The sequence below is a fragment of the Alosa alosa genome, chromosome 2 (assembly GCF_017589495.1).
Source record: "Alosa alosa isolate M-15738 ecotype Scorff River chromosome 2, AALO_Geno_1.1, whole genome shotgun sequence".
Lineage (NCBI taxonomy): Eukaryota > Metazoa > Chordata > Actinopteri > Clupeiformes > Clupeidae > Alosa > Alosa alosa.
Window position 1 is genome coordinate 5,739,530 of NC_063190.1, and position 144,179 is coordinate 5,883,708.

General features: G+C 39.9%; 6 protein-coding genes, 1 long non-coding RNA gene and 1 other non-coding gene across 10 annotated transcripts in view; 7 read left to right on the plus strand and 1 right to left on the minus strand.

The window, feature by feature from the left end:
• Nucleotides 1–12,141, minus strand: part of LOC125291254 (neuronal tyrosine-phosphorylated phosphoinositide-3-kinase adapter 1) — a 30,512-nt gene extending 18,371 nt beyond the window's left edge. Inside the window, 1 exon segment of the mRNA XM_048237932.1 lies at nt 11,318–12,141. The gene's annotated coding sequence lies outside the window, so the exon portion shown is untranslated.
• A 4,228-nt stretch (nt 12,142–16,369) lies between these two features.
• Nucleotides 16,370–23,376, plus strand: mogat3b (monoacylglycerol O-acyltransferase 3b). Of its 2 annotated transcripts, none has more exons than XM_048238091.1 (8): nt 16,370–16,824; nt 17,314–17,402; nt 18,196–18,303; nt 18,441–18,511; nt 19,309–19,513; nt 21,226–21,400; nt 21,817–22,001; nt 22,181–23,376. In XM_048238091.1, exons 2-8 carry the CDS (start codon nt 17,324–17,326, stop codon nt 22,333–22,335), a joined length of 978 nt encoding a protein of 325 aa, XP_048094048.1. In that variant the 5' UTR covers nt 16,370–16,824; nt 17,314–17,323; the 3' UTR covers nt 22,336–23,376. The 2 variants fall into 2 exon arrangements, with proteins under 2 accessions (XP_048094048.1, XP_048094049.1); XM_048238092.1 differs by lacking the exon at nt 16,370–16,824 and adding an exon at nt 16,837–16,855 and having other exon boundaries at nt 17,318–17,402.
• A 20,668-nt stretch (nt 23,377–44,044) lies between these two features.
• On the plus strand, nt 44,045–44,827 carry LOC125284486. Its single transcript, XR_007191874.1, has 3 exons — nt 44,045–44,097; nt 44,291–44,386; nt 44,736–44,827. It is a non-coding gene; the product is annotated as an uncharacterized LOC125284486 (long non-coding RNA).
• Nucleotides 44,828–55,673: 10,846 nt separating this feature from the next.
• Nucleotides 55,674–80,546, plus strand: LOC125290883 (diacylglycerol O-acyltransferase 2-like). 2 transcript variants are annotated; one of them, XM_048237301.1, is made up of 8 exons: nt 55,674–55,757; nt 69,339–69,427; nt 70,939–71,046; nt 71,209–71,279; nt 76,242–76,446; nt 76,716–76,890; nt 77,396–77,580; nt 79,925–80,546. In XM_048237301.1, the coding sequence occupies exons 2-8, from the start codon at nt 69,349–69,351 to the stop codon at nt 80,077–80,079; spliced, it is 978 nt and encodes a 325-aa protein (XP_048093258.1). In that variant the 5' UTR covers nt 55,674–55,757; nt 69,339–69,348; the 3' UTR covers nt 80,080–80,546. The 2 variants fall into 2 exon arrangements, with proteins under 2 accessions (XP_048093258.1, XP_048093259.1); XM_048237302.1 differs by having other exon boundaries at nt 55,686–55,757; nt 69,343–69,427.
• Nucleotides 80,547–88,572: 8,026 nt separating this feature from the next.
• On the plus strand, nt 88,573–96,083 carry LOC125290956 (asialoglycoprotein receptor 1-like). Its single transcript, XM_048237432.1, has 11 exons — nt 88,573–88,671; nt 90,455–90,571; nt 90,782–90,877; nt 91,345–91,452; nt 91,684–91,794; nt 91,932–92,024; nt 92,300–92,401; nt 92,820–92,888; nt 93,193–93,344; nt 93,539–93,648; nt 95,849–96,083. The coding sequence occupies exons 1-11, from the start codon at nt 88,581–88,583 to the stop codon at nt 96,000–96,002; spliced, it is 1,203 nt and encodes a 400-aa protein (XP_048093389.1). The 5' UTR covers nt 88,573–88,580; the 3' UTR covers nt 96,003–96,083.
• An 11,353-nt stretch (nt 96,084–107,436) lies between these two features.
• Nucleotides 107,437–107,599, plus strand: LOC125291449. The gene has a single exon (XR_007192984.1). It is a non-coding gene; the product is annotated as a U1 spliceosomal RNA (small nuclear RNA).
• Nucleotides 107,600–108,814: 1,215 nt separating this feature from the next.
• LOC125291406 lies at nt 108,815–111,155 on the plus strand. Its single transcript, XM_048238154.1, has 8 exons — nt 108,815–108,914; nt 109,078–109,168; nt 109,279–109,379; nt 109,496–109,621; nt 109,904–110,106; nt 110,594–110,753; nt 110,959–111,068; nt 111,150–111,155. Exons 1-8 carry the CDS (start codon nt 108,815–108,817, stop codon nt 111,153–111,155), a joined length of 897 nt encoding a protein of 298 aa, XP_048094111.1.
• Nucleotides 111,156–121,232: 10,077 nt separating this feature from the next.
• The window catches only part of LOC125289637 (C-type lectin domain family 10 member A-like), a 23,716-nt gene continuing 769 nt past the window's right edge, over nt 121,233–144,179 (plus strand). The window contains exons 1-13 of the mRNA XM_048236596.1: nt 121,233–121,312; nt 125,210–125,332; nt 126,152–126,247; nt 126,366–126,467; nt 138,486–138,581; nt 138,841–138,936; nt 141,661–141,744; nt 141,952–142,047; nt 142,456–142,551; nt 142,807–142,872; nt 143,251–143,402; nt 143,599–143,705; nt 143,845–144,179. The exon at nt 143,845–144,179 is cut by the window's right edge and continues 769 nt beyond it. Coding sequence (XP_048092553.1) covers nt 121,243–121,312; nt 125,210–125,332; nt 126,152–126,247; nt 126,366–126,467; nt 138,486–138,581; nt 138,841–138,936; nt 141,661–141,744; nt 141,952–142,047; nt 142,456–142,551; nt 142,807–142,872; nt 143,251–143,402; nt 143,599–143,705; nt 143,845–143,998 — 1,338 coding nt within the window. The 5' untranslated portion in view covers nt 121,233–121,242 and the 3' untranslated portion in view covers nt 143,999–144,179. The remainder of the gene's footprint in view (nt 121,313–125,209; nt 125,333–126,151; nt 126,248–126,365; nt 126,468–138,485; nt 138,582–138,840; nt 138,937–141,660; nt 141,745–141,951; nt 142,048–142,455; nt 142,552–142,806; nt 142,873–143,250; nt 143,403–143,598; nt 143,706–143,844) is intronic.

Sequence of the window (144,179 nt, forward strand, 5' to 3'; positions counted from 1 at the left end):
AAAACACACACAAACACTCTCTTTACCCCTCATACATATAAATACATACTGTACACACACACACACACACATACAGATATATACACACACACATACATTTATTTATACATCTTACATAGTCTGTATTACACACAGACAAAAAAGACTGTCTGCATAGACTGCACATCAAACACATACTGTGCGTGCTGCTCTCCATACATTCATGATGTAGCCCACAGCGCCGGTACATCAAAACAGCTTCACACACACACACACTCGAACACACACACACACACTCGCACACACTCGTGCACATGCCGGCATGCCAAGTCAGGGATGTCTGTGCCTCCATTTCAAAATATAACCTCAAATGACTTTTGCCTACTTCTGCCTGCCTGGTGTCTCTCTTTTCTCTGGGCTTCCTCGCTGCAGACGTGTGACCGCTCTGCTCTGCTCTGCTCTGCTCTGCTCTGCGCTTGCCTCTCCTCTCCTGCCACACTGTACCTGACTGTCACCGTGGTGACCGGCCAGAACTGTCACCGTGGTGACTGGAGCTGCTGTCATTTCGTATAGCTCACCCTGCAGCTTTCCTGCCTGGTGGCAGTAGGCTTGAGGGAGGAAGAGGTGTGTGGGGGGTATGACAGAAACTGAGAAAGGGAGAGAGGGGGGCATATCTGAGCAGGGAAGAGGGAGGAGGAGGAGGAAAGGGGGATGCATGATTTGAGAGGCGGAGGAGGGTTAAAGGTGCATGGAGAGGCGGGAGACAAGAGGAGCAGGAAGAGAGTGAGGGAACAATGAAAGGATCTGATAAACAGAGTGACAGAAGGAGCCGAGGGTGGGGAAAAACAAAGATAGCGGAACAGAGAGAGAGAGAGAGAAGGAGAGAGAGAGAGAAGGAGAGAAAGAGAGAGGAGAGAGAGAGCTGGAAGCAAAGACAGAGAAATCAAGGAACAGTTGATCAAACAGAGAGGGAGAAGCATGGAGTATGGACAGATTGATTGGAAGAGAAACCCTGAGATAGTGAATATTAGCGAGAGCTTAGTAAATAATTGTGAGAGGGAGAGAGGACGTGCACACAAAGACAGAAAGGGAGAGAGAGAGAGAAACGAGTGAGATGCAAAGGAGAAAGACAGGCAGATTGGAGAAAGAAAAGAAAAAAAGACAGTGAGAGAGAGAGAGAGAGAGAGAGAGAGAGTGCGAACTGATGGGGGGGGGTGGTGGGGGGGGATGTGAAACCATGTCTCTCACACCAGTCACTGTGTGTGTGGTCTCCTAGCAACACTGTCGGCTGCCTCTCTCCCTTCCTCTCCTGAGCAGCTAAATATGCACACTGAAGGATTTCAGCACTGGAGGCTCACTGTACGTGTAAAGAGCTCGCGGCGCTACGCTAAACCACTCAGTACTACACTGAGAGCGCCCACCTATCCTGTACACTTATTGATACTGAATATATCCAGCAGAGGATCAAAATAATTGCCGTATCCATGTAGCCATGCTGTATAAACCACAGCAAAATATGCTATGAAAATGAATGGGTGTCTGTCTGTGGTGTTGTATGACATGCAATGAGCAGAACTGTTTTAAAAAGTGGATTCTGTGCCATCACAAATGAGAATACTATGTCCATCGCCCAGCACAGATACACACAGCACATAACTCAGAGAGGACACACAGCTCCAATAAAACCTTGAATGAGACCCGTCCTTATGTAAACAGCGCTGAACTGTTGACAATGTTGTTTTGGACACAGTCAACCTTGATGAAATGCAGCGCAGGACAAGGGCCCAGCTGTCACACAGCCCCGCGGAGCGTCGCTCCTTGTCCTTCCCGGCACGCCGTTCCATTAGCGCTAGCCTCTGGCAACCGCAGGCTGACGCCAGTCTTCCATCCCACCCCACGGGCCAGTGCAGTGGGCCTGTCACGCAGGGGGGCACGAAAACACTGCCCTTTCCCCCTAAGCGGCCGAACAAATGACCGACCGTCCGACCCCATGAAGGACCATACATGTCCGTCGCCTCTCTCTGTGATGGATGACCACAAGGAGCACTCCCCCACTGGGACTCTAGATAGGATTACTGCCAACTATTGCATTTTGCCTTTCCTTTTTTTGTCCTTGGAGGGAAATCAAATAGATAGGTATGACAGACACTCAGACAGATTGACAGACAAGCCTTTAAATAATGCAATGTGTACAAAAACAGAATCGGTGACAGCACAGCCCAGGCCTTTCCCAGTGCTTAGTGGTGATGAGTGGATTAGTGTGTGTGTGTGTGTGGGGGGGGCATGATGTGTAGGGGGAGGTTGCTGGGGACAAGCCAAGAGAGCACACACAGACACTCTCCAAATTTATATGGCAAATGAACAAATGTAGAGTGGCATGCAAACTGCATCAAATACAGCCTGATATCAAGCACCCAAAAAGCACTGTGCTGGCTTCATCTGGGAGGTTGAGCAAGAGGACAACAGCTTCAGCAGTGAGTCAGTAGAGCAGGGTGCTAGGAATATGGAGATCAGAGGTGTGACTTCCAGCACCACATGTGGAAACATCCTTCAATGCAACATCCTCACTCACTGTTGCAACACAAACACAGGTTAAACATGATATCAAAGTCTTGGATGCCATGAAAGGGAATTATACTTCAAAAACACAGTTGTTTAAGCAGGCCTACTATAGTCACGTGCTGGGATGGGGCAATGGCAGAGCTACTGAATGACTAATATTACGTTAGTCTTTCTTTAGCTGGACTGACGTGAATGGGAGCAACCCTTAACCTTCTCCAGTCGAGCAGGGAGGCCTCCTGGATGATCATACGTGCTGATGACAAACAGCAGAGGCATGGACGAATTACGCACACTCACATGCACAGCAAAGCAACGCACGCACCCGAGAAATTAACATATGCGCACATACACACTCACACATACGCACTCACACACATACATGAATGTATACTCAAAATACACACATACTCTCACACATGCACTCACACAGACACAGTTAAATACATAGTCTCACACAGAAAACACACACACACACACAAACACAGAGTGCCTTGGCTGCTCTTCTTCCTCTGAGTATCACACACACTCTTTGGCTGCTGAATGTTTCATGGAGCCCGACCCAAAAATAAACCCTGATACACACAGCATTTTCCTGCTGCCGCCACGGCTCCTCGCACACCACTGACACGGAATGCACACTCTTCTCTGTCACACACACACACACACACACATGCACGCATGCACAGCCACTGACGAGCTGCTCACAGACAAGCCACCGACACATGCTGCAAACCATGCTTACTGTACATTTACAGTACAGTAGCACAGCACAAAGCAGCCATTGCAGCACAGCTTCCCAGTGGTTATTAAAGAGGAAGATACTGGTGAAGAGTTCTCCAGCCTTGTAAACTAGCTAGACAGCCAGAGGTTCCCGATACAGTGCATGGGAAATCTGAGGCAAGGATAACCTGTAAATTCCACACATGCTTTGACCTACAGGGCTGGCTGGTTGCACTGTGCAGAGACTGGTAACCTGCTTGTAGGCTAACCCACTGTGTTTACCTCACAGGCTATTTGATGGCATGGGTTTGTGTGCAAACTGGCATGAGCGTTCTTTTGTGAGCATGTGTGTGTTTGCACGTGCCCATGAGTCTGTGTGTGTGTGTGTGTGTGTGTGTGTGTGTGTGTGTGTTGTCTGTGTGTGTGTCTTTGGTTTGAACAAAAGCTGGGCCATGCTGGGGATTATACTACTGTTCTGCCTCTCCTGACTCTGCAAGCGTTCGAAAAATAGCAGCCATGCCGCTGTTCACTCGCCATACCCCTTCCCACTCCCTCTTCCTCCTCCCTCTCCCCCCCCCCTCTCCCTCTCCCTCTCTCTCTCTCTCCCTCTCTTTCTCCCCTCTCTCTCCCCTCTCTCTCTCTCTCTCTCTCTCATTCTCTCTGGAGCACTCACTGACCCTCTCTCTCTCTTTTTCACTCACTCTGCCACTGCGTTGTTGTTTTTTCCCTTCTCCACCCCAACCTGCCCTTGGCTTCATCATCTTTCACTGGAATCTGCAGTAACCAAGGTGACTCACTGCACACAGCACACATGAACAGTCACACACATGAACAGTTAAATGACATGAGACCTACAGTGCATTTCCCTCTCTCTTTTTCACTCTCTCCCTCTCTCTATCTCTCTCTCTCCCGCTCTCAACCTCTAATCTCTCTTTCTCTCTCTCCCCCTGCCTTTCTCTCTTAAACAAACAAATAAACAAGTTTATACATATTTAGCAGGATACATGTGGAATTTGCATATATGTACAGTACCCTCCAGAATTATTGGCACCTCTGCTAAAGATGACTAAAAATCAGTATTAAAAAAAATCTGTTGGTGATTTATTGTAATCTCACAATGAAAAAAAAAATAGGAACCCTGAAGGGGTGCAAATTTATTTTGAGAAAAAGTGAAAATATTTTTCACGAAAACACGTTGCTCACAATTATTGGCACCACTAAAAAATCTTATATACAAACAGAAGTAGTTCATGACTTCACACAGAGGCTAAATCTATTATTTAAAAAATAAATAAAAATAAAAAGAAAGTGTGTTGACATTTGTAAGTCAGAGAATGTCTATTAAAACTAGGTACTTTGTTGAAAATGCCTATATTTACAGTTAAAACAATGATTAAAAGGTTCTAATCATTTGGAAATATGACAAACATGCTTGGACAAAGGCCCATGGTTATCTTGCCCCCATGTATAGTATGGAGGATGGTAAGATAGGAAAAAAATTCCATAAGAACCACTGTTGGAGAGTTACAGACAAAGGTATCATCTTGGGGGTCACAAAGTCCCCCAAAAAATCTTCAAAAGTGACCTCACTGCTAATAGCTTATTTAGAAGAGCATGCTAGGAAAAAGCCTGTCCAGTCATTTAATTACCAATGTAAACAGTAGGAGTTACTGAATGGTACAGTGACTTTGTCTGGAAGTGTGGTCTATTGTCAGATTAAATTAAAATTGCGCTCTTTGGCTAGAAACACTTTAGGTGTGTTTGCCGTACATAGAAGAATGACTATGCTGAAAAGAACCCCATACTTATTGAGAATTATGGTGGAGGGGCTGTGCTATTGTGGGACTGTTTTTTTTCCCAAAGGCCTTGGGAATCTAATTAAGGTGCATGGTATCATTAACATCAAGAAAAACCTGAACATTTTCAAAGGAAATCTGTCAATCTCTGCCAAGACACTAAAAGTTGGTCATGACTGGATCATTCATCAGGTCAATGAACCAAAACAAATGTCCAAATCAAAACAAATATGGTTTACTGAACACAAAATCAAGTCCCCTGATCTAAACTCCATAGAAAAACAGTGGGGTGAGTCAAAGAGGAGAATGCACAAGTGTGGACCTAGGAATCTGGACGATCTGGTGAGATTTTGTAAAGACGAATGGTCTTAAATCCCTTGCTTTGTATTCTCCAACTTTATGGGGTGTCATAGGAGAATATTACAAGCTGTTTTATTGGCAAAGGGAGGCTTAAGAAGGTATTACAGGCAGGGGTGCCAATAATGCCTGTTTTCCTTTTACTCAAAATAAATTTGCTTCCCTTCAAGGTTGGATTTTTCCTATTTTTTCATTGTGAGATTACAATAAATCACCAACAGATTATTTTTTATACCAGTTTTTCGTCATCTTTAGCAGAGGTGCCAATAATTCCGGAGGGTACTGAAGTTAAAGACATTCATTCAATATGTTCATTTAAGAACAACATTGTGAGTATTACAAACACTAGAATGCAAAGATACAGTAGCAAATACTGGAAAAAAACATAATACACACTATGGGAAGAAAGTGTATTCAGTGTATAGAGTGTAGAGTGTATAGAGGAAATTCTATCCCTATGCAAGTCTTTGTTTATGTGGAGGTGTTTGTAGCAGCCGTGGGGAAATCTGGCTGTAATCCAGATTTTATAAGCATAAAACCACAAATACATCAATTTAGCTTCATCTCCAGTTAAAGTGGCTGTGGCATGGAATTCTCCCAGTGGAGCAACAATAAAGGATCACTTCTTGGGTCTGTGTCTGTGTGCCTGTCTGCATGCCAGTCGGTCTGCCCATGTCTGTATGGACAATAGTGTGTGCTTGTGTGTGTGTGCATATACAGTACTGTACTCACACACCCACACAAACATACGGACCCACACCCACATACAATATCCACACACATTAAAGGACTATGCGCTTACACCTGTTTCCCCGAAGGATCTCTGTGACAAATTCCTGGCCTCATTCTATGCCTTTGTGTGTGTATGTACTGTATGTGTGTGTATGTGTGTGTGTGTAAAAGGCCTGCTGCTGTCACAGCCCATATCCTTGCACATGGTGCACTAAAATGGCTATGGTTCCCAAAGCAGATGAAACATTTTAATGTGTGTGTGTGTGTGTGTGTGTGTGTGCGAGCATGCACGTATAAATGTGTGTTTGTATATGGAGTTGTAGAAGTTGAGGATTGGGAAGAGTGAACAAGGGTGGAATGAGGACAAGATGAGAGGAAGGATTAGCTGGCAACAACAAGAATTGCACAGATACACACGCGCACACACACACACACACACACGCACACGCACACGCACACAAACAAACAAAACAAACAAAACGTACTAAGCACAAAATCATACAAAGGCCCTTAAACCCTCACAGCAATATTGCAAGGACATATTTACTTGCATCTTTACAATTTGCATATGATGAATTTTTGTCACCTTAGGTCCTTCAAATTTCTTTACAGCCAGTCACTTCTACGGTACTGTGACTGAACTGTCTTTGCTTGTAATTTAATATCCCTGCATGAACAGATTCTGTATGTGTACAATAAAAACACATCATACTCAGATGAGCAGCCACTCTGTTTTTAGAGGAAAATAACTGAGCTGCTGAAGGTCTTCTCCCCTCCCATGTTAGCCCAGTGGGAGTGACCCAGTGACCTTATGGTGAGACTGCACAAGCATGACTTCAGCTCAGGAGCAGAGGCCACAGTATCCTGCAGGCTGGCATCATATAAACACACACCCACATCCAGACAAGTTAACATATATTTGCTACAATATATGTATATTTTTATGACAACGCTACAACATACAGTATGTCACAGTTTTATAATAACAATGTCGGTATTGGGATGAAGTTCTTGTATTCTTGTAAGGACATTTAAAATGATAATAAGCATTAATATGTATTGTTGCAGTAGCATTCTGACTGTGAGTATTGTCAACAGTCTTTGGTAATACAAAAGGCCCACCTTTGAAAAGCATAAACCAAAAACCAAAGTCAGTCAGTAATGCCAGTTTTTCATATCAAATCTTTTATCACTTTTATCAAAAGCGAGAGATGGTGAGTAAAGCTGAACTCATCTCCAGGCATTCAGATGATTTCTGATCATGTTCAGAAATTAAGGTGGCAGCCAAAACGAATGAATAGAAAACAAGTACGCTAAAAGTGTCAACCGGGAGTTTGCTGTTCTGTCCGAAAACATTGTTAAGAGTATGCTGATAGTTCTAATGTCAGTTAAAATGACTCTCTCCTCACCAAATGGAGTGGTGGTAGCCGTTTGGCCTTGCCTGGTGTCTTTCCTGTGACAAAGCGTAGGGGCACATGGTGTTTACCTCCATTATTTTCTGGTCCACCAGAAGAGAAATGCTTGGATGGGGACGCTTTTGTTGTTCGTGTTTTCCCCTTACTTGCTCCCTTTAGTCTGTGTAAGATTCATGTTCCATTAAATCAACTTTCTGAAACATTTATGCTCCTTGTCGGTCCCCCCCGATCACTGGTCTCAGACGTTCCACTCGCTATGTTCTGTTTTCATTTTTTTCCCTCTGCTGTTGCTGAGCAGGGTGCATCCATCCTTCCCTCCCTCTTTCTCTCTCTCTCTCCCTCCCTCTGTCTCTATCCCTTTCCTCCTCCACTCACTCACTCGCTCATGCACTAACCCCTCTAGCTCTGTCTCTTGCATCTTGCTCTCGGTATCTCCCTTCTCTCTCTCTCTCTCTCTCTCTCTCTCACTCTTCTTCTGTGTTTTTTTTCTAAATCCAGTAACCCCCACTGGTTTATTTAGAGAAGACAAGTCCAGTGAATGAAAAGCACTTGCCTGAGTATGTATGTGTGTGTGTGTGTGTGTGTGTGTGTGTGTGTGTGTGTGTGTGCGCACGCATGCGCGTGTGTGTGTGTGTGTGTGTGTGTATATCTAATCTCCACAACTATACTACACAACACAGCAAAACAAAGCTGTTTCAGCAGGCCATATCCCTATCTCAGGCCATTAACCCACTGAGGACAGCAATATTAGGCCTTGCGTATACATCCGTGGATATGCCGCTTCATTGTGACTCTGCTTTGACTCACATGTTGACAGAAATGGATGCAGAAACCTTGATCCCTTGCCATGCCTCCTTAAAATGTAATCTACTCAAGAATTGGGGATAAGTCCGGATTCAATTTGGGGTCCTCCTCCTCCACCAAACAGGCCTGCTTTTCTCCTGCAGATTTGAGTGGCATTAGTCAAAAGCTAAATAAAGAAATAGAGGTCTTTACACAGACCAAAATTACTTCAAGTGGTAAATGGTGCCATTAAATTGATTAATAGAGAAGCTGAAATCATATAGATATACAGTACGAGCTCAGTATGTCTTGTGTAGCATAGCAGTAATTATTTTCCAATGCTAAATATCAAGTTGCTGAGTAAAGGAGTCACAGTTACTCAAGCATGGAGAAGCATCCTGCTAGGGTGAGTTTTAGACTTCACCAAATGTTAATGCATCTGCTCTGGTTCTCTAACCTAGAAACGCAGCCGTACAGCTCAAGATCTCCTCTGCTCTAAGCACACTGCTGAGTCCTTCTTTTTATCACATGCTGCTGGAATCTAAACACTGAATGATGCATTCTAATGCACATGCCAGGGCGGAATTCAATTCGGGGTGTATCCCAGGAAATCCACAGGCTTTCAGTGAGGCTCAGCCAAACAGGCAGACTCTACCCTGGCCAAAGAGATGGACTTTCAACACGAGCATGCACCGCGTCTGCCAGACGCTCATCAGTCTCTCTCTGCTGCCTGTTTGTTCTACAAACTCCACCATTGCACAATCACTCAGCAGCATCTTCTTTACATCTCGCTCTCTCTCCATTTGTCTCTCTTTCTCACACACACACATTCTATTTCTCTTCCTCTCTATATTTCTAGTTCACCCCTTGTCTGTCAGGCTTATTTCCCAATCTCCCAATCTTTCAATCAGTATATTCATGATTTTAGCATATGCAGATTCCCACATGGTGAAATGAATCCCTTCTTATAAGGAATATGCTATGGCACCTGACATCACCCTCAACTCTATGGCACCTGACATCACCCTCAACTCTCTCTTTCTCTATGTCTTTCCCCTATTCTTGTCTTGTTCCTTTATTCGTATCTATGCATCTCTTTGTCTCTAACACCAATTATGATTGAAAGGAATTTGCTTTTGTATTGCAAATTGGCCCTACTCTTCCTCAGAACTCTCTGCATAAATAATGTTAGAGACCTACAGACAAACAGACAGACAGACAGACATGGGGGGAAAGATTGGCTGCATGCTTGCTCATCTACCACTAGGAGTCACCAGTGACAAGCCTCAATCATCAATGAACTTTGATTCCAGAAGGGAATGTTGTTCCCATGTGAACTATTAGTCCTACATGTGTATTAACTGGTGAAAAACAAATATAAAAAACTATAACAGATAGCACAAGGTAAATTGTGTGTCAGTGGGTGTGTTATAATAACATACCGTAGGCAAGTCTTAAATAGACAAAAGCCTACTTGTCTAATTAATCTATTTAGGATTTTTTTTTTATTTTTTAAAAATACAGGTACTACCATCATCGCAGTACACCGAGTGTAAGCTATTCATTTGACATAGAAACCCTAAAAGACCCATAATTCCCTCCAGTATGTTTTCCTGGCTTGGTGGCTTGGAGCGGATGCTAGTCTGGTCCCAGACAAGGTGGGGCCAAACTCTCCATGCGCAACGGTCTACATGCATGTTACTGCATTTCTGTGTGCCGCCGCCACGGCCTCTCAATAGCTCACAATCTTCTATTATGCCCTATGTTTGATATGGCATTGATTAAACCAAATGCGAAGTCTCGCTCATATTTAGCTGACTCGTGGGAGTGGACGAGAGCAGACGGCGTCATTCTGTTCAACTGTCGCGTCTGGGCTTTCGTCTGCATCATAAACACTACTGCTGAGGTTTCAGCCCGGTATCGCGCTTACACACTTACAGCTTCACATACACACACACACACACACAGGCCTAAGCTATACACAGACATAGGCTATAGATGAACCACGCCCCCTCATCCTTTATTACTATCAAACAGACGGCTCACAAGTGGCCGGATTCATGTCGATATATTATATCATTTCACCTGAATATAACCTCTGTGGGAGAATTCAACAGCTTAAAATAATGTAACCTATTTATTCCTTATAGCAGCCTGGCGATCAATGATGACAGCAATGCTTTTGGAATGTCAACACTCACGTCTGTCATTTGTTGTAGGCCTATTAGATTAACACACTGACATGGAAGTAAGTTATTTTTTCCATAGTCATCTGGCAGGACGGCCTAATAACATTTCAAATAAATCTTTGCGGTTACAGCCGTCTCTTAATATCCCCCGTTACACCAACTACAAGCACGCGCGGGAGCTGAAGCTCAGGCTGCACCTGACCATTCCGCACGAGAAGCGCTATGTGTTCCTAAAATGGTCTCACACCCAGAACACATTCAGGAAAGCGTTCCATTCTGTGACTACTTCAAAGTAATACCAAAACCGAAGAAGTTTTGATGATATTAACAGATATTTCCACCGAAGTATATTTGTGAGGAAACGGCAAAGCTTTATAATCTCAAGTCAGCTGACAGTTGTTATTTTCCACTGAAATATTCACGACTAGTCACGACTGAGCTAAACGCACGGCCTTAAGAAGAGAGTCTATGTATCTTGATGATCGCCATAATAACAAGATGACAGTCAATAAATGCTGGGAAATAATATCGCATGTATACACATGTATTTTGCTCTCTTCTCAACACTCAATGCCACGGAACATGCACAATAGTTCCTAGGTGGCATATTGTATTGCCATCTCCTGATAGTTGTTTATGGCAACCTCAATACACACAAATCAATATAGAATAGGCTATCAGATTTCACCACAAGATTCCGAAAGGGGAAACGTTTCTATTACTGTCTGAAATGGGGTGGCGTGGGAATAAACACATTAGGGCTTAGAATGAGACATTAACTTACATAAACGATGCTTGACGCAGAGGCAAGTGCTGATTTTCCGTAGTAAGATCAGTCAACAACAAAACTACTCCGGGTTGTTGATGACATTGCTGTCTTCGAAGAGGAAATGCTTATTTCCCCAGATGTATTAAAATAACAAATGTGATGCTGCCGTCTGTGGAGAACATCTCAGAGATGTCTGCTGCCTTTTTGTAAACAACATCTCCATCCCATTCACCGACTAAGCATTTGAAGCCCGGTAACAGATCAGTCAGATTTCCATGGTGCGGTGTATTGCGACGCTGCAAAAAGTCCTAGTGAAAACAGGCGATGAAATCCATTCAGAAATACACCATAATGTCAGGATGCTCCTCGTACCTGTTCTCAATTGACTGTGATTCACCAGGCGTGAAATATTTTAATGCTAGCCGATCACCTAAAATGAATGTATTTTCTATTGGAGCAAGTCATTATATTCTTCTCTGACGTTAATGATAGGCCTAACACTCCAGTTCTTCCATGAAAATAGTTGCTGTTATGAAGGCAGATGCGGTAGAGCAGCTTGAGCAGATTCCATTCTGATGTGCGGCTCGCTCAGCCGGAGTGACGTTGTATCATATTGCTGTTTTTGTAGCGGTCGACATTTTCTATCCGCCATACTAAATATGTATTTTCAAAACGTTGTGTCCCCTCCCTCTACATTCTAAAGGCCAGTTGAATCTCCCTGTTACCATCAACTGTCTCGGCAAGAGAATTTACAATATTGTCGGCGTTCTATGTGCAGACGTAAGCAGGCTGTCAGCGTGTAGAGCACCACACACGGTTAGGAGCCGTGGCCGCGCCAGCCCCCTTACCTCCTCTCTGATTCTGACAGATACACTGTAGTGTACATAGCAACACAGCGACACGCCTCTGGATTCTCAAATAGTCCTACTAACGTTAATGTTTTGTTTTGACGCACTGACTCACACTTGCAGTGCTTTCCATATGTTCTTGAACTGAGACCCCATAAAGCACAACCATAACAAGACTTGGCTTGCGCATCACAGAAGGCATTCTAGTCGCCAGCATGGCAATGGGCTGCATACAATGTTAATGTTTTCTCTAGGCTATTTGGTCATGTAGGCAGGAGAGTCCCTGCTGTTATGTGTGTGGTCTGGTGGCCTCTCTTACCACATTTTGGTGTCCCAAGGGTTTATGCTCTAACTAGAGTCTAACATTGTCACAGAAGAGCCATGAGGAAACCAGGAGGGAAAACTGACATGAGAATTCAGTTTAGCTTAAGAGGAGGGAAACAAACACTGAGCCAGTTTTGTTCTTTCTTGCATCTCATTTAAAACTAATTGGCATTTGGGAACACAACTGGGTGTCTCTGATGACTCAGAAGTAATGAGCATGGTTGATTTAGATGTGCCAGTAGATTAAAATAAGTTAGGTATTTGTCATTGTCTCCCAACTTCCTTATACTGAGGTTACTGGCTCATTCATTCAAAAAGGTCCAGCAAAAAGGCATTTTCACCTCCCCATCCTTGAATTACCTTTGGTTGCATTTTTTTCCAGTCAGGAGTCAGGACTCCGACTGTTTGATATCCTGGTTTCACCAGACTACTTCATTTCACTTTGTGAAGAGAGGATACTCTCCACTGGGAAATGTTTTGTAATGGAAATCATTGGCCCATCTTAACAAATCACATTAATCAGGAATTTCTAAAAATACTTCATACTTTGCCTTTTACAAACTGATAATAACAAACACATCAGCAGTGAGGAATAATGTATACTTTTGCTGTTTAAATTTACACATTCTTCCCAAGAGCAATTTTTGATGTTTGCGGGTGTTGCTATGACCAAACACAGATGGGGATGAGGATGGGAATGCTTTAGCCTGATGAGCCAGACCCACATCAAGATGTAGGGTCTGGGAACTCACCATTCGCAGTGCTCAATCTGATTCAAATTCCCTCTGCACGCAATAGGATACAACGCTACAACTCATGAGTCCCATGCGTTTTCCCACCAGTGTAACTAGTTGGCTAGTTGATCAAACTTTTGGCAACTTAAAAAAAGCTTAACTCGTGGCGCGCTGTTCGCCAGCAGCAGCATCCATCTTCTTTGTTTTCAAGTAGCCGTCGCAACTCTGCCATCATTATGTTAAGCCCGCCCACCGACTCTATACATGATGTGATTGGCCTGATCGAAGTTTCATTTTTCCAGCTCGCAAGCCAACGGAGAGTTGATAGACTACCCTGGCTGCAAATTACATCTAGATGCAATTGTTATGGGTGCGTCTAGATTTCTAGGCTATGTGAAGGTAGTAAACAGTTTAAATACCTGGAGGTTGCAGTTATTTGTTCACGCCTTATACAGTATGTTGTCCCCTCAAAATAAATCACGCTTGTCAATTTGTCTCCATCTCATACTCTTGCAGCTTTTGTTTATGCTTGTATCTGCATGCCTGTGTGAGTGTGTGTGTGCGTGCTTGTGTGTGTGTGTTTATGTATAAGTATAAGTATATATACTCTTTTGATCCCGTGAGGGAAATTTGGTCTCTGCATTTATCCCATTCTGTGAATTAGTGAAACACTCTCGGCACACAGTGAGGTGAAGCACACACTAATCCCAGCGCAGTGAGCTGCCTGCAACAACTTCAGCACTTCAGCCGTGCCTACTGGTCGGGGTTCGAACCGGCAACCCTCCGGTTTTAAGTCCGAAGTACTAACCAGTAGGCCACGGCTGGCCCCAATGTGGCTGGCCCCATGTGTGTATGTGTGTGTGCGTGTGTGTCTGTGCATGTGTGTGTGTGTGTGTGTGTGTGTGTGTGTGTGTGTGTGTGTGCGTGTGTGTATGTCTGTGCATGTATGTGTGTGTGCGTGTGTGTCTGTGCATGTGGATGTGTGTGTGTGTGTGCATGTGTGTATGTCTGTGTGTGTGTCTGTGCATGTGTGTGTGTGTGTGTGTGTGTGTGTGTGTGTGTATGTCTGTGCATGTATGTGTGTGTGCGTGTGTGTCTGTGCATGTGGATGTGTGTGTGTGTGTGCATGTGTGTATGTCTGTGCGTGTGGATGTGTGTGTGTGTGTGTGCATGCGTGTGTGTATGTATGTGTGTGTGCACGTGTTTTTATATGTCTGTGTGTGTATGTGAGAGAGAGCGAGTGTGTGAGAGACAGTCCTGCCTTGCAGCTCCTCTCCTCATCATTCTCTACCAGCAACCCTTCGCTCAACACCACCATCTACAGGCCGATGGGTGTACAGTCACTAAATGTACACATAAATTCATTAATCGATGAACTTCCACGAAACTTGGCATACCCCCAGAGGATGTCAGGTTAATCAAACACATGAAATTTGGTGCAGTTCAGAACATCTCAACTGAAATATAGGGGGCGATTAAAGCAGTATAATATTGCATTTTCATTTTTTTACCGGGAGGGCGGTGCAAATCACAAATGAGTGGTTATGGGCTAGCTTCTAGGTTGATGCGGGCCCTTGAGGCCAACATAGCACAACTTGCTCAAAATGCTTAAATTATGTCTCAAAAGAAAGATTTATACCAATCAACATGTCAGTACCATGAGAATGCCAAGTCTATTTGCCACTGTTTATAGTCAAAAGCCTTGCTGTCAATATAACTCTATTCTGTATTAATCATATCAAACTATGGGTTAAGTTTTGATGACAATGATAGAAAAAGTTACTCTTTTTCTGTGTGGCAGCCGTACAATGCTACACATTATCTTGGAGATGGGCTATAGGATTCAAATGTAAGTTTTTCTCAGTCACTTTGGTGTATTTATCAAATCATAATTAACATTTGCAGTTAGTGTATTTCTCAAAACAATTAGTGCAAACTGCACCGCATAGTTGATTACCTGCAAAAGCGCGTATTTTGCTCAAAATGCTTTGTTTATGTTTCAAAAGCAAGTATTTGAAACTGTTTGTGCAATCAAAATGACAAGTGCTGACGCCATTGTTTATGTCAGGATAGTCAAACGGTTTTGTCTTGTTGTCAATATGACAGTTTACTCTGTAAGTATTACAGAGTAAACTGTAAGCAGTTTTTCTGTAAGCAGTTTTTCCAGGAAGGAAAAAAATACAAATGAGAACTGTAAACATAGGAAACACCCATCTGGCAGAACATGCCACTGTGCTCTTACTTGGCAGTTGAGAGGTATTGATTACATCTAACATTCCCCTTTATGAAGTCAAGATTCACCTAACACCAATTTATGAATTCAGGCCAGGGAACATTTACAAAGAAGGTTAACAGAAATGGCTAAATGTATTTGACAGCTACATATGACAACTGGTTCAACACAATCAATGAACTGATGCCTGATGTTTTTGGGGAAGGAAGGAGCATTCAGAGAACCAGTATGATTTTGCAACATGACATTAGCAATTCAATTGCATACAATCAACTGCACACATTTGCCAAAACACTTGCTGGTTATTCAAAAGAATGAGAACCAAATGTACAACTTTGGCCTGTACCGTTAAGGGAAAAATAATTAAACAGCCTAAACTATATTTTCTAAAGATCTACCCTGTATAGATGTGATACATAATGTGATATAATGTCCCACCTTGTTGCATATTTTGTTACACCATGACCTTCACATGGCCCTGCACTAAAGTGAAAAATAATTAAATAATAATAAAATAATAAAATAAAAATAAACTATATTTTTCACATGCTTTGGTGCACTATGACCTGGCCATAGTCTGATATTATATAAGTATAAAAACTATGGTAATCACACTTTAGCTTCCACTTTGCAGAGATTATCATGTCCAACACCCATGGAGGATTACAAAAATCAATACTGGACTTTTGCTACCTCTGGTGATTTACTAAATGGTGATTTTTTTTTGTCTGGGCCCATGGACTGAAAGGGGAAGACGAAATAAAGACCAAACACACTAGACAAAGCTTTTCTACCTGCTGTGGAATACAGGTAAAACCACCTTCCCCTACTGCATGCCAGTGCAGCTGTTTGAGTCCATATTCTGCTGTCGGCCACAAGACTCCTCCCTCCATTACGACAGCTGTCACGTCTTTACGCTGTGGTGTACACGCGCACAAATGCAATGTTTTCTTTGGTGTCTTCCGTGTATGATGCATTAATCAAAACACCCTAATTATTTCTTTGATTAGGCTATAGATGCGATTAATGCCTCTTGAACGAAACGGGGTCGCTGTAATGACATTTAGACTTCGAATGCAAATACACTTATGCTGCTTTTATGTTTTCAAAAACGTTCGAAGCGAGAGTGCAGATTTGTGGATTGAAATGAATGCAAGACTGTGAAAAAGAATGTCTTGACATGAGCGTCCATACATATACGAGATTCACAGCGTGGACGCTATCGTTATCTGCAGCAATCAGATTGAACGGATCAAAGTGCATTGAGACATGAGGTCGTTTCGGGAGATCGGACACGCATAGAAGTGCTTGTGAAGCGCAATACTCTCAAAACGCATTCAGGAAGAGTTTCATGGTCTTACAGATGCGTCGACTCAGTTAAAGGTAGGCCTACTCGATTGAGAGCCTAATACAGGTATTTTATTTTATTCAAGAGTTATTCTATTGGTGCACATTCCATTGGTGCACATTCAAGTGTTTGCAATATAATTTAATTTAAAAGAAGCTTATCTTCTGTGTGCTAACTATAGGCAAAATAGTAGATAGCTTGAAATACATTTTTTATTGATTTTTGTTGTATTGCACAATGTTTTTTCTTTTTAAAATCACTCCAAGGACTGTCAGGTTTGATCATTGATCACCTAGTTAGTGACACAACCACAGGCAGTAAATCAGATTCTTAGCAAGAGATTACTTTATCCATATGATAATGGACTAGGGCATGGTGCAAATTAACATGCTGATTTGAGCGTGGTAGTAAATTTAGATTTGAACATTTATGATAAATCAAATTGTGATGTCAAACATAAAAATAATTCAATCAGAATATTACATTAATGATTATATTGATTATCTCTTTCTTGCTCTCACAAGGTAGCAAAACATGGAGAAAAACTCATACTGGAAAGAGTTAAAAGAGTCCATCAGTGTCGTACAGTTCATATATACATTCCTCTGCTTGGGTGAGAGTTTTATTTACATTTGTTTTGTCATCATTCAGTTCAAATACACAGTAGAGGTGAGTGATCAGTTATTGCTGGGAAAGTAAGCGGCTTTAAGTTATTTTCATTGAAACGTACATAGTTGGGTGTTGTCAGAGGAATACCGTAATCGTCATGTTAATATAGTGCAAAATTGTTTGTACAGTATGAATGTGCCAGGATCTTTCCTACAAGTAAAAACTGTTTTATCTTCATTGTACTTGTGAAGACAATTTATGCAACAGTGTTGTAGTTACTTTAACCCAATGATCCTCATTATCACAGGTTGACCCACATTATCATAGGGCCTCCCCCCAAAATTCTGGCAGCACCCCTTTAAATATTTGGCTACTGTTTGAGGTTGTAGCCTAAGCTTCATTATGTCCAATGAGTCATGAATATTTAAAACTCTTAAAACTTTAAAAATCACCATGGCCAAAGACATAGCTTAATGTGCAGGAATCATTCTGTCCTTTGTCATTTATTCATTTCATATCACAGTGAGTGTCCATGTTCATGGTGTTAAATCCTTCATGATACATAGCATTACTAACTGAACTGGTAAGTGAGCTGGGTTTGGGTATGACAGACCATTGCCTGTCAGTTTCGTACCAGCTGCTACTGTAAAAAAATCTATGTTGGCCTCTCTGCATTATTCATGAGACAAAGTGTGTCTGCAGATAAACAAACTTGGGATGGGGTACACGACTAAAATTGTTACAGTCAACGTTGTCAGTTGTTCCTTAATAATAAAGCATGTTGTTTTTCTGTGCAGGAGTGACATGTCTTCTCTTTATGACATACCTCATGTTTACATCTCTCTGGATTATCCCAGCACTGTACTTTTCCTGGGAAGTCTTGGACTGGCACACACCAGAACGAGGTAAAGAGCAAATACATGGAAATAAAAATCAGTTTTCTGGAAGGCATGATTTTCAAGTTTCATCAAATCTGTTATGTGCTGAAGTCTGTTGTAAGAGTTTCTGCATATTAAACTGTAATTTTCTCTATGGACTGTAGGGGGCAGAAGAACTGCATTTGTGCGAAACTTTCGAGTGTGGAAACACATGAGAAATTATTTTCCTGTGAAGGTAACTAGGAACGTTGTCACTTATGTAAACTGCAAAAACTACTTATAGCTACTAATTTTTTATTAGTACTAACTACTAATAAAATCTAATCAAGTGTTATTAATCTTATATCAAGATCAAAACATCTAGTTGGTATTGTTTTCAGTCTAAAGAGACTTACCTAGCGCTTTCTCGAGTAATCATTTGACTTAATTAAGAAGAGTTTGAATTATTTTAATACGTTTCATCCTGAAAACAAGCAAATTTGTCTGCCAGTGCATTAAACAATTTTGTCCTAGAATCAAGCAATTGTGGCTGCCAGTGTGTTGAGCAAATTTGCCTTTATAAGACTCCTTGAAATAAGTCAGTCTTTTTAAATTAAGTCAAAATGATCTTTCGAGAGAGTGCTAGGTAAGTCTCACACAGTCATATATTTTTTGATGTTAATAGAAGATTAATAACACTTGGTTAGATTTTATTTTTGCCGTATATTCATATGTATATAAATATTACTGTTCTTATTTTCAAGGAACAACAATGGTTATTATTGTTAATCGGTTATTAGTGGAGTGGTAGTGTGGTTGCAAATTGGCTAGCATGCAGTTGGCAAAAAAATAAAATATGGGTATGATTCCCCGCTGCCACTGTTGTGTGCCCTTCAGCATGGCACTTGATTCCGAGGTGCTCCAGGCAGACGAACCCCTGCAATTGGTATCTGTAGGTTGCTTTGGATAAAAGAGTCAGCAACATGCATGAATAAATAACTAGTATTGTGATATTGTTGTTTAAATTAAAACTGCACCTTCTCCCTACTTTAGTTGGTGAAGACAGCTGAGCTGAGCCCAAGTAAGAACTACATCCTGGGATCCCACCCCCATGGGATCATGTGTTGTGGAGCTTTCACCTGTTTTGGTACAGAGGCCTGTGGTTTCAAGGAGGCTTTCCCAGGAGTGACCTCCTGTCTGGCCACCCTGGGGGGACTCTTCCGGATACCGCTGTTCAGAGACTATATCATGGCCGCAGGTCAGCTTGAGTTGAGGACTTGAGGCGGAATGATTTGCAGATCCAAGTGATGAGTATTTGCAATGGAAGGATATTTGTTACACTTTTTTTGTAGATTATGATGGATGATATTTAGTTTATATTTTATATATGAATTTAAAAAATGTATGTCTTAATTTATATCCAGGGACTTTGTAGGTCAATTGTTAACAGAGTCTATTTAGATTTGTTTTTCATATATAAGATGTATAAGATACTTTACCCCAGGGGTCTCAAACTCAAATGAGCTGGGGGCCAATTCTGCCAACGTCATCTGATTGGAGGGCCGGCTATTTCTGAAAATGCAATGTTTTTTTTTTCAAATACCACACAAAACTGCAAACAGAAAGTGCAAGTGTTTTTATCTAGTTTTAGACACCTGTGCTAGCAACCTTAGCTTATAAATAAAATAATGATAAAATAAATATTAATACAAATTATAAAATAAATGAAAAACATAAAAAACAGGTATGTGTGTGTGTTTCACACCAAATAAAAATATTTCCTCTCATAACTTTTTTAAACCTGGCAAACTAGGCATCAGGGTTAAGAAAGCAACACCATTGGATTTTTATATCAAAATTTAAAAGGCCATGGCTTGAAAGTGGTCAGAGATAAAGTTATACTGTAAATGTAAAAATCTTTGAGTAAAACAAGTTTATGAAGGGGGTAAATTTACCCATCTAATTTGTCACTGGATGGCAAGCACCTCAAATTATGCACCTTTCAGTAAATACTGGATGAACATATGTAAGCAGGTTTACTTTCCTTTTTTCATATTACCCACATAACAAATTAACAGAAAAACACCTAAGATGTATACCAACACCTAAGATGTTGTGGTTTAGTAATAGAGTACTACAATATAGGCCTACAATAAAGTATTCTGGTCAAACAGTTCCTATCGCGGGTAATCTGCAGTACCCAGAAATTCGCATCATATTGCGGGTGACTTTGTAGTTCTTTAGAGCCCTATTTCTACTAGCCCTGCTGTCTGTACCACATCCATTACGGACACTATCATCACGATTACCACTGCAACCTCCAAGCTATGTTGGCCAGAGGGTCGAAACAAGCATGGTATGCTTAGTGTATACACGCACCTCCATTCACAGACGCACCGTGATCACTGTCATAGACGATCGATCATAATCTCCAAAAGGATATTCTCCTTCAGAATTAGAATAGGTGAATAACATAGCTTACCTAAGACTTCATCACACGTGAACGTTTTTCAACATTTGGTGTAGGCCTATTTCTGCTTAATTTCTGCAACACTGGCCTGCATCGCTTCCGCGTCAAATGCAAGTCTTTGTGTTTCTCGCGTGTAATACAAGTATTTCCTGAAAACTTTGCGCAGCGATTTTGGGTTTGATTCAAGCTCTGGATGTCTTGCACATAGTGGAGCAGAGTAGGCCTACAAATGAGATTTGTCACCGTACCTGGATCTATCGTCTATTTTAATCAGTATCGTTGTTTGTCGCAATTAATAGCCTCAAGGGCCGGATTACATTATTATTTTGTCATACGTCGCGGGCCAGAATTGGGCAGGACGCGGGCCGGGTGTTTGAGACCCCTGCTTTACCCCATTTATCTCTTGTAGTCATCATCAGTAGCATGTAGTTTCTGTTTTGTTTTTTTTTCATACTGTATATAAAAACATTCTAGTCATTTACTTTTTTCTGATGTCACAGGCATTTATCCAGTAAGCAAGCCAAGTATTGAGCACCTGTTGACAAAGTGTGGAACTGGGAATGCAGTGGTCATCGTCGTCGGTGGTGCAGAAGAGTCCCTCACCTCCTCTCCAGGAGTCAACACTGTAGTCATGAAGAACAGGAAGGGCTTTGTCAAGCTGGCGCTTGAGTATGGGTGAGCCACAAATACGACAGAAAGACTTACGTTCTGTGGAAGAGGCAGAGTGCAATGTCCGAGTTGTGAAATGTGGTGTCACCGTCTCCTTAACCCTTGTGAAGATGCTAAATGTTCTCACTTTTCTAAGAGTATGTATTCTTATTCTTATTCGGTTCTGCACATGTATGGGTCAGGCTGTTAGCGGTGTAGTAGTCTATAGGAGGGAGTAAGGGGTTAAATGAACCACACCCACCGATGTGCTCTTTACAAAAGGCCAGAGCTTTGTAGTGAAGAGAGCTTTACTTTTGAGCTAATCAAATGTGCAAGCTGTTGATGTGGCCTTTTTAAAGGTGTTTGTTTGTTTTGTATTTAACAAAATACTGATAGTAGTTGACATAGTTTAATAATAAATAAATACTTTTTCCCTCCCTTAGAGCTGACCTGGTGCCAGTGTACTCGTTCGGTGAGAACGACCTCTTCAGGCAAGTGAAGTTTTCTGAGGGCAGCATGGGCCGTCGGTTTCAGGCCATCTTTAAGAAGGTCATGGGCTTCGCCCCGTGCCTCTTCAAGGGGGAGCGCTGGCTACTGATGCCCTACAAGAGTCCCGTCTTCACCGTCGGTCAGTACCAAGGACTCCAATGCTTCTTCAGTCTTCTGCTGTTGTTCATTATCTACACACATATAAGCCAACTATATGTAGTATTAACCACTAAGCATACGTTGATGAAGACACATCTCAACCCACAGACCTTTTTATTTCTTAAATAACCATTTACGCTTTCTCTTTAAACCTTCCAGTGGGAAGTCCCATCTCAGTGCCCAAGGTACCGTCTCCCTCTCAGGAACAGGTTGATCACTATCACCAGCTTTATATGGAAGGCTTAACCAAACTCTTCCACAAGCACAAGACTAGCTGTGGCCTGGAGGAAACCCACCAGATCTGCATCACTTAAATGCTGTTGCATTCCGGAATGAGACCGAGACCAAGCCAAAGACATTCCCAAAAGAGAAGTGCCTGTTTAAGCATCCATACAGGATGATTGATTATTTATGTTATTTTGTTGAAATGGTGCATAATAATGTTGTATCTGTTTACCAATTGTACAAAATGTTTAAAGATCATTAATTTATGATATTCAATTAGTCTTGTAAGATTTGGATGAATGTAGTGGCTCTGCATTGCTTTTATTCATGGGATGTATGGATGATTTTCATATAGATGGCAAAGAAATCTGTGAATATATTATACTTCTAAGTAATATTTCTGGACAAATGTCCACTTCAATCAGTGATTTCCTACTGAAAGGGGAATTCCGGCAGTCAGACAGCTACAGCGCTACACTCTGGGGGCAAGAAAATGGAGGCTCACGAATTTAGCCCCAGTATAGCAATGTCGCGGGTTTTTTGTACCGACGGTACTCAGTGACCTCGAGAAACTGAGATCTATGTGAAAAATCGCTGGAATTCCCTTTTGCCATCTTTTAAATTTAACTTGCTAATTGTTCAGCTACTTTCACATGATTTTATTAGCATGTTGACTGTTTCTATCATCTCCTTGCTGCTTTTGCCATGGTCTTTTTGATCTGCAGATGTGTTATTTTATTTACTTGCACCTAACATCCAATCAACAAAATGACCTAAGAAGCAAATTTGTAGTTGTCACTCACAGAACAGAACAGATCCCTCTATCTGTACATGAGGTTGCCAAGATAAATGCATATTCCACAAAAGACAACATAGCTTTGGAGAACATGAGGACAACATATAAGGACAAACAAAACTCAATAGTCAATGGTACATAAATAAATAATGTCAGAACTGGACACTTGGAATAAGTGGTAGCTCGGGAGACAGTTCTCCTGTATCAACCCATTGGAGGTTGTGAGGGTCCTGAACTTGTTTCAAGGGTTCCATGCACTGATCTCATCTGTTTATTTTGTGAAATATTATGTATGCTTTGTCAACTAATGATTGAAACTATTTTGTAAGTGCTATTCAGTCTGTGATGTTTGGATTTGGTAAGTCATATCTAAAGAAAGATAATTATCCACAACTTGGCAAAAAGGCTGAGAATAGGTGCTGATATCCAACAAAAGATTTCTGTGGGTTCCTGTACTTCTGCCTTAAAGGAGAAATCCGGCCGATTTGTACATGGGTCTTGATCGCTAGACGTCACCAGGTTCTGACGATAGGGAGATTTCTCTTTTAACTATGCTAATTTCCTCTTGTCCAATTGGCCAAATTTGACAAAGCTCTGATATATTAACGCTTACAGTTAAGAACAAAATTATTCATACCCCTGGCAAATATTGATTTAAAGGGGAACTTGGCAACTATTTCAACGTAATAAACCCGTTTAGAAATCATTTGGATGGTTAAATGACCTGTTCCGGTGAAAATGGTGACTTTCCCCGCTGCGCCTAGCGTCCTCAGGCGAAAAACCAACCTTGCAACATTGAGACTACTGTCCCGGAAAGAGAAGTGAGAAACAAGAAACTAGTTTTAAATCGTGTTTCTTACCTTGTAACATCCACATAGTTCTGCCAAACTTATGCTAACCGTTCGCTAGCTTGTAAACAAATCCATGTGCTTTATCGTTACCTTTTCCCTCTGTTTGAAATAGCATAATGCACAATTTCTCCAGCAGAGGGGGAAATCCTGCGAAGTTTCCCTTTAATGTTGATTTTCTCTAGACCAATCTGTTTGTTCTGACTGAAAATTGACACGGCCTCATGGCTTTGAAATATTTTATGAAAAATGGTCCAAAATGATTCGTACCCTTTTAAAATAATCAGTGGAAACATCTTTATTTGCATTCACAGCTCTCAAAATGGTTCTTATAAAACCTAATACCTTGTTTAGCTGTATGTTTTAAATCATTGTGTGGTTTAATGGTCCAATGCCGCCTATTGGAGTAGGTCTCTCAGTACACTGTCTGATCTCTTCCTCCAGAATCTTAATGTAGCTCCTTGTTTTGGTGTTACCGTTTACTTTGAGGAGGTCACCAGGTCCCCCTGGTTGAAAACCATCCCAAAAGAATAATTTTCCTACCCCCACACTTGAAATGCACATGGCGTCATTGGGGTTTAATGCTTCTTTTTTATGCCAATCTCAGGCCATGTCCCTGGGTCAAAAACAAATCCAGTGAGAGCTACATTCTTTGTCCAGTTGTGCCCTTATAAAGATTAAGCTGAGTTGTACATGTTTGGAGAAGTGATCCATGATCAGCATCCATGATGACCAAGTGGTCCATTTTGGGATGGGGAGAAAATTTAAACCACCAAAACACCATACCCACAGTGGAGAACAGTCATAGAAATGTATTAATTTTGGGTGTTTTTCAGACAATGGGACCTTGTGACACACCTTGTGAAGTAAATGGTAACACTAAAACAAAGGGCTACATTAAGACTTTTGGAGGAAAAGATCAGGCAGTGTACTGAGAGACCTACCCCAATAGGCGTTTTTGGGCAAGAAACACTTTAGGTGGGTTTAGCGTACATAGAAGAATGACTATACTGAAAAGGATCCCATGCCTAATGAGAATTATGGTGGAAGGGCTGTGATATTGTGGGGCTGTTTTTATCTGTCAATCTCTGCCAAGACACTAAAAGTGGGTCATGATTGGATCATTCATCAGGTCAATGAACCAAAACAAACGTCCAGATCAAAACAAAAATGGTTTACTGAGCACAAAATCAAGCTTCTGCCATTGCCATCTCAGTCCCCTGATTTAAAGCCCATAGAAAAACAGTGGGGTGAGTCAAAGAGGAGAATGCACATGTGTGGACCTAGGAATCTGAACAATCTGGGGAAATTTTGTAAAGACGAATGGTCTTAAATCCCTTGGTTTGTATTCTCCAACTTCATATGGGTGTCATAGGAGAATATTAAGAGCTGTTTTATTGTCAAAGGGTGGCTTAAGAAGGTATTACAAGGAAGGGTGCCAATTATTGTGTGTAAAAATTAATGTTTTTATAAAAAATATTTACTTCTTTATGAGATTTTCCTTTTTTTTAGATTAGCTTCCCTTCAATGTTTTTCCTCTTTGTTTCCATAGTGAGATTACAATAAATCACCAAAAGATTATTTAGTAAACTTTACCAAAGGTGCCAATAATTCTGGACGGTACTGTATAATTCAAAATCATATAGCCTGTAAATAGGTTATTTCCTGAAACCTCAATCTTCAAACAGGTTGAGGAAATGAACACAAGTCTCTCTGCCTCATTACTGCCTCTTCCTAGGCTACAATCAATAAAAAGTATCAACTTTGTTCTAACTTCAAACACAGAAAGATCTGTCAATACATTATCTGCTATCCTTTTCACAGAGTTCAGATGTCATGTTTCACATCACTGGCTTACTATATTACTGGTGAAATGAGGGGCATAAAATACTTCTGTTTTATGTCTCAGGCTATAAAGGCTATAGGGTCTAGGCTCTAAAGGCTGTGTTTTAAATACATTAATTACAATACATTCTGCATCAGTTATGCTTCCATTAGTCACGTGACGTAAGTTGAAATTGATATTGGTATCTATGTTCCCCAGTTTAGTTTTCTGTTAACACAGAAACGGTTACTGTTAGCACTCCTATTGTCCTTGTGTAAAATTGTTGCGTCATTTGAAGGCAAAATATATCATAACTATTATCCACTGTTTTGGGACAAGAAAAAAAACAGCTGCATGAACACAACACAACAGTGCAAATCTATTTCTTTTTCAAATGTCCATTACCACTGGTGCATGCCATGTTCGTGTTTAATTAACTCCAACCATTTCATAAGTTCCCTCAAGTGGAGGCCTATTAAACTGAGAAACATATGGCAGTGCTCAGAAGACCCCTTTGACAAGGTCCCAGAATAGTCCATGGAGAATGCAGTACTGAGGAAGATCTTTCCAGATTCAATAATGTGTAGTGGAGAGCTGGAAACATAGCACCCTGGGGGCCGGGGCTTTGGAAGCATATGATAATTTACCATGTTCCCATTTTCTGTGGTATAAATCTGGGGAGCATGTGAATGGCCGCAGTTTTAGCCTTCTTGCTAGAACGCCTGCCTCTCAGTCTCATCCGAAGGTTGAAAGCTCGAGTTTGGCATTTCACAGTGCTTTTCTACACAATGGGGCTCTATTGGTGCCATATCAAGTCCGGGGTGAGGGCAACAGAGTTTGTCTGCACAGGACATACACACAGCACATGATGCAGAAATGAAATTGCCAGAATCATCATCAATTCACACGAAAAATAGATGTTTGGGAAAAGGGAAGTGAAAATGTCAGACATTGCATCTTTTTATCTCAGCCTGTTAAATACGTAGGCTAAAGGCCACAAATAGTCATCCAATTCAACCATTTTCACTTATTCAAATGACTTCATAAGACAACAATACATACAGAAGATCAATTAAAGGAACCATATGTAAGATTGTGGCCAAAACTGGTACTGCAATCACTTTCAAAATACTGAAGAGCGGTGTATCCCCTCCCCCTCCCCCCTGACTCGAGGTTGCCAACCCGGATGGCGAAACACTACTGACTTCGTGATTAGTAGATAAGTGGAGGGTGGCGCATCAGGCCAAAACACAACATGACATGACAAAACAAAACATCAACATCAGTTGAGGGCTGCAACTTCACTTTTTAAATGACAATATCCTGGCCGGACTACTGTTGTCAGTGATATAAGTATTTGAAATGAACATGATTTCTTCATGTCTAGTGAAATATCAGGGCCATTTTATGATTAATTGAAATATTTTTCTTACATACGGCTCCTTTAAATCTATGCCACATTTTCAGAATCATTTGCTTTTCACCAACTTCTCATCGTCAAACTTCAATAAAAGTCATGTCTCATCATGTCCCTACTGTAGGCCTAATGCCATTGAAATTTATATGTAATGCACCTCTGCTAATTCCTGTAAACAAACAATGTTGTTGTTTGTTTGTCTAATTGGTCACTGTGTTAACTTGACTTAAAGGACAATTCCGGTGTTACATGGCAACTGGCTCCCATGTTAACTGGCTGCGTTGATGACGTTTCATGATTGATGACGAGTCTTTGACAGATGTGGCCGCTTGCAGATTTGTCACTTTCTGATATACTAGAGACGCACACAAATATGCATGACATGTTTAAAAGTCAAAATTGTATGTACTGTAGTACTACATGCACTGGACCATGAATATGCCACCCAAAAAACAAACATCTAAATAGCATAAATAAACACTATGTGGGTATCGAACCATAAATAAAATGACTTATTTGCTTGGTAATCAGACGTCTGTCCACTTGCACCACGAACCAGCTGACGACACTCACAAAAATTGACTTTAATTGTATGATTAAAAGAAGTCAGCTAACGTTATTATAATTGTAACAAGTTAACATAGCTGTTCATGTTATCTGGCTACCATGTTATCATGCTACCATTGCCCAAGCCATTTAGTAGACCTTCAAAGTGGTTAGGTTTTACAAACATTTCACTGAGGTTAGGCTGTGGCCGGCCGGCCGCCCCTACCTGAAGTGTCTGTAGAGGCACATGAACGTCAGCAAATAAATCAAATAAAAATGTGTTGCCTAATTGTGTATCCTTTTGTCCAGCCTATTCTTTTAAGAATTCAGTTCTGGAAACACAGGCATTGAAGCGCACACTACAATGGGCAGGAGAAGTCTATAACGTGTCCATATTTTACACAAAATTTGCGCACAGGGAGAGTCAAAACTCTTAGGCTTATAGGCTATTAAAGGAGAATTCCGGTGTGATATTGACCTAAAGTGTGTTGAAACATGATACCGAGTGTGAACGTATGTCTCATAGCCCATCTCGGCTTGTCCCCTGCACTCCAAAATCTGGCGCTAGTTAGCCGATGCTACCAACAGATTTTTCAATGGTGGTGCTTCGGCATAGGGCTAGCCATTCCACGGATTTGCATGCATTTGCATTTCTTGTAAGTAAACTACCAGTGCTTTTTCAAAGTTCTCAATGTCTCGTTTTAAATGTCAGGGCCCTTGGAAGTCTACCAATGAAGTGTGGAGATACATTGAGCCTCGTAAATGGTGTAAAACAGTGATTTATTTGCATGGCTAGCCCGATGCCGAAGCACCACCATTGAAAAAGCTGTTGGTAGCATCGGCTAACTAGCTACAGATTTTGGAGTGCAGGGGACAAGCCGAGATGGGCTATGAGACATACGTTCACTCTCGGTATCATGTTTCAACACACTTTAGGTCAATATCACACCGGAATTTTCCTTTAACGTTAATGTTGCTGACATGTAAACATGGGTTTAATGGTTTTTTATCCTTTATTTCCCAATGTGTAAGCTAGTGTTTCTCCTGTGGCGCAACAGGTTCATGCCTGTAAATTGCGTTTTCACGCAGTCGACATGGGTTCAATCCTCACCATCACACGTTTTTTTATTATTATTTATTTATTTTTAGACCAGCAACGCTTCCTCAATTTAGGCTACAGATTGTCAGTGAAATGTTTGAAAAGTTAACCATGATACTTTGAAGACCTACTGGCTTGGGCAACTAAGACAACACCATCAGCCGTGTTAACTTGTTACAATCATCAGCTTACTTCTTCTAATTGTATAGACTAACTGAAGTAAATTTCACTATAACTTATCAGCTGGTTCATGGCGCAAGTACGTAGATGAATGGTTATCATGTAAGAGGTTTCATTTAGGAAGTAGGTTCGATACCCACGTGGAATTATTAGGCTATTAGTCCATGAGCCACAGGGGGTCGTCACTACCACTTGGGGGGGCAAATTCTCACTATATTTTTCTGAAAGCTACATATCTCTGGAGTATAAAATGGTATGATAGCAAGTTGGATCTTGTAGCTTTGTGGCTGTACAGGCCTTCAAAGTTGACCTCTGATTTGAAAAAAAAGGAAATTCCGCCTATTGGCTTTTTTTGTTAAAACACTCATAAGAGCGCAGAAAATAATCCAAATCTTATTATTACTGATGCATATGTGGTGTTTGATGTTGGCATACATTTTTGTACGTGCACGTGTATGGCTAGGGTGTCCCATTACTTTAGGGAGCAAGGGGAAGTGCTATTTCCCCCTTGAAATCAACCCTCAAAATATAGCCAGGACCAATGCAGGCTTAAAACGAAGTGGGAGATGAAATAACCCAGGATACCGTGCGCTCAGCGAGCCGGCCAAATTTTTCATATATTTCCGCAAATAAGCATATTAAAATTGCGAAATATGTTGGAATATGTTAGTTTGATGCACATCTGATGGACTGGACTAGTTTTGAACACCAATGTTAGAAAATATCTCTCGAAGCTATCTGACGATGTTCATGATATCTGCTGAGTGCTTTGACAGAGTCTGCCCATCAAATAACGTTATATATCTGACAGGGCTCCGAACCGGTTCAAGGAACGAAAACGAAAACCGAAAACGAACGGAATTTTACGAGGAGCGGAAACGGAAACAAAAACAAAATGGTCTTCAACTGTTCCGGAACAGAAGCGTTATCCTGAAATCCACAAAACCGGTTAATAACGTTTTTTTTTTCGTTCTCTATATAACAGCCTAATAATTTGATTTCTGCAGTTTGAAAAAAAAAAAAATGAATAAATGGACCTTTGGTCCAAATGTGTAATGTCTTGCTGTTGTAATGTAACCTATCCGTCTGCCACTTCGGATCTTAGGCCAGCTCGTAGCGTAGGCTACTGAAACTGATTTGGAAATTGTTTGTAGCCTATGCTTAATAGCCTATTTTGCCTGTCCACGCCTTGTCGTTTCAAAGTCGGGATTTGAAATGTTTTGCTAATTATAGCCTATTCTATGTAGAAGAGTTAAACGGGAAATTTGAGATAGGCCTTGTCAGCAACAGAAAGGTTAGTTTATAAACAGGGTTGGAATTATAGCGCAAGCCTTTGAAGATCTCCGTATGGATAAAACTTAGGCTACAACCAGGTAAGGAGTTTAGCACGTATCCAGAAATATTTTTGATAAGAAATTATTTATAGGCATAGGTTAGGCCTACAGTAAGTCTGTAGGCTATGGGATGGATAGCCCATCTGAATGTTTTTGGATGCCGCCTGTGATTTATTATTTTTGGGCATAGCTACGGTATAGGCTAAATAATGAGTATGTCTATTCTAAGGTAAAGTCCACAAAAATAGACTTGATAGGCCCACCAAACACTGCCGGAACTTTAAGAACGAACGATATTTTGCGTTCCGAACCGGTTCAGGACCGATATGTTGGTGGAGGAACGCATGCAAGAACGAAAACGTTAAACATAGGCCTACCTGAACCGTTCGGAACGGAACGTTTGAAAAATTATTTGCCCTGAATTCTGATCTGGGATCTTTCGTCAATATTTAAGGTGTGTTCTGGCGTTCACATGAACACGAATATCTTTGTTGATTAACCAGACTCAGATAAACCAGCACAGCCCACACAACAATGACCGCTGGAACGGCATGTTCCTGAATGAAAATAGTAGCAGGCTACTACCGGTAGACACGTCGGCGCTGCGAAGACGCAGGTGAGCACGTTCGCTACACTAATTTGCATATAGTTCAAAAGCGGCCACTCTACCGAAACGACTCTGCTGTCTGTAACAGAAGCCTTAAAAGAAGCCAGGGCGACCGCTCGGTCATCAGTACTCATTCTGCTTGACTTATCGGCTGCCTTTGACACGGTTAATCACCGTATCCTTCTCTCTATACTACGCTGACGCCGAATCTCGGTTCTGCTCTCTCCTGGTTTGAATCCTACCTCACAGGGCCGCTCGTTTAGCATTATCATGGCTTGGTCAGCTATCCGCACCTCACCATCTCACCACAGGGGTCCCCCAGGGCTCAGTGCTGGGCCCCCTCCTCTTTGCTATCTACACCACCTCCTTGGGACAGATTATCCGTTCGCACGGCTTCTCATACCACTGCTATGCAGACGACACACAGCTCTATCTGTCCTTTCCACCTGACGACCCCCTGGTTTCAGCACGGATCTCAGATTGCCTTTCAGACATAGCTACATGGATGAAGGCACACCACCTCCAGCTGAACCTCTCAAAGACTGAACTGCTGGTCATCCCAGCTAAACCTACCAAACACCACGACATCAACATCAAATTTGACTCCCTGTCTGTTTCACCGACCAGGACTGCAAGAAATCTAGGAGTTGTTCTCGACAACCAACTAAACTTCTCAGATCATGTTGCCTCAGTAAGCCCGGTCATGCCGTTTAGCACTCTACAACATCACGGAAAATCAGGACTTACTTGACTCAAGATGCTACCCAACTTCTGGTTCAGGCAATAGTCATCTCACGACTCGACTACTGCAATGCCCTCCTGACAGGTCTCCCAGCCTGCGCAGTGAAACCACTTCAGATGATCCAGAGCAGCGGCGCCTGGTCTACAACCAACCCAGAAGGGCACATGTTACCCGCTGCTCATCCAGCTACACTGGCTACCTATGGCGGCCCGCATCAAATTCAAGTCTCTAACGCTTGCCTACAAAGTAGTCTCGGTTCTGCTCCCACCTACTTGAATGCCCTCATACAGACTTACACTACCTCCAGACCGCTCTGCGGCTCCTCTGACTAAGCGGCGTCTAGCTCTACCACCGATGCGCTCAAGCCAATCAAACTTTTCTCATCTGTTGTTCCTCGTTGGTGGAACACACTGCCAGTTCCTACAAGGGCAGGGACATCCTTTTCCACTTTCAAAAAACTCCTGAAGACCCAGCTCTTTAGAGAACATCTACTCTCATAGCAACACTTACAACAAGTCTTACTGATCCTAGCACTCACCAGCCGTTTTAAACTGACAAGTAACTGCTAAAAACAGCACTTACAGACGCACTTATTCTTACTGTACTCTAATGTTTTTTTGAAACTGTCCTAAAATTGTGAGAATTGTTCTAAAACTTACTGTTTACCATGTTGTTAGTCGCTTTGGTTAAAAAGCGTCAGCCAAATGTAATGTAATGTAATGTAATATAGTGGTGTCCCAATTCATAGGGAAAGATCTTCACCTCTAGCCTAGAAATCTAGACGCGCCCCTAGTCTAGCAACTCTCCGTTGGCTTGTGAGCTCCAGAAATCGAAACTTAATCAGGCCAATGAAATCGTGTATAGAGTCGTTAGGTGGGCTTAACATAATGATTGATGGCAGAGTTGCAACGGTTTAGCTTGAATTCCCTGCTACTTGAAAACAAATAAGATGGATGTTGCTGCTGGCGAACAGTGTGACACGAGTTAAGCTTTTATTAAGTTGGCAAACGTTTGAACTAGCCAACTAGCTCCGCTGGTGGGAAACGCATGAGACTCATAGCGCTGCCACTGTCCTATTGCGTGCAGAGGGAATTTGAAAGACAACGGATTATCCTGCCCCTCGGACTGAGCACTGCGAACGGTGAGTGCCCAGACCCTATATTTTAATGTGGGTCTGGCTTGTCAGGCTACTTCACCTCCACTTCCCTTGTCGAGGGGGCTTTAATGTTGAGGGCAATCAAAACGAAGTTGAAGTTTTAAGGGGGGAGAAATGGGACCGGTCCTAAGTGTGGTGCTATTTTGAGCCTTGTTAGTGGTATAGAAATAGCGATTTCTTTTTACTGTACGTGTGCCCTGAAGGCTAGCGTTAAACGCTAATTAGCGGTTTGCAATAAAACTGGTCACATTCGACTAGCATGAAAATAAATCCCAGCGAACGGCCGAACTCGGTACACATTTGTTATTAACCCCAGGTTCATTTTGCGCTGGAATTTTCCTTTAATGAACTCTTTCAGGTGCAGTTCTCTTTTACGGTGAGATTTCCAACCATGGGACACAGGAAGTGAAAGTGTCCAATGCTGCTGTAAATCCCCATAAATTGGTGTTGCCATCATCTGCCCACATGCCTACCATCATCTGCCCACACGATTAGACCCTCAGCTCCTTTTTAGCTATAGGCTTAACCCACTTACAGTGAATTATGGTAAGATAGACTAATGGTGTCAGACTGGGTTCTCTTTCAGTTGACATCACTTGACATCTCACTATGGGATACGCACCTTGTGTCATTATTCGCTGAAGCCCCTATTCAATCACAAGAGGCCCCACCTCCTCTTACAACATCTCCTGCACAGACCCAATTGCTTAATTTTTCACCTCTTCACTCGCGGTATCCCTATTTTAGCCCCTCGGTGGCGTCGCTAGTTCTGGGAAGCTTTGACTTTGGTGCTCTAAGTCAGTGGTTCTCAACCTTTTTTCAGTGATGTACCCCCTGTGAAATATTTTTCAGCCAAGTACCCCCTAACCAGTGCAAAGCATTTTTAGTTGAGAAAAAAGACTTAAAACAGAGCACTGTGCCATCAATGTCTAATTTATTAAACTTTGGAACTGATAAATATTAGGGCTGCAGCTATCGATTCTTTTTGTAATCGATTAATCTAGCACTTTATCGATCGATTAATCGATTTAATCGGATAACTTTTTTTTTTTTAATTTTTAAACAACCAAAACAAATAATGCATAAAGAAAATGACATTGCTGTAAAATGATCAAGCAATTGGCACAAAGATTTATTCTAACTCCAATTGGCACACAGATTTATTCTAACTCCAACATTTGGCTCCAAAACTAAGACCAATTTACCCATTTAGTGTTTATAAGTGCCAGTGCCAACAATTAAATAATGTTCAAAATACTCTCTCTGTAAAATTGCAACCTCTTCTGCATGACTTAGCTGGGCGAACAAAGCTGTCCATACTAGGTTGTGAAGTGCTGGGAGGGAGAAGAGGGAACGCAATGTAATGTATTAATAAGCACAACAAGTTTCATGCTGTAATCTAGACCTGACATCAAAGTAAATATCTGTTTTATGTAGATTTCTACACCTGTAGCATTTGCCATTAGGCTACTAACAAATATTTTTACCATTACTAAAAAATAGCCTACCATTAGGCTACTAACAAATAATTTTACCATTAGGCTACTAAAAATTATTTTTGGGGGTGAGCCTATTTGCTGTGGTAACCTAGCAACCTGTGTGTGTGTGTGTGCACTCGTGCGGTGCGTGAGAGAAGATGAGGGTGCATGCATGTGTATAAGAAGGGGTTCTTTTTAGGCATAACCTACTGTCTTGCAATTGAACGTGAATAAGTTTACTACTTAAAAACATCAAAGCTAAACATTATATCACGACATCGCTACAAATACAGTATGTGATTAAAATCAGCCAACATCAATGTAGGCTATAGGCTACGTAGATAGATAGATAGGCTAGATAAATTGATAGATTTATCGGTTTTCGGTTCAGATGCTTGTTCTTTTCCTTTTTGAGTAATGATCCCAAAACTTTACTTGAAAACTTTATAGACATTCTCTGCCATTTATGGACATCTTGACTCCGCAATTGCGCCAGCTAAATTCAGAATGTATCCGCGATTCAGCGCTAATGGTGTGCTTCCTGAACAACTGTCGTGTGGAACAATCAGATCCCCGCGGCATTATAGTCGCATCATAGGAATTTAACGAGGCTTCGAGGCAGGGTTTTTGCCTCGAGTAATTTTTGTAATCGAGTTATTCGAGTAACTCGATGAATCGTTTCAGCCCTAATAAATATCAATATATGTATGTATATTTTAAAATCTCACATTTCCCCTGGAGTGCCTTCACGTACCCCCATTTGAGAACCACTGCTCTAAGTGATGTTGGGTAACGTCACTTCTGTTGACGTTCAAACAAAACAGAGAGCTAGCTCGCTACTCCCTCCCTTGCAATTGAAACTCTCCCAAATGTGCATAATTATTGTCTGAGGTTTTTTTTACAGTGTATTCGAGGCACAGGCAGCTAGCGGATGGTGAGGTGATGTATGTTGTATGTGACAAAAAATGTTTTAGCTTAGAAACTACGTAACATTGCTTAAGGCCCGGGACACACCAAGCCGATTATCGGCCGTCGTCGGATAAGGTCGGTGATTTGAGTCTGTTCCGTGTGTCTCATGCCATTAGTCGGAGGAGCCGTCGGCATTCATTTTGGCCGATTTGACAAGTCAAAGTCATTGACATTTGACATGTCAAATCGGCCAGTGGAAGTCGGCCTCAATGACCATCTGATTGGTGGAGTGCTAGCCCTTGACTAAACATTTTCGGATTAGTATGACAATTAGCACTACATTCAGCAATGTAAGTTATGAACCCATCTTGATAAACTATCCAAACATATTTTTGCTAGAACTAGTAGATTACCACACAGTTGCTGAACGTATGTTATTTCGGGTTAATTTGCAACAACATACGAGTTTAACCAAAGTCCTTAGTTGCTACCTAGCTAGAACATCACTAGCAGTTCCCATTCGCTTTTCGTTTACTGTGCTAACGTTAGCTAGCTAGCTTGATTAACGGGCAAAAATAAACTATTTATTCTAAAAAGTGTTTCATTAGAATCACACACATAGCCTAGAAATCTAGACGCGCCCCTAGCGGCAGCAAATTACATTTGCTGCCAGGGCTAGTCTAGCAACTCTCCGTTGGCTTGTGAGCTCCAGAAATCGAAACTTAATCAGGCATTGAAATCGTGTATAGAGTCGTTTGGTGGGCTTAACATATTGATTGATGGCACAGTTGCAACGGTTTGGCTTGAATTCCCTGCTACTTGAAAACAAATATCCTATTGCATGCAGAGGGAATTTGCAATACAACTGATTATCCCGCCCCTCGGACTGAGCACTGCGAACGGTGAGTGCCCAGACCCTACATTTTAATGTGGGTCTGGCTCGGCAGGCTATCACACACAAGCAATGACAATAAAATAGTACACAATATATATTTATATTTATTTAATGCTTAGTCAGAGAAGTCCGATACTAGTGCTATTTCGTTCCATTGGCGAATTCTTACCAATAGATTAATCTTGTTAACTAGACAATCTTTCCGGCCCTGAATCTTTTAGCTCTGCCTGCTGTAATGGAAATGTATTAGGTCTCATGCATGCGCTAAACGTACGCTCAGTGTTGCTTCGGTGTGTTCCCAGGCACTTTTTTGACCGACTCGGGGAGACGGGAGCCGACTGATCAGTCCAACTGCTTTTCTGCCGACGGTCGGCCGTCGGCTTGGTGTGTCCCGGCCCTAAAGCACCTTTAACAGACTTCAGAACAAGCTACCACTCGTAACTCGCTAGCTAGCTCCCCAGCTATCTGGCTTTTTACTTCCTAGGTTAGCCTACCGGTTGCCTACTAAGCTAACAAGCATTTTTCTCGTTGACGAGCAAGCTCACCAGCTACAGTATGTCTGCTCAATGGAGAACCAACCCCAAGAAGGTCTAAGAACCATTGTGCCCTTGTCCAAGCGCCTGCGGATTTAATATTGTGTCCAGAGTCACACATCCCATGTGCCCAGTTTGCCTCAATCAAGGCATTCTCTGGCAGCGGTCGACCTTCTTGGATCAGTGAGGACCCGGTGTTGGAAACCCTCTCTGATGAAGATTCTGAGTTAGCTAGCAAGGATTGGGCTGACCAGCTAAATCCTTCGGCGGAGCTAGTCATTGACTCAGGCGCTTTCTATATCCCATAGTGAGATAGTCAAGCAAAGTCGACCGAAAGAAAATTATTCTCTGAGGGAGATGAGCGAGACATCTCACCAGATTGCCCCAAATGCCTTCTGCGAAGAGCTAGTTTTCCTGGAATGAGGAAATTGGGCATATGCAGGAGATGTTGTAAGAGGAGGCGGTGCCTCTTGTTGCACTGACCAATAGCGACTAAAGGCGTGATTGAATAAGGCTTCGGTCAGAGCCCGTTTATGGAGAGCCGGATCACTCCCTATTAACTCCGTTGTACCTGCAACCTGCTGCAGTTCCGCTAGGGGCGATCACGAATAAGTGCAAAAACAATGGGGGACTATGGAGCTAGACGGCTAAATGTGTCTCTTTCACATGGTTGTCGTTGAAAAATCGAAGATTTCTGCAAGATCCATATGGATTATAGGTCAAAAGTTGAATGAACGAGTACTTACGTCCTTTCGATTTCTTACAGGTTGGGTCGTTGTTGCCCACAACTCTCTAGCTTTCTGCTAATGAATGACTGTCATTGACGCATTTGAAAGGCTTTTTAGAACAAATAAGTGACTCAAAAAATATAATACTCAGCGGTGTGTATTTTCTCTGCCCCCTCTTTTGCATGCAACGTTTAAATTTCTGGCCAAAAAATTATATCCCGAGAAAAGTGGATTTGAGGGGTATAGCTCCATAGACCTCCATTAATTCTGCACTTATTCGTGAGCGCCCTCATGTGGAACCAGAAAAGGAACTGCAACCAGTTCAGAAACAGGAAATTTCCCGAGAGTGGCGGTTCTCTTATTAGACATTCTCTGCTTCGGTGAATAACCATGCAAGGGGCGTATCCCATAGTGATATGTCTCGGTCATCTCCCTCAGAGAATCAGGGTTACATAAAGTAACCTATAGTTACTGCATGCCACTCATAGAAGTTGCACCTTCTTTTATATATCAATTTACATCCCCAAGAATGTCCATGGAAATGTTCAACAAGTAATGTCAACTATTTAACTAATTACACTGATGATGCAAAGTTCACTAGTTAGCAAACTATTGAAACTAATATGGAATGTTTTGGTGTTTATGAACAGGAATGGGGGCAAATTTCCATCTAGCGTAGCAGAGTAAAACATGCATACTTCCGTCAATAAAGCGTTTCATCCCAGCACATGTATACTTGCTAAAGTTGTAGGGGGAGCTCCATAGAGAAAAATGTGACAACAAAAGTGAGAAATTGGTGAAGAAATTACTGGAGTTAGGCTACAGAACGGTCCTTTAATGTCCTATGGTGTGACAAACATAAAACAACCAAAAACAATTGGGCATTACTTTAGGGAAGATACAATTATCAGTTTTTCTTTTTTTCTTTCTTTTTTGCACTTGCCACTTTGCCCCCCCCCCCCCCCACCCCACACACACACCCCACCCCACACACAGGTACACCCCTCCACACACACCATTACACCATACCCCCCAAACACACACACACCATAACCCCCCCATACACACACACCATTTCATCACCCCCCCTTCCCCACACACACACACACACATAAACATACCACCCCCTCCCACACACACACACAGGTACACCCCCTCCACACACGACAATAAACAAAAATAGACAAAAATCCAGGACAATAAATTTGACCGGTTTCTTCAAGTATCCCACTCCAGTTGCTATTCTCTTCGAAAAAAGAGCTGTCAAACTGTAGCCTGGCGGGCCATCCTATCATTGAAATGTATAGTCTGGAATCGAACCATTCACCTCGCTTAATCCAAGGGGCGGGCAGAGAATTGTCTTTCAAACTGCCTAGGCATGCAATAGGCCAGCGCTACGACCATATCCGTAAACCGGTCGGCAAAACGGCAAATACATCCTTCTTCGAAAGGAATTACTTAAGTGCATTGTGTTGCTCAACTTTCAAAAAAAAAAAAAAAAAAGTCCAACTCCTCCAAAGTTGACGCCAACGCCGATTCAAACAACCGCTCTTCATTCGCCATAGCCACCTTCCTTGTTGTTCATCGTCGCAGGACTGTCGTTATCCTGTTAAGCCCGCTTTAAGACTCTCTAACAAAATAGAAGCTGTGATTGGATGGCGTCCCGCGTCAGCCAATAGAAATCCCTATGGTTTGATACTAGATGTACAGGCTGAGCAAATTAATTAGCCGCCGCTAGGGTGTGTTTAGATTTCTAGGCTAGTCAAACTGCAGAACACAAGGAGCCTCACTGCTAGCAATGAACAATGAAAATGAATGGGTATGTCTGTCTGTCGATTACAATATAAATCAAACTTTAGTTCCATATTCATTTTGCAATAAATGTGAAACATGATGGAGAATTACTAAATGAGAGACCATCAAAATATTAACGGCTTTATTTTAATGCAAGGATGAGAACTTGCACTGTACCTGCACTGTGTACTTTTCTAGTTCTTACCATTGTCATCATCATCATCATTATATCTTTTATCTATTTTATTTGTTTAGAATCAAAAAACTCCAAGGCACTCTCTATTGAAAAAGTCAAAAAGCCTTTATTATTATGGCTTGTTTAAGTTAACCTTCTAAAAAACTCCAACGCGTTTCGGCTACATGCCTTCTTCCTGGAGTTAAGCAAGCTTGAGTTTGCGTTTCGGCTACATGCCTTCTTCTGGGAGTTAAGCAAGCTTGAGCTTGCTCAACGTGTTGGAGTTTTTTAGAAGGTTAACTTAGACAACATGGCTTCTTCTTTACATTCAGTCAAATCAAATCTACAAACAGGTTTATAATCCTAAAAAATGCCTACACGGCTTTTTAATCATTAATCATTAATCATATATTACTTCTGATACATTAATCATCTGATTGGAGGATTGGTTTAAGCTAACTAAAGTATACATTTTGCAGCACCTCATAGCCAGCAACCTGACTACAAAGAGCTGACAGAAGTCAAAAGTGCAGTGACAAATCTAGGTGTTCTTTAACTTCACTGTCATCTGAATTACATGGTAAGTGTTCAGGGCATTCAAGGCATTAGTCTAAAAGGTGTGGGACTGCACACTGTCTTACAACACACACACATACAGTACCCTCCAGAGTTATTGGCACCTCTGCTAAAGTTGATTAAAAACGGGTATAAAAAATAATCTGTTGGTGATTTATTGTAATCTCACAATGAAAAAATAGGAAAAATCCAACCTTGAAGTGAAGCAAATTTATTTTGAGAAAAAGGAAAATCTCATAAAGAAATAAATATTTTTAACAAAAACATGTTGTTCATAATTATTGGAACCCCTGCTTATAATACCTTCTTAAGCCTCCCTTTGCTAAAAAAAACAGCTTGTAATATTCACCTATGACACACCATAAAGTTGGAGAATACAAAGCAAGAGATTTAAGACCGTTCGTCTTTACAAAATCTCCCCAGATCGTCCAGATTTCTAGGTCCACACTTGTGCATGCTCCTCTTTGACTCACCCCACTATTTTTCAATGGAGTTTAGATCAGGGGACTGAGATGGCAATGGCCGAAGCTTGATTTTGTGTTCAGTAAACCATATTTGTTTTGATCTGGACGATTGTTTTGGTTCATTGACCTGATGAATGATCCAATCATGACCGACTTTTAGTGTCTAGTCAGAGACTGACAGATTTCCTTTGAAAATGTTCAGGTATTTCTTGTTGTTCAGGATACCATGCACCTTAATTAGATTCCGAAGGCCTTTGGGAATAAAAACAGCCCCACAATACCACATCGCCTCCACCATAATTCTCATTAGGTATGGGATCCTTTTAGTATAGTCATTCTTCTATGCCAAACACACCTAACGTGTTTCTAGCCAAAGAGCGCAATTTTCATTTAATCTGAAAATGCTTCTGTTAGGTTTTGTATATAAGATTTTTCTAGGGGTGCCAATAATTGTGAGCAACGTGTTTTCGTTAAATGTGTATTTCATTATGAGATTTTCCTTTTTCTCAGAATAAATTTTCTTCCCCTCAAGGGTGGATTTATCCTCATTGTTTTTATTGTGAGAGTACAATGAATCACCAAAATATTATTTTTTATATGTTTTTAGTCAACTTTACCCAAGGTGCCAATAATTCTGGAGGGTACTGTACACACTAGCATACTTATGCTTTTCAACCGTTTAAACTATTCAAAATGTTTTACCACCAGAGATGAAAGACTAAATTATATTCATCTGCATATCCTCAACCTGTTACTAAATTTTAGACTGAATAAAGGCACACATAGATCCAGCAAAGACACCTGCAGTCATATCTAATCCAATCATCATAAACAATCATAACCGTGTCTTACCACAGTAATCAGATTCTCCCAGTGGTGAGAACATCTGTATCCTTCTTCCTCTTTTTTGGAAACATTATTGTCCTCCTTAAACTCCATAGCTGAAAATGACCTGCTAACCAAGACTTTTATTTTAGCTTATTAAATATAAGGATAGCTGAATAACAAGCAAACACATTTTGCCTAACTAAGACAAAGAACATCAGACAAATGTGAAGCTTAGGCAAAGAACATCAGTCAAAATTTGCTCACTAAGTTCTCATGCACTTTCATACAATTGACATTTCAAGAAAATAAGCAGCTAGCTAAACAGAAGTGTGTGGCGCACGCTTCACACCATCCTGTCAACTATGCTACCAGAGAGGATTTAGACGGATCTTTGATGCTCCTGGCATTGTATCATTTGGCATTGACTGACGTTTGGGTTTCTGTCTACTTCCAAAAACAAGGTAAGCTAGGTCCACAACCACCATAAAAGTAACCATTTGAAATTAAAATGTAAATATTTTAAAAGTAGCCTTTACAACCACCCAAATGGAAGCTAACCTACAAGGTAGCATACAGTATGAGAATGAGCTGCAAAATATGGGTTCCTCTAAAAAGTGGTCTTGTGGCTGAACTTGTCCCACATTAGGGGTAGTTTAGCCAAAGCAGCTAGCTAATGCATGTAACTTACAAGGCTATAAGGCATAAAAAGGAAATTTAGATTAGCCTACACTACAATACTGTTGTAAATGTGTTTCAATGCTATAATGTGAAGATGTGCAACCGAATAGTTTCTATTAAAGACCTTTTAAGGATACTGATACAGTGTCAAAAAACAAAAACACCTTTCTATAGCTGCACCTAATTGTTTTTGTTTGTTTGTGTTTTTCAGCTAAAAAACTGTAACAGTCTGTCATCAATCTTACTCATTCTATGAATGCACTTTCATCTGGCCTTCAGAACACAGGTTTGACTGCACCATTGGAATATACTGTACAGTCATCTGTTTGACTCACTCACCATATGAAAGACTAGCCTGACGATCCAGTGCTCAGTCCGAGGGGCGGATAAACGGTTGTCTTTCAAATTTCCTCTACACGCAGGATAGCGCTACAACTCATGAGTCCCATGCGTTTTCCCACCAGCGGAGCTAGTTGGCTAGTTCAAACTTTTGCCAACTTAAACAAAGCTTAACTCGTGTCACGTTGTTCGCAAGCAGCAGCATCCATCTTCTTTGTTTTCAAGTAGCAGGGAATTCACGCCGAACTGACACAACTCTGCCATCATTATGTTAAGCCCACCTACCGTCTCTATACACGATGTGCATTGATTGGCCTGATCGAAGTTTAATTAACTACCCTAGTTAATAAACTACCCTGGCAGCAAATAGAGTACTAAAGTGAAAACGTCACGTTGTCCTGGCAGCCAGATTTTCTGTTCTAAACAACCGAACCAGAGATGGCATTTTCCATTTCTTCTTTCTTTTAAAACGAGAATAAATCAATTTCAAGAGGTGAAAATCACTAGATCGAAACATGTCGAGGCTTTTATGTATTTTTCCGGGGTCTTGAAAGGAAAAGTTCGCGCTAGAAAGATGAAGGATAAAGTTTATAACGTAACGGTAAATTTGCCTAATCTGTTCCGATTACATAACATTATTACTGTTACTGGCTTCGGACACTTTTTTTAAAAAAAATTGGCAAGTAGGCAATGAGACTCTGACTGATGATTGCATTCAGGAAGTATTGCACCATGTCGACAGCGGTTTACACCACGTTAGTTTCATTTTTTTTTAATAAAAAATGAAGACGATCTATTCTCAATAATTGCTTCAATCATCGGAGAGGCAAACTGCTTATCAACTTGCAAAAAAACGTTCATTTTCTATAAAACTTTGGTCTGGCATAGTATTTCACAATGTTAATTTGGTTTGTGTAGAACAGAAAATTGGTTGCTACGGAAACGTGATGTCACACTTTAGTACTCTATTACATTTGCTGCTGTTACAACTGAGATAAGACTACACGGCCTCCTTTACTGGAAAACCTTTATTAAACATTTAGGTATATAGTTCCAGGGAAAAATCATTAAAGGAGAAAGATTTTAGATTTGAGAATGTAGCCAACATGACCTAAAGTTGAAAGGGCTTGAAACAACAATAAACATGTCATCCTTTTTGAACACAATCCTATCGAGGCTTCAGCAAACAGGTTTGTTGTCCTGACTCCATAACAATATTAAGTTCATTAACATGAAGCTACAACGTCAACATTTTTAGAAAGACATTCACTAGAGGATTACAGCATAACCACATTCTGTTTGTTGTGCTGTGCAAGCCAAAATTACATTCTTACTATTGGTTAGAATATAGAGATATCTGTTCTAACTTGACCTTTCTAAAAGTCCCTACAAATCCCTCATACAGTCAAGGAAAAAGACGTGAGACTGCAAGAGCTGGAAACCGCAGTTAACGTTTCCTCTTTTTTGGACACAATACCATCCACTCTACAGCAAACAGGTTTGTATCTTTCTCCCAAATAACAAATTACTTCATCAAAATGTCCAATACTTTCAAAACTGAAGATCTTATACAGGAATGCAGAGTTAACTGCCAATCTTTTCATTGAGGAAATAGTCAAAATGTGGTGAAATTTGATTTTGAACCTAATAGTATATGTTATGTTATTCTGTTATATTTCTGTCAAAATTAACTTAGCAGTTTTGTATTAGATCTGCCATGTAACTGGCAAAACTATAAACTCGTAATAATTACTTTCAGAAAACAATTATATTTTGTGAAGTGTACACTGTGGCTTTGTGTCTTACAGTTGAAAAAGAGGGCAGGACGATCACTGTGTTGGAAGATTCCGTCACCAATCTCACGGTTTCAATGAATGCACTTTCATCAGGCCTGCAGGACACAGGTTAGACTGCATCTTCATACACCAGCTCAGAATGTCAATGAATTAGAATGGATTCACATGGCTCATCACACCTCTGTACAGTTGCATGGTCAATAGCAGAACACAATTTAATTCAACCTATTGTTACTGTATTTAGTGTCAATAGCAGTGAGTATTCCTTTGGGACATCTATTGTCAACTTTTTACTCTGCAGCTGGCCAACAGGGAGCAAAGATGCAAGAGCTGGAAACTGCAGTGAACAACATGTCATCCACTTTAGACTCAGTTGCATCCAAAATGCAGGAAACTGGTGGGTATCTCCACAAAACACAAACTACACTTTCTTCTACAGCTGAAATATCTTCAATGTTCTCATGGAAGAAACCACATTTTATTGTCAATTGAAAAAGTTAGCACATGTCGTCATATTAACTGGAATTTTCTAACCACAATTCTCCAGACATGCTTTAACAAGGAGAATGTGTGAATACATGGCCTATGAAATCAGCACTGATCGTGCAACTAGCACACTAAACTGTGTTGATCAAATTAGATATAGATTTGGGTGATCAAATCCACTGAATTAAATGTTGATGTCATGGTTTAAACTGACCTTTTTAGATATGGTGTCAAGTTGTCACTTATTTGGTTTTCTGCAGTTGGTCAACAAGAAGGAAGGTTGATGAATCTGGAGACTAAAGCAGATAATATGGCTTCCTCTTTAAATTCACTGACATCTAAACTACAGCAAACAGGTCTGTATTTACTATAAAAGACCATAAAAAAGGCTACTTTTCTATTCCTCCCATTGGAATATTCATTTGAGTTAATTATTTAAGCAATATTTATGGCTTAAGTTACATTTGGTGGGCCTAATGTTTGAGATAACATTAACCCCTGTTTGTATGAATCTATATCCCACAAAAATATAATTTCAGTTTGAGTCTCTTTGAAAAATATAATCCAAATATAATGCAGTTGTATGTTATTAAATTAAGACCCTCTTCTCTTAAGATGATAAGCTAATGACCACGGTGACTAATCTGACTGCTGAGATCATGAGCATTAAGCGCAGGAAAGGTACTGTATACAGTTACACCCTATTCACACATCCAGTAGTTTGCACTAGAGAGTTTTCTTTCATTATTATTCTTTTGGAGACTGTCCAAAACTAACTTTCAAAAAAGTAAGCAAAGCACAATATCTCACACTGTTTTTGTCTTTAGTACAGAATTCTGTAATATTGTCTTCATAAAGCAAACAGACACTAGATTGACCTTGATTTGAAATGGATTATTAATATATCCTCCCTCACTCACTAGATAAGATAAAATATAGTTGTACAGAAAACAACTATATTTGTTATATATAGTTATATTTGAGTCTTCATGAAACCAGTTGCTACCTTTTCTCTACGCCATGGCATAAGGCTAGAGACTACTGCAAGACACAAAGAGTCACACTGCTAATAATTAACAATCAAGATGAATGGGTATGTATGTCTACACATCTCTGAAATACACATGATTCATAGATTTTCCAACAGTTACCGAAATATAATCTGCTGTATATTGTACTTAAATATCCCTGGGTTCAACCACGGCAATGCAGTACAGTTAGTTTTAACTTTGCCATAACTATACTGCTTAGTAAAGAGTCATCACCATTTCACCAAGTCTCCAATGACCCATATACCCTTCTCTGCCCATAAACCTTGAGTGAAAGGCTTGACATGGGGCCTTTGAAAGATTGTCCTGCTACACTTGCTACAATTTTTCCTACAAAAGAATAAGGTTGAAAATAGAGCTAGTGAACTGACTGTTTGAACAAGACGAGAAAGTAAAAACAGGCCATTTTAAAAAGAAGTCAACATCATCAGGGGCATCCAGGTCACAGTACTCAATGATGTGTGCAAATTATTTCACTATTTTTGGTTTCCATATTGTTTACATGTTTACTGTGTATTTCAGCTTCTCTCTATAGATGACATTCACTCTTGTATGAAAATATACATAGAAGCCAATGAAAAACAGAAGAGCTTTAGGTTTTGAGCAGTAGTGTGTACATGATGTACAGCGGGGAAATTACATTTTCACCAGACATTAGTATTAACTCAAATAATCATATAATATACACTGTAGAACACGAGATATGTATATGCTTGATGATCCAAGATGGCGGCGCGTACACACGCAGCGACCTCTCTATGTCCCAACCGTACGGTGTTTTGTTCGTTTAAAAAGTGTTTGTCCGAAAGTTTTACGTGTTCGTCTCGTCTTACTACGTCGTACTCTTATTTACTTATTTACTTACTTTTTTGTTTACTTGAATGTTATGTTTGTCTGTGGACTTAAATTGGTAAAATATGTCTTGTCTTCACTGTGGGATAGTGAGAAACGTAATTTTGATCTCTTTGTATGTCTGGAACATGTGAAGAAATTGACAATAAAGCTGACTTTGACTTTGTATGTAGCCATACCAGAACATATACTGTAGGTTTTCCAGTGTTCTCTGAAATACACCATGAAGACATGGGTATTTTGCCACTATTGGTTTAAAATCTTTTTAATTTGTTCAGTTATACTCCATATACCATTTTATTAACTTTTCTTAATATTCATGACAAGTTAAATTTAAATAGATGGTGGTCCAACGGCGAATCACAAGTGGCACGCCACCGGCAGCATACCACCAGCGGTCCGCTATCTGCCAATCTGCGCAATATCAGTATAGACTGAGATTTAAGATTGAAATATCAATATTGGGATAAATCATCTGTTCTCCCATTACAACCCAAAAGTTGGGATGCAGCAGACACCACACTACCTATACCCCTATGCACTGACCACATCACCTACTTGGGTAGAAGAGTTTCCCCCTCAGATCTATTTACAATAAACTTCACCGCCCTTCTGAAATCAATTCAGGAAGACCTCCATCGCTGGACAAACCTACCACATCATGGGCAGGATCCACTATCAAAATGACAATATTACCCAAAGTAAACTACCTCCTCTCAATGACCCCAATACAACCAACCACTTCCTGGTTCAAATATCTAGACTCAGCAATCACACAATTCTACTGGAAAAACAACACTCCAAGAATAAAATGATCCACCCTTCAAAAAACCAAAGAATCTAGGAGGATTAGAGGCACCACATTTCACAAACTGTTTGGCATCTTCAATATGTACACAGATGGACTCACCCCAACCAATCCAATATCACCTGGCTAGACTTAGAACAAAATATCTGCAATCATTTCCAGATCTCAGACCTGCCCTTCCTTACCCCGACAATAAAAAAAACACCCCCTGTTTCAAAGCGCCCACAATTAGCTCAAGTCTGACAGCCTGGTGGAAATTCCACAACATTACTTAACACAAAGCTTTCTCCTTCGAAACTCACCCCAATTTGGAATAACCCCGATTTCACTTGCAACAACAAAACACTCAACTTCCGCACCTGGAAAGATTGAGGCATTACTCATCTGCAACATGTTTTTTTTAAATGGCAACTTCTCCACATTTGCGGACTTGGTTCAGAAATTTGGCATCACCGACAAACACTTCCTACAATACATGTACCTACAGATTAAATCAGCAATCAAATCAGCCACCAACACTCCAAAGGACAACTTAGAACTCGCGACACATATCTCACAGCTAATCAATATTCCATCCTCAAAAAAACTACTATCCAAAATCTACAGAATAGTGACGCAAACAGACATCACTATAAGTCTTCCCACTGCCAAATGGGAATCGGATCTACCTATTCCCAGTGATGCCATTTTCTGGACCCAAGTCTGCAAAAACACCTTTCTCATGATCAAAAACACTAACCTGCAGCTAATACAATACAAGATTATCCACAGGACTCACCTCACTGGACGGAAATTATTTCATATGGGCTCCACTTCAGACATCTGTCCCAACTGCACTCAGAACTGCCCGGACACATATATTCATGCACTTTGGCACTGTACCCCTATAAAACAATTCTGGGAAAATCCTCTCCACCTTCTTTGGCTGCATCCCAACATCCCCATCTCTCTGTCTGCTTGGAGACACCACCACAATCAACCTGAACCACCTGAACAGTAAAACTCTGCTGGTCGCGCTAGCGGTCACCAAGAAAACCATCCACATGAACTGGAAAACAAAAAACAAAATCCATATTTCTATCTGGAAAAACCTATTTTTGGATCACATCTCACTAGAAATATCCACTAGCCCTTCTGGTAATAACTCAGAAGACACCCTCTCCATTTGGCCATCACTCTCCAAATTCCTAAATTCATAGCTCTGCTGGCCCCCTCTGCCTGAGACTCAGTTTTCACGATTCCACTTACCAATCACTTATCAACCATAGTAAACCTGCCTCACCATTGTCCGCCATACTCCTTCTACACTCAGATTACTTACCACTCAAACCAATACATAAATACAATACATAAATACAGCCACTTTTTAAATACCAAGGTCAGGGGCGTCGCCAGAAATTTTGGGCACCCCATTTTGTTTATAACTTGAACCAACACACTTCTCCACAATATTCCATTTTTTTAGATGCACCTCATCCCATTTCCCAAATTGGCTTTGGATATTTATACTGGACTCTGCTCCATCTGTTATTAAGAATGCTCTGCTTCTCCACCAGCAAAGGGAATGTTGCATTTATAAATTGCAAGGTCATAGGCTGCAGAGCTTGTAGGCTACCTTCTCACTCACTTGGGAGGGCCCTTCACCAATCATTTCCCTTTTTATCCTTAACTGCCTGATTTCTATCTCCTGTATTGGATTGCTTAAAACAACAAATCTCTAAATTACATAGGCTAATTATATAATTTACTATGTTACAGTATGTTTGGGCCATGTGATAATATCCATCACACCATTAATTATCCATAGTATATAACATTGATAGAGCTTCAGTTTCAGTGCAGGTTAGCTAACTGCATCTCCACTGAATTTCAACATAACATTTTCATTACAGGTTAGCATCTCATTGGTAGCCATATTACAGCTGTATTGTATTCAACCATAACCTCTCTCACCCTCCCTCCTTCTCTTTTTCTGCTCAACTTCTGCTGGCTTTCCAAACATTAACTGTTGCAGCCTTTGTTCAGGTCAGGTGAATTAAGATTAAGCCTTCTGACAGAAATGAACAAACCGTCAAGTTCATCTGCAACGACGTGTCACGTGATGGTGCGTTAATGCAAGGATAATTGTCTCGTTGGATATTCATAGCCTACTCAATAAATGAAACGAAAATTGAAGAAAAAAATACAGAGGACATGACCTCGGTGTCCTCAATGGTAGCTACGGCCATGAATACAGCAATTGAGACAAATCAGCAGGATTGGGATAACCCCCTCTCCCCCATTACATGCCCCAATTTGATCCTCTATGTCTCCTCCCCTGAATGGTTTACCGTCAACCTGTAGTTTTCCTCTGTGCTGCTCTGGCCTCCAGAGGCCTAGGACTGGCTCCCTTGGGGGGTGGTTGGGTGGATGAGCTGGAGGGGTGTGTCTACTCCGAGGGAGGATAAGCACCCGGAGGGGCCTCCCTGCCACCACACCTCCACAGCCCTCCTCTTCCCCTGTGACTTCCAGGGCCAGCTTCACTGTGTACACCTCACTTTTTAATGCTCCTCATGTGATGTCCAACATTCACACCCCCAGAGGCGGCTCCGCGCCTCTTTTACTGCACTTAGACATTAGAAGGCACACATACCACAGGGATAGTGGGGTGTGTAGATGAGCTGGCAGTAGGATAACAACTGGTATCGGGGCAGGGGAGGACGGGAGTGGGGTGGTTCTAGCATTAGGTGCCTCTGGACGCCCCCCCAGGGTCAGGGCTGGAGCAGTCAGAGGAAAGATCGGATGAGCCTGACCCAACCCAATATACTCAAAACTTCATACCCACTATAACTAGGATACAGTACTATGACCTACAACATTTCATACTATGCCAATCCTGCTGATTTTAACATTTCAACACAAAAACATTTATCACACACACACCTACATGCATGGACATGTCTATTCATGCACATACACACACAGTCACGCTCCTCACCCCCATTGTAATGTCCCCTGTAGCGTATTGTCTTGTCAAATACTGTCTTTATTTGTTTCATGTTGTTTGTGTTCACATGCTCTGTCTATAATTTCAATAATCTCAAATAGTCTTTGTATAGTACGTTTCATGTCTGTTACACTTAGTTGGGTTTTGTAAGGTTTGTGGTTCTTGTTAATATTTGTATAACACCTTTGGGAAAACTTAATTAAAAAAATAAAAAAGATTTAAATTTAAACATAGTGCAAAGCAGTTAAGTGCAATGATAATGTATTAATAACAATACTGTAACTTTACGATTGAAGTATACAGTACATGTAGCCTAGGTGCCAGCCGAACTTAGTCCCGGCCACAACATTTGAGGTCGGGAAGTTCGGTCTGGCATTGCTCCGTTGTGGAGCAACGCCCCAAATCTGGTGGACCAATCAAATCGGGCTTTATGGTGATAGACAGGTGAGCAACAGCGCCTCGTCTATCACGTCATCTGAGCATGCTTAGGTTGATAATGTTTGCAACAAAAACGCTGTGGCTAGAAGGAGACAGATGGCTTCTAAGACCCCATATGGAAAATGCATATTATTTCAGGTTTTATCACTTAAAACGATTATTTCTGAAAACTTTGGCCAACGTTGAGATGTGGGAAAACTCATGGTTTCACTTTCATTAAGGGAAAACATCGTGTTGCATTGTGACATGTTGTTCCCTCGTTCGTTTGAAATCTCTGATTGACCACCTGTTTGAGGGATTTGCGACAGCCTTTCCCAGCTGTTTATAACATGTTTGTAGCATATCAGTGTTCAACAGAATTATTTTTAAGTTTTTTAATAGCCTACCCTACTACGTATCTCTTAGATTTCGCTAATGAGTGTTGTTGGAGATATTGACGGCACAATAACTTTTACAAAAGACCAGAAAACAATGTTAAGGCATTTGTGGAAAAGAAGGATGGTTTGTGTGTTCTTCCTACATATCATGGTAAGTTATTTTGTTGCTCTGATGGGTTAGGTCTATCCAGTTGAGTGCAGAGGCATCCCCCCTCTGTATCGGTTGGAACACACCCCATAATTACGTCCCAATGGAGCAGTATCAGGCTCATATTCTGACTAGAATTGAGTATGGCTACGTCAGGCTACAGTACATGAGGTAGATGAGCAGAACAGTGCTGATTGACCTTGATCAGTGTAAGGGCTGGGGCTATTTCTGACCGTTCAACAGAGTGACTGCTTGGGGGAAGAAGCTGTCTTTGTGTCAGCTGTTTTTGGCGAACAGTGCCCTGTATCGCCTACCAGAGGGAAGGAGGTGAACAGTTTGTGACCAGGATGTGATGGGTCTGCAGAGATTTTTGCTGCCCTTTTCCTGACCTTGGACCGGTACGGGTCCTGGATGGAGGGAAGGACAGCTCCAGTGATCCTCTCTGCAGCCCTAATTGTCTGTTGCAGTCTGGCCCTGTCCCGTTTGGTGGCTGACCCAAACCAGATAGTGATGGAGGTGCAGATGACAAACTGAATAATGGCTGAGTAGAAAGTGGTCAGAAGCTCCTTAGGCAGATTAAACTTCCTTAGCTGTCTCAGGAAGTATAACCTCTGCTGGGCCTTTTTCTGGATAGTCAATGTGGGGAGACCATTTTAGGTCCTGTGAAATGGTTGATCCCAGGAACCTAAAAGAATCCACAGTGGACACTGTGTCGTTCTGAATGGCGAGGGGGAGAGTGGGAGGGACTTCTCCTAAAGTCCACGGTCATCTTGTAGAATTCTGGGGTATTCTCACTGTATTCTGATGTGTTCATATGTTACTTCTGTGTGTAGTATACAACAGGGAGAGGTCCATATTATTGTACATAACTGTGCCTTAGGCCTGTGTACCAGCAGGAAGGTCATACAGGCCGATGTTTAGGAACATCCGAGGAACATCAGTGATAACATGGGCCGAGGGAGACAGCATGTCTGCCTATTCGGGCTAGTATCTCCATCTGGTCAGGGCCGGGTTTTGTACACTGGTTGGCACCTGCCACGTTGGCATGATTGACGTTTGTATGTTTTAGTATAACAGGCTTTGTCTCTTGACGGATCGAGGAAGCAACCCGAGGAGCATCTTCTGTCGGAAGGCTCAGCAGCCGCTTCTAATAACAACCACTGTTAACTGTTAGACTCTGCACAGTTTTACTGTTTGAGACTTAGCCTGTGTTCTGTTATTCATTATTGTACCATCTACAATAAATCATCATCTAATCGCTGTCAAGCTTTATTGACCATCTTCAATACAGACATTAGAACTAAAACACAACGCAACAACCAGAGAATCCAACAATCTCCACAGTCTTTTGGGGTTAAGCTCCAGGTGGTTCTGACTTGGGGTTAAGCTCCAGGTGGTTTTGACCAGGTGTTGCACCTCCAGTCTGTAAGCAGACTCATCACCATCCTGGATCAAACTAATGATGGTGGTGTCATCTGCAAACTTCAGGAGTTTTACAGACGGGCTCTTTGAGGTGCAGTCATTAGTGTAGTACTGATGGACCGGGTTTTGGATGAGATGCTCCCCAGTCTGATATGCTGCTGCCCATCAGTCAGGAAGCTGATGATCCACTGACAGGTGGTGGCAGGCACCGAGAACTAGGTGAGCTTCGGATGTACTGTAGGAGTTCAGGCATGATGGTGTTGAACTCTGAGCTGAAGTCCAACAAACAGGATCCTGGCATACGTCCCTGGGGAGTCAAGGTGGTGCAGGATGAATTGCAGTTCAATATTGACGGCATCATCCGACGACCTGTTTGCCCTGTAGGCAAACTGCAGGGGGTCCAGCAGGGGTCCTGATATGTCCTTCAGATTTCAAGAGTTTAAATAGTAATTAGTTACAGTTACTAGTTTTTTTTCTTCCAAAAAGTAACTAAGTTAGCTACTTAGTTACAAATTATAAAAGAGTTCCCCTCTTTAAAGGAACACGCCACCCAATGTCAGTATTAATATATGTTCTTACCTTAACACTTGACTGTACTGTTAAACATGTTTACCATGTTGTAAGTCGCTTTGGTTAAAAATGTGTCAGCCAAATGTAATGTAATGTAATGAATACCCCTATATCTTTACTTCTAAGAGAGGCTGCCTCTGGGATGCTCTTTTTCATACCCAATCATTTTGCCAGTTACCCTAATTACTGTAGTTGTGAAACATTCCTCCTTTTGTTTTCTTTATCATTACACAACTTTTCCAGCATTTTGTTACTCCCGTCCCAACTTTTTTTGAAACATGTTGGTGGTATCAAATTCAAAAAGAAAATATATTTTCCATGAAATAGTCAAATTTGTTATTTTCAAAATTTGATATGTTGTCTGTCCTATTTACAACTAAATATGAGTTTAAGAGATTTGCAGATAATTACATTCTGTTTTTATTTGCATTTTACACAACGTCCCAACTAGAAAAACCTTCCACTCATTTACATTTTTCTGATGTCACAGGCCTTTATCCAGTAAGCAAGCCAAGTATTGAGCACCTGTTGACAAAGAGTGGAATTGAGAATGCAGTGGTCATTGTCGTCGGTGGTGCAGAAGAGTCCCTCACCTCCTCCCCAGGAGTCAACAAAAAAGTCATGAAGAACAGGAAGGGCTTTGTCAAGCTGCCGCTTGAGTGAGTCAAGGATACCATATCTGAGATATGACAAAAAACTTACGTAGAGGCAGAGTGCAATGTCCGAGTTGTGAAATGTGGTGTTATCATTGTCTCCTTAACCTGAAGTTGCTCCGGGGACAATGTAATCCCTTGTAATATAGTTGACAAATGTAAGCCATTTTGGCAACAATATCAGCTAAATGAAAATTAATATAATATTTATGCATATTTGGATGGCTCATCTCAGATGTCTCAATGTTTTCATTGAAATCTTTCGGGGCAAATGTCCACTTCAATCAGTGATTTCCTACTTAAAGGGGAATTCCGGCAGTCAGACAGTTACAGCGCTACACTCTGGGGGCGAGAACAGGGGGGTGTAGCGCTGTAGCTGCCTTGCATTTGGATTGAAATGAATGCAAGATTCTGAAAATAATGTCTTGACATGAGCGTCCATACTGTACATATAAAACAGTCCCAGGATTTCGCGAGGATTTTTTGTGATTGTTGCGATCTAAAATGCCTGATTTCGCGACAACTTTTCTAAAAAATTGCGATGGAAGTTGCAGTGTTTTTAGCTGTTTGTTGCGAAGAAATTGCGAGAGGTAGTGAAAATTGCAAAAATAGTTGGGATTTTTTTAAAAATTATTTTTAAATTAAGGGTAATTAAGGTTAGTAAGACCAAAATTACACTGATAAGGTTAGTAAGACCAAAATTACACTGATCATCTTGATGCTTATTAAAAAGGATAAGTAAAGGTAAATAGTAAGGGTTACAGAAAATCAAAGTAGGCCTACTTTATTTGTGTAAATATTTTGACTGGGGTAATTCACAAAGCAGTATAACCTTTCGTAGAACTGTCCAAAAAAGACAGCGCCCTAAAGAGATGGCATCATGTCATATGTTTCAATACATTCATATATGTTGTAATTCATATTAAGTTCATATCTTTTTAATAATTCATATTCTGTGACTTGCATAATTACTAATAGCCAACTAAGTATCTAGTAATTTCAAATTGATGGCTGTAATTACATTGGTGGTGAGTAAGTCTAATTGACTGCCTGCCACTTTAAGGACATGAGAGTAGCGTAATAACATTTCTAAGCGGATTAGAACGCTTGCATCTCACTGTGTTCGGCTACGACTGGAAAAAACTTTTTGCATAGTGCATTACGATATGTGGCTGGAATTCGGGATGTTTTCTATGTCATTAGTTAAAATAAATGTTAAAAAAAATAACTCATATGAAATCATTCTTGGATCATAGAAGAGGTCAATTTCTTACAATGTTATTAATTTCTATGATTTTGGTAGCACTACACAAACTGAGCCCACAAGCTAGCAAACATGACACGAGCTAAAAGGACATCTCCAGGTGTAAACGTTTGCCAATGGGTTGCATATTGTAGCCTACTCAAATGTCAGTAAAACAAGTAGGCCTTAATTAACTTACTTTCATAGCCTAGGCAGGTTAGCAACACCAGGTTGAGAGATGCAAGTAAAGCAGATCATTAACATTAGCCTTCTATTTATTGTCATCAAAACAGCAGAGGGGTGAACAAGTCTCTGGCGTCTGCAGAAGTGAATGTGGCATCTGACTCAACATTCTGCGCGAGGGACTGTTGTGGTAGGTGAAATTTCACAGGAAAACCATGATGATTGGTCAAATTTGCGAAAAAGTTGCAGTGTTTGGACAAAATTGCGAGGTCGCCCAGAATTCACGAGGATTTGCTGAATTTGCGTTAATTGTTGCGATCGCAACATCGCGAATTCCTGGAGGGACTGATAAAAGATTCACAGAGCGAACGAAGTCGTTATCTGCAGAGATATGCAGATTAAACGGATCAAAGTGCATTAAGACACAAGGTTGTTTCAGGAGCTCGGACACACAAAAAAAGTGCTGGGGAAACACTATACTCTTAAAACGCATTCAGGAAGAGTTTTACAGATGTATCAACTCACTTAAAGTTACTCAATCAAGATAATTCAGGTAATGTACTTTATTATTGGGTTATTCTATTGTTGCATATCGCCATTCCATTGCTTGGAACTGAATTATATTAGGGTCATTGACAGATAAGGGTTGGTAAGATGAGAAAATTAAAAATATGTTTAAACCTTTAAAACAAAACATGCCTGAGGTTTGCTAAAGTGTACTTTGTATTATGACCGCCGCTAGCGAAGCGGTCAAAGTTTTTATTTTTTTTTATTTTTTTTATTTATTATTATTTTTTTCGTCATCTACTTCCTGAATTTTTGGTCAACGAACGGGACACCAAACCACCGGGGCACATGAAATTTGGTGGGTATGTAGCCCCACTAGACTTTAGAAAGTTACCTTGGCCTTTGGAATTAAAATAGCCCCACATCATCACATACCCTTCACCATACCTAGAGATTGGCATGGGTGTTATTATGACCGCCGCTAGCGAAGCGGTCATAATGATTGTCAAAGTTTTTTTTTTTTTTTTCCCGTCATCTACTTCCTGAATTTTTGGTCAACGATACCCGGGACACCGAACCACGGGGCACATGAAATTTGGTGGGTATGTAGCCCCACTAGACTTTTACGGAAAAATGTTGTTTTAGTCCCGGGGCCCCTCCCCGTGCTGGGCCCCGAACCGCAAAAAAAGCAGTTTTTCCTAAATAACTACCTGAACCGTGGCACTGAGGACGAAGAATCTTTAATGGTATGTTGGTCTCAAGGGCCCACATCAATCTGGCCCATAATCACTCATTTGTGATTTGCAACCCCCCAGTAAAAAATGAAAATGCAATATTATTCTGTTTAATCGCCCCTATCTTCAGTTAAGATGTTCAGAACTGCACCAAATGTATGTGTATGATTGACCTGGCATTCTCTGGGGGTATGCCAAGTTTCGTAGAATTTCATCCATGGGGGGGTCTAAAACAAATTAGGTTATGTGTACATTTAGTCACTGTACACTCATTGGCCTGTAGATGGCGGTGCACACATATTCGCATGCACACACACACAGGCACCCACATACTATCGGTATTAGAACGGCCGATACATAATTACAAATTCAGTAGGATTAAAAGAAAGCCAAAATAAATATTCATCATCATCATCATGGCTGCATTTCCAGTATTGGCGATAAGTAGTCGTTTGTCCACTAGATGGCGCGTCGTTGCAGTGAGACGTAATTTTGTCGAAAGTTAAAAGTGGGTTGGAAAAACAATGGACGCTTCATACAAGGAGTGTAGTTTACCGCAGAGAACGTCTAATAAGGATAGGATGATGTTCACATGAAATGTAATTTCCATTTCTTCTTGAAGCCGAAATAAATCTGAGGATGCTTATCGGACATGCTTGGTTTTTACTGCAGGTACGTTAATCTTATAATATCAATAAGGACCTAGGTAATGTTACCGTTAGCGTTGGTTGAGTGATGAAGGCTTGATTGATTGCATTTGTAGGTTTGATTGATTGCATTTGTAGAAAACAATAAATGCGGTTATACCAAGCAAATTGATAGCAGCACTGTAATTGTATCTTTCGACTGTCATTTGTTGCACGTGCTACAAAAAATCATTCTGTGCAATGGAAGATTTACCAACGTTACACCGGTCTGATACAGTTTTGCCTATACATGCGTGAGACTGAGACGCCTGTTTATTTTGTTTTAAGTGCGTGGAGGGTATGAGAGGGGAATCGATGTGCTTTGATTCCAGCTTGGTAGTTGTAGTCTGTGAAATTAAAAAAAGCATTATGTGTGTGAAGTATCCAATGACACCTTCATTTCATTATGGCTGCTTTAGCAACACACCTTAAGCTACTGTGTAGTGGGTCCCATTTAGAAGTGGCTACTTCATTCGCTTTCCTTGACTCATGGAGCTGCGTGAATTTTATTACAACTTTTTTCGCCCACGATATGGCAGTTTAAGTCCGCTTGATACTGTAAGGCGTAAGCCATTGGTTTCAAAGGAGATTTTATTTGTGTAAGCCAGCATAGCCTATTGACAATGTATGTTATAAATAGGCCTACCTTATAAGCCTACCTAGCTTAGGGAAGCTAACAGCTTTCTATTAGGATCTAGTTTGTAGTTACAGTTTTGTAAGTTTTTTAAGTCCCTGATGCATTTTTGCATTTAGAATAGCCAGAGCGTGGATATCTCAATCGGAAAATTAAACAATATCGGGTGCCTATGGACTAGCAGTGGCGCAAAAAGTGGGTATACGCTATATATGCGCGCGATAGGAAGCGAGCTCCATGGGGAAGCAAAGTGATGGTAAAAAAAAAAATAATATATTTGGTATTTTCTATATGTAGCTACTGCTGTCCGTTTCTAAATCATTTCAACATTTTCTCAATGTTCTATAACATTTTAGAGGGCTAACAGGCTAGAGTAGGTGCCCTATCTCATAAGATTCCATCATAGAATTTTTACATAGAAGAGGGAGTGGGGCGCCCGTGGCTGGGCGAAGCAGATAGGCCTCACGAAGTCGTGAGTTGCCGTCTATGGAAAAAAGATGGATACAGCAAAAAAAAGCTGTTGACGACTAAAAATAAAAAAAGAAAGAGGGAAAAGGAGATGGCATGTCAAGGGATGCAACAGCAGTTAAATAAGTGGACGGTGAAAGGCAACAGGTAGGATTTAAAGTGATGACGTCTGTACTTGGAGGCTTGCAAATATGAATGTTAACAGACTAACTAGCGTTTGTTAAGCATAATGCCGATTGAAACATAGCCTATTCCATTCAGATAGTTAGGTGGCTACCATGCTCATACTGCACTTTTAATGGCCAACTGCAAACAGAAATGTCATGCTAGCAGCAACTCATTACATGTTTCCATACCCTTACAATGAAGGCTCCTTGTAATAACTTAATATTGTGTTGTCAATGTGGTGCAAACAAACAAGGCTAGAGTGCCTATCAGCCTTATCCATTGTGAGCAATAGCTGGCAAAAGGACGTTATGAGAACCATACAATGTAGCCTACAGGTGTAAGTGACCTTTCATCAATCCAGTTGCAATGGATGAACTGTGATGAACTGCCCTACTTGTGATTGTTTAGAGATTTTAAAGGTTTTATAACAATGCTACATCTTCTTTGGCTATTCTACAATCTATTCACCTTTTCAGCACCAGTAGGCTACTTTCTGTGCAGCCGCCTTTACACACACTCAGGCATGCCAAACAAGCATACACAAAAGTTTCAAGAGTGGGGGATGGAGTAAAATATGGAGACAAATTGAAGTGTGATTTTTTTTCGCGGAACGGATGTACAGGACTGAGCGGCGGTCATATTTTGTACCGCTATGCGGTACATCTAGTTTCTGTTGTATTCATATTATTTAATATGACGTGTATGCTATTTTTTAACAAAAGATAGAACTAACAGCCTGTTAAATTGTCAAATGGTGTAACCACAAAAATGACAAATATCTAATATTTCACACCACCTAGAGTTCATGCAATTGCTCTCATGAAATTATTAGTTAAGTGTGCATGCTTGCAAAGCAGCACACTTATTGTTCTTCTTAAGTTTTATTAAATGTGCTTGCAAAGCAGCACACTTATTGTTCTTCTTAAGTTTTATTTTTCCCGTCTCCCTAATTTTTTGTCAGCTCTAGTGCCTAGGCCCTTTGAGACAGAGACCCCGTTCCAACTTTAAAACGTCCGGTCAGTACCGGTGTAAGTTGCTCACGAAGATGACGTCAGGTGGGCGTGTCGTTCGTCCGCCATATTGGATTGAACAGAAAGCGAAACTAAATTTTCACAGGTCACAAATTTGGTCCAAACGCCACGAAACTTGACGTACATTATCCTTGGACCAAGCCTCACAAAAGTTACCAGAAGGATTTTTGATTTTCGAAAGCGTTTGCCCGTCACAGCCAAACGAAATCGGTGGCGAAGCTCCGAAACAGGAAGTCGCCCATATCTCAGGAACACTGTCACATATCGATACCAAATTTTGTATTTGAACTCGGGACTCCAATGTGAGGGTGCATAAGCTAAAAAAAAAAGAAAACATTCCAAAAGTTTCCAGCATTTGGCAAACCACCCACCCGTATTTGGTAACTATCACCTTCCCCATTTGCACTGGTACATCTATCACAACACCTTCCAAGTATGCACAATGTCTCTGGGCAGCCACAATGTCTCCGGGCAACCTTGCCCAATCATGAAATCCTTGCTCTGCCATGAGATAGCATTGACTTACGAACTGACATGGTAAGGAGAACATTAGCTATTTATTGCTGACGTAGTATAGTTATTTTCACATTGACGGTATTTAAATTAAACTTTTCATCATTGTTAAATATCATGATGGGAGAGTATTATTAAAAATGTTACAAGTATGCAAATGCATATGTTTACGGGTATTTAGGTTTTACTGTGTTGTTTTGTTGTAAAGACATGCAAGGCATTCTGGGCCGTAATGAACAGTGGTCGGCAGCACTCCATAGGCTACAGTGATGGCCAAAAGTATTGGCACCCATGCTAAAGTTGACTGAAAAGAGGAATATAAAATCATCTTTTGGAAATTGGAGGAAATATCTAACCTTTAAGGACAACAATTTTCTTAGTGAATGAATCATGTATCATAAATAAATAAATGTTCTTCCTTAAAATACAGGGGTCATAAGATTTCCCACCCCTATGTTAAATTCCCATAGAGACAGGCAGATTTTTATTTTTAAAGGCCAGTTATTTCATGGATCCAGAATACTGTGCATCCTGATAAAGTTATCTTGGCCTTTGGAATTAAAATAGCCCCACATCATCACATACCCTTCACCATACCTAGAGATTGGCATGGGTGTTATTATGACTGCCGCTAGCGAAGCGGCCATATAGGGATTGTCAAAGTTTTTTTTTTTTTTTTTTTTCCCGTCATCTACTTCCTGAATTTTTGGTCAACGATACCCGGGACACCGAACCACCGGGGCGCATGAAATTTGGTGGGTTTTTCCTAAATAACTACCTGAACCGTGGCACTGAGGATGAAGAATCTTTTATGGTATGTTGGTCTCAAGGGCCCACATCAATCTGGCCCATAATCACTCATTTGTGATTTGCACCCCCCCGGTAAAAAATGAAAATGCAATATTATTCTGCTTTAATCGCCCCTATCTTCAGTTAAGATGTTCAGAAGTGCACCAAATTTTATGTGTATGATTGACCTGTCATTCTCTGGGGGTATGCCAAGTTTCGTAGAATTTCATCCATGGGGGGGTCTAAAAAAAATTAGGTACACTCATTGGCCTGTAGATGGTGGTGCACACATATACACATGCACACACACACAGGCACCCACATACTATCGGTATTAGAACGGCCGATACATAATTACAAATTCAGTAGAATTAAAAGAAAGCCAAAATAAATATTCATCATCATCATCATGGCTGCATTTCCAGTATTGGCGATAAGTAGTCGTTTGTCCACTAGATGAACATGTCGTTGCAGTGAGGCGTAATTTTGTTGGAAGTTAAAAGTGGGTTGAAAAAAAACAATGGGCGCTTCATACAAGGAGTGTAGTTTACCATGAAGAGCGTCTAATAAGGATAGGATGATGTTCACATGAAATGTAATTTCCATTTCTTCTTGAAGCCGAAATAAATCTGAGGATGTTTATCGGACATACTTGGTTTTTACTGCAGGTACGTTAATCTTATAATATCAATAAAGACCTAGGTAATGTTACCGTTAGCGTGAACCCAGCCTGATCTGCCCGCTATTTATTTTTTGATTGCTTAAAAGATTGAGCTTGGTCTGGTGAAAGCCAGACTAGCCATGGACCTCAGTTACACAATGCAAGGGAACATGAATCAGCCTATATTTGCACGAACAATAACGGACAACAGCTCTTCAACTTTGGCCCGTTAAAATGTGTATGAACAGTATAGCGACATATTTCATCAAGGCCCATTTGGACATGTCAGTTATTTGCCCCACTGGTTAGATGTAAAACAGCATTTCGTTTTAGACTACTGTTACTTAATTTGTGCATTAACAATAACGTTTCAGACTACTGTTACTTAATTTGTGCATTGACAATAAAGTATTACATGACATTCACAAAAAATCCATCCATCCAAAAATGACCTTTGTTTTTGATAGTTGTTGAAAACGGCATGGAACTGACAGAGATGTTTTTGTTTATAAATAAATAAATAAATAACATTATGCTGATACCTTTTGCTTTTCCCAAATACAATGTAGCCTACAGGTGTAAGTGACCTGTCATCAATCCAGTTGCAATGGATGAACTGTGATGAACTGCCCTACTTGTGATTGTTTAGAGATTTTAAAGGTTTTATAACAATGCTACATCTTCTTTGGCTATTCTACAATCTATTCACCTTTTCAGCACCAGTAGGCTACTTTCTGTGCAGCCGCACACACACACTCAGGCATGCCAAACAAGCATACACAAAAGTTTCAAGAGTGGGGATGGAGTAAAATATGGAGACAAATTGAAGTGTGATTTTTTTGTGAACGGATGTACAGGACTGAGCGGCGGTCATATTTTGTACCGCTATGCGGTACATCTAGTTTCAGTTAGCCTATTAGCTGGTTTGATTTGCATTGAGCTCAATGAGCATCAAACCAGCTAATAGGCTAACTAAAATAACACCCATGCCAATCTCTAGGTATGGTGAAGGGTATGTGATGATGTGGGGCTATTTTAATTCCAAAGGCCAAGGTAAGTTTATCAGGATGTACAGTATTCTGGATCCATGAAATAACTGGCCTTTAAAAATAAAAATCTGCCTGTCTTCCTCTTTTCAGTCAACTTTAGCATGGGTGCCAATACTTTTGGCCATCACTGTACGTATTAATATGAATAGGTGTTTCTGTAAACCTAGGGACAATAAACAGCTATCTCTGTCACAAAAACGAGCTGGTAATCGCTCATTGAAGAGGGAACTATGATAAAAAGATTGTTTTCCTAAAAGCATGGAGTTGACGAAAGAATAAGCAAGCAATGTCACGTTAATGTTAAATAGCCTACATCTGAACCAGAGGTGGGACCAAGTCACTGTTTGGCAAGTCACAAGTAAGTCCCAAGTCTTAGCAGTCAAGTCCAAGTCAAGTCCCAAGTAAATACAGAGAAGGGCAAGTCGAGTCCAATAATAATGCCATTATTAGACTATCGATCATAATTTTAGCACTTCCATCTAATCCACAGTATTTTTTTTACAAATACAGATTAAAATATGTTCAATGTTTCTGTCTTGTAATCTTTTACGACATATGCATGTGCATACCTGTGTAATATACACATGTGCATACCTGAGTAATCTGTACAAAGCGGATAGCTACATGACACTCAGCACAGCTGCAAATATATATAATGTTTTTCCAAATTGCGGAGCCCACTGTAAGGATGAGTAATAATTTGACTGATGGTATTTCACTGCGCTAGGCCACAGATTTGCCTGCAAACAATTTATTAGGCTGTCTGCCAGTGGTGACTCATAAGGGAAGCCAAGGTCAACACTTTTATATTATTTAAAAGATAATAATGACAGTAATTGTGTTTTAAAGTATTCATTTCTTAAGAAATACTACACATTTGATGCTGTTTATCTAATTTGTAAATGGTGCACTGTCACTTTAAGCCCATTGTGCACTGTCCACACGTTCTCATAATGATCTTTTTTTACCAGCTCCGTTCAAATATAGCCTATGGCTAGTCCACAAACTCAAAAATTGTTTGTGCCACATGTATAGCACAATATTAACAATGATAAGCATGATATTAAGTTGGCACAAACAGCTTTCATTCCTTTGGAAAGAAAGAGAAGCATGTATGACATGATGCTTGCTTGACATTTTCTGTTAGCAATTAAAAGTGAATTATGAGCCTGGTAGCCAGTAGCCACCTAGCTGCAGTAGCTGAGTGGAATGCGTTTCAATCGGCATATCATGTGCTTCATGTAAATAAATTATTGAATACTTCAAGACTCACCAGTTCCATTACACAAGGCAAAGACAACTCTTCATAATATTCTTGTCCACTTTCCAAATCACAGTGAGTGCAGCTATGTCATAGTGACCTGGATCTCATAGTTTATAACAGTATAGTAGACTAGTGAGAACCGGATAAATTCACAATCTCCTCTAATCTCGTACTTGTTGCTTCCACGATTTCTTTTTATATGTTTCTTATATTTAAAAGAAGATATCAATCATCATCAACAATGACAAGCCAGCTGGAACCAACTCGTTTTCTCTCCCTCTCGTGCGTGCTTAGATGTGTTCTCAATTAAATGCAGTAGCCTAGCATAAGTTTAAGTTGGATCTTAATGGAGAGGACTCGAAAAGTATCATCTTTATGTAACATGCTGTTGGTGCTTTTTGACAAACGTTCTCTAACAACAGTGCAAATCAGTTTGCAGTAAAGCTACTAGTGATTGGCTAAATGTTGATCCTTCCTCTGTCTCTTGATGCCCTACACACAGTGCGTAACGCGTGTGAGGGGTAGTGGATAGGCTACTGAACTGTGCTCTGCCGCTTGTCTCCGCTATTTTTTTATTTTTTTTTTTAGTCGCAGGAAAGCGTCTCTGGGTTGACTGGTACACGATCAGGAAATTTAGTTTTGATTCGAGACATGTCAAGTCATCACAAGTCAAAGAGGCAAAGTCGAGTCAAGTCTTGAGTGAATAGTATTCAAGTCCAAGTCGAGTCGCAAGTCATGCCGAATTTTATCAAGTCAAGTATGAAGTCATTAAATCATGACTCGAGTCGAGTCCACATGTCTGCTGCCCCCACATACACAGCACATTATTTCATCAGGAAGCTTCTCCAACACACGTCCCCAACATACTTACAGCACACACTGCCCCCCCCCCCCCCCCAATAAACAGCACATTGTCTCATGAGGAAGTTTCTCCAACACACATATTGCACACTGCCCTCTCCCCCATACACAGCACACTACCCCATCTCCCCTGTCATCCCCCCAACACACACACCAAGACCCCTGGCAGTTGGGTTAGCCCCTTGAGCCGTGGATCTGCCCAAGGTTTCTTCCTTCGTAAGGGAGTTTTTCCTTGCCCCTGTTGCTCTTGGGTGCTCCTTGTTGGTGCCCCCCCCCCTCAATCCCAATCCTCCCCCACCTTTCTTATGCAGCCCTTGCATGTGACAATAAACTTCCTTGTATCCTTGTACAACGTTGCCACCTAGCGTTCAGATCAGACATGTGGACTCGAGTCACATGACTTGGACTTGAGTCAGACTCGAGTCATGATTTTAATGACTTCATACTTGACTTGATAAAATTCGGCATGACTTGCGACTCGACTTGGACCTGAATACTATTCACTCAAGACTTGACTCGGACTTTACCTCTTTGACTTGTGATGACTTGACATGTCTCGAATCAAAAACTAAATTTCCTGATCGTGTACCAGTCAACCCAGAGACGCTTTCCTGCGACTAAAAAAAAATAAAAAAAATAGCTGAGACAAGCGGCAGAGCACAGTTCAGTAGCCTACTGCCACCACCCTCACACGCGTTACGCACTGTGTGTAGGGCATCAAGAGACAGAGGAAGGATCAACATTTAGCCAATCACTAGTAGCTTTACTGCAAACTGATTTGCACTCTTGTTAGAGAACGTTTGTCAAAAAGCACCAACAGCATGTTACATAAAGATGATACTTTTCGAGTCCTCTCCATTAAGATCCAGCTTAAACTTATGCTAGGCTACTGCATTTAATTGAGAACACATCTAAGCACGAACGAGAGGGAGAGAAAACGAGTAGGTTCCAGCTGGCTTGTCATTGTTGATGATGATTGATATCTTCTTTTAAATATAAGAAACATATAAAAAGAAATCGTGGAAGCAACAAGTACGAGATTAGAGGAGATTGTGAATTTATCCGGTTCTCACTAGTCTACTATACTGTTATAAACTATGAGATCCAGGTCACTATGACATAGCTGCACTCACTGTGATTTGGAAAGTGGACAAGAATATTATGAAGAGTTGTCTTTGCCTTGTGTAATGGAACTGGTGAGTCTTGAAGTATTCAATAATTTATTTACATGAAGCACATGATATGCCGATTGAAACGCATTCCACTCAGCTACTGCAGCTAGGTGGCTACTGGCTACCAGGCTCATAATTCACTTTTAATTGCAAACAGAAAATGTCAAGCAAGCATCATGTCATACATGCTTCTCTTTCTTTCCAAAGGAATGAAAGCTGTTTGTGCCAACTTAATATCATGCTTATCATTGTTAATATTGTGCTATACATGTGGCACAAACAATTTTTGAGTTTGTGGACTAGCCATAGGCTATATTTGAACGGAGCTGGTAAAAAAAGATCATTATGAGAACGTGTGGACAGTGCACAATGGGCTTAAAGTGACAGTGCACCATTTACAAATTAGATAAACAGCATCAAATGTGTAGTATTTCTTAAGAAATGAATACTTTAAAACACAATTACTGTCATTATTATCTTTTAAATAATATAAAAGTGTTGACCTTGGCTTCCCTTATGAGTCACCACTGGCAGACAGCCTAATAAATTGTTTGCAGGCAAATCTGTGGCCTAAGCGCAGTGAAATACCATCAGTCAAATTATTACTCATCCTTACAGTGGGCTCTGAATTTGGAAAAACATTATATATATTTGCAGCTGTGCTGAGTGTCATGTAGCTATCCGCTTTGTACAGATTACTCAGGTATGCACATGTGTATATTACACAGGTATGCACATGCATATGTCGTAAAAGATTACAAGACAGAAACATTGAACATATTTTAATCTGTATTTGTAAAAAAAATACTGTGGATTAGATGGAAGTGCTAAAATTATGATCGATAGTCTAATAATGGCATTATTAAGTGAAGAGTACCTGATGACTTGTTCAGGACTTGAAAAAGATTGGGACTTGGACTTAGACTCGACTTGGCTTTGATGTGACTTGGACTTGGACTCGACTTGCCCTTCTCTGTATTTACTTGGGACTTGACTGCTAAGACTTGGGACTTACTTGTGACTTGCCAAACAGTGACTTGGTCCCACCTCTGGGGGGCAGTGTGCAGCAAGTATGTAGAGGAGGCTTACTGTAGCAAGCAGTGTGCTTGCTGTATGTATGTGAGGTGATGACAGTGATGATGTAAGTGTGTGTGTTTTGTGTGTGTGTGTTGGGGATGGGGATGGGGGGGGATCAGAAAGGCTAGGCAATCAAGGACATGGGTAGATGGAGGTGAAATCAAAAATAATAAATAAAAAGTTCTATGGAGATGTGCAAAAGTTGGAGAAAATCAGATGTGTGTGTGTGTGTGTGTGTTTTGACGTGTGATGAAATAAGAAAATAAATAAAAGGTCTGTAGCATAGGGTGAGGGATGTAAAAGTGCTAAAAGTCTTGTAGGTGTATTGTGTGGGGGTCATGTAAGCAGCAATTCCTCTGCAGAATAAATGTCCTTAGGTTATTTATTCAGTCATTCAACATTATAGGGGAAGTTTTGCTTTTTTCAGGCTATGTTTTTGCTGGTAACCCATTGTCAGTCAATATTGAAAGTAATTAACTGTGTATAACTGTTTTGTCGTTGGCTATGACACCACAGTGAAGTTAGTTTTACTTTGCCTATTAATAGACAAGTGCAGATGTGTGTACTCTACTCGGTTTTAGTAATGGCTCAGTGGAATACCTGTTCCATAGCGTACAAGCAGATTCCTTCAAATACACCACTGACTATCAAAATACTGATACGCTGTTTGAAGTTGCCCTGCTTGCTGTTAAAGGGAATGACAGATGTCCCAAAGCCCAAATGACAGATGTCCCAAAGTTAAGCCCAAAACACACCCATGACTGATTAAGAAACATAAGAGCCACCTTTTTGCGCCAGGCACCTGACGTTTGATAACAAAACCACCCCGAATGTGGACTGGACAAACCCCTAAATGTATGTACGCTATTTGCTAGTGACCATGCATTTTATATTGCTAAATTAGGGCCCAAAGTGTGTGTTGGAGAGAATAAGAGTGAGTGAAAGAGTGGGTATGATAATTTCTTAACCAACCAACCAACAGCAGGATCTGCGTTCACATGCACTCTGTGGCGAGACAAGTTTTTCTTGCTTGTAAGTGGCATCCATTGGGGGACAAGAGGTACATTTTATATATAATAAATGTATTTATATTATTTATTTATAATTTGAACATACTGTTTACATACATCATAAAATATTAAAAAATAATTATGGAAGTTTAAATTTTAAATGAAAAGCTTTGACATTTCAAAAATCGCTTAAATTGCAATCTAATTAAACCCCTTTAAAGCTATTGTTCATGCTAAACAGTTAGTCACTATTTAAATTCTAAAAATAATATAATTGGTACCTAAAATTACATGGTTACACCATTTGACATTTCTATTTAAAAACAAAATTTGCAGGCATTATTATGGACAACTATGTACACACTTCACCTTTATGTGAATATTCAAAATATTCAAAATTTTAATTGAATTGAATATTTTATGATTATTATGATTCATCAACATTTTTAAAAGGTCATACCATTTGACATGTAACCTAAGCTTGCCTGGCCTAACCTTGACTCATAGCATTTGGGGTCTTGAATCAGGGGTCCTTCTCTATGACATAATTTCCTGTCACATGATTCTCTGACATAATACATACAAAATTGCTCCTTAAATGGTGGTTACACCACTTGACATTTTAAGTGGTTGATGTGACAGACACAATTCCCCATATGAATTCAAACATTCAGAACAATGGGGTTTCATTACTTATATTAAATATAGAAAAGTTCTTGTGCAAGATCATGCCAGATTATTTTAGAAGGGATTTTGGAGAGAATTTCACATTTCTTTCAGCAAGTGTAATTTGGTTCATGTTTTTGTGGTTACACCGTGTTGACAATTTTACCCAAATTCAGTTAATACTCTTTTTAAAATTAAAACAAATCCAAAACTTTAAGATTAGGGTTTGATGAAAATTATATTTGAAAATAATTTGTCAAATTATTTTCAAATTTTAACAATTTTAAATGTATGTAACCCATATGTACACAAAAAAATGAGCGTCACGTCATAGACCCATTAACAAATGTAGCCTAATGTCATTTTAAGAATCACATCTTCTGTGCACTAAAAGGCAATGTTTAGTACCGGTAGGTTACTATGGCCGCCGTGCTAACATTTTTTTTTTTCTTCCGGATTTGTTGTTTTTTCTTCAGTAATTTTGTGTCAACGATTCCCGGGACACTGAAAGACAGGGCTGCATGAAACTTGGTGGGCATGTAGCCCCACAAGGATGACACTGAACCATTGATTTTCATTTTGATCCGTTGTCCATCCGCCACACCAGACCCCCCAAAAGGAGGGTAGGGCGGACACAGTAAATTTGAAGTTACAATCATTCTGTTCATGGGGGGCCATACAATAAATTAATGTATGTGTACATTTAGTGACTTATACACCAATCAGCCTGTAGATGTAGAGGGGGTGTTGAGCAAAGGGTTGCCGGTAGAGGATGATGTTAAAATTAATTCAATTAGAAGATTACATTGATGATTATATTGATTCTCTTTCTTGCTTTCACAAGGTAGCAAAACATGGAGAAAAACTCATCCAGGAAAGAGTTTATAGAGGTCATCAGTGTCCTACAGGCCTTATTTACATTCCTCTTCATGGGTGAGAGTTTTATTTATATTTGTGTTGTCATCATTCAGTTCAAAAACACAGTATAGGGTGAGTGATCTGTTATTGCCGTGAAAGTAAGTTCTGTTATTGCCGTGAAAGTAAGTGGCTTTACAGTATGTTTTTGTACATTGAAACGTGTCCCACATAGTTACGTGTTGTCACGGTATAGTGCAAAATTATTAATATAATATGAATCGTCTGGAAGTGGCAGAGTCTTTCCTACGAGTAAAAACTGTTTTATATTCATTGTACTTGTGAAGACAATTTATGCAACAGTGGTGTAGTATAACTTTCAGACAATGACTCTCACTATCATAGGGCCCTCACTATCACATGTTGACCCCCATTGTCATAGGGCCTCCCCAAAAAATTATGGCAGCAGTCCTGCAAATGTTTTGCTACGTTAGTTTGAGGTTGTACTGTAAGCTTCATATGTCCAATGATTCATGAATATCTAAAACTCTTAAAACTTTAAAATCACCTTGGTCAAAGAGATAGCCTAAATAATGTGCAGGAAAAAATGGCTGAATTTACACCGTCAGTTAAATGACGGTGTAACACAATTTTGAGTTTTTTGCTCATATGTGGCACAATTCCAATCTGCAGCATGGATGTGTAATCAGGAAAAAGGCACATGGATTCTGATATGTTCAGATCGGATTAAGGCCTCATTCATATGTGGAAATAAATCCGGATATGTGCCAATACGACTGCAGGCTAAACAGGCAGATCGGATATTCCCTATCATTTTCAACTTGCGCATTTTTGAAAATGCCTACAATCTTTTACGTTTTTTTTTGCATAACATTACATACAATGTTGCTTTCAGTTTCACATGAACTTACGACTGGCAGAACGGTGTAATTAAAGTGAAAACAGCCACTAGCCACTGAAATACCCTAATGCAATGTTATTTCGTGCATTTGCAGTGCTGCTTGTTTGCTTTCATTTCGGTGACAAAAATTCCTCTTGTGCGCATGCAGATTGTCTCAAGTGTTTAAAATTAGTGAACCATGTAAACATAGATATCTGATATGGAAAACTCTCAAACGTTGATGTAAACAGGCAGTCCAAAAGATTGGATATAGGCAGAAAATCGGCACTGCTTCGAGGCCTGCCGGTGTAAACACAGCCATTTTCTCCATTGTCATTTATTGATTTCACTGCACTTCATTTCACATCACAGTGAGAATGTCCATGTGCATGGTGTTAAATCATTCATGATACATAGCATTAGTAACTGAACTGGTAAGTGAGCTGGGTTTGGGTATGACCATAGACTGTATATATAGTTCTATATATACAGTCTATGGGTATGACAGACCATTGCCTATGTTATGCTATGTTATTGCTATCTATGTTAGCCTCTGCATTATATTATTCATTAGACAAAGTGTGTCTGCAGATAAACAAACTTGGGATAGGGTACATGACTAAAATTGTTACAGTCAACGTTGTCATTGTTGTTCCTTAATAATAAAGCATGTTGTTTTTCTGCGCAGGATTGACATGTCTTCTCTTGATGACATACCTTATGTTTACATCTCTCTGGATTATCCCAGCACTGTACTTTTCCTGGGAAGTCTTGGACTGGCACACACCAGAACAAGGTATAGAGCAAACACATGGAAATAAAAAAAACAGAGTTTTCTGGAAGGCATGATTATCAAGTTTTTCCTGTAAAGTTTCATCAAATAATCTGTTAGGTACTGAAGTCAGTTATGAGAGTTTCTGCATATTAAACTGTAATCTAATTTCTCTATGGACTGTAGGGGGCAGAAGAACTGCATTTGTGCGAAACTTTCGAGTGTGGAAACACATGAGAAATTATTTCCCTGTGAAGGTAACTAGGAACGTTGTATTCACTTACTGTATGTATTCATATGTATGTAAACATATTATATTACTGTTTTTATTTTCAAGGAACAATGGTCACTATTGTTAATCAGTTATTGGTGGAGTGGTAGTGTAGCAATAAGCAACTTGGCTAGCATGCAGTTGGCACATTTACACAAAAATGAAATATGGGTATGGTCATCATATGATGGGTATGGTCATCATATGATGGTATAGTCATCAAATGATGGGTATGGTCATCATATGATGGGTATGGTCATCATATGATGGTATGGTCATCATATGATGGGTATGGTCATCATGTGATGGGTATGGTCATCATACGATGGGTATGGTCATCAAGTGATGGGTATGGTCATCATACGATGGGTATGGTCATCATATGATGGGTATGGGGTATGGTCATCATATGATGGGTATGGTCATCATACGATGGGTATGGTCATCTGGGTATGGTCATCATACGATGGGTATGGTCATCATATGATGGGTATGGTCATCATACGATGGGTATGGTCATCTGGGTATGGTCATCATACGATGGGTATGGTCATCATATGATGGGTATGGTCATCATATGATGGGTATGGTCATCTGGGTATGGTCATCATACGATGGGTATGCATCACATGATGGGTATGGTCATCATATGATGGGTATGGTGATCATATGATGGGTATGGTCATCATATGATGGTATGGTGATCATATGATGGGTATGGTCATCATATGATGGTATGGTGATCATATGATGGTATGGTGATCATATGATGGGTATGGTCATCATATGATGGGTATGGTGATCATATGTATGGTCATCATATGATGGGGATGGTTATCATATGATGGGTATGGTCATCATATGATGGGTATGGTCATCATATGATGGGTATGGTGATCATATGTATGGTCATCATATGATGGGGATGGTTATCATATGATGGGTATGGTCATTCTATGATGGGTATGGTCATCATATGGTGGGTATGGTCATCATATGATGGGTATGGTCATCATATGATGGGTATGGTCATCATATGGTGGGTATGGTCATCATATGATGGGTATGGTCATCATATGATGGGTATGGTCATCATATGGTGGGTATGGTCATGGGTATGGTCATGGGTATGGTCATCATATGATGGGTATGGTCATCATATGATGGGGATGGTTATCATATGATGGGTATGGTCATCATATGGTGGGTATGGTCATCATATGATGGGTATGGTTATCATATGGTGGGTATGGTCATCATATGATGGGTATGGGTATGGTGATCATATGATGGGTATGGGTATGGTGATCATATGATGGGTATGGGTATGGTCATCATATGATGGGTATGGTGATCATATGATGGGTATGGTCATCATATGATGGGTATGGTGATCATATGATGGGTATGGTGATCATATGATGGGTATGGTCATCATATGATGGGTATGGTGATCATATGATGGGTATGGTGATCATATGTTGGGTATGATGGGTATGGTGATCATATGATGGGTATGGTGATCATATGTTGAGTATGATGGGTATGGTGATCATATGATGGGTATGATGGGTATGGTGATCATATGATGGGTATGGTCATCATATGATGGGTATGGTGATCATATGATGGGTATGGTCATCATATGATGGGTATGGTCATCATATGATGGGTATGGTCATCATATGTTGGGTATGGTCATCATATGATGGGTATGGTGGTCATATGATGGGTATGGTCATCATATGGTGGGTATGGTGGTCATCATATGATGGGTATGGTGATCATATGTTGAGTATGATGGGTATGGTGATCATATGATGGGTATGATGGGTATGGTGATCATATGATGGGTATGGTGGTGATCATATGGGTATGGGTATCATACTTGGTGGGTATGAATTAAATCATATGATGGGTGGATGGTGATCATATGATGGGTATGGTATCGCTTAATTGGTGGGTATGGTCATCATATCATGGTGGTCATCATATGATGGGTATGGTGGTCATATGATGGGTATGGTGCATATATGATGGGTATGGTCATCATATGGTGGGTATGGTGGTCATCATATGATGGGTATGGTGATCATATGATGGGTATGATGGGTATGGTCATCATATGATGGGTATGGTGGTCATCATATGTTGAGTATGATGGGTATGGTGATCATATGATGGGTATGGTGATCATATGATGGGTATGGTCATCATATGTTGGGTATGGATGGGTAAATGATCATATGATGGGTATGGTATATATGGTCATCATGATGGCATATGGAATTCATCATATGATGGGTATGAATTAAATCATATGATGGGTATAGTGGTCATATATGGATAGGTATGGTCATCTGATGCTCATATGATGGGTATGGTGATCATATGATGGGTATGATGGTCATCATATGATGGGTATGGTGATCATATGATGGGTATGGTCATCATATGATGGGTATGGTCATCATATGATGGGTATGGTGATCATATGATGGGTATGGTCATCATATGATGGGTATGGTGATCATATGATGGGTATGATGGGTATGGTGGTCATATGATGGGTATGATGGGTATGGTGGTCATATGATGGGTATGGTGGTGATCATATGGTGGGTATGGTCATCATATATGGTGGTGATCATATGATGGGTATGGTGGATCATATGGTGGGTATGGTAGGTATCATCATGTGATGAGGTATGGTGTCATCATATGTTGGGTCATATGATGGTATGGTGATCATATGGTGGGTATGGTGATCATATGATGGGTATGGTGATCATATGATGGGTATGGTCATATGGTGGGTATACGGTGGTGATGATGGGTATGAATGGCCATATGATGGGTATGGTGGGTCATATGGTCATCATATATGATGGGTATGAAGATCATATAAACATCATATGATGGGTATGGTGGTCATATGATATGGGTATAAATGGTGATCATATGATGGGTATGGTGATCATATGATGGATATGATAGTGATCATATGATGGGGTCATCATATGATGGGTATGGTATGGTATATGATCATATGATAGGTATGGTGGTCATATGATGGGTATGAATGGTCATATGATGGGTCATATGATGATCATATGATGGGTATGATGGGTATGGTGGTCATATGATGGGTATGGTGGTGATCATATGGTGGGTATGTGATCATATATGGTGGTCATCATATGGTGGGTATGGTGATCATATGATGGTGGATCATATATATGGTGGGTATGGTGGTCATATGGTGGTCATATGATTGGTCATATGGTGGATCATGATCATGTGATGGGTATGGTGATCAAATGATGGGTATGGGTCATATGATGGATATTGATCATATGATGGGTATGAATTAATATGATCATATGGTCATCATATGATAGGTATGGTCATCATCATGATGATTAGGTATGGTGGTCATATGATGGGTATGATGGGTGTGGTGGTCATATGATGGGTATGGTGGTGATCATATGGTGGGTATGTCATCAAATCATAGGTATGATGGATCATATGATGGGTATGGTCATGTGATGGGTATGGTGATCATATGATGGGTATGGTGGTGATCATATGGTGGGTATGGTCATCATATGATGGGTATGGTGGTCATATGATGGGTATGGTCATATGATGGGTATGGTGGTCATATGATGGGTATGGTGGTCATATGGTCATCATATGATGGGTATGGTCATCATATGATGGGTATGGTGGGTATCATCATATGATGGGTATGGTGGTCATATGATGGGTATGGTGATCATATGATGGGTATGGTGATCATATGATGGTCATCATATGATGGGTATGGTGGTCATATGATGGGTATGGTGATCATATGATGGGTATGGTGGTCATATGATGGGTATGGTGATCATATGATGGGTATGATGGGTATGGTGGTCATATGATGGGTATGATGGGTATGGTGGTCATATGATGGGTATGGTGGTGATCATATGGTGGGTATGGTCATCATATGATGGGTATGGTGATCATATGATGGGTATGGTGGTCATATGGTGGGTATGGTGATCATATGATGGGTATGGTGGTCATATGATGGGTATGGTCATCATATGATGGGTATGGTGATCATATGGTGGGTATGGTGGTCATATATGGTCATCATATGATGGGTATGGTGGTCATATGATGGGTATGGTGATCATATGGTGGGTATGGTGGTCATATGATGGGTCATCATATGATGGGTATGGTGGTCATATGATGGGTATGGTGGTCATATGATGGGTATGGTCATGGGTATGGTCATCATATGATGGGTATGGTGGTCATATGATGGGTATGGTCATATGATGGGTATGGTGGTCATCATATGATGGGTATGGTGATCATATGATGGGTATGGTGGTCATATGGTGGGTATGGTCATCATATGATGGGTATGGTGGTCATATGATGGGTATGGTCATCATATGATGGGTATGGTGATCATATGGTGGGTATGGTGGTCATATGGTCATCATATGATGGGTATGGTCATATGATTGGTATGGTGATCATATGGTGGGTATGGTGGTCATATGGTCATCATATGATGGGTATGGTCATCATATGATGGGTATGGTGGTCATATGATGGGTATGGTGGTCATCATATGATGGGTAATTCATCATATGATGGGTATGGTCATATGGTGGGTATGGTCATATGGTGGGTATGGTCATAATGGGTATGGTCATAATATGATGGGTATGGTCATCATGGTCATCATATGGTTCCCCACTGTCACTGTTGTGTCCCCTTCAGCATGGCACTTGATTCCGAGGTGCTCCAGGGAGACGGACCCCTGCAATTGGTATTTGTAGGTTGCTTTGGATAAAACTCAGCAACATGCATGAATAAATAACTAGTATTGTGATATTGTTGTTTATATTAAAACTGCACCTTCTCCTTACTTTAGTTGGTGAAGACAGCTGAGCTGAGCCCAAGTAAGAACTACATCCTGGGGTGCCACCCCCATGGGATCGTGTGTTGTGGAGCTTTCACCTGTTTTGGTACAGAGGCCTGTGGCTTCAAGGAGGCTTTCCCAGGAGTGACCTCCTGTCTGGCCACCCTGGGGGGACTCTTCCGGATACCACTGTTCAGGGACTATCTCATGGCCTTAGGTCAGCTGGGTTAAGGACTGGTGGTGAAGGGGGGTCATTTGAAGTATTTGGGATTTTATTTGTGGGTATATGTAGTTTATATTTTATATATGGATTTAAAAAAATGTTTTATTTGTCTATTTAGATTTGTTTTTCATATATAAGATGTATAGGATACTTTAACCCCATTTATCTCTTGTAGTCATCATCAGTGTACAGCATGTAGTTTCTGTTTTTTTCATACTGTATATAAAAACGTTCTAGTCATTTACTTTTTTCTGATGTCGCAGGCCTTTATCCAGTAAGCAAGCCAAGTATTGAGCACCTGTTGACAAAGAGTGGAACTGGGAATGCAGTGGTCATCGTCGTCGGTGGTGCAGAAGAGTCCCTCACCTCCTCTCCAGGAGTCAACACTGTAGTCATGAAGAACAGGAAGGGCTTTGTCAAGCTGGCGCTTGAGTATGGGTGAGTCACAGATACGACTTCACGTTCTGTGGAAGAGGCGGAGTGCAATGTCCGAGTTGTGAACAGTGAAATGTGGTGTCATTACTGTCTCCTTAAAACCCCTTGTTAAGATGCTAAATGTTCTCACTGTTCTAAGAGTATGTATTCTTATTCTTAACCCTTAAAGGTGTAGGTTTTTGAACGTTCTAAGTTCCGCAACAATTGAAGGTTCTAAAATTCTATGTTGAATTCAATGAACCCAGATATTCTTTAGAACGTTCATTTCTCAACATTCCCGTTCTCCTTTAAGGGTTAAAGTATGATGTGCTCTTTAAAAGGGTCAAGGCTTTGTAGTGAAGAGAGCTGTTTTTTGAGCTAATCAAATGTGTAAGCTGTTGATGTGGCCTTTTTAAAGTTGTTTGTTTGTGGAATTAAAATAAATGTTCTATTGAACAAAGTACTGATAGTTTAATTCTTTTAAATAAATAGATAAATAAATAAATACTTTTTCATATCCCTCCCTCAGAGCTGACCTGGTGCCAGTGTACTCGTTCGGGGAGAACGACCTCTTTAGGCAAGTAAAGTTTTCCGAGGGCAGCCTGGGCCACTGGTTTCAGACCATCTTTAAGAAGGTCATGGGCTTCGCCCCGTGCCTCTTCAAGGGGGAGCGCTGGCTACTGATGCCCTACAGGAGTCCCGTCTTCACCGTCGGTCAGTACCAAGGACTCCAATGCTTCTTCAGTCTTCTGCTGTTGTTCATTATCTACACACATATAAAGCAACTATATTTAGTAACCACTAACCATATAGGCGGGTCAATATTTGAAAAAAAAAACACCTAACCTCAAAAAAATTGATACAAAAGGTTTTTCAACCGATTATGATACCTTTAGATGTACTTAATAACATATTAAAAATCTAGTAAAATCTGACCCCAGTAAAGGGGTCATTTTCAAGATGGCGTCCAAGATGGCCACCAGAAGCTAATTTTGGCTATATCTGACGCATTATTCAGCCTAGGAAAGTGTTTTTCGTGTTTAATTAGATTTAGAGGTCACTGATTCATATACGTCAGACTAAAGTATCAGTTCATCATTTTCAAAGACTTGTCATTTTCAAGATGGCATCCAAGATGGCCACCAGAAGCTAATTTTGGCTATGAAGCATTATTCAGCCTAGGAAAGTGTTTTTCGTGTTTAGTCAGATTTAGCAGTCACTGAGTCATATATGTCACACTAAAGTATCAGATCATCATTTTCAAAGACTTAGAATTTTCAAGATGGCATCCAAGATGGCCACTGGAAGCTAATTTTGGCTATATCTGACGCATTTTTCAGCCTAGGAAAGTGTTTTTCGTCTTTAATCAGATTTAGCGGTCACTGAATCATATATGTCACACTAAAGTATCAGATCATCATTTTCAAAGACTTAGAATTTTCAAGATGGCGTCCAAGATGGCCACCGGAAGCTAATTTTGGCTATATCTGACGCATTATTCAGCCTAGGAAAGTGTCATGTTTAATCAGATTTAAAGGTCACTGATTCATATATGTCAGACTAAAGTATCAGTTCATCATTTTCAAAGACTTGTCATTTTCAAGATGGTGTCCAAGATGGCCACCAGAGGCTAATTTTGGCTATATCTGAAGCATTATTCAGCCAAGGAAAGTGTTTTTCATGTTTTATCAAATTAAGAGGTCACTTATGACTCTTCATCTCCACCTTTTTTAGTGTTCTTATAGTAGGACCTGAGGATGCATGATGTTTTCTCTCTGTGTCACCACGCCTTCAAAACCTTTCCCTTCTGTGAAACATATGTCATTCCCATACCGCTCCCTCAGTTTAGCTTTCAGACATGTCCCATCTTCCTCCATGCCATTAACAATGCATTGCCCTCTATTCTGTATAGGCGAATCTAGTGTAAAGGGGATACATTTTAGCCTATATTGTCCAGGCAAAACAGATTAAACACCCCAAACCATATATTTTCTAAAAGCATATAACCTCTAGATGAGATATAACACCAGTTAAGACATGTCTTATCTTCCTCCATGCCATGGAGATGGTTAATAATGCTGTATTGCAGTTGCTCTGTATTAAAACGCATTGATTTTAATTTATGGCTGAAAAAGGTAGAGCATTGAAATATTTTCAATTTTAACATTTAAAATCCTATTCTTGTTTAATTTGACCATCATTTGATATCAATTTCACCCCTGTAGGCTGAATAGTAATTGAGATATAGCCATTCTGACCTGTTGACAGCCATTTTGGCAGCCATTTTGAAAATGACCCCTTTCCCAAGGTCAGATTTTACTAGTTTTTTAGTATGTTATTTAGCATGTCCCACAGTACCAGAATCCATAAAAAAAACTTTTGTATAATTTTTTTGACGTTGAACCCTATATTGACCCGCCTAAGAAGCTGATGATGATAAGTTAGCTGTTGGGCAATAGTTTATCATTGGTGCAGTACATGTGTTACTTTTTCACTACTAGAGTTACAGGGAAAAGTCAGGGCATTTTGTCATAATCTGTAAGTGTCTGTGATCATTTCAAGCCTAATAGTGTCATTTTTTAGTGTATGGATTTGTAAAAAACTGCTGCCAGTTACTGCCTGGTTGCTAGCGAGTTAGCTAGCCTCTTAGCTCAGATAACATTTTAAACGGAGAATGGGCAATAGTTTATCATTGGTGCAGTACATGTGTTACTTTTTCACTACTAGAGTTACAGGGCAAAGTTACAGTATCAGAAAGTATGGTATAACTGTACAATATACCTTACTGGGTATGATAGAATAACTTAATCCATTGACTTAATCGACAGTCATGATGTAATTAATGGCAAGCAAAAAGCAAACACACTTGATGACAAGATATTTTTTTTTGTCTGAAGGTGAAGAGACAAGTTGTAATCTTGAGAAAGAACCTTAGCAAAGATGGTAGACATTTCCAGCTCTCTTGCCCAGGTGCAGAAATAAATTGATGAAGACTCTCAACCCACAGACTTTTTTAATTCTTAAATAACCATTTACGCTTTCTCTTTAAACCTTCCAGTGGGAAGTCCCATCTCAGTGCCCAAGGTACCGTCTCCCTCTCAGGAACAGGTTGATCACTATCACCAGCTTTATATGGAAGGCTTAACCAAACTCTTCCACAAGCACAAGACTAGCTGTGGTCTGGAGGAAACCCAGCAGATCTGCATCACTTAAATGCTGTTGCATTCCGGAATGAGACCGAGACCAAGCCAAAGACATTCCCAAAAGATAAGTGCCTGTTTAAGCATCCACACAGGATGATTGATTATTTGTGTTATTTTGTTGAAATGGTGCATAAAAATGTTGTTTTTGTTTACCAATTGTATAAAATGTTTAAAGATCATTAATTTATGATATTCAATTAGTCTTGTTAGATTTGGAAGAATATAAAGATGGTGTCTGATTTTATTACTATGTTGTGGTTCTGCATTGCTCTTTTATTCATGCGATGTATGGTTGATTATGTATGTAGGATGATGTATGGTTGATTTTCATATAGATGGCAAAGAAATATAACCTGACTCCGCCAGATGGATTTGCTCCGCATATCTGGGAACTTTTCATTGATGAACTTTTGGGAAGGGGCGGAAATACTGGATAGCTGATTGGATAAACCATCTGTCTATCACCACCTTTGTTGGTTATCGACGGGCCAAATCAACCAATTAGATGAACAAAGTGTTCTTATAATGCCTTCGTTTAACATACAGTACAATTAAGTTAGGGAACATGACTAACGTTAAGATGTTTTAACTTACCATTTGTATGTGACATGAACCTAATCAACGACAATTCCCATCAAGTTTTCACGATAGGCCCTACACTTCTGAAGAAAGTATATTCCTCCATTATGAACTGGAATCAGCCGTGGAGGATGTCTGTCGTTCATTCCTCCCAGCTGCATGGCTGAGACTCATAGCTTCACAGCTTACCCAGGAATACTTTCTAATTTGAATAAAACTTGCGCGATAGCTATGCTCATCTCTCCAAATTCTCTTTCACACCTCAAAGCCTCAAATCCAAGACTGATCGTTTGGTGAACTGCTCCAAATTCTCTTTTAAGTGAAAGTATCCCTGAAGAAACCCTGAAGCTCGCGAGATCAAGATGGTCTCACGAGGCTAAAAGAAATTGGCCTATGTGAATATATTATACTTCTAAGTCATATTTATGCAGTCTGTTTGGATGGCTCATCTTAGATGTTAAAAGTTCCAATCAGAGAGGGTTAAAGCGGAGTGAGGAGCGCAAATGTTTGACAACTTCTGCATTCGATTATTGCAAGGGGTTGGTCCCCCTTTATGCAAACCAGAGCAGGCCATCATTGCACTAATGTCAATGGGAGACTTGTGTAATTTTACCAATAAATTGGTCATTATGTCTTTCTGGATTTGTTGATGTTTTTTTAAAAAAAATTGTCATAATCTGTAAGTGTCTGTGATCATTTCAAGCCTAATAGTGTCATTTTGTAGTGTTTGGATTTGTAAAAAAAAAAAATAATAATATCAGACCATGCTGCTGCCAGTTATGCTGCTTTCGAGATGTCTCGTAAATCCGCCGCCCGAGTTGGAAAGTGTAGGGGAGAACCGGCACAATTGTAACACTTTTTTATTTTTCCAATTCAAACTCGATTTACACAAAGACGATAGAATTGAGAGATGTGAAATTTGACCAGAACAGAGTCGTACATGTCTACTCCATGAAAGTTGAAACAGAATTTAAAAAACATGTTATAGTTTGTCAATAATTTAACTTAACAGCGACATGTACCTTTGTTACAACCTTGACGCAGCCATAAAAAAGTGCGGTACAGTTGTAACAGTATAGCGTCATGAATGTAACAGTGCTAAAATCCAGGGGCGGAGCCAGACATTGTAAACATTCGGGGATTTTTTTTTAAATAACCCCTTAAATAATGACTTCTAGTGAATTTTGTGTAAACTAATGGACACATTGAGACTTAAAAAATGTGAAACTAACATTCAACAGATTCAAGGTATCTGACTGGCACTACACTGTGTAAAATTATAGTTTTGGGTCTTTCAAGAGGCAATATCTGTTCTGTTTAGCATGTACTTAGTTAATTAAGCGTTTCTTATGGTTTGTATATTATAGTATTTGTTTATTTTCATTAGGCTATTGTTTGATATGCCATTATTGTTTATTATTGCTATTCTCCTTCTTCCTCTTCCCTGATCTCATCTGTGTGACAAATATATAGAATATCTTATACTATAATATTATGATATATTTTACAGTATGGCCAGTCATCATGATACAAGGGTATTTTAGAAGGAATGCATTATCATCTTGATCATTTAAGAAGCAATGTGTGGAACGTTTTTGGATTTCCATCAGAAAACGGAAAAATAACAAGTAAAGACTGTGTCTGATATAATTTCAGCGATAGATCTCTGAAGTTCGCCTACAGAAAAGCTATCATCTTTGCCCGTATAAGAAGATCACGTATATGGGCAAAGATGGCAGCTTTGGGTACTTTTAGTAGGCAAACTGCAGAGGTATATTATTAGTTGGTGCTTTCCCGTCATCTGCCTTCTACTGCTGGGTTGGCTGTGATGATCAGGTGACCCATTGTCCATATTACATCCAACCTAAACATGCTCAACCTTTGTCTGTAGAACAAATGTGTTCAAGTTGACAATCAGTTTATGTCTTATTTAAAGGTACACTATGCAGGTTTAGGTATTTTGGGCGACTATAGAGCTCCCTCTAGAGTTGCAATATATTTATATTTTACACTGTTGTTGTAAATAGCAAACTTCTCCTGACTTATCCCCCCTGTACACCATGAAAATGCTTCTGTTGTGGAGGTGAAGGAATAACAACAGGCAAAAACTATCTCCAAATAGCTATACAGTATCTATAAACTTTTCAAGTTTCAAGTTTTATTATCGCATATACTTTGCGATATAGTGAAATTCTTGTGTCACAGTTGCAGTAGTGCAAGGAAGGGTAAATAAACACAGGGGGGCAGTAGGGGGGTAAGGTAATGTTTCACGATTCCCGCAAGATTTGTCAGGCCACCGTTCTTAAAGTTGCATGGCTGGTTTTCTCGGTAGTGACTCACTACGTCTATGCTGTATAGCTATGCTGGATAAATGATTCACCTATTACAAGTTTGTTTATCATCAAATTGGCTTCAGAAAGGTGCAAAACATGCACAATGTACCTGTAACAGTGATGTAGTCAGTTGTCACAATATCCACAACAGGCTTCTTCTCAGCTCACCCATCATCTGACTTTAACTCTTTCACGATGAGATTGTGACCAAATCTTGGTAAACAGGAATAGCCAATCTGTTTTCTTTGCATTCATACTCAACAGACTATACTAATTTATTGGTCAACTGTCAGTTCATTGGAGATGATTTCTCATAGATGTTATTATGGCACCATCTGTTGGTCAAAACCACTGGCTAAAACCAGTTTATTATATTTTAATTTTATATTATATTTCAAGCTTACACGGACAAAAGATACAATGTGTATATTGCCTTGACCTGACCTGCTGCAGTTCTTCGCTGGTGGTGTTGAAGTGTCCCTCTCCTCCTCCCCCGGACTCAACACTGTGGTCACAAGGAAAGGTTTGAATGAGTCATGAGGTATCACAGAAAGAGCTGACTGGTGTGAAAATTAGAGGCAATCTGCAATCCCAGTTTGCCCGTTACAGTGTTCCCACCCATTTTCACTCTCTCCCACTCCCACTCTCTTCTGTCTGTCTCAAAATTTACATTTATTAATTTAGGAGACACTGTTGTCCAAAGTGACTTGCATATTTCAACTATATTACAAGGGATTACATCAGTGGTCCCCAAACTTTTTTTTCCGAGGGCCAGCTTACTATGCCTGGCTCTAAGAGAGGGCCAGAGACTCGGAGTATATCAGTAACCATAAATAGCTTAGTGCTGTGAACAGTCTACCTTAGTTGAATATTCCATTACATTTAATCATAGGCTACTGTAATTTAATACCATTGCTAGCTGTGTTTATATTGCCATCATGCCATATCAGTGTAAAATGTAGCTCAAATGAAATATTCAAAATGTGTGAACTCTGAACTCTTTGCATACACAGCTCAAATTGTGAACAAGCAATATCCTACAAATAATTTAAAGTTCTTAAACTATGAGAGTTGCGTGACTGTTATCACTGAATCATGGCTCAACGATAACATCCCCGACTCTACTATACACCTGGAGCAGCTATCGAGCTGACCGAGCCCTAGCAGACAAAAGACGTGGTGGAGGAGTTTGTGTTTACACACATGATGCTTGGTGCCGAGACGCTACGGTAGTACACAGACACTGCTCTCCACTGGCGGAGTTTATGATAATTAAGTGCCGACCCTTCTACCTCCCCAGGGAATTCACCGCGATTCTGCTGGTCGTGGTGTACATCCCCCCAGCAACAAAAACAGTGACAGGAGCATGGCACTGAATGAGCTGTATCGGGCCGTCAGTGAACAACAAAGTGAACACCGGATGCCTTCACAATCATCGCTGGAGACTTCAATCACGACTTCAATTAATCTCAAAACTGTACTACCCAAATTTCACCAACATGTAAACTTCCCAACAAGAGGACAAAACACCCTGGACCTTGTTTACACCCCACAGAAAGAAGCCTACAAAGCCAAACCCCTCCCCCACATCGGGCAATCAGACCACATTAGCATCCTGCTGCTGCCCGATACAGACAAAGAGCAAAAGTCACCAAACCGGTTCTGAAGGAGGTGAGAATGTGGCGGAGGGGGGCCGTCTCACAACTTCAGGACTGCTTTGAAACAACAGACTGGGATATCTTCAAAACAGCTGCCACCCACAACAACCACATTGACATTGAGGAATACACAGACACTGTGACCTCCTACATCACCAAATGCATCGATGATGTTACAGAAATAAAACACATCACCACTCGGGCCAACCAGAAGCCATGGCTGACAGGAGACGTCCACAGACTGCTGAGGGCCAGAGACAAAGCCTTCAGAGCTGGAGATGTAGCTGGCCTAAGAACAGCGAGGGCTAACCTGTCCCAGGGCATCAGGAAGGCAAAAAAGGATTACACAGACAAAATAACAACACACTTCAAAGACAGCAGAGATGCACAGAGCCTATGGCAGGGCATACAGGCCATCACTGACTACAAGCCTGCGCCACGGAGCTGTGAGAACAACACCTCTCTGCTAAATGACCTGAACAGTTTTTCGCCCGTTTTGAAGCACAAAATGACACTCACCCACAGAAAACCCCACCTCCCCCCCCACGACCAACCCCTGTACCTGTCCTCTGCCAGCGTGAAGAGGACACTAGCCACCATTAACCCACGCAAAGCAGCAGGCCCAGACAACATACCAGGGCCAGTGTTGAAGGACTGTGCAGAAGAGCTGAAGGATGTTTTTACAGACATTTTCAACACCTCTCTGGAGCAAGCAGTCATCCCATCACTTTTCAAAACTGCCACCATCATACCCGTGCCAAAGAAATCATCACCATCATGCTTCAATGACTACCGTCCTGTAGCACTCACGCCCATAATCATGAAGTGCTTGAGTCATGTCACACATCAAAGCTAGTCATGTCACACATCAAAGCCACCCTACCCCCACACTCATATGTGAGAATGCTGTTCATAGACTTCAGTTCAGCATTCAATACCATAATACCACAACAACTCATCAGCAAACTGGACAAGCTAGGATTCAGTACCTCCCTCTGCAACTGGCTGCTGGACTTCCTGTTGCAGAGACCACAAGCAGTACGTGTCGGGGACAACACTTCAAGCACTCTGACCCTGAGCACGGGGGCCCCTCAAGGGTGTGTGCTCAGCCCCCTGCTCTTCACACTGCTAACACATGACTGTACAACCACTCACAGCTCCAACCATCTGGTGAAGTTTGCGGACGACACAACACTGGTGAGCCTCATCGCCCTTAGTGATGAGGCTCACTACAGAGAAGAAGTAGACCTGCTGGCTAAATGGTGCAAAGACAAAACCTCCTGCTAAATGTCAGCAAGACCAAGGAGAGTTGTTGTCAACTTTCAGAGAGGCCACAAACAACTGCCACCACTGTCCATCGGACGGAGATGCTGTGGAGAGAGTGAGCAGCACAAAATTTCTGGGGGTACACATCAGCGGCGACCTCTCCTGGACCACCAACACAGCATCACTGGCTTAAGAAAGCCCAGCAGCCTCTACTTCTTTAGCAAATTGAAGAAGGCAAGTGCCACGCCTCCTGTCATGACTACATTCTACAGAGGGACCACTGAGAGCATCGTCTCCAGCAGCATCACAGTGTGGGGGAAGCTGCACAGATCAGAACAGGAAGACCCTCCAGCGCACTGTTAACACAGCTAAGAGGATCATTGGAGCACCACTCCCCTCCCTGCAGGACATTTACACCACCCGCCTCACCCATAAAGCACTAATGATTGTCAGGATACAACCCACCCTGCACACAAACTGTTCAGCCTCCTGCCCTCTGGAAAGCGGTACAGGAGCCCCCATGCCGCACCACCAGACTGGCAAGTAGCTTCATCCACCAAGCAATCAGGATGCTGAACACTCTACCCACTCTCCCATCACTGACAGCCCCCCACCCACCAGCCAGCCAGGAACCTAGGAAACTAGGATCCTGTCTACCCTAACCCCCCTCCCCCCCAACACCGCCCTGTGGAACTGCACTGTGACTCATGAGCCTAACGTGTTGCTGCTTCACATCAAGCCTGATATACTTGAAATTACTGCATACTGCATATCAATGTAAATATACAGGTCACACAAGCACAAGTTTAAACTTCATGTAACTGTTAAGACTATATAAATATACAACACAACTACCTCTATTTTTTTTTTATATATATGTCCTATATTTCTATTTTGATACATACATGTTCTATATTTCAGTCTTGCACTTTAATTTAATGTTTATTGTCTATGGCTATGTCTATAGTATGTCTATGTCTGTATTTAAAGCATGTCTATGTCTGCATGGGAAAGTAAGAAACGAAATTTCAATTCTTTGTATGACCAGTGCATGTAAAGAAATTGACAATAAAAGCCGACTTGACTTGACTTGACTTGAGAGTTTTATGAAGTGCTGGCAAAAACATCTGAAATGACCACTTTCACTCACCTGATGAGAACTTTGTGAATTGTGAATTTGTATGAACATTTGAACGAGTGGATACAAAATATAAATAATTATCCCAGAAAGTCCCAGAAATATGATTTGAATAGAAGTTAGTTCGTTATTAGCAATTAATTGATAAACTTTTAGAATACTTTGAGCACTGATACAGTCAGCATAGGCCTCTTACATTGTTTGCAAGTAGGCCTACATTTCATTCCGTTTTCGATGGCAAACGCCGAAAACAGCTAGCCTAGAAATCTAGACGCGCCCCTAGCGGCCGCAAATTACATTTGCTGCCAGGGCTAGTCTAGCAACTCTCCGTTGGCTTGTGAGCTCCAGAAATCGAAACTTAATCAGGCCAATGAAATCGTGTATAGAGTCGTTAGGTGGGCTTAACCTAATGATTGATGGCAGAGTTGCAATGGTTTGGCTTGAATTCCCTGCTACTTGAAAACAAATAAGATGGATGTTGCTGCTGGCGAACAGTGTGACACGAAGTTAAGCTTTTTATTAAGTTGGCAAACGTTTGAACTAGCCAACTAGCTCCTTTGGTGGGAAACGATGGGACTCATAAGCTGCCGCTGTCCTATTGCGTGCAGAGGGAATTTGAAAGACAACTGATTATCCCGCCCCTCGGACTGAGCACTGCGAACGGTGAGTGCCCAGACCCTACATTTTAATGTGGGTCTGGCTCGTCAGGCTACAAAACAGCGCCAAAACAACCACCAGTGGACAAAAAGAGTATTACATGTGTACTGTTAAGACTCGCTATAGAGAATGAATGGGGGAATTACGGATGTTATAGTTTGACGATGTCATACTCCCATGCGGGGCAGATGCTATATACCTTGGACATGTTTTGGGGGGCCACCCAAAATGAGGTGGCGGGCCGTAGTTTGGGGACCACTGGATTACATTGTCCCCGGAGGAACTTGGGGTTGAGTGCCTTGCTCAAGGGCACAACGAAAGCCGGGAATTGAACCCACAACTTTCAGGCGACTGCACACTAGCCCAGCTCCTCAACCACTACACTACCACCGCCCTCTTCACTGACCTGTCACAATAAAGGCACAAAGCCCCAAATATATACTTTCTATGACTTTTCAATGACCTTCCATTACTTTTTCTCACAGCTTTTAAGTATAAAATCACTTACTCTCCACCACAGGTTGTGGCTGAAATGTGAGACTTACAATGGATTTACTGAATTCCATGATTTCTCTATGCCTGGAAAATGGGATTTTACAATTCCGTGACTTTTCAATGGGCATGGGAACCCTGCAGTTAGCATTATGCATAATATTCACTTTGTATGAAAAAAAAAAAACCCAAATGTTCATACTCTCTTGGATGGTTCTAATGTGCTGAGGCTGCACATTTTTATGTGACTTGTACAGCGTTTGCATCACAAGCATTTTTTCAAGTTCTTGGAAAAGAGGAACTGAGAGTATGGGGAAAATTCCCTTTAAATACAGTTGACATCACTTCAATCCAGTAAAAATTTCCATCACACTTCACTGTATGCTGAATGATCATGGCAAACTTGCAGTCCAGCCTCGATACAACTGTACTATACAGCAACACGGATGAGGAGAATGGGCGTTTAAAATGGTGGAAAGGTGAGGTGGGCAGCAGCAGGTCTGTGAATGTCATTTAAAATGTTTTAACAGTTGGCGGTGCTAATGTGTTAATTTACCAATTTGTCTAAATACTGTGTGTATCCCTCACTTCACTATCTATATTTTTAAAAAACATTGAGATCTAACAATCATCCTGCAAAATGGCAAGTACCCTTTTGGCTGAAATTTTGGATACTGGCAACAGTGTTATAAAGCCAACAGGTGTGCCTTAAGTGTTTAAGGCAGGGGTCTCAAACTCCAATGAGCTGGGGGCCAATTCTGCCAACAACATGTTTGGAGGGCCGCTATTTCTGAAAATGCAATGTTCTTTTTTTCAAATACCACACAAAACTGCAAACAGAAAGTGCAAGTGTTTTTATTTAGTTTTAGACACCTGTGTTAGCAACCTTATCTTATAAATAAAATAATGATAAAATAAATAATAATACGAATTATAAAACAAATGAAAAGCATAAAAACAGGTATGTGTGTGTTTCACACCAAATAAAAATATTTTCCTCTAATAACCTTTTTAAACCTGGCAAACTATAGGCGTCAGGGTTAAGAAAGCAACACCATTGGATTTTTATATCAAAAGATACATTTCAAAAGGCCATGGCTTGAAAGTGGTCAGAGATAAAGTCCTACTGTAAATGTAAAAATCTTTGAGTAAAACAAAAGTTTATGAAGGGGGTAAATTTACCCATCTAATTTGCCACTGGATGGCAAGCACCTCAAATTATGCACCTTTCAATAAATACTGGATGAACATATTTGAGCAGGTTTACTTTTTTCATATTACTCACACAACAAATTAACAGGAAAACACCTAAGATGTATACCAACACCTAAGATGTATGTTGTTTCTAAACCACAAGGCCTACAATAAAGTTTTCTGGTTAAATGAGTTCCTAGCGCGGGTAATCTGAGTACCCAGAAGTTCGCATCTCGGTTGACTTTGTAGTTTAGAGCCCTATTTCTACTAGCCCTGCTGTCTGTACCACGTCCATTACGGACACTATCATCACGATTACCACTGCAACCTCCAAGCTATGTTGGGCAGAGGGTCGAAATAAGCATGGTATGCTTAGTGGACACCGCCGCATTACCGCAGACGCACCTCCATTCAATAGACGATCGATCATAATCTCCAAAAGAATATTCTCCTTCAGATTTAGAATAGGTGAATAACATAGCCTACCTAAGACTTCATCACACGTAAAAGTTTTACAACATTTGGTGTAGGCCTATTTCTGCTTAATTTCTGCTTCAATTTATGCAACACTATGGCCTGCATCGCTTCACCGCCATTACAAATGCACGCCTTTTGTGTTTCGCGTGTAATACAAGTATTTCCTGAAAACTTTGCGCAGCGATTTTGGGTTTGAATGAAGCTCTGGATGTCTAGCACATAGTGGAGCAGAGTACACATGAGATTTGTCACCGTACTTGGAACTATCGTCTATTTTAATCAGTATCGTTGTTTGTCACAATTAAAAAGTCTCAAGGGCCGGATTACATTATTATTTTGACATACGTCGCGGGCCGGATTTGGCCCGCGGGCCGGGTGTTTGAGACCCCTGGTTTAAGGCATACCACTGCATCTTAAAGATACGGTTAAGAAGTCAGTTAGCTATACTAACAACTGCTTGAGCGAAACCAGCATGTCGGTCTGTTACATTTTAATTGTCAGTAACTCAGTAAAGAAAAGCTAACAAATTGCATGTTCTATCTCTTGAATTTTCTCTCTCTCTATCCCTGTGTGAGTGTGTGTTTGCTTCAGGTGCAACTTTGAATCCTGTGACTCCCTGCATAGGCCATCGGCGCTTGCAACTGTTTTTTATCATAAGTGTTACCATAATATTATTTCTGATTCTTGTGGTCATGGTGCCAATTAAATGTAAGTTATTATTTTTCAATTATTGTTACCTTACTTATTTAGGTATATAGCCAACACACATTCTGCCTTAGGGCCACCAAATAAATAAGTTGTCATTCACTATTTAAATAAATATATGTATTTCTAAATAATTCTATATTGTACCAATTCTGCATGTCATAACTCCTATATTAACCGATCATCTGTGCTAATGTGTTTTTACCTCCACAGTTAACCAACAGGATGAGATGTTGAAAGAGCTGGAGACAAAAGCAGACAATATGGCCTTGACTTTGAACTCACTGCCATACAAATTACAACAAAAAGGTTTAATTTCCCCATCCAAAGCATACACAATTGAATAGAAACAACAATGCATTTTTAAAATGCTTGTGCTATTAAAACCTAAAAACAAAATTCCAATCTGTCTCATAATTGCAAATAATCAGAGAACTACGATTACATTAAATCATGACCAAAGAATCACAATTATAGCAAAGTCTGAGATACCTGTTCTTGATTCTCTCCACTATGAATAGTGGAGAGCTTATACAGTTAGCTCAAGTAGGCTATCTCTGAAGGATCGCTCCCTTCTAGATCTAGGTCACATTTTCTCATTACTATATCTATGAAATGATCTCCTCCTAGGACTAGACTTAATTCATGTTTAGGAAGCTGTACTGTAAGTGTCGGCTGAATGAAACACACTAAACATCTAAAGTAGAAACATCATGGGGAGAGTAGCATCAACAGTACAAAATAAAAACATGTTTGGGGTGTTTACTGTTTTGCAGCTCCTCATAGTCAGGAACCTGCACTTAAAGAGTTGACAGAGATGAAAAGTTCCCTGACTAATCTGCGAGCCTCTATAACCTCACTCTCATCTGAACAACATAAGACAGGTGAGTCGTTCACTCACAGACTTCATATTTATCTAAGCCCTGACAGTCAAGAACACATGTACACAGTGTATGTGAACCATACCAACTTCATGGTAAACTTGAAACTTGAAAAAAAACAAAAAAAAACATATATATATATATATATATATATGGTCTGAGAAAGTGCTATGTGAAATCTAAAATAATTCCTAATATCCCAATAAATTCATGCATGTTTCTCATTGTTTTCAGCTGACCAGCAGAACAGAATATTGACTGAGTTGGATCTTTCCGTCACCGATCTAAGTCAATCCCTCAAAGCCGCTTCTTTAAACACGCAGCCATCTAATGTTCACAACACAGGTTTGTCCTGTCATGGTCTAATTTGGGAGCTAGTCTCTAATGAACCCCAATAACCTTAATGAAATGCCAAACAAAAGTACTCTCTTAAATACTAATACTATCTGTATAATATGTAATATACGTTCTGTTTTCAATAGAAAAAGAGGACAGCAAGATAGCGCAAATGAATCTGGATATTGTTGATGTATCCCATTCTGTAAATGCCCTCTCAACTGATTTTCATGAAACAGGTTTGGTTGCTGAATCACATTGCTATATTCTAAAGCTGGCAGAATGATCTCTCCTTTCTTTTGATTTGTCAGATACAGTATCTGAATAAATTATGTATATATATTCTGTATGAATTATTCTAACTACGTCATCATACTCTTGAACACTCATACAGGAACACTTCATAACTATGGGGTCAGGACGCCCTCAGTTATTTAACTGTCTTTCCAATTGTAATCTTTTGTTGTGAACTGAGAGGTTAATATATGTCAACAGACTTATCTCTTTCCTTTAGTAAAGCTTCAGGAATCCACACTGAATGAGCTGAAGGCTAAAGCAGACAACATCAGCTCTTTCTTATACTCCATCCCTTCAAAACTTCAGGAAACATCAGGAGGTTTGTCTGCACTTTCCACAAGTCTATTCTACACTGTTACAAACATGTTTCGTTACATGCAATACTGACACAAACCTTGTAATTGAGGCAAAAAAAATACAATAATGGCTGATACAATAATTAGTCTAACTGCATCTAACTGCTTACATTGTATCAGATCACTTTAAATCACGTTCAACTTGAAGAACATTTGGAGAGCGCAAACCTCTAGACCGAATCTGGTCACAAAATTGAACAGGTTCTTCCTTGGGGAATGCTACACCTCTTCACCAAGTTTCATGAAAATCATTTTTATGTTTTTGCGTAATCCTGTTTACAGACAGACAGATAAACAAACACACAACCCACGGTACAAATGAATGTGCTATGAAAATGTACTAAAAATGACATTAAAATAAAAGCTATGTTTGTTTTTTAGAGGAAAAAATAACGGCTTTGAACAACTTGACCACTCAGATACTGAGCAGCATCAGACAAATGATTAACGGTAGGCCTACACATGAGCTACATCTTCATGCACTTTAATCTCACATTACGCTTCATAACAGACAGGGCTACTGCCCTCTCACTCTGAGGTATAGCCTTCTTGGCAAAAGACCAGCAAGTATTTCATATTCATTCATCACTTAAGCTGTCAATCATTCATCTGTCAAGGCACTGTCTAACATTAAATATTTGATATGCATTTATTTGGACATATTTTGATCAGTTTTTTTATTGCTAATTTATAATTGCATGAGGATCATGTCTCTTCCTCTTTTTCTATCTTACCATCTGCACTATCCACACAGATGATCCTAAATCAAAATGCCCGGAGGACTGGGATTTCTTCTTAGCCAACTGCTACTTGTTTTCCCAGAAAAAGCTGTCATGGCATGATGCCAGAGATTCTTGTAAATCACAAGGAGCCTCTCTGCTTACTGTGACAAAACGCAACGAATGGGTTTGTTGGACTACAATTCAGAATCATGTGTAAATGCATAGCAGATTCAGTTCTATTAGTATCTGGTACTAAACTATTTTCTTCAAAACCTCTTAAATGAGCTGGACTATGGACCTTTGCAAACAGCCAATTATTCTGTATTATGTATATTTTAGAAGAATGTAAAGGTGTAACAGTCAGGTTCTCCCTTGCAGCCCTATGTGACCAAAAATACCATGTCTAGGAATTACTGGATTGGCCTCACTGATGAAATAACAGGCACATGGAGATGGGTAGATGAAACACCTTATGTTATGGACAAAAGGTAAGAAACAAACTTTGTCATCAGCCCAATACACGTACAAAAGAATCTTTGCAGAACTAAAAGTCCGACAAAGGTTTATAGCCCCCCTGCTGAAAAATAATCAGTAGTTCTAACTACAAATACCAAAACGCTGGTACTCTCTAATCATCAGGAGAATGTGCTAGTCACTCAAACAGAGAACCACAAATAGATGGCCTGAAAACAGCATGTCTGCCGCAGGATGTGTAAAAAAGCCTAGGTCTAATTTCTCCTTAAGGTTAAATCTTGACTGTTCTCTACAAATGATTCTATGAATATTCATACATTTTTACTTGTGTTTCCCAAATTAACACGTAGTATGAACATGTATCTAATTTGTAGATAGCAGAGGCGATTTCTTTAAGACTGCAAGGTAAGCTCGGCTTCCCCTAAAATATCCAAAAACTAGAGGTACAAGATATGACCGCCACTCAGTCCTGTACATCCGTTCCGCGAAAATAAATGACACATCAATTTCTCTCCATCTCCTACTACTCCATCGCCCACTCTTGAAACTTTTGTGTATTGTTTGGCATGCCTGTGTTTGTGTGCGCACGCGTGTGCATGTTTGTGTGTATCTCAATTTGTCTCCATCTCCTTATAGAGCCTGACCTATAGGGGATTTTGAGGGCCGATAGCGATTTTGTCGTTTGAGTTTTTCAAAAATGTATAACCTATATATTGGCCGATAGTCATTTTTAACAAACAGTTTATGCTTAATGACTCCCCCTTTATGCAAGCAAAACATTTTACAAATATGATCAGTTACTTTTAGGGGTGTCCCAAACGATTATTTATTAACGATTAATCTAACGATTATTTTTTCGATTAGTCGACTAATCGAACGATTCATTTTTTTAATAATCTAACGATTCATTTGTCCATTAGCGATTATTTTCCCATTCCCAAATATTAGAAAGTTTCTCATTAACATTTTCATTCTTTTTTTTGCATTAACCTTTTTATGTTTCATGTGTGAGGTGATAAGGGCTAGTTCTTTCAGGGTTATAACATCAGCATGGTGTATCAGACAGAATAGCCTACATGAGATATGTGTGATACCAGGGCTATATGTTAACTTTTTTGCACATAGTACTGGCGCTGCAAAGGTGAATAGATTTGTAGCACCAGCCACAAAATCTGTAGCATCGTTATAACCTTTAAAATCTCTAAAAACAATCATAAGTAGGGCAGTTCATCACAGTTCATCAATTGCAACTGTACTGATAAAAGGTAATGTACACCTGTAGGCTACATTGTATTTGGGAAAAGCAGAAGGTATCAGCATGATGTTTTATTATTATTAAATAAATTTCCTTTAAGTCTTGTCTTGGTGTTTAGATAATCCTTAGCTAGTTGAGTGTGTGCTTGCGCTTATATTCTCATTCTCTTTCCTGCGCAAACATGATGTCCTGCATGCCTAGCTGTGTGTAGTTCTACTGTAGCCTGGAAAATCCAGACCCTGGTAATCTAGAAAGATTAAGGGTCTGGCCACGAACAATGTAATGGCCCAACTCGAGGGGCGGCACCAAGCATGGATTTGAAAATCGTGCACATGTATCGTAAATAAATAAATGTTGTTCCTTAAAATACAGGAGGCAAAAGTAAACACACCCCTATGCCACAGAGGCAGGCCAGTTATTTCATGGATCCAGGATCCTGATAAAGTTCCCTTGGCCTTTGAAATTAAAATAGCCCCACATCATCATCACATACCCTTCACCATACCTAGAGATTGGTATGTGGTACTTTCCCTAAAATCATCTTTCAATGCAAATCAAACCAGCTATTAGGCTAACTGAAAACCATGGCAATCTCTAGGTATGGTGAAGGGTATGTTATGATGTGGGGCTATTTTAATGATGATTTGTTATTTTAAAATGATTTTTTCCTCTTTTTAGTCAACTTTAGCATGGGGGTGCTAACTTTGTAACGTGACTGTAGTGACATTTAAGACTTCATGAACTCTGTGAACATTTATTTAATTAATCAGATGATTTATAGAAAAGTTCATGTGAAATAATACAACTTTTATTGCTGGGTCGCCAAGAAACGTGTGTTAAATAACTTCAGCAATAAACCTCTAGGCATTTGCTGGAAGCTTTACAATAGTTTCATAGTACGAAAGTTATCTACGTGGTACTATTTTGATGATTGACTCTTCTTCGCTCTCTGGTTGTAGGCAATGGAGGGAGAACCAGCCTGATAACTGGACTGACCATGCTTTTGGGGGACCAGAGGACTGTGCACATCTGTCATGGAATGGAAAGCTGAATGATGCCCACTGTGCTCAGATGTTTACTTACATCTGTAAAAAAGCTGCCCCAATTTCTTGACCACCATGTACTGTATTTTCTGGACTATAAGTCGCACCGGAGTATAAGTCGCACCAGTCATGTGTCAAAATGTGTCATTAAGAGGAAAAAAACATATATATAAATATATATATATATGTTGCACCTGAGTCGCAGGACCAGCCAAACTATGAAAAAAAGTGTGACTTATAGTCCGGAAAATACGGTAGTCAGATCTATACTATAAACTAAAGACATACTTTCATCTGAATTGTAACATTTTATGCTAAATAGATTTACAGAAATATATTAAAAGTGTTTAAATATTTTTGCATCACTGGAATGTTAAAGGTCTCATCTCATCGTTTTTTCATTAATTTTGCCATGGTCTCTAGTATTAATGAATGCCCTGTGAGAAAAAAATGCTCTGCTGCGTCTATTTCATGCTGTTCTAGTTTGGTGGGGAAGGTGGGAGGGGAGGAACGACAGGATTTGCCTCTTGCTCATGAATATTCATGACATGTTAATGACCTCGCCTCTGATTGGCTAACAGTACTGTGACGCTCCCTCCAGTGCGTCCTCATCCGATTCTGCCTGTGCTATGCTCCATGTTCAACTTTACAGTGCTAAAACCTGGCTAAAACTCGAGTCAAAACTGTTGCACAAAATGTCTTCGGAGATACAACTTCATGTGTTTGATCCTAGTATCCGAGTAGGAAGAAGAACCGCTTCCTGATCGTTTGTCGGTGAACGTTGGTTTAATAGAATGGTAACAATTGCATGTCAGCTTAAAATTTCTCCTAAAAGAGGTAAACGTTTGTGGCAATCGTCATCTTGCATTCAAGTAATAAACAGTTGGAAACGTTTTAAAATAAATACCTATTTCTTGACACAGTCAAAAGTCTTTGCAATCTTCCTAGATATTTTACTTCACAACACAGGTTATAAGCACCCTAAATGCAGTTCAGCCACTGACCTAGCCTGCTACTTGTATGCTATCGGAATAGATAGTTATGGTTTGAATTCCATGATATTATCATTGAAAGACCACTTGGTTATAGCTCAATATATATATATATATAGATCTAAATGCAAACACACTTACCTACTCCTAGCTATATTTCGCTGGAATTGCACCAGAATGCCTACAGAAGCAGAGAATGTGTGCTGCAAGACTTCTCCAGTAATGACTATAAACTATGGCTTTGATAGCCTACATTGGCAGAGGTTAGGCTACTCAAGTTGTTTTCAGTCATGTATGACCCTTAGGAAAAACTACTATAGGAATCTTATAGTGAAAGACTACTATAGAAAAACTATATCAGTTATAGTATATTATAGTTATTAGTAGTACTTCTACAGTATGTCCCAAAATATGTATTCCTATAAGATTACTATAATATTTTGTCCCAAAATACTACACGATTCCTATTCACCCCTTGTAAGTGACGTCACGTTTTGTTCGCGCCACAGCAAAATAGCCTAGTGGACTGCAAGAACACGAATCAAATCAATTGGGTTGTAATGGGACATATTGCACAGCTAGGAGATTATAGTGAGATTTAACCGTAGTAATGCCCTTCCACGACTGTTGGCTTATTGTTTGGAATACAACAACATCCCATGTTCTTGCATATATATAGTTTGGTTTGTTTTCTTTGTGTTTCGGGAGTATTTCAACCACAATTGCATGCTTATCTCCTCAGTGTGTGAAGCACAGCAGCGGTTGCTATAGCAACCATAGACTCTGAACAGGACGGCAGATAGCACTTAGGCAAAGTCTTTGGCCAGATCTGAACGTAAACAGATAATACCGTTCAAGTTATTTTTTAATTTCCTATTTCTTTCAATTCTTTAACTTAAGACATGTAAGAAGTAAGTTTATTAAGCTGGGCAGCATTACAAACTGACGAGTTACATTAGCCCTAGCACTATGAGCTACGATAAGCGTTAGCTAGAATAGCTAGCTTCTAAGTGTGGCAGCTAGTTATTATTTCATGTTCTGATATGACATTCTTAACGTTTTGACTATGTTACAACTGATAAAAGCAAGACAAATAAAGTAACCAAATCGCTTTGCAATATTTTAGTCCAGAAATACTTATGGGTGTTCATTTACCATAATGTTAATTACAGTAGCCTAACGTAACGTTATCTCCCCTTGCTATTACCACCAGTTTTAATAACTTTACATTTGCGATCATGACCCATTTCATCTAACAACACCACTGGCATCTTCTTTGACTATCAGACCCCAAACAGCAATACATTGAACTACAAAGATGTTATAGTAATGGTGTTCAGTTCATCATAATCTTTATGACATAATGTAATTTGCCGTCCGTCTCCCATCTTTTTGCCGTCCAGCATGGAGCCGTCACGTGACTTCAGTCACGTGTCTGCAAGGGGTGAATACTACTTTTTCATAAGGGGATTGCTCATGCGGTTAGAAAAATGGGCAACACCAGTACCTCTGTTGTCTGTATGACCCTGTACCCAGGATTAGAACCAGTCTGCCTTAACATAATGTACTCCCTTCAAAATGCACTAAACATTCGACTATGACGACTATGACCCCCTGTGAGACAGAAGATATGAAAGGTAAGGTAAACCTCTAGCCTAAAAGGGACACAAACTGATGCAACTCCTAAAACTAATATACAAAACAGGTCAATTTTCAATAAATAGCTTTATTATATTTACATACATCAGTGGTACTCAAAGTGTGGTCCGCAAGTTCTCTCAAGTGTTCCACAAGTAGATGTGGTAAAATATAATAGATGAGTTGTTTGCAATATTGAGTCAACTTGTATGTACAGTAAATCCAAACAGTTCTGCAACACTCATGTAACCTACAGTATGCCAGTTTAAATCATATGAATCCTCTGACAGCATAAGCATGGTGCAAAGACAATAAGCAAGGTGGTTTAGTGAGAAGGCCTATTGTGTAATATACTGTTGAAGTAGGTCTACTGTTTTGTTTTTTTTTGCTAGGTGGTCAGTGATCTTTTTTTTTGTTTAAATTATTATTGTTTAAGTGGTCCTTGGTCTGAAAAAGTTTGAGAAACACTGACAAATAGTAATATTGCAGTATATTAAAATAACGCAAAGACAAAACAAGAACATCCAAACTATGCACAGAATTAACAATGTCCTCTTTTTGCCAGACAATGCAGACATCTGGCCTACAGATCCTTTGTAAGATGGTGCTGGGATTATTTAAGGAAAAAGGTCTGAGTTGTTGTTTCGGCTTGTGTTGTCCTGGGTATCCGAAGGGACAACACAAAACACATTCGTTGGCTGTGATGATTCTATTACATTGCTCACTGATTGTGCTGGGCCATAGGTGGAGCTATCAGGTGTTATTGAGGAGATGCCACTTTCATCCTCCTCCTCCTCTTGATCAACCCGAGGTCTTCTAGCTGGTCTTGGATGAACAGGCTTGATGGGAGTAGAGGTAGCAGGCCCCCATGTCCATGGTGTATTCGAAGTGCTTGTATCAATACTCATACTTTTCATGAAATATTCTGTTTGGGTACCTGTAAATAAATGTGACTGTCATTCAAGTGATAGTACACAGGACATTCACTATCACACAAAACTCTACTGGCACAATGGAAACAAAAAATATTTTAGTGACTGTGGTAAAGGTGTATGATGTACTAAGTAGCACAACCACAAGAAGACATTCAGTGATATCAATTCTATGGCACACCCACAAGAAGACATTCAGTGATATCAATTCTATCTGTTATGCAATTCATGGGTTTCATCAGGTCCATTTGCAGGTGTATTAATCAAGCACCATGCAGTCTGCATTCATAATCGAGGTGCTTGATTTTATACACCTGTTAAAAGTGACCTGATGAAACCCATGAATTGACTTTCCCAAACATTGACGAGCACATAAGAACCTGTATTAGCCTACTAGAAAAAGACTTCTAGAAACTAACTAGCACAACAATAAAAGTTAGATCACAAACCTTTGCTTCTAACGTGATGACCTAATGTAGGCTAGAAAGCTGTGTAGCCCAATATGAGGATGTGCTCTGGAAGACATACAAAACACTAAGTAAACAGCAAGTAATCAAACAAAACATCATTGTAGGCCTACAAAGGCCAATGTAATAATGGCAAGAAGACTAACTATTGTATTGTTGTTATTAGACTGAAGTGTAAATACCTGGGCTCTAGTGATAGCAACCTAGCCTAATAGTGCACGGGTATTGTGTTTTTGATTTTTCCTTAGTTGAGCATAAGATATTGTTGCCAATATTATTATTTGTGGTTTAACGCTTAGGTTAGAAGATTATAGTTTCAACAAGCTAAATCTCTGGGTAGTGTGGTCATACAGTTTCTTATGAGTGTAGCTACACCAGGCACGTAACTGAAGCGTTCCGTTCGCGTGCGTCTTCTGCAACAATTAGCTTCCAATTGGTCTAATCAATGGAAGTAGCTACACCTGGCGCGTGGCCTGTAGGCTACATTCAAAATAATAGACCATTCCTCTAATGGATTTTTGCCAGAGCCATTCCTATTAGACATTCTGATTTTACACGTCGCGAACAGAACACTTCAGTTACGTGCCTGGTGTAGCTACACTCATAAGAAACTGTAATATAGGCTAGCCTAAGCCTAGCTTGTGCCCTTTTCATGCATGCTAACGTGAAGAATATGAACATGCTATTTTGTAACAGTCGTTAGGTGGAAAAGTTTGTTTGTACTTACAGCCTGTGAGCTAGTGGTCGATCGTCGTGACGTACAGGTCCAGGTTTTCAGAACATAGATGCAAAACCACTTTCTAACTGTAGGCAGGCACAGTGAGTGTGGTCGAAATGATTGGAACACAGAACTAATGTTGCACTATACTTCGGTGGTGGTGTTCCAACGATAAATTCCAACCATTTCTTCCTCAACTCTTCTTTCTAAGGCAAGACATGCAACATTGATGTGTTATTGCCACAAATAACACAGGCACGAATTTGCTCCGCCATGTTAGCAACTTGCTGTTAGCTCCTACTAGCTGCAGAGAGACAATCACCTGGCCAAAATCTTCCTGTCTTCCTGTGGGCGGTCACAAGCCAAGGTGGGCGAGGCCATGAATAATTGTTTTCTCTGCGGCGTCACAGGGAAGGGCTTTTTCTGATTCGCTTGTTTTTCCGTGTATTTTCTTTCATTGGCTAATGCGGGCAATGGGGGTAGAAGATCATTTTCACGTGCAGCATGCATATGCAACTTGGAGTGAGCTATAGTATTTCGAAAGGAACAAGTATTAAACGGTTTCTCGGTGAATGAGACCTTTAAAAGTAAAAAGGACAATGTCACAAAATTCAGCCCTGGCCATTTTTGATTGGACAGGCTCCACTATTCCCATTTACACACGGCATTATCATGAGCGAGGCTAAGCAATACAAAGTTGCCAACACAATGTGGCTATTTGCTGTAGGGAGTCCACTATACACATCATGCTACTAAAACAAGTTAAGATGACAACTTACCCCATTTGTCAAAATTCATAACTTCTTTTACAGAGATGGCAATTGAACATAAACAGTGAACACTTACCTTGTCAGTTCGATACAAGTAAAAAGTAAATTTAAATCTCTCACTTTGGCCTATCGGACACTGACTGGATCTGCTCCCTGCTATCTTAATCAAGATGTACATCCACAACCGCCCACTGCGGTCTTCTGATGAACATCTGTTGTATCGACCAGCCATAAACACTAGGTCAAATTCAAGACTCTTTTCCTGTGGTTCCATGTTGGTGAAAAGAGTTACCCAATGCTCTACATTCCAGTGATAGTTTTGGGTCTTTCAAGAGGGGTCTAAAGGCATATCTGTTCAACATGCACTTAGTTTATTAAGCGTTTCTTATGCATTATGGTTTGTATATTATAGTATTTGTTTATTTTCATTAGGCTATTGATTGAAAATACATTGTTGTTTATTATTGCTATTCTCCTTAATGTAGTCTTACCAACGTTTAAAATTGTTTAATGCTAAATTTAACTATTGTATTGTTGTTATTATGACCGCTGCTAGCATAGTGGTCAAATAGGGTTTGACTGTCTTACACACACGATAAAGTAACTAAGTAGAGATTACAGTACTGAATGGGGAGTATCTGTACCTTACTTTTTTATTTTTTATCCTACTTTTACTTTCACTTCACTACATTTTTATTAGCAGTATTAAGTGGAAAGTATTACAGTACAATAATGTGCATATGATGTCACCACAGGGCACAGCAATGAATGAAAACGTAGTGACAGAGTTAAGGCCTAGCAAATAGTTAAGACAGCACACCAAGGCCTATGTAGGCTGTTGTAAAGAGCTGAATTCAATTACAATTCTAACTGCTTGCTTTTCATTAATAGCACATTTGTTTAGGCTTTCAAAGCGTGTTTATGGATTGTGATGTAGCTGCCTTTCTAAACATGTTGGATAAACTTCATTATAGGCCCATAAAAGGAAGCATCAGTGAAAAATGAATGGCAGCCAAACCTTTGTTCAGGTTTCGAAGACTGAACAAAGTGCTGCATGAAATTAATAGCTTATCCAAAGTTCTGACTGCTTTCTTTTTCATTAAAAGCATAGTGAAGGGAGGGGGTTGTCACCCCACCTGGCCTTGAAAGCTTTTACTAGTACTTTGTACTTCTACTTTCAGCACTTAAGTATGTTTTATTGTTTTATATGTTTTATTTAGTTAATACTGTATAGTATTTTACTAGTAATTACTAGTAGCTAAACATATGCTTCATATTGATTTTTAAACTATTACACTTAGGCATATCTTTAATGTGGTGTGTAGGTCTAATTGAGTGCACATTGGTGATGTGTAGGTGTAATTGAGTGCCTGTCACTTTAAGAAATACGTGAAAGTAATTAGCCTTCAGCCTGTTTTAGGCTAGCGAATAAAGTTGTGCATAGTGAGTGCATAGGGATATGTGGATGCAATTAATTATGTTTTCTATGTCATTAGATAAAATAAATGTTCAAAAAACTAACAAGTCGAAGACAATCTTTCTGGGATCAAGTGTTTTGCAATGTTCACTAATGATTTTAGTGAGCATTACAGGCAGACGTGACCTTTGCTAGCAGGATAGTTACCAAGGAGCTCTCTCCAGATGTAAAAGTTTGCCATGGTTGCGTAGCCTATTTGCGTTAAGTGCAAAGTGGTTCTCTCTCTCTCTATCTCTGTGTGTGTGTCTGCATGAGGCTATGTTCAATTCAACTCGGTAATTGATCCGTCAGGTCAATAGCACCGCATTCACGCCACTTCATGATTAGATTAACGTCATCAGACAGGGTGTAAAAGTGTATGCGGGAATTTCTCGCATTATGATGGCTAGAGTTGCGGGACTTGAAAAAATTACGCGCAATACCCACAATGAAATTTAGGCCCTGATGCTTATAGATTACTTTTACTTTTAAGTAATTTTTTGATATTTTTTTACTCTAAAGTACTTTCGTCAAAAACACGCAAGATCTGTGTTGTATCTTGCTCCGACCGGCAAACGACTCAAGGCTAATTTAGAATGCATCGAATTAGCACTGTCATGTACTGCTCTTTCCCTCTTGAAACACTTTACTTCCATGTTAGTTTTTCTGCTTCTTCCTTCCTGAGGATGGTTTGTAATGCTAGGTTTAATTTATCATATCATAGAGATATTGTATAACACATTGTTGAAGAAAACTGGATGTGAATATCTTTTTTTCTAATTTTCCCTTCCTACCAAAAAAATCTGGGGGGCCGTATAAGACGTAAACACAGAAGTGACGTAGCCTAGTTCCCGCCTTGACGAGTGACTTGACAGATTACAGATAGAATTGCCATTTGAATTTTGCAATACAAAGAGCGTGGCAAAGTGCAATGCATGCTATTTCTTTTCCATTTGAAATGCCTCAAAACGATGGCAAAACGTTTTGCCCAAAATAATCCAAATTGTTTTCAGGCTGGCATTGTCAGTTTTGCCAAATATGTTTTCAAAATGCAATCCTATATTGCACTTTTAATATTAAATTGCAAAACGAATTGACAGTTAAATGATGAAACTGAATATTGAAAATTGAAATGCAAAATGAATTGCCATTTGAATTTTGAGACTGAAGTACCATGGCAAAATGGAATGCAATTCAATCCATGTTTATTTTTTAACCAAAATTATTCAAATTGATTTTAGGATTGCATTGTCACTTTGCAGATTAAAATACAATTTGTTGGAAATTTAATTGCATAATGAATTGGCAATTGCATAATGTAATGTCTTTTTGAATTGCATATTGCATATTGCATTCTCATTTGAATAAAGCTACACATATGCTTCCATAAAACAGTGCTCTTTCGGTATGATGATCAGCTACTCGGTCTACATTTTGACAAGCATGCAAATTCACCTTGTTCTTGCCCCATCTGAAATGACTCCTCTACCTTTGCTGCTTACATCCTTTCTGTATTTCTTGTGTAAAAAGAAATGCCATCATATACGTTGTATATGATGGCATTGAAGTCTTGGGTTAGTGAATTGACTAACAGTGTTTGTTGGTAACCAAATACCCACTTTTTGTGACATTCAGCAAATATCTCCTCACTTAATGTAGCTTCTAAGTTCCTTTGGACAATAGGCCTATGTTCTACTCTACGTGGAGTTGTCCTCCATCTCAGTTGCATCAGTTTTCTGATTTTGAAGGTTGTAAAGTATGATGATATGCTTCACTGAATCCTTTTCGTTTTCTTTCATTTGTCCAGGTAACTTTTCCATTGAAACTAGCCATTTATGATTGATTACACAGTCGACATTCTGAAATGTCTTGCACGATCAAGGCCAAATTAAATCACGCAGCCACTGTGTCAGCAGAGTGCTGACGGTGACGGTGTGTCTGATTATTATGTAGGATAGCCTACTAGACTGTTCTCACGTTGCAGCGCTTTACTTATATGAACATTAATCAATATGAGGGGCAGAGGAGGATAAATGTTGTCCCCCCCTGGCAATGAAAATGATTAAGCAGAGGGGAGGATATCAAGACCAGAGGGGGGGGGAAATCCCCCCCATCCCCCCCTACAAATCGCACCCTGAATGTTGGGACCAGTGGTGTAGTGTGATATGCAGGACTATGCAGTCCGTGGAACGGCAACTTTCCATATTACTTTTTCAAAACTACTTCTGCTATTAATCAAGTAAAGTTTTGAGCCAGTAATCTACTCTTTACTTCGCTACATTTTCAATTGCCTTTCGTTACAAGTACAAGTTTATTATCAGAGGAGAAAGTATCTCGAGGGACAAAAGCGCACCTCTCCCTCGGTGTACAAGGGCATGGCAGAGCTTCAGAATACATTGCTACGTTTCCCCGCGATTATAAAAGTAATGACTGGCCTACCGTTATGTAGAATCCATCAGATCACGTTGTAGCCTTCTACACGGAAGTAGATGTTCTATATATCTAACGGCTCAGTTAACGCAGTGACGTCCTGCCAGTTGCTGCATCTTCTGGTGAGACAGCGTAGCAACGAGATGAGAGGTATGACATGACATGGAAACTTTCGCCTATATTAATTTCTGGCCAGCATCATTCAACAATCACGTTAAAAAGCATCACCATCTCAGTATACCCACTTAAAATAGGCAAGGATACATATAAACATTTGGGGTTGATCACAGTATACCCACTACAGCTAACTATAGACTACACCACTGGTTGGGACTGTAAAACTGAAAACAGGAATTTTAAATTCTCAGGAATGTCTATACTGTGCAGTGTTTTTTTTTTGTACTAGGCCTACAAGTTTTTTGAAGAAGAGAGTTATGTTGTGCAAAACTGTTTAATAAAGTATATTATTAAGATTGTTTTGGTATTTATTTGAGATACATTATTTTTCTTATCAATCGAGCAACAGAAAAATAATTGTTAGATTAATTGTCCAATTAGTCGTTAGATTAGTAGACTAATCGATAAAATAATCGCCCGATTAATCGTTTAATAAATAATAGTTTACCCCCAGCCCTAGTGCACATGGTCAAATATTTTCTCACACAGCAGCTAGTTACCACATTTCAGGTGTAGAGGGATAGACTAGTTAGCTTGCTGCATAGTACTTGCTGCTAGCAGAGTTATATGATGTGGGATATTGTTTTCATTTCAATAAATTGTAATTGTAAAGACTGTAAATATGACATGTTTTAAGCAGTGGTTTGCATATAGACAGTAAAAGAAACCTGTTTTGTTTGGCAGGAGCTGTGACACGCCTGGCTTGCTCCATGCCTAATTTTCTTTCCTTTTTGTTTTCTTATACCTCAGGTAGGCCACATTCTTTATATATACTTTTGTAAATGCATTTTCTTATGTAAACTTGTTGCAACTGTAATTGCTTGTTGTGTCATTTTTGTGACTGTCCTGAGGCAGAGGTGCTGTGATGCCTGGCTTGCTCAATGCCTGATTTTCTTTCCTTTTTGTTTTCTTATACCTCAGAGTGTAACTTTAAGGTCGGTTGTGGCATCCATCTTTCGACCTTACACAATGCAGAGTGAAAGAGGGAGGGGAGAGACGACCTCTATTACACATGCAATAACCCAGTTTGACACCGTTAGCCTAGCTTATCATACATTACTGGAAGTGGGTTTCACCAGTTAGTCTACACCTCCCATTTAGTTATAGGCTAGAGGTTTTAGTCTGAGAGGGACAGAGGAGGCATATTGGATTCATACACAGGTCTCAATGAAGAATTAATCTTATATTAGACCTCATAATATACACTGGTCTCCACAATGAATTGAATAGATCAAGACTTCTAGGGGGTGGGTTAATGAGATCTGATGAATTTGAACGATTCCTGTTGAGGGAGGACCCACATTTTTGTAAATAAGTTCTACAGTTTCCATCTATGAGTTAAATATTGTTGTCACTCACATTTTTTTGCACATTGGTAACATTATCCATGTTACTTTTCCTGGCAAATAGAGGGGGCAACTATGTTTGGTGTCTGACATGCATGATGTTTTGTTGTTAGCAGCTGGTGACTGGCTCAACCCAAAGTATCACCTTTGCTCTAACTTCAAACACAGAATGATCTGTCCATAAATTATCCGCTATCCTTTTCACAGAGTTCAGAAGTCATGTTTTAAGCATCACTGGCTTGATATTACTGAAATGAGGGGCATTTAGGCTCTCAAAAGTGTAGCTTATAGCATATGGATACAAAATGCATGCTTAAATAGCCTAAGAACTATTTTAAAACGGTTTTGTTAAACTATTCAACCGTAACACTTGCCATCATGCATGCACCTCTTCCTCTCCCTTTACTGTCTATGGCACTCACACACATGATGGCAAAGCATCCTCTGTGACAGGTCCCTTAACAAGCACATAGCATTGTGTAGGCCTACTCTATGAAAATAATTGCTATCACTCAGCTCTTGGATTAACATGATAGGCCTACACAGGATATACACTTGCAATTATTACATGCTTTGCCATACTTACCTGGCAGGGGTGATACAATGATCAAGAAGGTTGTTTGCCCAGGGCGAGGCTCGGCCATTGCACATCTGGTCTTGCTGACCCCTGCGAATTCCTCAAATGTGGGAATCTCAACTGCACAATTTCTGGTAGTGGGGGACTGCGTTCTCTTTCCTGATTTGAGGGCAGTCGTGGCCTACTGGTTAGCGCTTCGGACTTGTAACCGGAGGGTTGCCGGTTCGAACCCCGACCAGTAGCACGGCTGAAATGCCCTAGAGCAAGTCACCTAACCCCTCACTGCTCCCCGAGCGCCGCAGCTCACTGCGTCGGGATTAGTGGGTGCTTCACTTCACTGTGTGCTGAGTGTTTCACTAATTCACGGATTGGGATAAATGCAGAGACCAAATTTCCCTCATGGGATCAAAAGAGTATATACTTATACTATACTAAGTGATGCAAGTTGATAGGCAATTGTGTATCAAAAGAACAAAGAAAAGTTTGCATAATTAAATGCTTTTGAATGAAATTTTTGCAGCATATCGCCTTTACTATCTACCCCTTTTTGACAACTGACATATCGGTTTTACATATCGGTTATCGGCCTCCTGTTTTGGTAATAATTGATATCGTATCGGTTAGACGCAAACTGCATTTTGTTGTAGGCCTACTCTGCACATTGACAATAAAGTTTAATCTAATCTAATCTAATCCAAAGGTTAAAAGCTCAAGTTTGGCATTTGACTGTGCTTGTCTATACAATGAGGTTCCACTGGTGCATAAAGTTGCAATATCAACTCTGGCTGGGTGAGGGGTGACTACTACGTTTGTATACACAGGACACAGGAAATGCACATAATGCAGAAATGAAATTCCTAGAATCATCTATGAAAAAAATTCACAAAAAATAGATGTTTGGAAAAAGGGAAGTGAAAATGTCAGACACTGAAATAAGTAATAGACCTCTCCGGAATGAGTCCCCCCTCCGAAACAGCCGTGTCCACCCAACTTCTGGGCGTCGAATGTCTACGGGAAATAACATGGCGTTTTGAAATATCATACCTGTCAAACATCTGTAGGTGGCGAAGTAGAAAAAAATGGTGGGCCGATTGGCCTACACACTTCTGCCATCTAGTTTCGACTGGATTTTTTGATTGTCGGTGCCGTTAAAGTAGAAATATATCAGTAAGAAGCACTAAGCTATCGCACGCTTCGGACGCCGCGACTCCCCGAGTCAAGGTTGCATAGCAATGGCAATGTTTCATAGTTTGTCTTCACCGAAATGAAGTTTGTGGCACCAGAGCCTGTCTACGGAGGTGGCACTAACCCTGCATGAAATAGTCATGTTTGATAGGTTGTTAATACATTCTGAAAATGTTACTGTTCTGATCAAGATTATGCAAAATAAAGCTACTAAATGTAGAAAAGCGGTTGAAAAAAATGAAACCCCTGATGAAGAATGGGAAGAATATATAACTGAATGGGTGGCTGAGTATGGTAAGTTATTGAGGAAGTTCCACAATGTTAAGAAATATAGAGAAATAACTATTCAAATCTATTGCTCAAAATTAAACATGCTCCTTGTGAGTTATGCCTATAAGCAGTTATTTTCAAATGTTCAGATAATAGGCTTAACAATGTTGTTTGTTTCTATATTTAGATTCCTATGAAAAAGCCCGAAGGAAGCTCGTGAAGTTCTGCAAAGGCAATGGTTTGGAGTCGACAGACGAGGACAGTGTGCGGAAAAGAGTGTATGTTTCCTCTGTTCTCTGTTCTTCTTTTATAGCCTGACTGTGCTTATTTGCTACTAGTGTTCACTGCACTGCACACAAAATTTGATTACACTTAATGTGTCCAACAGACCATCATCGAAATATGTTGGATTTAGGTCTACATCAGCCCCTCCATCTGCAGCCTCAGGAAGACCTCCAGTTCAGGCCTCAACAAGTAGGCTCCACACAGGTAAACAGCACAGATGAAAACATGACATGTAAAGAAAACATACAGTGGTCAAGACTTTGGAATATCATGTATTGATTCTGTTTCTCACTGTTCTTCTCACTGTTTCTCATATGCAGAGACAATGGAAAGACCAAAAAAGAAATTCTGCAATAATGGAGCCAAAAGCCAGACCTTGCCAGCCATACCACCATTTCCATTTCCACCATCAACACCAGAGACAGTCCCAGATCTAAGACAAGATGGTACATAGAACTATTCCAAATATTTTATAATAGTTTACTTGGAGCTTTTATTAATTACCTTTTTAGTCTATAAAAGGGATTAGAAACTCTTCAACAACTTCTTAACAATTAGCCTTAATATCCAATGTGCTTTGATTTACAACCACAATTTAGATAATAAAAAAAAAGAACTTGGGACATCATGTAAAATGCTAAATAAAAACAGAATGTAATAATTTTCAAATTGAGTATGCAAAACAGTAGACACATGTTATATAAAGTTATATACTTTATCTGTTTCAGAAAGAGAACTCCGACTCTTTCAGATGCTAGAGGAGATAAAAGGCCAAGTCAGACAAAATTCTCTTCTGCTTCAGGCAATTTTGAGAAGAGAGAGTGTCACTGAAGTCAGCAGTTTTCCAGATTTTGAGTTTCCGTTACAAAATATTAATGATATAAAAAAAATGGAGGACCGGCTTTCTGACAAGGAAACACGGCGCTCTCTGGTAAGTTCTGTTTATGTTGTGTATGTAAACCTATACTCTAGTTATTAGTAGTTCTCATAATCAATAAATACCATAAATAAGCCATTGAATAAATACATGAATAAATAGGAATACATACATAAATACAATAAATAGTTTTAAATAGTGTTGTTAAAAGGATTGTACGTGAGTGGTTCATCTGTTTCTTGGATACCGATAGTTTGATCTTCCTCCTTCGCTCTCATTTCAATTCTTTCAGTAAACTCAACTGTCTGAGTTATCCTAAATACTTCTTGAAATCACCTCTTGAACTCAACTCTACTACAGAATCACTAATGCCTTGTCCTAGTAGTGAAGCTTTGGAGGCACCAATTGTGAGCTTTCTTGCTATGCCACTTTTCTTCTGTTATGGGACTGTATGGTAGCCCATAGCACTGTGTAGTGCTTGTAGTTATGTTCCACCTTTTGACAAGCTTAATCATGTATGCACAACCATTTCATTTTATAGGTAAAACATCTCATGAGTTTGGGTGGGACAACAACAAAAGATATAATCTACAGGATCATGCGTGAAACAATCAGCAATGATTTAGCGAAAAAGTTTAACTGGATGGGCAGGGGGCAGAAAAGTCCTTTTTCTGTGTTGCACCTGGCAAAAGTCATCATAGGTAGGCCTACAGCTCTTTTACAATTTCATTCAATGTTTATTCTACACACATTCTGATTGGTAGCCTGCTGTACACATCCAGTATATTATCTACCCTACACAACAAAACTTCACGTCATGTTCTAAATCAGTGGTTTTTAAACTGATTTTAAGAGTAAAATATTATCCTTCACTCTCCATTCAATTCCCCCAAATTCCCCACGCAGATGCTGCCAAAAAACAAGGGGCCACCTTAATGGAGGCAGAAGAAAAGATAAAAACATGGCTGAAATACAGCGGTGACCGAAATGGAGGAAGAAAAGGAGATCAGAAAAGGGTACAGATTTCAACAACCAATCAAAAAAATATTTGTAATTGCCTGTATGTCTGTATTGCTGACTTGTATTTATCATCACAGTTGTGAAATAGTAAGTAGTTAACTTGAATTTCTTTCCTCAATTTAGAGAGGCAGACACATTCCCCATCACATCCTCCATCTGACATCAGCAGTGAATCCGAGGAAGTGTCTGAAATATCTGACATTGTAAGTTTTTTAGTCATTAGTCCTAAATTGTTTTACCTTTTTGTCTCATCTTTTTATCTAATGCTCGAAATGAATAACTATTCGACAAGTGTGGAAATAAGTGACCTGAAGGCATTAACATCATTTGTACATAATTAAGAGAATGTTATGAAATAGGCCTCCATAGATTGTACATTGGCACCAGTTAATAAAATGAAATCTTAAGGTTAGAACGTTGACATAGTGTTGTTAAGGTGTAATTTTTGGGGTAGGTATGCTATTTAAGTTGGCATATGGTTGAGTTGGGGTTGGCAAAAGGTCGGCAGTCGGTCTATGAAATGGTTGGCCCAACGTTAGAAAGGTAGGTTTCGGGTTGGCATAGCGTTGGTAAGGTGTATTTTGGGTTGGCTGGGTAGGCTTTTTAAGTTGGCATATGGTTGGGTTAGGGTTGGCCAAAGGTCTGCTGATGGTCTAATTAAATGGTTGGGCCAACGTTGGGCCACCGGACAAAATGACGTTGGGCCACCGTCAGCAGCCAACGTTGGGCCAACACAACCACTGACCTTGGGCCAACGTTGGCCCAACGTCAGAATGCTACCTGGGTAGCTATAGTCCCGCCCTCGCCTGCTGCTAGATGCAACAGGTGAGCTTTAAATTTATGCTCAGATTTGTTAAGTTTGAACACGTCTCACCTTGTCCTCTATCATCCTGGTGATGTTCTCCTCTGCTACCCCCCTCTCTCTCAAAGCTTCATAAAACTCCATTTTACACTATAAACTATCACTTCTTCACACTATTGATCTTCTTAAATTTACTCTCTTCATCAAGCAAAGGGGTGTGACGTTTTCTTGTTCGTTTTCCCGTGATCACAAATTAATTGTGTTGTTTTCCCGATATCACGATTTAATTATTTTGATATCTCGAGATAACAAGGTGAAAAAAATAATGATATGACGTGGCCTCTCTCGGCTTCCGTAGTAAATCCCCCTAAAAGTTTGGTATTTCCATCACCATCTTCTGCCCACATGATGAGACTCTCAGTTCCCTTTTAGCTATAGTCAGACTGGGTAGCCTAATACTGAACGCACTATTGACTCTGGGGTAGATGGCAAATAAGATAACTGCCCAATAAGTTGGCGTGTTCCTTTAAGTTGTTGGACTATGACCAAGATATTGATGGTGCATTTGTTTAGCCCAACACACTTGTCATCTTACTTAAAGTGGGTTTTGTGATCTTCATTGCGTTAAGACGGTGAAAACTTTTTTTGGTGAAATGGGAGCTAACCGAAGCTAACTTGCAGTGCAACTTGTGAGCAGCCATGGCCCACTGGTTAGCACTCTGGACTTGTAACTGGAGGGTTGTCGGTTCGAGCCCCGACCAGTGGGCCGCGGCTGAAGTGCCCTTGAGCAAGGCACCTAACCCCTCACTGCTCCCCGAGCGCCGCCATTGTAGCAGGCAGCTGCGCCGGAATTAGTGTGTGCTTCACCTCACTGTGTGTTCACTGTGTGCTGTTTGTGTTTCACTAATTCACCGATTGGGTTAAATGCAGAGACCAAATTTCCCTCACGGGATCAAAAAAGTATATATACTTATACTTATACTTGCACTAAGTCAGGGGTGTCAAACTCATATTAGTGGGCCGGATTTGTTGGAATGAGACCTAGGGTTGGGGCGTCATTATCATGGTCATTACCATTTTTCTGCATGGGTATCATGGGATGTAACTACCTAAACTTCCAAACTTATCTATCTTAAATCTCCTTGTTACCATCTACTTTTCTACGGATTTACTGGCTACCGATTATATCTCGTGAACAAACTCTTGCATAAACTGTTGTTGCTCGAGGCTTTGGATTATCGGACTCTATAACCTTTGATCGCCAAACTTTTCTGTCAAACGTTAACGTAAACGTTAAGCCAGTATCAAGGGCTGCAAATAATACCGGGCCAAGGAAACGATATCTGGAAGAAGAAAGCATCAAATTCCTTCTAACGCCTCTCAAAACTAGTGACTCAATATAAAAAGTGAGATCTTCTCAGATTACTTACCCGCTACCTGTGTTCGAAGTTATCAAGGAACTGCACGATATCGCTGTTGCTAGCCAACTAGCAAACAAACGCTTAAAAACAGTTGACACCGGGCGAAGCCCTCGCCGCGACACACGATGCCTCCCTCAGCTGTGCACCAGGCTGCGACTCATGCGCCCTTCTCAGCTTAAAAAGATAGTGGAACTCGGCCAGAATAGCTTAACCCTCCATCAGATTGAGAAGGATGAACAGTTCCTCGACACCTTTCTCTCCGTAAGTAACGTTACCTCTCTTACACATACAAATGCCAGATGCCCTGATTTCACTCTGTCCTCCAATACTTTAACCATGCCATGCACTAATGCAACTTCTGTCCCTGTTGCCTCTCCCCGCCTCTGCTGAGAACCAAGCCTGCTCTGCTGGCCAGCTCCACTCCACACCAGCCTGAGCCATGGCGAGAAGCAAGCATCACAAGCACGGGCAGACGGTCCGGACGGCACTCAGGCCCAGCCCAACCTATACGACTGGAAAATCGCTATGCCATTCTGACCGAGGATGAGGAGCCCCTCCAGCCCCGAGACAACCATCCTGGTCCCTCCTCAAAGTCGGGCCCCCCCCCCCCCCCCTCCCCGACCTCATCAACCTCCACCCTGGTCATCGGCAGTTCCATGGTTAGAGACCTCTGCATTCCCCCATCATGTAGCGGTCCCTCCAAGGTCTACTGCTTCCCTGGTGCCAAGGTCCTTGACATCCAGCAGAAACTCCCAAGCATCCTGGCCCGCCACACCAAGGTCAACAACATCATCGCATAATGGGGCAGTACCTAACGACATCAGAGATAAGCAGTCAGTAGCACTGCAGGAAAACTACAAAACTCTCATCACCACTCTGATGGGCACAGAAAACGCTTTGTCATCTCTGGGCCTCTCCCTACCTACAGAAAAGGTGCTGAGAGATGGTCCAGACTGTTCGATCTCCACACCTGGCTCAAACGCTACTGCGCTCCCTAAGCATCCCCTATGTCAACAACTGGGGCTTGTTCTGGGAGAGGCCCAGTATGCTGAAGCGTGATGGTCTCCACCCAAACCAACATGGAGCCAGGCTACTCTCTGACAACATAGCTGGCCCACACTGAGACATTGACATTCTGTAGAAAATATTACAGATTCACGCCCCAGGTATTGATTCAATGGCATTATACATGTGGATGGGTCTGAGAATGTTTTCTGCAGGGTAACATACAATACTACTACCATAGATCAAGCTGTGTCATGCAATAGCATGACTTATGCTTATAGTTCTATTCCAACGCTGATTTCTACCCAACGATAGTAAAAAGAAAAGACAAATTTAAAACTAGAAACCTAACAAATATTCTTTCCATACCTCAGCATATTCCTCAAAAGCCAGAGGCATTTTCAGCTAACATGGGTTTACTAAATATAGGTGCACTTACTACCAAAACCTTTGCAATCAATGATTTTATTAGTGAAAAAATTGGATTTTCTGTTTCTTGTTGAAACCTGGCTGACTTCAGACAGCGAAGCTGTTCTTGTTGAGACTTGTCCCCCAAATTATAATTTCTTCCACTCAATTAGACAAGGCAAACGAGGTGGTGGAATTGCCTCCATTCTCTCAAACAAATATAGTTGCACACGAAGTCAACTTTGGTGAATTCCGCTTCCTTTGAGTATATTGCCCTCACTCTGAAGGCTGACCCAGTTGTACTTCTATTAACCTTATACCGCCCTCCTAAACTATGGACTGGCTTTCTCGACCAGTTTTCTGAACTTATGTCGCTCATCATCACTAGCTATGATCGGATAATTGTAAATGGCTTAATTTCAATATTCATGTCAATAAGACAACTGATGCTAAAGCCAGTAAGTTCCTTAATGTGTTGGACAGTTTAGAGCTAAAGCAGCATGTTACAGGACCCACCCACAACCTTGGCAACACCCTCGATCTAGTCATTTCCAGAGGGATAGAAGTCACAGACTTATCAGTAAATGATATAAATATGTCTGATCATCATTGTGTATCTTTTAATATTGTACTACATACTCCAAAAATTCATCCCGAAATTGCAATCAAATCGCGACTCTTGGACATTAGAGCAGAACAGCAGTTCATAGCTCTTATAGACTCCATAAATTTAGATATTTTACATCATCCCATTGATCAAATGGTAGAGGCTCTTAATCGTGAATTAGCGCTCTGCTTGACAGAGTGGCACCCTTAAAGACTAAAAAAAAGGCCCTGTAGCAAACTGACACCTTGATGAACGAAAATATCCATGATCTAAAAAAGATCATGTAGGAAAGCTGAGAGAACATGGAGAAAAAAACTAAGTTACAGGTTCACCGTGCCATTCTAAAAAAGAAAAAAATTGCAAATTATAATAGAGCTATTCGGAATGAGAGGAGGAACCACTTCTCTAAGGTAATTGCTGAAAACAGTAGAAACTCTAGGGTGTTGTTCTCTACCATTGATAGGCTATTGCATCAAACACCTTTTGACACACTCAGTCAGGCATCCTCTCTAAGATGCTAAGAATTTGCAGACTTCTTCAAAAACAAAGTCATTTCTATAAGGGAGGCTATTGGTAACACAAGTAATATGTTTGATAGTACACCCAAAAACAGCCCCCAAAATTAAGGTCCTTTAGCACTATTACTCAATCTGAGCTTGGTAAAATTATAACTCAAACCGCTCTTCAACATGTGTTTTAGATCCAATCCCTACTACATTCCTCAAAAAGTATATGAAGGCTTAGCTCCCTTTTTTTCTCAAGGTAATAAATACCTCATTAGAAACAGGTATATTTCCAACTGCTTTTAAAACCGCTGTTGTGAAACCTTTACTTAAAAAAGTCAAAACTTGACCATACCAATCTGAGCAACTACAGGCCTATATCAAATCTATCGCTTTTTGAGCAAAGTACTTGAAAAAGTTGTTTGCAATCAGTTAAATACCTTCCTCAACGAAAACAGTATCCTTGAAAAATTCCAATCAGGTTTTAGATCAAATCACAGCACAGAAACGGCTCTAGTAAAGATAGTCAATGATCTCAGACTAGCTACCGACTCAAACAAAGTCTCAATCCTTATTCTTCTGGATTTGAGTGCGGCATTTGACACCATTGATCATAGCATCCTAATTCACCGCCTTTGCAAAGTGGGTGGGTCTCTCTGATAATGCTCTAAACTGGTTTCAAACCTACATTACTGGCAGAGATTTTTATATCAGTCTAGGAGATCATGTATCTGAAAAACATGACTTGCCTTTTGGTGTGGCCCAGGGAGCTGCCTTGGTCCCCTGCTATTTTCTCTATATATGCTCCCCATTGGGAAACGCCATAAGTCAGCATAATGTAAACTTCCACAGCTACGCAGATGATACCCAATTGTATCTTTCTGTGGAGCCAACTAACCCAGATGGCCTTTGCTCCCTCACTGCATGCCTAACCTCCATTAATCAGTGGATGAGCAAAAAACTTTTGAAACTAAATGATGACAAAACAGAGGTACTTCTGGTTGGACCAAAACTAAAGCGTAGATATTATTCTTAGTAATCTGGGGAACTTGGCACACCAGGTCAAACCAAAAGTAACAAGCCTCGGTGTCATCTTAGATGCAGAGTTAAGTTTTAAGCCCCATATCAGTAAAGTTACTCAGACAGCCTATTTCCACTTGAGAAACATTGCCAAAGTGCGGCTTTTTTTAACTCAACAAGATGCAGAAAAGCTAATTCACGCCTTTATCACTAGCAGGTTAGACTACTGCAATGCACTTTTCACTGGTCTTCCCAAAAAAACATCTAAAGAAATTGGCACTCATACAGAACTCTGCGGCTAGACTTTTAACTAAGACTAAGAAGAGAGAACACATCACCCCTGTGTTGGCTGAACTGCACTGGCTCCCTATTTCCTATAGAATTGATTTTAAGGTTATGTTAATTACTTACAAAGCTCTGAATGGCATAGCACCTTCATATATCTCTGAGCTTTTAATATCTTATCAACCACAAAGGAAACTTAGATCATCCAATTCTAATCTTTTAATCGCACTCCAAAGTGCTCCACAAACAAAGTGGAGAAGCTGCGTTTATCCATTATGCCCCTTAAACTATGGAACACCCTGCCTCTGTACATCAAGCAGGCGAAGTTCAGTAAATATTTTTAAAAAGATCTGAAAACATACCTGTACAGGAAAGCTTTTAGTTAACTCATCTTATCCTGTAGACTACATTTTCAGATTATTCTACATCTGCTACTATTGAGGGCTTAGCCAGCCAGAAGCGGATGGGCTCCCCTATTAAGTCAGGTTCTGCTCAAGGTTTCTTCCTGGAATATGGGAGTTTTTCCTTGCCACAGTTGCCATATGGCGTGCTTGTGGGGGTAAGAGGGTTAAGGCTGCCAGTCTTATGGACGCCATTTTCTATATTTTTGATATGTTGCTGAGTATAACATAAACAGCAAAGAAAAGTGATTGATAATGACTGACTGACTATTATTGTGTTACATGTTTCAAATGTAAAGCACTTTGAGCTGCATTCTGTGTATGAAAGGTGCTATACAAATAAAGCTTTATTATTATTATTATTATTATTATTATGTTATTTGCATACCTGCCAATATTTAGCTTTCAAAAAATGGGAGATTTTTTCTTGCGTGGGCGGTCAGTGTTTGCACAGGATCAGCAACAGCACTCAATAACAGTTTATGTGTTCACTAAATTTCTTCTCTAATAATTTGACAGCCAGTTCTTAAGTAGGCTATATCAATAGACCTCTCCAGAATAAGTCCAGCCTCCGTAACTTCCGTATCCATCCAACTTCCGGTCGTCAAATGTCTATGGGAAATAACATGGCGTTTTGAATAATCGTACCTGTCAAACTCTGTAGGTGACAAAGTAGAAAAAGCTGGTGGGCCGATTGGCCTACACACTTCTGCCATCTAGTTTCCACTGGATTTTTTGATTGTATCAAGGTATTGGGTGAAAGTGCCGTTTAAGTAGTAAACGATTATTAATGCTAACCGGGAGCTAGTTCCGATGTATGCGGGCGGAGGAGGGCGTTAGATCTTGCTCACAACCAACCAGTCACAACCTAACGTGATGGTCATTTTCATGTGTGATTCATGCGTGGTTTCAGTGGTCTATAAATCGTTTGTAAGGTTCAAACTCTTTTCAACATGACTTAACTTTGGTTTGACTGCGAGTTTGTTGGCTGTTATTGAGATATTTGAAAAAGAAAGAAATTGCCGACGAAAAGACACTAAAGACATGACGAGATGAGATTTTTTTTCACGAATAACAGATAATGATAAGCAGACTAGGAATCAGAGGCTGAATCGTGTTGAGTCGATAGCTTTATTTTGCATGACCTTGATCAGAACAGTAACGTTTTCAGAATGTATTAACAACCTATCAAACATGATGATTTCACGCAGGGTTAGTGCCACCTCCGTGGAGACAGGCTCTGGTGTCACAAACTCCATTTCGGGTGAAGACAAACTATGAAACATTGCCGTTGCTATGCAACCTTGACTGGGGAGTGGGCGTCTGAAGCGTCGTTAGCTTAGTGCTTCTTACTGATATATTTCTACTTTAACGGCACCGACAATCAAAAAACCCAGTGGAAACTAGATGGCAGAAGTGTGTAGGCCAATCGCCCCACCATTTTTTTCTACTTCGCTACCTACAGATGTTTTACCGGTATGATATTTCGAAACGCCATGTTATTTCCCATAGACAATCGACGCCCGGAAGTTGGATGGATACGGAAGTTACGGAGGCGTGACTTATTCTGGAGAGGTCTATTAGCCTGCTTACTTGCGAGACTCAGTGGCTGCGCAGTGTGCAGTGCACCGCTTCCTTATTTGGGTTTTGGGTTGCCAGGTTTTATGACAAAAGGGTTGAAATTGAAAGTAAGTGATATGTGTAAGTGTGTATGTGTATTTCATACACAATCTGGCAACCTAGGAAATGTCAGACTAGCAGAAATAGATGGATCCGTGATTTTAAAATGAAGTTTGATACAAATTAGCCTACGGGAGTTTTCCGGGAGAAATAACAAGGAGATGACCTTGAAATACGGGAGAAACCCTGGAAAAACGGGAGTGTTGGCAGGTATGGTTATTTAATGATATCACAAACAAGTACAAATAATGTACTGCTCTTTCTCGAAATGCCCTACTTCCATGTTAGTTTTTCTGCTTCTTCCTTCCTGAGGATGGTTTGTAGTGCTAGGTGTTATGTAGCTAAATGTTGTGCTATATGAATAGTGACCACTAGGGCGCACCAGTGTTCTGTAATTGGTTGAGTTCTCGTATGTAATAAACCAGTCTAGAAGAAGTGAGAAAACCAGCTAAAAGCGTGTGAGTGTTGCTCTGTGTGCGAATATAGAATTGTCTATATAAAGACATTAGGAAGCAACATAACACTAGGTTTAATCAATTTATCATATCATAGAGATATTGCTTATTACACATTGTTGAAGACAACTGGATGTGAATATCTTTTTTTCTCATTTTCCCTTCCTACCTAAAACATCTGGGGGGCCTGATCTGGCTTATGTTTGACACCCCTGCACTAAGTAGCTAGTTACAATAAATTGTTTTAACGTGAAATTGAATACATAAATCTCAAGAATCAAAGTTCTTTTTTATGTTTGACATGTTTTGTACTGTTTGTATTGTTGATACAAATAAATACTTATTTACATTAACTTTATCAAAGTTAATGTTTCACATATTGTGAGTCTTTCTTGATGCAGTAACAACTATTTCTGTCCTTCATGTGTCAATTTATCATCAATGAAGCAGGCTTGCCATGGCAGAAAGGATGATAGTCAGCCTTCAATGTCCTCTTTTGTTACTTCTCCAAGCATACCCCTAAGAGCGACCCCATCTAAAGTTTAAAGATTGTTTGTTTTCTGTGTTCATCATGTTTTTTTTTTACGTTTCTTCATTCAGATTCATTTGAGATCCATTCCATTCTGAATAAACAAACAAAGCAGTGTACATGCTTCGTTTTAGTTGCATTATTAATTAAGATAATTCTAAACCAATTTCTGTAGCTCAAACAACTTGTCGGGTCTGAATCGGGCTCGGGCTCATAATTACAGTTAATGTGTCGGGCCAGGCTGGGCTCGGACACAACGGGCTCGGGTAGGTTCGGGCTTGATTTTTGTGGGCCCGATCTAAGCTCTACCTCTGACCACCATGGAACCCTTTTTTTTTCCCTAAAGCAATATTTTGACTGACCACAGCAATATTTTCACTGACAGCAGTTAAACTGTTTTTTCATGCTGTTATGGCATTTTTTAGGACTTTCCTCATCTTGGTAATTTGAGAAGTGAAAGTGTATGCTATTGTGAGTCAACTGTGATATCAGCATATCATCAATATAGGCACTCACTGCAACTTTTCATAAAATTATCAATTAACAATAAACCAAAACTTCAATTCATTCTAAAAGAACACATATCCACATAAATCATCATGAATCCATCCAAATCAAACTTTTCCTCAGACGACAAAAAAAGTAATTAGTTTCACCCAATACCTTTATACAGCTCATTTCAGGGTTTATTTTGTAATCCTGAGCAATGGACAAGCATTGGACCATACATTACCATCCACCAGTGGACTATACAGTACATGATATCTTGCAGCTGAAAATGCGATATTGTCATATCAGGAGTGAAATCTTTCTAAATTCAATAATCCTACAGTATGCATACATGTATCAATAAACCTACAGTATGTACTGCACATAAACCATAAATTAAATTCTCAACCATTCGGTTTTGGAAAAATGGAACTGAAAGTGTCATGAATGTTTGAGATTCGAAACCTTTGCGTCACCACCACCATCATCATCTCCCTAAAATATAAGACCTCAGCTACACAAGACAACGTCTTTAATGGATGCAGTACACCAAGAATCTACAGCCATGGGGGAAGAAAGTGCTTTGGAATACAAGAACATGGAATTAGAGGAGGGGAGATCACAATGGTGCAGAGGTGAGTATGAATGGGTCTGAATGGGTCTGTGCTCAGGTAGTGGTATGTCAAATCAAGTTTATTTCTATAGCGCATTTCATAAGCCAATGTACTTTATATATTGCACAATTACACATTAGCGGTTCTAAGATGTTCAGTAAAGTTTAATCAGAGTTGAAGAGTGGTAATTGTGAGTGAGCTGTGTTATATCGAGAAATGATAGAGCCAGTGAGCGATTGTTTAATTGATGAATTATTTAGTTAACATATGTTTATTTGTTTCGGGTCACCTCCCACTGTCCAGTATTTAGATTTAGATACATTTAGGGAAATAAACCACACTAACAGTAACACTCCACCCCATGTCTCAGTAAGCTTTTTCAACAGCCTTACACTGTGCATATGACAAGAAAATCAAATAGAACTGAATTGAAAAACAAAAGCAAAGTGTAGTACAGCCTAAATAAGTATTGAACACGTCAACGTTTTTTTCAGTAACTTCCAATGAGGCTATTTGCATTACATTTTCACCAGACATTAGTATTAACTTAGGCAATCCAAACATTTATGTCCATGAGTAAAGTTATGAATAAAAAGTGGAAGGTATGGGAAAAAAATGTTTGTCCCTCAAAAATTCAAGATGGCCGCCATTTTTAAAGATGGCCACCATTCCTGTCGAATATTAATCATTTCAATTGTTCAAATGGTGATGCAAGCATAAAATTAGGCAGAAATACTCTTCAAGGAACACTCTTTTGGGAAAAGGTATGTGTCACTCAAAAATTTAGGATGGAAACCAAGATGGCTGTCAAGATGGCTGCCATTCCTGTCCTATGTTCACTGCTACTGTTTCCAAAGAGTGATACAGAAAATATGCCACAAATATTCTGTTAAGGCCACTTTTTGAAAAAACTGGATGGCCAATAAAAAATTCAAGATGGAGACCTTTTCCTAGATGGCCGTCATTTCGGTAGTATGTACTGTACACTGATGCACACATGCATGTTAGCAAAAACGGCCACACTTTTAGAAAAAGGCAATTGCCAAAATTCAAGGCATTTTTCAAAGTGAGTGTTGCTTTAATAGTGTACTCTGTTGGGACTGAGTTAAAAGAAAGGATTGAAAAAATAACATAAATTCACATTTTTACCAGCTCAAAGGCCTTGTGGTTAGAGTGTCCAGCCTGAGCTTGAGAGGTTGTGCCCTGTCGAGTCATAATAAAGACTTTTAAAAATGGTAGCCAATGCCTCCCTGCTTGGCAGTCAGCAAGTGTTGTATTGGGCAGAGGTGGGACCAAGTCACTGTTTGGCAAGTCACAAGTAAGTCCCAAGTCTTAGCAGTCAAGTCCAAGTCAAGTCCCAAGTAAATACAGAGAAGGGCAAGTCGAGTCCAAGTCCAAGTCACATCAAAGCCAAGTCGAGTCCAAGTCCAAGTCCCAATCTTTTTCAAGTCCTGAACAAGTCATCAGGTACTCTTCACTTAATAATGCCATTATTAGACTATCGATCATAATTTTAGCACTTCCATCTAATCCACAGTATTTTTTTTACAAATACAGATTAAAATATGTTCAATGTTTCTGTCTTGTAATCTTTTACGACATATGCATGTGCATACCTGTGTAATATACACATGTGCATACCTGAGTAATCTGTACAAAGCGGATAGCTACATGACACTCAGCACAGCTGCAAATATATATAATGTTTTTCCAAATTGCGGAGCCCACTGTAAGGATGAGTAATAATTTGACTGATGGTATTTCACTGCGCTTAGGCCACAGATTTGCCTGCAAACAATTTATTAGGCTGTCTGCCAGTGGTGACTCATAAGGGAAGCCAAGGTCAACACTTTTATATTATTTAAAAGATAATAATGACAGTAATTGTGTTTTAAAGTATTCATTTCTTAAGAAATACTACACATTTGATGCTGTTTATCTAATTTGTAAATGGTGCACTGTCACTTTAAGCCCATTGTGCACTGTCCACACGTTCTCATAATGATCTTTTTTTTTACCAGCTCCGTTCAAAATATAGCCTATGGCTAGTCCACAAACTCAAAATTGTTTGTGCCACATGTATAGCACAATATTAACAATGATAAGCATGATATTAAGTTGGCACAAACAGCTTTCATTCCTTTGGAAAGAAAGAGAAGCATGTATGACATGATGCTTGCTTGACATTTTCTGTTTGCAATTAAAAGTGAATTATGAGCCTGGTAGCCAGTAGCCACCTAGCTACAGTAGCTGAGTGGAATGCGGTTCATGTAAATAAATTATTGAATACTTCAAGACTCACCAGTTCCATTACACAAGGCAAAGACAACTCTTCATAATATTCTTGTCCACTTTCCAAATCACAGTGAGTGCAGCTATGTCATAGTGACCTGGATCTCATAGTTTATTACAGTATAGTAGACTAGTGAGAACCGGATAAATTCACAATCTCCTCTAATCTCGTACTTGTTGCTTCCACAATTTCTTTTTATATGTTTCTTATATTTAAAAGAAGATATCAATCATCATCAACAATGACAAGCCAGCTGGAACCTACTCGTTTTCTCTCCCTCTCGTGCGTGCTTAGATGTGTTCTCAATTAAATGCAGTAGCCTAGCATAAGTTTAAGTTGGATCTTAATGGAGAGGACTCGAAAAGTATCATCTTTATGTAACATGCTGTTGGTGCTTTTTGACAAACGTTCTCTAACAAGAGTGCAAATCAGTTTGCAGTAAAGCTACTAGTGATTGGCTAAATGTTGATCCTTCCTCTGTCTCTTGATGCCCTACACACAGTGCGTAACGCGTGTGAGGGTGGCAGTAGGCTACTGAACTGTGCTCTGCCGCTTGTCTCCGCTATTTTTTTTTCGCAGGAAAGCGTCTCTGGGTTGACTGGTACACGATCAGGAAATTTAGTTTTTGATTCGAGACATGTCAAGTCATCACAAGTCAAAGAGGCAAAGTCCGAGTCAAGTCTTGAGTGAATAGTATTCAAGTCCAAGTCGAGTCGCAAGTCATGCCGAATTTTATCAAGTCAAGTATGAAGTCATTAAAATCATGACTCGAGTCTGACTCGAGTCCAAGTCATGTGACTCGAGTCCACATGTCTGGTATTGGGGGCAACATATCCAGGAAGGTGTTCATATACATCATGGTCCAGAATCAGGAAATCGGCTCTCGCCCACTGCAAACTTACTTTTTTATTCACACTGTCTGACAACATTTCATTCAATCAGTTGATCTCTTGGCTGACATGGGATTTTCATTTGCCATTTTGGGGGATTGTTGTCTGATTAAGGCCGAGGGGTTATCCTTTTACCACCTCAATCATAGACATAGTACACATTCAAGTATGGGATACAACTAGGTTCGGATCACCTACACCTAGCCAGATCATTCATCCAGTGCCATTTAAGTCCCATGTGATCTGTACACCTTCCAGGTAAGCATACATGAACAAGTCATGTATTGCCCCGCTTACCCTTGGCTCGGTTCTCCCGTGCTGGCACAACCTGTCAATTCAGGTGCAGCTATCTAACTACATCACCATTCTAGCATATCTAGCATCACCATTTGAAAAATTGATGTAAGGATTCAAGAGAAATGGCGGCCATCTTGAAAAATGGTTGCCATCTTAAATTTTTTAAGGAACAAGCACATTTTCCAAAAACATTTGACAGAAATAGCGGCCATCTTGAAAAAATGGCCGCCATGTTGAATTTTTGGGTGGCCAGCGCCTTTTTCCCAAAAAGTGACCCTTAGAGAGTATCTGTGCCAAATTTCATGCTTCTATACCAATTTGAACGATTCTCTTGAAATATGCCATTAATCTGCTGCACTAATGTGAAACATCATGACAAAACAAACACAACAAATAATCTCCATGTTCCTCTTTCCCTCTCTCCCCTTCATCACTCAGAAAACACGTCTTTCAAGAATATAAAGTCTACTCGCAGTCGTTGTTGGCACTCAAATGTGTGTTCCATCATCTGTGTTACCCTACCACTGTTTCTGATTCTTGTGATCATGCTGTCTATCAAAAGTAAGTTGCTGCAAAGTCTGCCCACTAATACTTGAAACACCTGTTAGTATCCAATAAATAATGCTAGTGGGGAAGATCACGCACATGTTAACATCTAGGGTAAAAAAGACAACTTTTAAACATCGCTGCTAAACACCGAACTTGCAAGTGGGATATTCTTCCTACAGGCAGTAGGGGCGGGCGAGAGAGCCTTCATTCGCCACGTAATGAGTCATTTAACCATATACCGACTTACGAAGATGATTAATTAACACGAAAACGTTGCCTGGTGTCCCTTTAAAGGCATGAAAAGGCCCAAAAAATATACTTCAAAATACATTTCAAATTTTTTCAACAAGATGTAGATGGTGATAGTACTCAGTCATACCCCCTCCACACACACACACACACACACACACACACACACACACACACACACACACACACACACATTACACCATACCCCTACACATACATTAGTCCCTCCACACACACGCACACACAGTACAGCGCCCCACACACCCCATTACACCCTCACACTGTACACCCCCTTACACACATGTATGTATACACCATTACACCATACCTCCCACACAAACACACTCAAGATTCAAATCAAGAGTTACATAGTACACACAAACTGACATATTGTTGTTAAATTGTGGTTCATAATTTACTAAGTGGCACCAAAAAATATAGTATAATATAATAATATATGGGAGTGTAACTCCGTTACCACGTGATCTTTCCCTAGTGCAAGAGGGATCAAAGTAACATTAATTCCACAGCTGGCATTACTGATAGGTGAGATCCTATTGATGTCTTCATTGTTTTTTGCAGCTAATCAACAGGATAGCATGCTGAGAGAGCTGGAGACTAAGGCAGACATCATGACTTCTTCTTTACATACACTCCAATCCAATCTACAACAAACAGGTTTTATAATCCTAAAAAATTGCTTACACGGATGCTAAATTAATCATATATTACTTCTGATAAATTAATCATCTGATTGAAGGATTGGTTTAAACTAAATAAAGTGTACATTTTGCAGAACCTCATAGCCAGCAACCTGACTACAGAGAGCTGACAGAAGTCAAAAGTGCAGTGACGAATCTAGGTGCTTCTATAACCTCACTGTCATCTAAATTACATGGTAAGTGTTGCATTCTATTAGTATAGTATATATATATATAGTATTCAAGGCATTAGTCTAAAAGGTGTAGGATTGCACCACAACACTCACACACTAGCATACTAATAATTTTCAATTGTTGAAATGGTGCAAATTTTAGACAGAATAAAGTAAATTTGGCACAGCACATAGATCCAGCAAAAACATGTAGTCATATCTAATCTAATTATCATAAGCTTAAGCATATTTTACCACAGTATAATAATTTTGAGAGCATGTTCTTATTCTATGGAGTGAGGATTGTCTCAAAATGATTTAAATATATATAAAAGGATATATATACATATACATACATTTATAAATATCCACATACAAATATAAAAATGTGACATACAAATAAATAAACAAATGTATATAAATAAACGTGTCCTTGTAAATATATTTTCGAGATTTGAAAATAAATATGCTTGACTTTGTACATGGAATCTGCATTTGTGAATCTCCTTTTTGCTTTTGTCGATGACGTAATTTTGAGACATTATTTGAATGCGAAGACACCCTCCACTGAACAACCAGCAGATGGCAGTGTTGCACAACATGTCTGTTAACAACTGATAGCAACTGAATCTTTCGCTGTTTTCCCTAGTTCAGTTCAGTCAAGTGGTCTATGACTAGCAGGATTAACAACATGGAAGACACTGGATTAAATGGATGGGTAAGTAATAACAACTAGCCAGAACGATTTATTATCGGTTTCGATGTGTAGTGCCGTTTTTAATTTCATAGACTGTTTAAATAAGTCCATTTAGCAATATTGACATTAATGGCAGTCTGTCAGATAGCGATCTCAGCTGAGCTGGCTCTCACGTTACGTTAACCTAGAAGCTATGTTAACATCTGTAACGTAAGATCTGCAACATCAGTAAAACAGCGAACACGAACACAGCCTGTCACTTGAGTTGCAAGACACAATAACTTTAGTTTCATAGACTAACAGCTTCTAACGTTAACAGCTAGCTAAACAGCTGGTGCCTGTTCAGCTTTGTTGGTGCCTGCACAAAACACATTAAGTTAAGATTTCCCTTAAAATACGATTTAGGGCCCCCTTAAAATAAAATGTAGTTTTCCCTAAAGTTATTGTGTCTTGCAACTCAAGTGACAGGCTGTGTTCGTGTTCGCTGTTTTACAGATGTTGCAGATCTTACGTTACAGATGTTAACATAGCTTCTAGGTTAACGTAACGTGAGAGCCAGCTCAGCTGAGATCGCTATCTGACAGACTGCCATTAATGTCAATATTGCTAAATGGACTTATTTATACAGTCTATGAAATTAAAAACGCACTCCACATCGAAAACCGATAATAAATCGCTCTGGCTAGTTGTTATTACTTACCCATCCATTTAATCCAGTGTCTTCCATGTCGTTAATCCTGCTAGTCATAGACCACTTGACTGAACTGAACTAGGGAAAACAGCGTCGGAAAGATTCAGTTGCTATCAGTTGATAACAGACATGTTGTGCAACACTGCCATCTGCTGGTTGTTCAGTGGAGGGTGTCTTCGCATTCAAATCTAGTGGTATTTATTTGTGGATCTTGGTGTGCAGCATATATATCTATGGGTGTGCAGTAGGAATGTCTCACGTCATCGACATAAAAGCAAAAAGGAGATTCACAAATGCAGATTCCACATACAAAGTCAAGCATATTTATTTTCAAATCTCGAAAATATATTTACAAAGACATGTTTATTTATATAAATTTGTTTATTTATTTGTATGTCACATTTTTATATTTGTATTTTGTATTTGGATATTTATAAATGTATGTATATGTATATATATCCTTTTATTTATATTTAAATCATTTTGAGACAATCCTCACTCCATATTATACATTTTTTTGCCCTCTTTAAACTCCATATAGGCGGGTCAATATACGAAAAAAAAAAAAAAACCAGCTAACCTCAAAAAAATTGAAACAAAAGGTTTTTCAACTGATTATGATACCTTTAGATGTACTTAATAACATATTAAAAATCTAGTAAAATCTGACCCCAGTAAAGGGGTCATTTTCAAGATGGCGTCCAAGATGGCCACCAGAAGCTAATTTGGGATATCTGAAGCATTAATCAGCCTAGGAAAGTGTTTTTCGTGTTTAATCAGAGAGGTCACTGATTCATATACGTCAGACTAAAGTATCAGTTCATCATTTTCAAAGACTTGTCATTTTCAAGATGGCATCCAAGATGGCCACCAGAAGCTAATTTTGGCTATGAAGCATTATTCAGCCTAGGAAAGTGTTTTTCATGTTTAATCAGATTTAGCGGTCATTGAGTCATATATGTCACACTAAAGTATCAGATCATCATTTTCAAAGACTTAGAATTTTCAAGATGGCATCCAAGATGGCCACCGGAAGCTAATTTTGGCTATATCTGACGCATTTTTCAGCCTAGGAAAGTGTTTTTCATGTTTTATCAGATTAAGAGGTCACTGATGACTCTTCATCTCCACCTTTTTAGTGTTCTTATAGTAGGACCTGAGGATGCATGATGTTTTCTCTCTCAGTGTCACCATGCTTTCAAAACCTTTCCTTTCTGTGAAACATATGTCATTCCCGTACTGCTCCCTCAGTTTAGCTTTCAGATACTGATTACCGAATGGAATGGAATCAACCTCAATCAAATACTCTTTCATGTTAGATCCAAGTACAGAGACAGTCAACTGTTCTTAATTGTGTGCATTTCTGCAAGACACTCTGCTGTTCGTGTATAAGATATGGATTACCTTGCACTGCTGCCTGTGGAACGTGTCAAAATGAACAATGTGACAATCCACACAAGTTCCTTTCAGAGGAGACAGAGGATGATGAATAATGATATAATAATTATTTCTGATCTACTTATGCATATAGTTTAAGATTCAGTTTAATTAGCTCCCCCCTAATAATAGATGCCAACAATTATTGATCTAAACAAATATACAATGCATGCCTATACAGTACATGGGTCATGGTTCATTAAAGTCATAAAACAGCCACTTACTCGCAAACTCTACTCTACATATTGTAAAAGCATATACCCTGTACATGAAATATAACATTAATTAACAAAATAACATTTCCATCTTCCTCCACACCAAGCATAATACATACTCTATTCTGTATAGGCAAATATATCGTAAAGCCGATACATTTTGGCATATACAGTCCAGGGAAAACAAATGATAATTTGTTAATAAACTTATTATTATTATTATTATTATTATTATTTTTATAAATGAAACACCCTAAAATATATATTTTCTGAAAGCATATAATCTGTAGATAAGATATAGCACCATTTAAAACATGTCCCATCTTCCTCCATGCCATGAACAATGCATTGCTCTCTATTCTGTATAGGCGAATCTAGTGTAAAGGGGATACATTTTAGCCCAAATATGTCCAGGCAAAACAGATTAAACACCCAAAACCATATATTTTCTAAAAGCATATAACCTCTAGATGAGATATAACACCAGTTAAGACATGTCTTATATTCCTCCATGCATGCACAACACAATGCCCTCTATAATGTATAGGGGTGGTTGACGTTTTAGGCCAAAAAAAAGTTTTTGAAAAAAAAAAATCAGATTTTAGGCATGGAAATCACTTAGTCCTGTTGTACTGACCCTTCCATTCCCAAAAATATGTATGGTCTTTTAGATTTTGTGTTGAAATTCATATTTATCTACTAATTAGTTGTGGTAGTAACTAAAATTGTCATATGGTGTGACATGAAAGTTATTGTTTGTAAAATTATAATGGGGTATTTTGTTTTTAATGTGAGCAATGTATTATAATCTTCTATCATTACTTCATCAAGATCTAGCATTTCCTTGTGCAAATTTATTACATTTTACAGTATATTTCTTCATTAATACACAGAGTAAGGCATATGTCCTCAATCTTTCAATAAACGTCATATTCATTTTGACATACCTTGATATAAAAGAAAGAAAATGCTTGTGACTTTTGCTGACCCTATTTTCTATCTGTTCCATTGAGATTGTATGATTTAGACCCCAAAAGCCTTTTTATTTTCATAATTTCTTGATGTCACACCAAATTATATGGTGTCACGCCATATGATAAATAACACCACAAAACAATCTGTTAATACAAAAATGTGTATTATATGTATTTCGCAAGCAACAAAAGACAGTTTAAGATGTAAAGATTCACTTTCAGAAATCACAACTATGCAAAACAGAATGCCACCAAATATTGTATAGCTCTTGGGTTCCCTGAGTTTTTCTCTTCTCAATGGTGGGCTTCAATCTGAATGTTTGTAGTTCCCCTTTGAGTTTATTCTCTTGATATCTGTTAAAAGACAAATTCAACAATTTATTCAGATAATTTTAAAAGTTTTCCTGCATTATAATCAGATTAAATTGTTGCAATTACTTATAGTGCTAAAGACAACATTAATATTACTGTTTTCTTTAACACCAGAATTTATTTTCTCAGACTACTATTGATATTTAGAATGTCAAATATGTATCTTTTGTATCCAAGGCTGTAGAGTGAGTGAGTGAGTGTGTGTGGGGGTGATTTCTGTGTTTTATGTGTGTGTGATTCGCAATACATGCAATAGTTGCACATCTTAAATAATAAATGTTAAATCATGTTAAATATGTCAAAATATATATTACACTTAATTATGAATTAAACATATGTATGAAAAAACATTATTTATGCAGGAAAATGCAGTTTTTATCATACAGTGTGACAAATAAATCATATGGTGTGACGAGAAAACCCGGTCAAACTATATGATATGGGGTCACACCATATGAGGTTTCATGCACTTATATATAACACCATTATAACACCATATAACACCATTTAAAATATGTCCCATCTTCCTCCATGAATGCACAATACAATGCCCTCTATTCTGTATAGGCGAATCTAGTGTAAAGGGGATATATGTTGGCATGTACAGTCCAGGGAAAACAAATCAAACATCCTAAACTACATATTTTCTGAAAGCATATAACCTGCAGATGAGATATAACACCAGTTAAGACATGTCCCATCTTCCTCCATGCCATGAACAATACATTGCCCTCTATTCTGTATAGGCGAATCTAGTGTAAAGGGGATACATTTTAGCCTACATTGTCCAGGCAAAACAGATTAAACACCCCAAACCATATATTTTCTAAAAGCATATAACCTCTAGATGAGATATAACACCAGTTAAGACATGTCTTATCTTCCTCCATGCCATGGAGATGGTTAATAATCCTGTATTGCATTTGCTCTGTATTAAAACGCATTGATTTTAATTTATGGCTGAAAAAGGTTAACCTGACCCTAGCCAGATGAATTTCGTTCCGCTATAGCTCCGCCTAGCTTCACTCACATCCATCTGGGACCTCTTCCATTGAGAGTGATTTCTGCAACCCGACTTTATGGTTCAGCCAATCAGGGCCAGGGCGGGGAGTTTCATAGATGTGACATAGCGTAGAAGCGACTGTGACACTGTTATTAGCGTCACGGGTTGGCTTCGATGTGAGTGGTTGAAGTAGCACGTCAATAGATGACGGACAAGTGGCTTATTCAATCATATGCAAGCATTTTTTGATTAGGCCCAGCCTTCTGAAGCAACACTTCAATGGATCGGTTCCAGATGGATGAGTGGAGCTAGGCGGAGCGAAATTCATCTGGCTAGGGTCAGGTTAGAAAAAGGTAGAGCATTAAAACATTTTCAATTTTAACATTTAAAATCCTATTCTTGTTTAATTTGACCATCATTTGATATCAATTTCACCCCTGTAGGCTGAATAGTAATTGAGATATAGCCATTCTAACCTGTTGACAGCCATTTTGGTGGCCATTTTGAAAATGACCCCTTTCCCAAGGTCAGATTTTACTAGATTTTTAGTATGTTATTTAGCATGTCCAACAGTACCAGAATCCATAAAAAAAAAACCTTTTGTATCAATTTTTTTGACGTTAAACCCTATATTGACCCGCCTAATAGCTGACAAGACCTGCTAACCAAGAGATAGATAGATAGATAGATAGATAGATAGATAGATAGATAGATACTTTATTGATCCCCAGGGGAAATTCAAGGTCTCAGCAGCATACATACAACACAAACACATTCTTTAAGACTTGTAAGTTAGCTAAATACAAGGATAGCAGACTAACAAGCAAAGACATTTTACTTAACTTGGCAAAAACATCAGACAACACATTTGCTATTATATTTTGAGCCTTGTTAGTGGTATAGAAATATCGATTACTTTTTACTGTACGTCTGCCCCGAAGGCTAGCGCAATAAAACTGGTCACATTGGACTAGCATGAAAACAAATCCTAGCGAACGGTCAAACTCGTACACATGTGTTATTAACCCCTAGGTTCATTTTGCGCCGGAATTGTCCTTTAAGCTAATGTAATTGTGCTTATAAGTAATTGTGCATCTTTGGCCCATTACATTCTGCATCTTTAGCCTATTTCCAGGTGAATTAAATACGTTGGCTTATTACACGGCTCTTCAGAGTGCTGCAGAAAGTTCCATTCACATGAATGGGCCTTCACAACGTTCGGGCCTATGTTAAATCTATATAAATCACCGGCAAAGTATATAATCACCGCTGTCAATGGTTGATTAACATCTTTCATATCCCTCCGCAAGAATTCCGTTCGCTTATTGCAATGGAATTTCATATGTCCAGGGATATTCCAACTCATGGAACGTCTCTCGGCCAATCAGAAACAAATAAATAGTTCCATAGAACCCAATTGTTGTATAATAAAGCATATATTAAGGATCTTTGGGGAAAGTAAGCTAGTAAGTTGCCACATTACACCTGAAACTGTCAAGTTCTATCTGTATGGCAAACTATTTATTTTGTCAGCGGAAGACACAAAACGGTAGCAAAATCATTTTTAAAGATTCATTGTGTTAGGTTTCTTTTCTCGTTTTGGTAAGTAGCCGTGTAATAAGCGGGATAATGTATTGTCCGCCGGTAATTATCAGAAAATCACAATCTCCGCTGCGCGTCGGGGTTCTGTTCTCCCTGTCGGGACTTATTTTCTGATAATTACCGGCGGACAATACATTATCCCTTACATAACATAGGCAATAGATGTATTTCTTAATAAAATAAAACTTTAATAATAATGGATTGAAAAGAGGTAATAATACCAGACATGATTAAATGGACAACATATCCACATCAGTTCCTATCAAAGCCAACAGTAGTCATACCTCCATCATCAAGTTTGCAGATGACACAGTGATCTTGGGCCTGATTAGTAACAACAATGAACAGTTCTACTTGGATCAGGTTGATGAGGTGGCACAGTGGTGTCAATCTAACAGCTTGACACTGAATATCAATAAAACCAAGGAAATGGTAGTGGATTACAGAAGGCAGCAGCAGAACTACAGTTACACCCCACTAATGATCAGCGGGCAACCTGTAGAGAGAGTCACAAGTTTTAAATACCTTGGTGTCCGCATTACTGAAGATTTAACATGGACTGTTAACACTCAATATGTTCTGAAGAAGTCCAGACAACGACTCTACTTCCTTCGTCAGCTAAGGAAATTCAAAGTTTCTACATCCATCATGAAGGCCTTCTACACTTCAGCGGTTGAGAGTGTTCTAACTGGTAGCATCATCACCTGGTATGGGAACTCCACAGTTAGAGATTGTAGTACTCTGCAGAGAGTAGTAGTGCTCAGCTGAACGTACTATAAGAACTCAACTCCCTGCTCTACAAGATATCTATTCCAGAAGAGTACTCCTAAGAGCCCAAAAGATTCTGAAGGACTCTTCTCATCCTAACAATGGATTATTCCTACCGCTGAAATCAAGAAGACGCCTATGTAGTCACAAAGCCAGAACTGAGAGACTCAGGAGAAGTTTTTTATCCCCAGGCCATCCGAACTCTGAACTCACACTATACTGACTTTGCACACATTCACTCCTCAGCACTCTCAAACATTTCCCAACTCTGAACTCACACTATACTGACTTTGCACTCATTCACTCCTCAGCACTCATGACCCCCCCCCCACACACACACACACACACCCACACACACCTACAAGACTTTTAGCACTTTTACATCCCTCTCCCTATGCTACAGACCTTTTATTTATTTTCTTATTTCATCACACGTCAAAACACACACACACACACACACACACACACACACACACACACACACATCTGACTTTCTCCAACTTTTGCACACTTTTTATTTATTATTTTTGATTTCTCCTCCATCTACCCATGTCCTTGATTGCCTAGCCTTTCTGCCCCCACCCCCCCCCCCCCCCCCCATCCCCAACACACACACTTACATCATCACTGTCATCACTTCACATACATACAGCACTCCTCTACATACTTGCTGCACACTGCCCCCCCACACACATACACAGCACATTGTCTTCAGGATCTTCTCCAACACACATCCTCTACATACTTACAGCACACTGCCCCCACCTACCCACACACACACACACACACACACACACACAGTCACTGCTCCACTCCCCGCCCACACACACATCTTCACTGTCATCACTCACATACATTACATACAGTACTCTGCTTGCAATAGTAAGTCCCTGACCCCCCCCCCCCCCAACACACACACTTACATCATCACTGTCATCACTTCACATACATACAGCACGCTGCTTGCTACAGTAAGCCTCCTCTACATACTTGCTGCACACTGCCCCCACATACACACAGCACATTGTCTTCAGGATCTTCTCCAACACACATCCTCTACATACTTACAGCACACTGCCCCCACCTACCCACCCACACACTACACACACACACACACACAGTCACTGCTCCACTCCCCTCCCGCCCACACACACATCTTATATACTCATATATACTCATATAACTCATAACGTTATACCGGGGACATGGGGGGGACGTTTGTTTATTCACACATGGCAACGGAGTTGAGAGCGCTCTGGCTACCGCCTGCAGGACGGAGACATCACATCCATGCACGACTTCACGTTACACGTATGGGGATGACTAAAGTATCTATCTATCTAGTCTCTCTAGCAGCTGCATTAGCCTACCGTAGTCTAAGGCAACATATCATACAGTTTATGAAGTTGTGCGTCTATGAGCAAAGTATGTCCCCAGATAGCAGACGGGCATTGAAACTATGTAGAATCAACATTACATTGTCAACCATAAATCATTGAATCAATGTCGGATTTCGATGTTGATTCAACATCGGTTTGCACCCTCAGTTAATATTGAAACAATGTTGATTTATTAACTATAGACCAGCGGAATTTCAATTGTATTTCAATTAAAATAAATATTGAAACAATGTTGAAATTACAACCAAACTAAAGATCAATGCGATTTCAATGGTATTTCAATTCATATTAAACCGCAGTAAACCACTATAAATCTGGCAAAATATTGGGAAATTCATACCCTGCTTTATCTACAGCCAGGATACATTTGGCTAGGCCTAGGTATGTCTGGTTTAGGCTACACAAGCTTGCATAAATAACCATTGACAACTTGTTATCAGTTTGAAAAGCAAGTGCATTTATTCACTCTTCTTTATTTATAAATTCCCGTGTGCTGTGCTTCCCTGCCATCTATTCAGTAGGCCTATGGTTGCAGTCAGCCTGACCATCCAGTTGAGTGAAGCGGCACCTAACAGAAATAGAAGAAAGATATACAGTGTTAGATAAATATGTTAAACTGAAGGCTACTAACAAGTGAAACTTTAGAATAATCATATTCCGTCTATGTACATCGTAGCCTAACTTACAAACTCATTCATGCTTGAGCAGGGTCGGACTGGGAACAAAATTCGGCCTTGGCAATTTTCTCCTGGACCGACCCACTACTGGGCCGACGACCCCCCACACACACACACACACACAAGCCCACCGATACCAAAATCCCCCCCTGATTCCCCCCCATAAATAACAAACACACAGTATCATGCTGAAGCAACACTTCATAAACTGAACCCAAACATTTAGATTTGGACCTATAGGTTATTATATAATCAGTATCGTAATTTCTGTCAACTATGACGATCTCCATGCATGTTCAGTAGCCTATATTTTTCATTTAGTCAAGCAGTGACATGTGGTTTAATCAGTGTTGGGCAAGTTACTTCAAAATTGTAATATATTATGTATTACTTATTCAAAGTAATTTATTACATTATACTGTCTCTGAATTGTAAGGCATTACACTACTATTGTATTACTTTTAAGTTACTTTTACCAAATTATCTGGAAATATGGATTTGGAATTCTAAATGCAGTTTATTATGCTCAATGCAGCTCATTGCACTTCTAATGGAGGGTGATGTGGGACAACATAATGACTGAGCTAGGCTTAAGGCTACAGTAGAATGCAATAGGTGCAGTAATGGCTCATGATGCAATACAAGAAACAATCATAGCCAGAATTTTGTTAAAAGAAGACAAAAGGTCAAAGTCTGGTCAATTGTAATAGAAATGTTGTAACTTTAGGCTTAGGCCTACTCATTAAAATCAACAGAGACCCCACTACCTGTATATTGTAACCCAAAACTTAAAGACATGTCAAGATAGGCTACACAGTGCAGCTACTGGCCATTTTTGTGCCCTAACATCAACATCATAAAATCAACATCATAAAATCAACATCATATCAATGTCACCTTGCTATCTGGGTCTACTTTGCTCGCACAACGCACAAACTTCATACACTGGGAAAAGGGTTGTTAACGTTAAACTCAAAATGTATGTGCTACATATGCAGACATGCTGAATTATCACATACATTTTGAGTTTAACGTTAATGTATAACGTTACAAAGGGATTTTTATCAAATTCATGTTAGCTGATGTGATGCTTGGTGTAGCAAAGTCGCTGTTCTTAGGGACCGTTCGTTATTTATAAATGGGGTCACAGGAGGGATTTTGAGTGCTTCAATCAAAAGTTGCATGACCCTCCACTGTCTGCAAGAAAATTTTCAACGACCCTCCAGCAGTCTTTTCAAAAAAGACATGACCCTCCCCGGTCAATCGTCAATCTTCCGCCCACGCTATAGAGCGCTATGAAAACACATCGACTTAAACAATCGTTCTAAACTCACCCTCAAACTCACTCAATTTGGGAGCTTGCTACACTCCTTCCTTCTCAAATGACTTGAAAAGACCGTTTGCACAATTTCACAAATAATCACAGGGACCGAAAATACCTAACATGCCAACTTTTTCCGGGTTTAGGCCTATCATTTTAACTTTTCCCCGCTGTCTTGCCGTTTTAATATTTTCCCGTAGAATATCCCATATTACTGTAATACTCTCATAACATGCATGAAGGCCGACGTGAGCAATTTCTTTTTCTCGGCTGGAGATGCTACTCAAAAAAAATTCTTCAAGGTTGGCAGGTGTTACTGGAACAGCTTGGTATGAGTCATTAGGTTGCAGAATTATATTTGAGAAATTAATCGTGGAGAAACATTAAGATCACTACAAATTGTATCTGCTTTATTGATGGTTTTTGATGGTTAAGTCCTTGTCAATCATTCACACAGTCAGCCGTCTGCTGCTGTGTCTGCCCCCCCGAAACCTCCTCCTGGGGACAGAGCCTTTGTGGTTCTCTCTGGCACTCCAGAAATTGGCTTCCCGCTCGGCCTCCTCCTTCCTGTCTCCAACCTCTGGCCTCAAGCCTCAAGAAGTGCCATTCCACTTTTTTACTCATAACTCTACTTATGGACATTAATGTTTGACATTTTTTATATGTGTGGATTACTTAAGTTAATACTAATGTCTGGTGAAAATTTCATGCGAATAGCCTCACTGGAAGGATACTTACTGAAAAAAATGTTGACGTGTTGAATACTTATTTTCCCCGCTGTAGATGTTAAGATGATAGATTATAGATAAATTGATGCAAAAGTGTCACAAAACAAAATCACCTTTCTATAGCTGCACCTAATTATTTTTGATGTTTGTCTTTCAGCTGAAAAAGAAGGTAGCAGGATGACTGTGCTGGAACAGTCTGTCATCAATCTCACACATTCTGTGAATGCACTTTCATCTGGCCTTCAGAACACAGGTTTGACTGCACCATTGGAATATTCTGTACAGTCATCTGTTTGACTCAATCATCATATGAAAGACTACAGATTAAATTATACTATAACTTATATAGTTCCAAGGCAAAAATCACTAAAGGAGAAAATAAAGTAGAAATAAAACTCAAATATTCTTTTTAGCAATTTGAATATCAGTAAAAATGGATAAAACAATAAAACTAAATTTGCTATTTTATGAGTTCTTTAATGGTGCTTCACACTTGCTTGTTTATTTTTCAGTCAGCCGACATGACCTAAAGTTGAAAGGGCTTGAAACGACAATAATCAACATGTCATCCTCTTTGAACACAATTATATCAAGGCTTCAGCAAACAGGTTTGTTGTTCTGTCTCCATAACAACATTAAGTTGGCCAGAGGCACTCTGTATCTTCTGCCTGATGGTACAGTAGCAGCTCAAAACATCGGTGGAGGGGGTGGGAGGGATCCTGGAAAATGGAATTTGATTTCCTGTCCATTGGCTGAATAAGCAGATCTGACAGTTGTTTTTGTGGGATGCTGATGATCTTGCCCGATCTGCTTGATTATCCAGCCAGCTTTCCCTTGCATCTGTTTGTTAGGAAGCTGTACCAAGATGTGATGTTGAAGGAGATGACAGATTCTATCATTGTCTGATATACTGTTGATAAAATATCCTGTCTGACATCAAATCCTTTGAGCTTCCTCAGGAAACACATGCGTTGTTGTGCTTTTTTATAAACTCCATCGACATGCTGAGTGAAGGACAGACGGTGGTCAGTTTGAGTACCAAGGTACTTAAAGTACTCAACCTGTTCCACTTCTTGCCTCTCCAGTCTTAAAGGAGTGGAGAGAGTAGATGTGGGGTTTCAGGTGCCTGGCCCCCATGGCACATAGTTAATTAGTTTAATTCCAATGAGTTCTTCTTGAATCACAGTGCCATTGTGTTGACATACTGCCTGTAAGTAGACAGGGTGTGCTCCTCTGTCAGGTTGGCAGCCAAGGCCATGTCGTCAGCATATTTAGAAAAAGGTTCAGTCCATTGCTGTTGCATGTGATCTCATTCGTATAGATAGAAAGAAGAGTGGGTGACAACTGACAAGACACAGCACAACGAGACCCCAGTATTTAAAATAGTGTTGGTAGTAGGCATGGGCAGTTCGCGATTCGGTCAGAAAGAACGAATCCCGAAGGTGAACGACGAGAACTGATTCCCAAAACAAGAGAACTGTTTTTTTTTTTTAACATACAAAAATATGGTCATGTAATAAAAGATACTAACAAATAGAGCTTTATCTCCCTCGACCATATATCGCAATTGAGTCTAAAACGTGAATGAGAGTACTACAGCAGGTAGCAACCACGTTGCCATGGGTAAACAAATGATAGGCCTGGCTTTACTTACCTGCCAGCGCTAGAACTTGGATGACGCCATTTGATTCTTACTGCATTCCATTCAGTATATTTATGAAAAAATGCACGTATGTGCTTAATATTATGCTTGATATTTACATAAATGATGTAACAGACCATATGACAACCAGATACGGCGTTCTAAAGAATATTTGACTTAAGACAACCGAGACGGTGTTCTAAAGCATATTTTGACTTAGGGAACTGAAGGAACTGAAAGAACGAATCAAACGAACGATTTGTAAAGGAGAAGAGAACTGAAAGAACTGATTCCCGGAATAGAATCATTTGGCCCATGCCTAGTTGGTAGATTTAAAACCATGCACTCTCACATGCTGGGGTCTGTCCTTTAAAAAATCCTTAATCCAGAGCATCAGAGTTGGGTTGACTTGTAACAGATGGAGGTGATGCAGAAGTGTGTTGATGTTTACTATATTAAAGGGGACTATTTCAACTTAATAAACTTAATGACCTGTTCTGGTGAAAATGGTGACATTCCCCGTTCCCCCTAGCATCCCCAGGCGGAAAACCAACCTTGCAACATTGGGACTACCGTCCCGGTAAGAGAAGTGAGAAACAAGAAACTCGTTTTAAATCGGGTTTCTTACCTTGTAACATACACATTGTTCTGCCGAACTTATGCTAACCATTTCGCTAGCTTGTAAACAAATCCATGTGCTTTATCGTTACCTTTTCCCACAGTTTGAAATAGGATAATGCTCAACTTCTCCAGCAGAGGGGGAAATATAGCTAATCCTGCCAAGTTTTCCTTTAAAGGCTGATTCAAATTCCATGAATAAAATCCTGAAAAGGGAGCGATATCACAATTGCATGTCTCCAAGCTAAAAATACATCAAAGATCTGCTTTAACCCTATCTGATTACATTCTTAGAATGTATAGATATATCTTTGGTATATCTAGGCCTATCTGAATCCCTAAGAATGTATACAGTAAATAGCCATTTCAGATACTTGACTATATCAACTCTCTTATCTACAATTGTCCTCTTACATATCCACCACATACTTGCCTTTATCTTTAGTTAGTCAACAGAACATAATGTTGAAAGAGCTCAAGATTAATAAAAGCTGTTGACTTTGACAGTTGTTCAAAGGATGGTTGATTGTTAATGATATGATATTGATCTTTGTGAGCCCTAAACTATTAAAATCTGTGTATTACTACCCTCATTCAGTAAGGCAAAAAGATGTGAGTCTGCAAGACCTGGAAACCGCAGTTAACAATGTGTCCTCTTTTTTGGACACAATACCATCCACTCTACAGCAAACAAGTTTTTATCTTTCTCTCAGATAACAAAGGAATTCAGATTTGCAAGTATTGTACATTTTGATGAAGATCTTATACAGGAAGGTACAGTTAACTGTTACCTTTTCACTAATGATATATGAAATGAGATAATGCTTATTTCCCACACTTTCCTCTAATGAAACAGTCAAAACGTGGTGAAATTTGATTGTGAATCTAACAGTATATGTGATGTTATTCTGCTATACTGTTAACATTAAATTGGCAGTTTTGTATTAGATCTGTCTGCCTCAGAGGAGTCATAACTGGCAAAACTATAAACGTATAAGTACTGTTAGAAAACAAGCACCGATGCTTGTGAAGTGAGTGACCATTGTGGCTTTGTGTTTTCCGGTTGAAAAAGAGGGCAGGGCGATCGCTGTGGAACGTTCCATCACCAATCTCACGGTTTCAATGAATGCACTTTCATCAGGCCTGCAGGACACAGGTTAGACTGCATCTTCATACACCAGCTCACAGAACACTCATAATGTCAATGAATTAGAATGGATTCACTACATAGCTCATCACACCTCTGTACAGTTGCATTTTCAATAGCAGAACACAATTTAATTCAACCTATTGTTACTGTATTTAGTGTCAATAGCAGTGAGTATTCCTTTGGGACATCTATTGTCAACATTTTATTCTGCAGCTGGCCAACAGGGAGCAAAGATGCAAGAGCTGGAAACTGCAGTGAACAACATGTCATCCACTTTAGACTCCGTTGCATCCAAAATGCAGGAAACTGGTGGGTATCTCCACACAACACAAACTACACTTTCTTTACAATTGATTGAAATGCAGTTATCAGATCCACCAAATGGCCAGCAAAACTGGACTGCATACAAACATTTTCTGTCACATACAGCAAACATCTCCTCACAATCCGCTGTCTGCCTGTCCCCTGAATACACTGTAAAAAATGCGGTCTCTGTAGGCAGCCCAGGCTCCAAAATAAGCCTGGTGTGTAGCATGGACCATGGCCTATGAAATTACCACCGACCATGCAACTAGCCCACTAAAATTTTGTTGATCAAATTACAGTAGATATAGATTTGGGTAATCAAATCCACTGAATTAAACATGAATGTTTTCATGGTTTGAAGTTACCTTTTTAGATATGCTGTCAAGTTGTTACTTATTTGGTTTTCTGCAGTTGGTCAACAAGAAGGAAGGTTGATGAATCTGGAGACTAAAGCAGATAATATGGCTTCATCTCTAAATTCACTGTCATCTAAACTACAGCAAACAGGTCTGTATTTACCATAACGTTAATCAAATAGGCTACTTAATTTGAGTTCAAAATAATTATTTAAGCAATGTTTGTGGTTTAAGTTCAATTTTGTGAGCCTCCTTAGTTCCAATTAACATTAACCTATGTCTATAAATCCATATCCCACAAATCCATAAATGTATAGTTTGATGTGTCTGTGACATTTTTGAAAAATATGATCCAAACATAATGCAATTGTATGTAATATGAAATGAAAAACCCTCTTCTCTTCAGATGAGAAACTATTGACCGCGTTGACAAATCTGACTGCTGAGATCATGAGTATCAAGCACAGCAAAGGTAGGCCTACAGTATACAACAACTACTACACCCTATTCAATCACATCCAGTAGAAAAGGCCACTGTATACAGCAACTACTACACCCTATTCACTCACATCCAGTAGAAAAGGCACTGTATACAGCAACTACTACACCCTATTCACATCCAGTAGTTTGCACTACCTAATTCTTTTTGGAGGCTGTCTAAAACAAATTTTTAAAAAAGTAAACAAAGCACAATTTTCCCACTGTCTTTGTCTTTAGTGCAGAGTTGAATGAATCTACAAAGCAAGCAAATATTAAATTTCTTAGTTTAATTTAAAATGTGCAATTACATGATCTTGTTTCCAAATTAATATTAATATATATAATATTAATATATCCTCCCTCACTCTAGATAAGATAACATATAGTTGTACAGAAAATTGGAGTCTTCATGCAACCAGTTGCTACCTTTTCTCTTCGAACAAGCTGCCATGGCGTAAGGCTAGAGACTACTGCAAGACACAAAGAGCCACACTGCTAATAATTAACAATCAAGATGAATGGGTATGTATGTCTACACATATCTGAAATACAAATGATTCATAGATTTTCCAACAGTTACCGAAATATAATCTGCTGTATATTGTGCTTAAATATCCCTGGGTTCAACCACGGCAATGGAGTACAGTTAGTCTTAACTTTGCCCTAACTATACTGCAACAGCTCACCTTCCATTATTTTATCCCCTTCTCCCTTCTAGCAATTCATCACCAAAAATCCCGTGCCTTTATACTGGATTGGCCTCACAGATGAACTCAATGGGGAATGGAGATGGGTGGATGGAACTCCTTACGTGATGGACAAAAGGTGAGGCCCGCCCTCTAGTGGTTTACAGTACACATTACATCAGGACTCACAACTCTTCCAGAACACCACAACTAACCAATCACAATCACCTGGTCAGAGAATTAAACTGTTCTACAACTGTTTCCCCATTTGGTTGCAGTCAGTGGGATGCAGGCCAGCCTGATGATTGGAAGGATCATGGGCTAGGAGGAGGAGAGGACTGTGGTAACTTCTCCATCAATAACAGGCTGAACGATGACCACTGTACTCGAGAGTACAAATACATCTGTGAACGAACAGCCACTGCTGACTGAACCTACAGCACATTAGACCAATGCGAGCAGCTTTTTTAAAAGGCTATGAAGTTTTTTTCTCTGGCTTATGGTTGTCCCTCGTCTTTATAATGCAATTCTATTTTTCCTTTCTTTTCTCCATTCTTTTCCTATGTAGAGTTTAACTTTGTCTTTGGAAGTGTACCCATTTATTTCTTTTTTA

What these genes read in the sequence shown, in the direction of transcription:
- LOC125290883 (XM_048237301.1), top strand. Translation starts at nt 69,349, where the DNA reads ATGGAGAAAAACTCATCCAGGAAAGAGTTTATAGAGGTCATCAGTGTC. An exon ending in GAAATTATTTCCCTGTGAAG is followed by an intron (nt 71,280 to 76,241) that starts GTAACTAGGAAC and finishes TCCTTACTTTAG; the next exon opens with TTGGTGAAGACAGCTGAGCT. An exon ending in AAGCTGGCGCTTGAGTATGG is followed by an intron (nt 76,891 to 77,395) that starts GTGAGTCACAGA and finishes TCCCTCCCTCAG; the next exon opens with AGCTGACCTGGTGCCAGTGT.
- LOC125290956 (XM_048237432.1), top strand. Translation starts at nt 88,581, where the DNA reads ATGATCATGGCAAACTTGCAGTCCAGCCTCGATACAACTGTACTATAC. An exon ending in GGTCATGGTGCCAATTAAAT is followed by an intron (nt 90,572 to 90,781) that starts GTAAGTTATTAT and finishes TTACCTCCACAG; the next exon opens with TTAACCAACAGGATGAGATG. An exon ending in ATCTAATGTTCACAACACAG is followed by an intron (nt 91,795 to 91,931) that starts GTTTGTCCTGTC and finishes TGTTTTCAATAG; the next exon opens with AAAAAGAGGACAGCAAGATA.
- mogat3b (XM_048238091.1), top strand. Translation starts at nt 17,324, where the DNA reads ATGGAGAAAAACTCATACTGGAAAGAGTTAAAAGAGTCCATCAGTGTC. An exon ending in ATATACATTCCTCTGCTTGG is followed by an intron (nt 17,403 to 18,195) that starts GTGAGAGTTTTA and finishes TTTTCTGTGCAG; the next exon opens with GAGTGACATGTCTTCTCTTT. An exon ending in GAGTCCCGTCTTCACCGTCG is followed by an intron (nt 22,002 to 22,180) that starts GTCAGTACCAAG and finishes TAAACCTTCCAG; the next exon opens with TGGGAAGTCCCATCTCAGTG.
- LOC125291406 (XM_048238154.1), top strand. Translation starts at nt 108,815, where the DNA reads ATGCAAAATAAAGCTACTAAATGTAGAAAAGCGGTTGAAAAAAATGAA. An exon ending in GACAGTGTGCGGAAAAGAGT is followed by an intron (nt 109,169 to 109,278) that starts GTATGTTTCCTC and finishes TGTGTCCAACAG; the next exon opens with ACCATCATCGAAATATGTTG. An exon ending in AACAAGTAGGCTCCACACAG is followed by an intron (nt 109,380 to 109,495) that starts GTAAACAGCACA and finishes TCTCATATGCAG; the next exon opens with AGACAATGGAAAGACCAAAA.